The sequence below is a fragment of the Anolis sagrei genome, chromosome 3 (assembly GCF_037176765.1).
Source record: "Anolis sagrei isolate rAnoSag1 chromosome 3, rAnoSag1.mat, whole genome shotgun sequence".
NCBI lineage: Eukaryota > Metazoa > Chordata > Lepidosauria > Squamata > Dactyloidae > Anolis > Anolis sagrei.
Genome location: NC_090023.1, coordinates 217,713,828 through 217,828,993, shown reverse-complemented (window position 1 = coordinate 217,828,993; position 115,166 = coordinate 217,713,828). Strand labels below are relative to the sequence as shown.

The window sequence follows — 115,166 nt, the reverse complement described above, 5'->3', positions numbered from 1 at the left end:
CACTCATAAAAACACTGAAAAACACAGCAGAAGAGACTTAAAAACCAAAAACCATTTTTTTTACAACAGATGTGCAAAACCACATACAAACACACATATACACAAATATAGACACAATAAACACATATATACAGACTGGACCACAGCAATGCATGGCAGGGGATGGCTAGTAGTCAATAAAACAGAAATAGATGTTTTTTCTGAAAACCTTCCCAGCTGGTAAACTGGGAAGGATTGCTGGGAGTTGTAGGCTGAAACACCTGGGGACCCACAGGTTGAGAAATACTGTGTTAAGTCTATTAAAAAGGTAAAGGTAGTCCCCTGACATTAAGTCTAGTCATGTCTGACTCTGGGGTGTGGCGCTCATCTCCATTTCTAAGCCGAAGAGCCAGCGTTGTCCGTAGACACCTCGAAGGTCATGTGGCCGGCATGACTGCGTGGCTCCTGGTTAAGTCTATTAGACCTGGGCAAACTTCGGCCCTCCAGGAGTTTTGGACTTCAACTCCCACAATTCCTAGGGAGTTAAAGTCCTAATCCCCTGAAGGGTCAAAGTTTGCCCAGGTCTATTGTAAAGTGTGCGCTTTTAGTCAATGGGACCAGGCAGCACCGCTTCCCTCGCCCTGCTTGGAGCTTGGCCTTGGGAGGCTGTCCCACGTGACAGGCAGGGAGAGAGACGCGCATGCGCCGTCGCGGCCTCTCCTCGCCCTACTGACTCTCGGCCTGATCATGGCGGCCGGCGGGGCGGGCGGGGACCTGGGGGCGGCTGCCTCCCCGTTGCAGGGCTGGGAGCGGGAAAATGCGGCCCGCGAGGCGGCGGAAGGTAGGGCTGGAGTAGAAAAGAGCGGAGGGATGCCTTAGAGCGGGAGGAAGGAGATGCTTGAAAGGGGGAGAGCATCTACTCCAGGCATGGGCCAATTTGGGCCCTCTAGGTGTTTTGGACTACAACTCCCACCATTCCTAACAGCCTCAGGCCCCTTTCACCTGGAGGGCCCAAGTTGGCCCAGGCCTGTTCTGCAATGTAGAATGAATACAGTTTGGCACCACTTCAACTGCTATGGCTCAATTTTATTGACTTTATGGGAATTGTAGTTTTACAAGGTCTTGCAACTTCACTGCTGGAGGCTGTGAGTGCCCCCCACCAAACTACAACTCCCATGATTCCATAGCATTGAGCCATGGTAGCTCAAAGTGGTGCCAAACTGCTTTAACTCTACAGTGTAGATGTTTGACACTGAGCTGTTAGAATATCATATGTCAAGGCCATTTCAGTGGAGTGACTTATATGAAATCCTGATCAAAATGAGTCAAGATCATGTGTAGTCAAATAAGGCATCAGTTTCTCTATTTCTGTGCATCTACATACTTCAGAATAAGGAAAATAGAGTGGGGGCAATTGGCTATTATCTCCAAGCAGTAAGAAGGCCAGCTTGTAGATGTGTGTTAATCATAGTTTCCGATGTGCTCCTGAGAATAGTTTCATTTTATTTGTTCTTGTGGGTAAGGTTGTGTTTAGCATTGTTACAGCTACATTTTTGTTGCTAACCATGCCGACTGCTACATGTATAAATTTGCACCAAAATTGTTTCCTTCCTTTATTGTTGCATTGTTTCCTTCCTTTATTGCATTCTACTTTTTCTTCAAATGAAATCCAAAATTATTTTGTTGTTAAATATGCAGCATAGAATCATTCAAAACATGAATGGAAAATTTGAAAAGATGGGAAGGGAAAAGAAAAACATTGAAGCTTTCTTCTTTGTCCACCTCAGCTAGCACTTCACTTGGATGTAAATAAGAAGCTCTGGCATGTTATCAGTCTTCTGCATCCCTGTGTTTTGTTTTGTTTTGTTTTTGAGAAGGAGCTGACCCTGAGTATCCAAGAGCAGATGCTGCTCATCTGCTTTTTGGGTGTGCATACTGCTCATCCAGGGACAGCCAGAAGGCTGAAGCAGATGCATGTAGTAATGTTTCTGACATGGAAAGCCTGAGTACTGCAACCTTTTATTATTTAAAGAAGGAGCCCCCAGTGGCTCAATGGATTAAACCCTTGTGCCTACAGGACTGCTGACTTAAAGGTCATTAGTTTGAATCAGGGGAGCAGGGTAAGTTCCTGTCTGTCAGCTCCAGCTCCTTGTGCAGGGACATGAGAGAAGCCTCCCACAGGAGGTAAAACATCTGGGTGTCCCCTGGGCAACATCCTTGCAGACGGCCAATTCGCGACTTTTTTTTTTAAAGAGACAAAACTTGTAGTGTTAAGGATCCCTGTGATGGAGATTCAACTGTGTAAGAAAGCATCCTGCTTGATGGTCCTATAGATCTGTGATTAAAATTTCTGTGATTAAATTCCCTGTTTATATCCAAGCCAAATTTTGTTCAACTTGGATCTTACCTGATAGCTCTACATAAGGTCAAAGTGCAGTGCCTGGGGTAATTTTCTCACACTTGACCACATTATATTTACAGTTGTACTAGAAGATAAAAAGAGGAGTGAAGATAAAAAATGGCGGGCCTCCCATTTTACAATGGGAGTGTACCTTGTACAACACATAAACCTTAGAGTGTACAGTCCTAAAAGTATTCATAAATAAGTCCCATAGTGCTCAGTAGAACTTATTTCTAGTAAATGTTCTTTGGATTGCAGCTAATGACAGTTGCTCAACATGTGTCTTTCTGGGAGTTCAGAAGCGAACTAAGTCTCTTGATTATCTCTCTAAAATGTCTAATTTAATGACTGATTAAAATATTGTCTTGCTTTTGGCAGGCATTTTCTTTCTGGGGTAAAAGGAAAGTGTATTTTGCTGTTTTCTGGGGCTGGGAATAGGGTTAGGCAATGCTTGTAGGGTTAACTTCTGAATGCCAGCCTTGCAGATTAAAATAATATTTCTGCTAACTAACTCTTACAGACTTGTGTATAAGAAGAAAAAGGAAAAAAATAAACCCAGATAAAAAGCCAGCAGTTTCATGTGCTTTGCTCACTGGGAGTCATTGCTGCAGCCTTTGTTAACTGTCTTTGTAGATTCTGTAACACTTAATTAGCATGAAAGAAGCAGTTTGACCATCATAAATTTTGATTGGTCCAGGACACACATAAACAAAATGTTTTCTCTATGATGTCTTCGAGATTAGGCAGAACTACCTTGGATGCTGAAGTGCTTATATAATTCATTCTTGCAATAGACCTGCTGGGACTGTGCTCACTTCCTTGTATCCTACCATCACAGCATTGTCAAATTGAGACCCCAACTACACTGATAATTTAAAGCTGTTTCAAACTGGTATTGAAGAAAGCGTTTTCACTGTGCAGATGATTTTATAGGACATTCTGGAACCAGCACAAAGCCCAAATGATGATCATACAAACAAAAGAGCTCATTAAGGGATTTATTTTGGGTGCTTTTGTGGGAGTTTGGTTTGGTATGATATTAAATGGTCAGTGTTGATGTGGCTTCAGGCAGACCATTCTTAAGGGCCTGGAAACAGCATGATTAGCAGCAGTTGTTTTTCATAGAACTGCAAGAATATAACAGATATTCAGAAGATTTGACAAAGCAGACATGATGATACTGTAATACTTGCTTTTTCTGGGGGAGTAGCATGGGGTGAGGAGGGCAAATGAAGGTAGGTTCTACTCACTTGAATGCAGAACAAATCAGCCTTGTGTTTATTTTTTTAATTTCAAAAAACCCTGGTAGCTTAAGGCAAGTGAGTGAACTGGCCGTGCAGAAATGTTCTTCCGCTATACCCAGCACAGAAAATGAGCAAGCTGCTAGACCATGGGAAGATACCATCTCCACATCAGCAGAGAAATGCAGCCTCTAATGCCAACCGTGCAAATGTTTTCTTTTCCACAGTGGCAACTTTTGGAGGCATATTTAGAAATATAAGAAGCTGTGTTATGTTAAATAAGTAAGGCTATTGTCCCATTGAAATTTCTATTTAAATGAAGTTGTCAAAGAGTGGTATTTTGTTTAGGAGACATGTGCTCCACTAACGAGCTAAATGCATGTATTTCTTTGGTTCTAAGGCCCCTTCCACACAGCTGATAAAATCCCATATTATCTGCTTTGAAATGAAAAATATGGCAGTGTAGACTCAGATAAACCAGTTCAAAGCAGATATTGTAGGATTTTCTGTTTTGATAGTCTGGGTTATATGTGTGGAAGGGCCCTAAGGCACACTTTCCCCCTATATAAACATCTTTAAAAGTGGGGTGCATCTTAGAATTGCTGGGGTGCAGATAGGTAGGTAGGTAGGAAGGAGGGACTTCCATTAGTGGTACTGAAATTAGGGCCCTTTCACACAGCCATGTAACCCAGAATATTAAGGCAGAAAATCCCACAATATCTGCTTTGAACTGGGTTATCTGAATCCACACTGCCATATATTCCAGTTCAAAGGGATTTTATTCAGCGGTATGGAAGAGGCCTCTCACATTAGTAGTGCAACGAAACTTCAGCAGTGAGCCCTTCCACACATATATTCAAAGCAGAAAGTGTGGGGTTTTTTTTAATTCAGCTGTGCCTTAGCATGTGTCTTACAATTGATGGCATCTTAGAATCATAAAAATATGGTATATTTCCATGTCTACATTTATTTTAAGAACTGGTGCCTGTTTGTTTTTATAAACCATAGAACAGCTTTCAATTAGAATTTCTTTACTTAGGAGTGAAAGCTGGAACCTGTACCGTCTTAGATGTTGTGGAAAATCTTGGGTAAGTGGAACATCGGCTTTAACAGGAATATTTAGTTTCTATGAAAAAGGTTTACGCTGATACAAACATAATAAACGTCTACTCTTTGGGTGCATCACACCTGCCTCTTATTTGCTGTTTACAATGCATGTTTTTGATCTAGAAGATTACATTAAGGGCCCTTCCACACAGCCTTATAACCCAGAATATCAAGGCAGAAGATCCCACAATATCTGCTTTGAACTGGTTTATATGAGTCCACACCGCCATATATTCCTGTTCAAATCAGGTATTATGGGATTTTCTGCCTTGATATTCTGGGTTATAGGGCTTTGTGGAAGGGCTCTGAGTATCTTTTGATTTTAGAATAGTTCTCTAGGGTGGGTGGTGATGGTGTTTACTTTGTTGTTATCCTGGTAATTAAGAATGTATTCAACTACATTATGTAATTGAAGACTTCCTTCTACATATTTTCTTGGTCTTCCCATCAATTATGTAGTATTTCGGGAGTGAAGAGCTGTCTTTAATGAAGGGCTGTGCTCTTGCTAGTTCCCTTTTAGACACTTAGGTAAACTTCAGAATGCTCTTGTGAGTTAATTCATGAGCTAGGATCTTAGTTTTGTGAGATGACAAGGATGAACATTCCTCAATATAGCACAGTGGGTGATTGTGAGTCATAAACCAGGAAATTTCTAAAGGAAGCCACAGACTTGTGTGGAGGCAAGCAACTATTCACGCAGCCTCATTCTTTTGACCTCCTTATCTTTGATGTATCTGGATATTGCTTAGACAGGAATTGGCCTGGAACCATAAAATAAAACAGTATTTCACCTTCTGGAATTCACCCTGCAAAAATCTAAACAAGGGCTCTTCCACACTGCCCCTTTACCCCAGGATCTGATCCCAGATTATCTGTTTATCCAAGGTTATCTGGTACTGGGGACTCAGGCCCCTACTTTGAACTGGAAGAAAGTGCAAGTCGCTTCTGGTGTGACAGAAGTTTGTTGCTCAGGGGATACCCAGATGTTTTACCATCCTTGTGGGAGACTTCTCTCATGTCCTCGCATGGGGAGCTAGAGCTGACAGAGAGAGCTCATCTGAACTCTCCCCAGATTCGAACCTCTGATCTGTCGGTCTCGATCCTGCCAGCACAAGGGTTTAATCCACTGTGCCACTGGGGGCTTCTAATAAATACATTTAAAATAGCCTTTAAAACTCACAGATCTTGTTCTCGGCCCCCCTTGAATCTCACCCACACTTTCCCAGCAGCGCACCCCTTATTCTTCCCCAAATGCCTGCTGGCATTTCTGTCTTGCTCTCTCTTTCTCAATGTGGAACATTTATTTGTTGCACTTTATTTTTCATTCATGGTTAACACTTTCCCAAGATCCTTATATGATCCTGCCCTCATTTACTGTCAGTGGGTTCATGGGTAGGAAACACCTGGAAGCTCCAGACACTGGGGCTTGTTGTTCTTTTCTATCCTGTTCTCAGTTAGGTGGTAAGTATCACTTTTGAATCTGTAGGGTTTCCTTTGTCAACAGCAATATCCCTTCCCTAGTATAGAAGGGGACTGGAGCAAGAAAAGCATTGTTCACGTGGTTTTCTTGAAGATAGAATTGACATAGGTACAATAAAGGTACTGCATGTATTTTCTCATTGGAGTGTTTGTATTGGCCCATTTATAATTGAATAATGCAGTGGTTCTCACCCTATGCATCCCTAGGTGTTTTGGCTTGCGGTCTCCCAGAAATCAAAGCCAGTTTACCAGCTGTTAGGTTTTCTGGGAGTTGGAGGCCAAAACATCTGGGGACCAACAGGTTGAGAACCATTGGAATAATGAGAGCTGCTAGTTCCTATATTGAAGCTGTTTTCCATCTGTTTCCTTCCTTTTTAAATCTTCCATGTCCAGTAATGCTTGTCAGAAGTTGATGCCAAGTATATTGTTAAAAAACCAATTTGCAGTTGCAGTTGTAGTTATTGTTTGCCTTCATGTCGTTTCTGCTCTAGGACAACGCTAAAACAAAACTACTGCCGGGTTTTTTGGCAAGATTTATTCAGACAGGGCTTTCTTTTGCCTTCTTCTTAGGTTGGGGGAGCGACTTGCCCAAGGTCACCGAGTGGATTTACATAGCTGAACAGGGATTTGAACCCTATTCTCTAGAACTGGAGTGCTCAAGCCACTATAGTATTGGCTACTAAAATAGTGAGCAGCTATCAAAAGAGACATCATCTTGGGGGGAAAGGGAAAATAATTGACCAATTAAATAAGGAATTTATTTGGATAGGACCACAGGGAAACTTTGAGCATAATAACAATAATATTAATTATTATTATTATTTTATTCTTATTTCCTGCCTCCGTCTCCCTGAAGAGACTTGGGGCAGCTTACGTGGGGACCAAGTCCAATATAAACAAAGGACACCTAGTAACACAATTAAAACATATAATAACCAACTATATTAAAAAGAGCATAACCAATAAAATATAAATCATCATAAACATGAACCACACAACAACCAATAGCTGAAAAGTGGGCATGTGCAGATTTGAGACTAGTTGGGCAGGACAAGGACTAATGCAAACACAAAACTGTAGGGCCAGGCTGGGAATAAAGTGCCGGAGATCCAAACAAAAGATTAGGGCTGGCGGACTTGATCAGTAGCTAACTATTATTCAAAGGCACGTTGGAACATCCAAGTCTTCAGGCCTTTCTGGAAGGTGAACAGGGTGGGGGCTAATCTAATCTCTCTGTGGAGAGAGTTCCAGATCTAAGGCCACCACCGAGAGGGCCCTCTCTCTCATCCCCCACCAACCGCGCTTGTGACAGAGGTGGGAGTGTGAGAAGGGCCTCCCTGGCATATCTTAGGACTCGCGCCGGTTCATAAAGGAAGATACGGTCTCGAAAATAAGTAGGACCCGAACATGAAAGGATGTTGAAAAGTTGCTCCTATAATCTCAGAGTCCTGTCTCCACCAATGAGAACTTAGTTGAGAACAGAAGAGATCTTATATTTATGTTCAATTACAATGTGAACCTGGCTGACAAAGCCAGCGAAAAGCAGTTTAGTTCAAAGCAAGATATCTCTCCTTTACAATTGAGCCCGGCCAGTAAACACACGTATGTCTATATGTAACATGGCTAATAATATATTTTTCCTTCTCTCTTTTCTCCATATCCTATTGCTTTTAAAGTCTCCCATCTTTTTTTTTTTTTTGTCTAATACAGATCTCTTGAAAATGCAGACCCACGTATACGTACACAGGGCATCCAAATTCTCTCTGAAGTCCTCATGCAGTGTTACTCCCTACTCCGAGAGCAGGAAGGTAGGATGTTTATTATCTGTCTACTGGGCAGGATTCTCATTTGTTCTACAGAACTGGCCTCGATATTCAAAGGATTATGTTTAACTGTGATTAGTAGAGAGGAATGAGGGAAGGAAGATGAGCATGGTTCCACGACTCTGTAGTCTGTGGCATGCAGTAGGCAATCTTGTGGAGTAACTGGAATGTAATCTGGTTAATTGAAAGTCTGGATTTGCCCTTAGGGCAGGCATCTAGTGCCCTCATGTAGTTTTGGATTATGGGTCCCATTCTCCCTCACCATTGACATGCGGGCTGGATTTTATGACACTTGGAGTCCAAAATATCTGAAGGTTGCCTTTCCTTATCCTAAAAAGTGATTCAACTGATGAATTTAACAGAGGCCTTTCTTGATGTTCTAGCAATTTTGATCTTCCTGAACCCAAGTAAACAAAATGAGCTACTGTTAGTTGAGTCATGCTTGACAAATAGTAATTTTCTTCATTTGGAAGCCAGCAAAGGAACATCACCAAGATAATGGTACAAGAAAAAAAAATCCTTATAATTTCTTACCTAAGATAAAAGCTAAGGAGAAAAATGATGGATGGGATGCTGTTTGACTTGAAAGGACAATCGGTTTTAGTGAAACAAAAAAGTGATGGTTGAACAGTAGACAGTTGAACATTATGTCTGCCATAGATTGCAGACTTCTGTTTAAGTTTTCCACAAATATGCATAAGCTGCTTCAACTCTAGGTTCTTACATCTATGCTGTTCCTGAAAATGATGATCACTGAGTTCTCCGCTAGAGCAGTGTTTCTGAACCTTCCTAATGCTGCAACTCCTTAACATAGTTCCTCATGTTGTGGTGACCCCCAACCATAAAATTATTTTCATTGCTACTCCATAACTGTAATTTTGCTATGAATCATAATGTAAATATCTGATATGCAGGATGTATTTTCATTCACTGGACCAAATTTGGCACAATTACCCGATACGCTCAAATTTGAATACTGGTGGGATGGGGGGATTGATTTTGTCATTTGGGAATTGTAGTTGCTGGGATTTATAGTTAACCTAATATCAAAGATCATTCTGAACTCCACCAATGATGGAATTGAATCAAATTTGGCACACAGAACTCCCATGACCAACAGAAAATACTGAAAGGGTGTGGTGGGCATTGCCCTTGAGTTGTCAAGTTGTAGCTCATCTACACCCAGAGAGCACTGTGGACTCAAACACTGATGGATCTGGACCAAATTTGGCACAAATACTCCAAATACCCAAATGTGAACACTGATGGGGTTTGGTGAAAATAGACCTTGACATTTGGGAGTTGCAGTTGCTGGGATTTATAGTACTTCTACAATCAAAGAACTCCTTGAACTGATAATAATGCTAGCAAGTGCATATGATGATGCTTTCAGAGATATTTATTTGCGGTAGAAATGCTCATTTAACTACTGGAGCCTGATTATACTTGTCTATTCCAGTAACCCACCTTGTCTTGTTTTACGAGAACCGGCTGAAAGATCATCACCTCGTCATACCATCTGTACTGCAGGGACTCAAAGCTCTGGTGAGCGTTCCTTCTGAATAAATAATAAATAATAAACTTTTTAAATGTCCCGTCCCATCTCCCTGAGAGGACTCAGGGCGGCTTACAGAAAGCAATAGTGCAAACAAACACATAAGGTATACCACATGAATGCCACTGTTAGTACAGGTTGAGCATCCCTTTTCCAGAATGCCAAAATTTGAAATACTCCAAAATTCAAAATTGTCCACCTTTGCATTTGGTGCACACAAACTTTGTTTCAGGGTCAAATGTATTAAAATTATGGTATAACATTATCTGCAGGCCAGGTGTATAAGATGTATGTGAAACATATATGAATGTTGTATTTAGACTTGGACTGCATCTCCAAGATATCTCATTATGGACATATATGTAAATACAGGTATTACAAAATCTGGGACAAAAATCCCAAGCACCTCTTGTTCCAGGCATCCAGGGATACTCAATCTGTAATAAGTAATCCATTTATAACACTATTAACAATTCCAGTATTTTTTTACTTAATAGTAGGAAAGTATAGTGTTACTAGAACAGAAGGGTAGCACCTATGACTCATTTAACTGAGACCAGTAAAAGAAACTGTTTAAAATAATGCATACTGGAGAAAATGAAATATTTTCTGAGTCTTCTCAGGAATGTATACCTATCCAATTAATTGTACACCTTTGTTGCTTTGTTTTCTTAAGACTGACTCACTGTCACACTGCTATATTAGACTGCTCATTGGTGTTGGGTGGGGAGTTCAGACCTAATGGTTTACAAAATTGTGTTTTCTGAAAAATTGTTACTCTTTCATTTTGCATACAGTATGCCCTGTGTCCATAACCTTATTGTTGCAGACTGTCATTGCTTAATGAAAGTAGCGAGCAGTAGTCACTATAATTTGTTTTGTCTCCAGAGTATGTGTGAGGCATTGGCTCCGGGCCTGGCAGTGTCTGTTCTCAAAGCCATCTTCCAGGAGGTGCATGTCCAGGTGAGCAGGGGAAGCAGCCCATAGCTTCTCTCATGTAGATTTATGTAAGGCTTCCTTCAGCCTTTCTATTAACATCATTAGTAGCATGCTGGTTAATCTGGTCTCATGTGCCTGCCTTGGTCTGCAACAGGCATGGGCAAACTTCGGCCCTCCAGGTGTTTTGGACTTTAAGTCCCACAATTCCTAACAGCCAGCAGTAATTTACTTAGCTTGCCCTTTCTTGTCAGAGTCTTTTGATTTCAAGAGAATCAGAGTGTAGAATTAAAAACTGGTCCTTTAGCTGTTCCAAATGTGATCACCTAGCCTTTGTGATTTAACTTTTAGGAATCTGTCAGCTATTAAAATAAAAGATGAAGGTTTCCACTGACATTAAGTCTAGTCATGTCCAATTCTGGGAGGTGGTGTTCATCTCCCTTTCTAAGTCGAAGAGCCGGCGTTGTCCGCAGACACCTTCAAGGTCATGTGACCAGCATGACTGCATGTAGCGCCATTGCCTTCCCATAGAAGCAGTACCTATTGATCTACTCAAATTGCATGTTTTTGAACTGATAGGTTGGCAGAGGCTGGGGCTAAAAGCAGGAGCTCACCCCGCTCCCCGGATTTGAACCACCAGCCTTTTGGTCAGCAAGTTCAGCAGCTCAGTGGTTTATCCCATTGCACCACTGGGGGCTTCCTTATTTATAGATTTAACTCCTTGCAAGCTACACTTTTATTTTCCTCTCTTAAAATATTTTGTAGAGAACTTTATTCTTGCATGATCAGTTCACTAACTCTGATGTTAATAATGCAACATGGTCTGATATATCATGCTTCATAACTGGTTATACTGGATGCTTCTTGAACTGATTCAAATCTGTCTGCACCATACCCTTTGGCAAGCCATTGCCTTAACTTTCAACAAGAATAATGACCCTACGTGACAGAGCAGGGGCCTTGGATTAAATCTCAAATTACTGGGGCTATAAAACATACCTCTTGTGCATTCCATGATGTCTACAGGTTCTGGTGTATACAGTTATATCATGCCAAGAGGTATCTTGTATTTCACATGGGACAAAAATGATTTATAGCTTCTCTCAATTGAAAGATAAAGGGGAAGTGTTATGAGTTGTTGACTATTCTGGCCTTCTGCCGAGTGTGAGTATGAGGAAGAGCCTTGCGTTTAGTTTATTGTGGTGGCCTTTCTGTCAAATGGGGTGCCTGGCAGAAGAATACAAAATTATGATAGAAAAAAAGTCACACAAAACAAATTGAGACAAATATGAATATCTAAAACAGTGTTTCCCAACCTATGGCTCCCCTGGTGTTTTGGCCTACAACTCCCAGAAATCCCAGCCAGTTTACTAGCTGTTAGGATTTCTGGGAGTTGAAGTTCAAAACATCTGGGGACCCACAGATTGAGGACCATTGCTCTAAAGAATAAATGATATTTGCAATATTAATGTATTTCTCTCTGTGTTTCCCTCATCTTCTAGTCTTTGCTACAACTGGATCGCCATACAGTCTACAGTATCATCATGAACTTCATGAGTATTCGAGAGGCAGGTAAGAAGGACAGATATGGAAAGGGTTGTGTCAGAAATCCTATTTGAAAGCTCTGGAAAGTTGTTTTATCAATTGCTTTCTCCCACAGAACTGAAAAGCTTGGGTGCTGATTTCACCTTTGGCTTCATACAGGTAATGGATGGAGAGAAAGATCCACGCAACCTGTTAATAGCCTTCCAGATTGTTCGAGATATAATTGTAAAGGGCTATGCACTAGGTAAGTCAAAGTTCTTACCATCCAGATCATAAAATGGGAGAGCTTAGGGTGGTGGGTTAGTAGGCTTTCTTACAATACCTGTTGTATCAGAGAGTGCCGGCTGGTGGGACAGACACTGAGCATTGGAAGACAAGGCAAGCTTAATTTAGGAAACATAAAACCAGAACTGAAAGGTGTCTGCTGTCAACTCTTAGAATTAATTTTCCTTTTGCTTTGTGGCCTCTAGGATTGATTGTGTTCGTCAGGTTACAAATGGTTCAGAGTGTTGTCAAATGCTTCCATGGCCAGAATCACTGGGTTGCTGTGAGTTTTCTGGGCTGTATGGCCATGTTCCAGAAGCATTCTCTCCTGATGTTTCACCCACATCTATGGCAGGCATCCTCAGAGGTTATTAGGTCTGTTGGAAACTAGGCAAGTGGGGTTTATATATCTGTGGAATGTCTAAGGTGGGAGAAAGAACTCCTGAGGCAAGTGTGAATGTCGCAAATAGCCACCTTGATTAGCATTGAATGGCCTTGCAGCTTCAAGGCTTAGCTGCTTGCTGCCTTGGGGAATCCTTGGTTGAGAGGTGTTAACTGGGCCCGATTTATTCTTGTCTGGAATTCTCCTGTTTTTGAGTGTTGCTCTTTATTTACTGTCCTGATTTTAGAGGGGGGTTTTTTAAATACTGGTAGTCAGATTTTGTTCATTTTCATTGTTTCCTTCTTTCTGTTGAAATTGTCCACATGCTTGTGGAACTCAATGGTTTCTCTGTGTAGTCTGACATGGTGGTTGTTAGAGTGGTCCAGCATTTCTGTGTTCTCAGATAATATGATGTGTTCATGTTGGTTCATCAAGTGCTCTGCTATGGCTGACTTCTCTGGTTGAAGTAGTCTGCTGTGCTTTTCATATTCCTTGATTTGTGTTTGGGCGCTGCATTTAGTGGTCCTTATGTAGACTTGTCCACTTGTCTACAGCTACATGGTATACAGTAGACTCCTGCAGAGGTGAGAGGATCCTTCTTGTCCTTTGCTGAATGTAGCATTTGTTGGATTTTATTAGTGGGTTTATAGATAGTTTGTAGGTTGTGTTTTTTCATCAGCTTCCCCATGCAGTCAGTGGTGTCCTTAATGTATGAACACTTTTCCTCTGGGTGGATCTTTGTCTTTACTCTCATGGCTTGTTCTTGGTCTTGCAGCTCTTCTGGTTCAGTCAGAGCTTCTGAGCCTCTGCCCTCTTGTTTTGAATTAGCCTACCCTTGTTTCTGGCAAGGTTGGTAACTCAAAGACACAAAGTGACTACAAACAGTAGTACAACAATCACAATAGTAATAGTTTTTTACAACTTATATGCTATAATAATGGACATATAGACAAAGTACATAAAGCTGTTGTAAACACAGAGTCTTGTCACAATGATTCCCTTCTGGAGAACAGTGTAAAGATCTTTTTTAAAAAGTCAAAACTTTATAACCATAAAAACTTTAGAGAAGACTTCTCCTTGAGGGCGTGGATTTCTTACTCTCTTGTAAGTAGAAGTTTATAAATCCAAAAATTTATGAAAAGATAATTCTCTAATGAAACTGCAATATGGAGCTTCTGCTTCCTTGTAGAGGATTTCCACATAGAGAATTTCCAAATCCCAGACTGGTTTCGAGTACGTTAAGTCTTCTTCAGGTGGAAAAATATGAAAATCACAGAATGCAATGGGCGTCAATTTCTCCAAAATTAAATATTCCTCAGGTGAAAAAGTATGAAATTACAACGCTGAAGTGGACCTACAGGGAATATACACAGGTGGATAGAAAAAATGCCAAAAGATAAATACTTCCATGTATAATGAACATAAGAGGCATAAGATGTAAAAAAATGTAATGTTTTAAATTGGGTTTTACGGTTTTAATTGACATTTTATTGTATATGTTGATAGCATCATTGATGCTTATGTGAGGCCACCCTGAGTCCCCTTTGTGGGGAGAAGGGCGGGGTAGAAATAAATAAATAACATAAATACGCACATCAAGTTCTCCTTAAAAGGTGCTCTGCATTTGTTTGATTCCCCAGCAAGCACATGGTTAGCAGGTAGAAGCTATTATATAAAGTAGAGCATTTAAAGGGGCCAGATGAAGATGTAGCTCTACAAGAGCTGCCTGAAGCAGGTATATCAGCAGGACTTACAAGGTCACTCAACAGATGTATAATGCTGTTTTCAATTTTCTAGGGCCCTTTGCAGAAGAACTTTTTGAAGTGACTTCCTGCTACTTCCCCATCGACTTCAATCCTGTGAGTGAGCTAATTCTTTTTTTCTTCTAATCAGTTTCCCTGCGCAAAATATGTTTGCAGGGCATGATGGTTCATCTGACATGTGAAATCAAGGGTTTGATATGGCCAGCTTTACTGACAGAGGCTTTTATGAGTATAGTTTTCCATTTCTGGTTCTCTTGCAGCCCCCCAATGACCCTCATGGAATCCAGAGAGGAGATCTGATTGTCAGCCTGCGGGCAGTGCTGACCGCGACTCCCGTTTTTGCAGAGGTAGGGCAACTAGGATGTCGGATTCAAGCAGGACCTATGTCTCTGTGGACTTTCTCTTCTTGACTTGAAAATACTGAGCTGATCAATCTGACTGGAGGGACAAATGTTGAATAGTTAGTGTATATGTTGAATAGTTAGTGTAGATTTGCAGATATTGTGGCTGAAAAATGTATTTAATCCATGTGTTGTAGAAGTGGTTATTGCTAATTTTAAGACTAGGCCCTGTTGGTGGTGTCAGGTTTGCTATTTGAGCAGGCACGGGGGAACAGGCTTTCTTCACTTATCTCATTTCTGGTCCTTCTAAATTTCCTCCAGACTGGTCTTTCAGACTTCTATTTTCAGACAATGGATTCAAGTGTTGCCTTGGTGATTACATTTTGCTTCCAGTGCTGATCTCGCACTGGGAGAAAGGCAAGATTGAAAAGTAATTAATCAATTTAAATTCTTGAATTAGAGAACAAAGTCAGAAAGTTGTAGAGCTGTGCAGTTCTATAGGCTTTATATCATTTATAGAACATGGTTTGGTCTTCAGTCACAAGCAGATATTCAGTTCCCAGAGTATGCTGAGGCTTTTACTACCTTTTTCCTTCCCATAGTTCTTGCTGCCTTTGCTCATTGAGAAAATGGACTCCGATGTACAAAGTGCCAAATTGGACTCCCTACAAACCTTGGTAAGAGTTGTGAACAAAGATGAACAAGTGGGTTGAGATTGTCATACAGTCCTCTGTGTGCTTATAGCTTACCCCAATGCAAGCATCAGGCTTTGTCCTCCATTCCTCCACTGAGGTTTGTTTATCGTTCATGTTTCCTCAAGGGAAGGAAGGTGGTAGTTATTTTTGCCAGATGCTGCACCTTTTTTACTGGCACTAATGCCATTCTGTGGGGCTGCAGTGGGACAGAGGGTTAAATCGCTAAGCTGTCGAACTTACTGACCAGAACGTCAGCAGTTCGAATCCACGGATGGGGTGAGCTCCTGTTATTAGACCTAGCTTCTTCCAACCTAGGAAGTTGAAAACATGCAAATGTGAGTAGATCAATAGGTACTGCTCCATTGGGAAGGTAACGGCGCTCCATGCAGTCATGCTGGCCACATGACCTTGGAGGTGCCTACGGACAATGCCGGCTCTTCAGCTTAGAAATGGAGATGAGCACCACCCCACAGAGTCTGATTTTACATTTAATGTCAAGGGGAAACTTTTATCTTTTTAATTCCATTCCCCTGATAACATATGTGTTGTTGTTTTTAACAGAGCGCTGCCTGTACAATCTATGGACAGAAAGAGTTGAAAGAATTCCTACCCAGTCTCTGGTCATCTTTGCGAAGGGAGGTGAGACTAAATGTTCCAGAAGAAGTGCATCCAGACCTTGTTCCTATTCTGTCATTTACTGGCATGTGTTTGTTGTTCTACAAACCACCTCAACTATTACATAGTTCCTGCAATGAAGTGATGAAGTGGCTTAATGTTTGATGACACACTTAAGAGAAAAATAGAAAATTGGTTTATGGCATATGGACTTTTTTAAAACACTGAGTTCTGGAATGGGACTGTTTGATGAAACCAAGTTTCTGTTGATTTCCTCTTTCCTTCTGCAGGTCTTCCAAACAGCAAGTGAGAAAATTGAAGTAGAAGGCCTGGCCGCATTGCGTGCTCTGACTGCTTGTCTGTCTCGCTTGGTGCTCAGTCCTGATGACGATGATCTTCTTGAATCCTTTCTTAAAAGCGTTCTGCAAGGTAACTCCTGGAGTGGCCTACTTTGCAAGTCACTTTCCAGTCCAGTAGAAAGCATTCCATTCCTTCTTCATAACATGCTATTTGCAGGAAGTAAACCACCTCCCAGAGGAAAGATCCTGTTGTGTTGTTGCAGCCATAGGTTGACTTACAGCCCTGGAGAAAGAGATGGAAGTTGCTTAAAGCAGATGTGAGGAAGAACACGGTCTCCACTAGATTCTGATAATCTGTTGGAATTGGTTGGAATAAAGTCCTGATGTTTCTTGGTAGAATATTAGCAGAACCCTGCTGTTTCTTCCAAGTAGTTTTGTTTATTTCAGATTGCAGACACCATCTGTGTGAGCCTGACATGAAACTGGTGTGGCCAAGTGCCAAGCTTTTGCAGGCAGCTGCAGGGGGCTCTTTGCGGGCTTATTACCAGATTACAAGTAGCGTACTTCCTTTGCTGGTGGAAGAGTACACCAAACACGAGCAGGTGAGGACGAATGGGAATAGAACCCATATGCATTGAAGAGTAGCAACAATAGTGGTGGGCAGTCCCAGTTTTATATTAGAAGAAATTCAGTGGGCAATTTTTCTACCACTACTCCAGATATATGATTAGCCTAGAACATCATATATGGCAATAGCCTGCAGATTGAGTTTGTTCCTCTGTGTTTTTGAAGCATGCTCTTCATCCCTTGAGCCCATCCTGTCTCCTCTTGATCTCTTGTAGAGTAGCCAGCACAGGACAATCTTGGAGGTGCTGCTTGGTTTTTTGGAGCTGCGGCAAACATGGGGCCCTGAGGAGGAAGGTGAGATGATCCCTTATTATTTATTACGACAGGAGGAGCTTCTAGATATCTTATAAGCAAGATTACTTCTCAGTAGGTTCTTGTGGCTACAGTAGTCTTACCTTGTCCAGAGTTGTGCGCCTGTGGTAAACAGCCATCTTTATCCATTTAATCTGCATAGTGGCATGTCTTGGGGGAAGGTAGGCATGAGTAGAGTTTGGAGGTTTTGACCTTGGAAGGTGGTATATCTCTGCTTTGTGCCCCCCAAATGTTTTTCCATTTTGCATTTTGGCCCTCTCATGCCCCCTAGTGGACTTGCCACATATTTACATTTCCTGCCATAAAATTTTAGTTCAGGAAAGGTCTTTTTTATCCAAAAGTGAACTTCTGGTTGATTTGAATGGACCTAAAATGATTTGATTGGAGCCCCCGGTAGGGCAGCAGGTGGTGCAGTTAAACCACTGAGCTGCTGAACTTGCTGACCGAAAGGTCAGCGGGTTGAATCCAGAGAGAGGGGTGACCTCCCGCTGTTAGCCCCAGCTTCTGCCAGCCTAGCAGTTCAAAAAACATGCAAATGTGAGTAGATCAGGCAAGAAGGTAATGGTGCTCCATGCAGTCATGCTAGCCACATGGCCTTGGAGATGTCTACGGATAATGGCAGCTCTTCGGCTTAGAAATGGAGATGAGCACCAACCCCCAGAGTCGGACACGACTGGACTTAATGTCAGGGGAAACCTTTAACTTTACTTTAAAATTGTGTGAGAGACAAAAAAAATAGTGAAAATACTTTTTTTGCAAAAATTATTTTATTTTTTTATATTGAAAGAGACATTATGTGCAAGAGAGTTGAATGTTGACAATTTAGCGTTTGGGCCACATGCAGCCATGGGTAGTGTTTTCTCACCTCTGAGTGAGGGTTGGGGCCAATCAATATGTATTTAAACCGAAGTGAGATAAAATGAAAAGAAAAATACTTTTGACAGGACCCCTTTTTTGGAGACATTTCTGGCCCCAGCAGTTTCTGAAACAGTTCTTAGAAAGTGTCCAAAAGTTCAGAAACCAGATGAACAAGTAGAACAGAGTGAGGAACCTTTTTCATCCGTCCTTCATAAAGAACATCTCAAAGGCAGAAGTGGCCTCCCCTCTATGCAAGCATATATTCTTTATTCACATGTATCTATTTAAAGCAATGGTTCCCAATCTGTGGACCAATGGTCCACAAAAGCAAAAATATGGTCTGAGACCTCAACATTACTACACTATTGCCTCGAAACCACGCATCAACGAGAGTGACTGGTCTCTTGGCCTTTGGTTCTGACAATTATGGCTGTTTCTTTTTAGCTTTTTAAAAAACATTACTATAGTTTTAAAATGATTTTTGGGAGGAGTTTTAATTCATGCATGTAATGTTTTCACCCACTATGCATTTTGGGGCCCTGGCATGTCCAGAGACTATAAACAAATACCATGAATAACATGACAGTTCTCATTGACCTTTAGAAAGGAGTAGACACTCACTGTTATTTGAGCATTGCTACAGGTGCCTTGTGATCACTGGCCATAATGTTTGGACTGCTTACAATGCGCATGTACTTCTTCTTTGCAGACAAGAGTCCGCAGCTTTTCCCTAAAGCATCTCTATGTTCCATGGTGTTCTCTGCAGTTTCTGAGCCCAATGTTCAACTTCAGTTGGTTGGGATTCAAGCTCTTACCTTTTTGGGGTCACTGCAAGGTATGTGGCACTCTATGGCACCCCCAGTAAGCCCAAGGAAGGTCAGATATTTGTCCGAATGTTTTTCCTAGCAGGGCTGAGGATGGATTTCTGGGGTATTTCTGTGTGCATCTACTGCTGACATGTTATTGTGTGTATATCTCACACTGTATGGGCTTTATATATTCTCAAGGAAGTGGAATACAGTATGGAAAAGGTATCTTAAGTTCTGTTGCATGAGAAAAAGAATTTTGTGGCTCAGTCAGTCCTTTCTGTTTCAGGGCTTCTAGCACCACCAGATGTGGAAATGCTTGTGGACCACCTTGTAAAATTCATCCTGTATGAGGAAGACCCCCAAACCAGGTGGGCTATGAGGTCTTCTGGCAGGAAAGGAGAAGTAGCAGGCACTTGAACTGCCCAAAAATGTATTGTGGTTTGATCCTTATAATCAAATCTGAGAAAACTGTGGCTAGTGGCAATGATGTGGTCTGTTGGAGGACCCATTTGGCTCATGGCATCTTTGATCCTTATCTATACACTAGTCATTTCCCTTACGTCCTCCCATCCAGCAGTGACACTTTACAAAAACGTCCTTGTAAGGATCACCGTATCAGCCTGGGGCTGGCTGCCTTGGTTCTCTGCCATAAAGAAGGAAGGTGGGGGGAGGAAGGCTCAGTACAGTTGGGGAAGGTAGTGTACCTAAGACATTTACTTTGTGAGGGAAATTGAAACTGCAGTTAACAGACTGTGGACACCGTGTTTGGCCACTAGGGGGCAAATGGGAGTTGGGGCTGAGATATACAGGAAGTTTGAGCAGAAAAACTTTGGAACTGTCTTTTTAGGAATGTGGAAAGCGGGAATAAACCACTTGTCACCAGCGTTTTATTGTTGTGAGCTTGATTTTAACTCCAGGATCTTTCAGAGCTTGACACTCTTTGTGTAAACATAAGTCCAGAGGAAAAGTGTGTAGGTAGAACATAACTAGGAAAGGTAGAGTTAGCCATCCTTTATTTGACCCAGTGGCATCTTCCCAGTACCCCCTGCACAATAGAAAGCTTGTAAAAAATCTTAATTCATTTTAATGGAAACATTTTTTAAAAAATAGCTTAATTGCAAAGAAGGGTTACTGTGTGGGCACACATGAGTATAAATAATATCTTTTGGGTAGGGTCTGGGCAGTCATATGAGCTGTGGGATGGTCTCTGCTTCCTGCTTATATGTGAATCTTGATTTGCTTTTCTAATAACAAGTTAGACTTTGGGTCAAAATAATCCCTACTGCATTTTATAGATGGCAAACAAAGAGAATTATATTATTGTTGTTGAACAGAAGAGAGCCATTTTGGTACAAAATTTGTGATCAACTTGTCATTTACAACTTCAGTTTTTGCACCCTTACAAAAACATGCTTTGGTTTAGCCTTCTTGGTTCTAACTTACGTGTTGAGCTCATTATGTCCTTTTATTTTAGCAGATACTCATTTAAGTCACCTGCCAATAGCATAGATAAACATTTGGCTGTAAAAGCATCAGCTCTGTGCAGGAATCCTTTAAAGTTTAATTTTATACTTTAGATATTTGTTTTGCTGGGGGGGACGGGGGACGACCATACAATTTGTTAATTCTCATTGATTTTGTTCAGTGTTCAGTTCTCATCCTGTCCAACACTCCCCATTCAGCATGCTTTGAATTCAGACCTGTGTCCTAGGATGGCTCCCATTAAGACTCTTATTATACCTCTGCAGAATTGTAAACAACTCCATCATTTTCTAACAGTTGTCAGGCAAATCCAGTAGGAATGAGTTAACAAAGGCCTGCATCATTGCATGTCTTACGCCTTTATCCAAGAGAATAAGTGGAATACATTTTACATTTTTATAAAGTCAAAAATATACACAACACAGTATTTAAAAAATCAGATCACAGTTTGAAAGAACTGTGTGTTCAGAGTATGGCAGTAAACGACTGGCAAGTTCATTTTGGTCCTTTCCTTTACTCCTATAGTTCGGCAGCTATGGAGGCTGCTGGTACGTTGGCTCCTGCCTACCCAGAAGTCTTCAGCCAGTGTTTGGTTCAGAAGCTTTCAGAAAAACTTCAGACAGGTACAGCATGTAGGCGGGATGGGTTGTGTGAGGGTAGACTTCTTCTTTCAGTGTGATGTTTCTATATTTATATAGAAGAGTATTTCCATGGGTTAGTGCTGCTAATATCTGCAACCAAGTTGTTACAAGTGCAGCCGTTCTTCCACTTTTGCAGGGAGTTTGGGGCAGCATCGGTTCTGCAAAAGTGAAAATTATGCAGATATTTGATGCTTGGAGGGAATGATCTGCTGCTGGGTGGGGGGAGCTCACTGGTGTGATCCCAGGGGGAAGAGGAGAAGCTGTCCCTGTGTGTCATTTCATTTACCCTCTGGATCCTAATTCCTCCTCTTCCTACATATCATGAATGTCACCACGGGAAGTGAAGGGAGATACTAGTCAGTGGTGCTCAACCTGTGGGTTCCCAGATGTTTTGGCCTTCAACTCCCAGAAATCCTAACAGTTGGTAAACTGGGTTGTAAGTTTTTCAGGGTGTATGGCCATGTTCCAGAAGCACAACCTCTGAGGATGCCTGCCATAGATGCAGGCGAAACATCAGGAGAGAATGCTTCTGGAATACAGCCCAAAAACCTTACAGCAACCTAGTGATTCCAGCCATGAAAGCCTTTGACAACACAGCTGGTAAATTGGCTAGGATTTCTGGGAGTTGAAGGTCAAAACACCTGGGAACCCACAGGTTGAGAACCACTGTACTAGGTGGAAGAAAACACACAACATGTCTGCTCCTGAACAGTCCCCTCACTCATTTTCTGGGAACATAGCTGTAGTGTGAATGTTCACATGGCTGCCCCAACATCACAAGGCAGGATTGACCTTTCAGACTTACGAATAATCAAATATATGTGAAATCTGCAAAACTGAGGGGATGTCTGTAGCTTTAATCTGCCTATGTGCCAACTCCAGCTGCAATTCCAAGAGGAATGTTAATTTCAAAATGTGTTTAATTTTTAGGGCTAACTTTTCTTACCTTAATGACCTGTTGCTTTAGTCAATCTCCCCATTTAATCCCTGTGCTCTCAGTTTCAGAAGTGCTGGAGGATAGCAATCCATCCCACCAGGAACGGTACTTGAAAGCCCTGGCAGCAGTGTCCACCCATCCAAGTATAGTGAGAGAAACAGTTCCAGTTCTCCTGGAGCAACTCCAGCAGGTTCAGAAAGGTAAGTATGTGATTAAAATTTGGAATTTTTGTGTGCAGTGGAGAAGGAAGCTGGTTGTCTAATGTTTGCAATTATTCTGTATTTGTCTTTGAGCAAAGGTGGGCAATTGTGGAAGGCTAGAGAGCTATGTTGACACTTTCAAAAGATCTTGAAGGATCATAGCCCCGCACTGAAACAAATGATAATTACTCCCAAATGCCCTTAAAAGCATGCTATTTTATTCCATCCGTTTAGACATTCTTGATCCATTTCAGGTTCAGAAAACGCCTTTTTTAACAGTAAGGAGTGAATGGATGTCCTGTTTTTAAAAGGTTATCTTCTGAACCAAATTTTACTTGCGCCCTTCATTATATGGCAGAAATGTTCTCTGCATTCCTGGAGGCATTTGGATGCAAACCCCCACCATTTTTACCCCTGGATTGGTGGGACAAACATGGTAGAAATGCTCTGTATATGTTCCAAAGGTTGCTTTGTGATTTATTTATTTTTTATCTGAGGAGGGGTTTTCCCCAGTGCCATTTAAAAGAAATCTCTGTGTTGCATCCAGCCAGCAGGCCATGCTTTGCCCACCACCCTTTTAATGGCAGTGTGCGGACTCTTTCTTAGGGCAGGAATTTGGACTGGATTATCTTTCAGTCCCATAATGCTTTATATATTAAAAACAGGAAAAGTATAATTTGTCATTAAAAATTAAGGGTTAGTACAAGATTTAGATAATTCATTCTACTGCAGCCACAGTGTAAGTGGCCTTTGAGATTACAGCTGCAACCTACAGTTTAATAGCCTTACTTGTTTCTTGGAAAGTAGTTATAGCTTCCCAGAAACACTAAACAGTGGTTAATTAAAGCCTTTTTGGTCTGATGTGTTTTTTACTTGGGTAGAGGAGGAATTTGGAGCCCCCGGTGGTGCTGTACTTGCTGACCGAAAGGTCGGCGGTTTGAATTTAGGAGAGCGGGGTGAGTTCTTGCTGTTAGCCCCAGCTTCTGTCAACCAAGCAGTTCAAAAACATGCAAATGTGAGTAGATCAATAGGTACTGCTCCAGTGGGAAGGTCATGCTGGCCACATGACCTAGGAGGTGTCTGTGGACAATGCCAGCTCTTTGGCTTAGAAATGGAGAGAAGTACCACCCCCCAGAGTTGGACACAACTAGACTTATAGCCAAGGGGAAACCTTTACTTTTTAGAGGAGGAACAAAGTGGGCATTTTTAGACAAAAAGGCTCATTAGTCCCGTAGCTTATTAAGCAGAGTTTAATATAAACAACCAAATGCAAAAAATGTGTTAATTATTTTTCTAGTATTTGGGAACCACAAATCTATCAAAAGGCTTTTTAACACTGCATGTTACTATTTTTTTAAAATGTTTTGATAGGCAAGACGCCGTCAGGTACGCAGTTTGTGGTGTCTATATGCCAGAGCCTGCAACAAGTGGCATTGAAATGTCAGCAAGATCCTCAGAGTTACTGGTTCTTTCACCAGGCTGTGGTGCCCTGCCTCTTGGGCTTAGCCGTGCAGGCTGCCATGCAAGGTAAGACATGGAGATCGGCACAGAATTCATCCTCTCTGCATTCTGCCAGTGCCTGCAGCTAAAGCAGAACTGTCCTTACTGCATATGTTAACGGGTATAGCTTTTGGTTTTGTACTTTACGTCCCTGAATCTCAAGGGGAATGTGGCCTTCCTTTGGAGATGCCTGTATATGTTCCAGATCCATTATTTTCAATCATCTTATCTCAGTTTGCACCAACTTCAATTACATGGGCCAGGTAGTACCAGCTCCCCTTTATCAGACATCTATTCTGCAAGTGATAAATCAAAAAGCTTTATGCTTTATGTGTGCAGCTGTGGCCATCTAGATGCTTCTGGACTGCAGGCTTCATTCAACATTGACTGTGCTAGCACTAGCTAGGGAGTTGTTAGCCCAAAACATCTGGAAGGCAATATCTGCTTTGGAAGAAAATGTAAGAGTAAAGGGAAATTTCCATTCTCTCTCATTCTTGTTTTTGCTTTGCTCTGTTATTTTTGCTTTCAGAAAATTCCCACACAATTCTAAGCAAGGTGCTGCTGACGGAGGAAGCTTTATCAGCTATGGTACCAGTTATTAGTGCTGCCTGCATACACTTAAGCCCAGAGTGAGTAACTTCCGGTCTTTCCTGGTCCTTGTCCCTACAGTGTATTTTACTTCTTAAGTCCCAGCCTAACTTTTTATCTCTTTGATGGGAAAGTGGTCTAGTAGTAACCCTTCTCACCCATTTCGTGATGTTTCATATTGTACAATAAGACAACGTTCCTTCCGCTACTTGTGTCTTTATGGCAGGTTGGCTTCACAGAGTGTTTCCAAAGTGGTGCCCCTCTTCCTAGACGGAGAGCTGTCCTTTCTGCCCGGAAACAGCTTTCCAAGCACTTTCCAGCCTTTCCAGGTCTGTTGGGTGAATGGGATGCTGCTTTTGCTATGTTTGGGGAGGTTTTGGTAAGAAGCTTCAAAATGGCCTCTACTGAAAGTGATCGTGTTTCCTCTACAGGATGGGCAGTCTGCAATGGCAGCCCAGAGAAGGCTTGTTGCTCTCCTCATGGCCTTTGTCTGTTCATTGCCAAGGAATGTGAGTTATGGGAGAGATTGTGGGGGAACATGGTTGAAATAACGGATCTGCTTTATGCAAGTAGTGCTGGTAATCAGAAGATAGTATGAAGATTTGCCTCCATAGCTTTCCTTTCTTCTTGTTTTTTGGCAGGTTCCAATTCCTCAGCAGGACCGGTTGTTACGTGAACTGCTAGCCCTGAGCTGCTCCTGCGATTGCCCATTTACTGCTACAGTTGCGGCCAAATGCTTTGCAGGTCTTGTTAACAAACACCCAGCAGGTAATAACTGGATTATATATAAATTTATTCACCAGAGAGCTCTGATACTTATGACACATTTAATGCTGGTTGAATGAAACCTTGTTGATCGATACAAGGGGATTATTTATTATTTTCAAATAATTTTTATTTATTTTCTTGATTACATTATCTTAAAAGGAAAAAAGGAAAAAGATAGATAGAACTTAGGAATAGAATGGGAGTCTAACAAGGAAGGGTTAAAGAGAGAAGAATAATAATTTAAAAAAACCTAGGGATCTAGGGGAGGGATTTAGAAAATGACAAAAAGAATAGATAAAAAGTAGAAAAAATAGAAACCTTCATCTTCTCCACCGTGGTTTGTATTTTCTTTTCTGTTCTTAATTATTGCTGTCCCCTTTCTTTTCTTTTCTGGGGACAAATTCTCTTATTTTCTTCAATTTAATTCTATTATCAATTTTATCTTTTTTATCATATAGTCTTAATTTGTCCATAGACATTATATCAATTATTTTAGACATCCATTGTTATTTTGAAGGGATTTCTTTTATTCTCCAATAGAGGCATAGTTTATTTCTTATTTCTTATTTACTATATTATTTACTATATTTATATCTTGCCTTTCTCAACCCCGAAATGGACTCAAAGCAACTTACAGATGTGCAACAATTCAATGCCTTAGTAATGAAATACAATTAAAAGAAACATTTAAATTAAATTAAGATCAAAATTGAAATACATTAAAACATTTTAAAAACATTACAATCATGATAAAACCACGCTATCCACAATCATAATCCAGGTTATTCATATCCTGGTTTTTCTCTTTAAAAAAGAGACTCAAAGAAGTTCACAGTAAAACCAATATAATAAATTTAAAGCCTAAAAATATACAAACATAAAAATTGAATTAAATATTAACAGTATTATAAAGTAAACAGTTAAAATGGTTAAAATCTGGTTTAAAACATTCAAAACTAAAACCATAGCACCCTCTGACTTGATCTTAAAAATTTTCTTATTTAAAAGCCTGCCTGGATGAAAAGGTTTTAGCCTGCTGCTGGAAGGACAGCAGAGAGAGGGCCATTCTGGCTTCCCTGAGCAGGGAGTTCCAGAGGCTTTTTTAAACTTTAGTGTTTTTTTTATTTTCAAAGTTACTGTGAATAGTGCTACGCAAAATTATACAAACATTCAAAACATTTTCCATTGGTAACACATGTTCACATCATTTCCCTTCTTTCTTTCTCCCCTCCCTCCCCTCCTTGGAAACAGTTTACAAATTTTTTATGTACTTATTATGACTGTTCGATCATGAGGATAATCTTGTTTGATTCCTTATATTTATCTTTCCCCTTTATTCTATAAATTCAGCCTTTCCATTTTGCTTCCCATGACGTTCTGATTTGACCTATCCTGTAGTAATTTTTCCTTTCGCTAATGTAGTCTTGGAGGAGGTTGTCCGCTAAATATTTATACCATGTTTGTGTGCCCCATTTCTTTTGGTTCTGAGTTCCAGAGTTGAGGGGCAGCCACCGACAAGGCCCGCTCTCTCATTCCCACCAACCGAGCTTGAGATGGAGGTGGGACCGAGAGATTAGCTGAATAGTCTGGACATGAGCTGTATAGGGTCATAACGAGCACTTTGAATTGTGCCAGAAACAGACTGGCAACCAGTGGTGTCTGTTCCCTGTAGCCAACCTCAGTGAGCAACCTGGCTGCAGCTTTTTGGACCAGCTGGGGTTTCCAAACACTCTTCAAAGGCAGTCCCACATAGAGCATATTCCTGTTATCCAGACAGGATTTAACTAAAGCATGTATCATCATGGCCAGATCCGACATCTCAAGGAATGGACACAGTTGGCCCACAAGTTTTAAATGTGCAAAGGCCCTCCTGGCCACCACAGATACCTGGGCCTCCAGGTTCAGTGCTGAATCCAGGAGGACCACCAAACTACGAACCTGTGTCACCCCATCCAGCACAGGCTGGATCCATATTCTCTGATCTGCCTTCCAAATTATCAGGAGTACCTCTGTTTTGTCTGAATTAAGTTTCAATTTGTTTACCCTCATCCAGTCCAGTATTGAAGACAGACATTAGTGTAGGGTCAGAACAGCGTCCCTGGCTTATTGTTTGGATACACAAGAGCAACCAGCAGTCACTGTCCCTCTCCTCTTAACAGGGACTCAGCTAGATCATCTCTTGGAAATGACCATGAACAAACTGGAGCAAGGCTTGAATGAGGGTCCCCATCGAGGCCAGACCCTCACTTTGTTGTTATGGGTAAGTTTGGGTCATTTTGCCCACTCTCCCTGCTAATAATGCAGAGTCTAGTTCATCTTTTTTTCCCTGCAGGTTTGCAAGGCTCTGTTGCTACGCTATCACCCACTGAGCACTCAACTAACTGAGAAGGTGAGTTTCAGAGAGGAGCTGTGATCTGCAAGAAGTCCAATGCAGTGCTAACTTTTTTTGCGTTTTAATGGCTCTTATACTTCTGCCCTACAGCTGCTTGTGCTTTTGGGGGATTCGGTCCTTGGTCCAAAAGTGGGCGATGGCTTTGTGTTGCTCATGGCTGACTCTCCAGATGTTTTGGGCAAGAGCTGCCACGCAGAGGTGCGCCTCATGTTCCAACAGCGCTTTTTCACAGAGTGCGTGCCGCAGTTGGTGCAAAGGTTCCACGCAGCTGCACCTGGTGAGAAGTTCTTTATTCTCATTCTTTGATAAAAGCATCTCAGAGAATTTACATTACACGTAATTCAGAGGTGGGCAGAGTATAGCCCAACAGGGCCATTTTTGTATCCTTCTAGGGCCCTGAGGAGGGGTGTGTGTGTTAAAGTCCTATTGGGGGCATTTCTACCACATAAGGAACACTCTTGGGCCCCTCAGGTTAAAACAAGATAAATGTAATTTTTTCCCGATCTTTTTTGCCCCAAAAAGCCCTCTAGAAGACATTTCTACCGCATTTGGGCTTCACACTGGAATAATTTTGCCCAAATAATTTTTTTTATAGAGCAGAAGGTGACCTCCCGTCAACTTATAGGCATAAAAATGCCTGCAAAGGCCCAAAAATGTGGTAAAAGCGCTGTCTGCATAATTTATGTTGATTTTCTTTTCCTGTGAATGGGAGTGGAACAGTGTTCCTCCAGGGTCTCCTGGGGAACTAATGCAGCCCCTATGCTTTGACAGTTGTCCACCTCTGGTTTAAGTTGATCTAACTCCTCAATTTTACTCAAAATTCTCATATTTCTTGTCTGCCAATTTCTTGGACTTTTAATGTTCTTGTGTTGTTACATAACTAAATACAATTTATTTGATAGGTATTGTTTAGTCTGAACTTACAGTAAGGTTTAGTTCATTGATACTCTGGACTTGATTTTTTAGCTCTTAAGGTGCATCTGGGCTCCCTGGTGGCAAAGCGGGTTAATCTGCTGAGCTGCTGAACTTGCTGACCGAAATGTTGGGGGTTTGAATCCAGGGAGCGGGGTGAGCTCCCGCTTTTAGCCTTACCTCCTGCCAACATAGCAGTTCAAAAACATGCAAATGTGAGTAGATCAATAGGTACAGCTTCTGCAGGAAGGCAGCGGCGTTTCATGCAGTCCTGCTGGTCAAATGACCTTGGAGGTGTCTTCAGATAATGCCAGCTTTTCAGCTTAGAAATGGAGATGAACACCCCCCCCCCCCCCCAGGGTCAGACACGGCTAGGCTTAATGTCAGGGGAAACCTTTATCAAGATGAATCTATATGGTAGAATTAATGCAGTTTGACACCATTTTAACTGTCCTGGTTCAGTGCTATAGAATCCTGAGAGTTGTAGCATGCTAAGGCTCCAGCACTCTTTGGCAGAGCAAGCTAAAGATTTTGTAAAGCTACAACTCCCATGGTTGCATATTATTGAGCCATGGCAGTTAAAGTCGTGTCAAACTGCATTAATTCTACAATGTAGATATACTTCTCGATACAGAATCAAGAGATACAGAGTCAAGATAATGTTTTGGTTCTTTTATTTTTAGAAGAGGAGAAACAGCTGAAGCAATTTTCTGCTTCTTCCTGTCAAATGTTTTGTATTACCAAGAGAGTGTTACATTTAACTGAAGACAAGAAAGCTCACAATTCTATGTTGGTTGGCTTTACAGTAATTTTTTCTTCCAAAATGGTACAGCTGGGTTTGTTTTCTTTAATGACAACAAGAGGTTTTCATTATATAAGCTGCAAGTATGCAAAAACATTTTTTGAAGACTATCCTCTTTGAAGTTGAGAACCGAGTACCTATGCTCCTCTTTCCCCCAGATATGAAATCAAATTATCTGAAAGCCTTGTCTCACATACTGAACCACTTGCCCAAACCTGTGCTGGTGACAGAGTTGCCTTCGGTGAGTAGCCACGGGATTGGATACTAAGCCATGTCTTGCCTAGATGGGTATATAGTAGAATTACATTCTTCTCTTTGTTTTTCCCACAGTTGTTATCTCTGTTGTTAGAAGCTTTGTCATGCCCTGATCGTGTGGTTCAGATGTCAACATTGCACTGTCTGCAGCCGTTGTTACTCGATGCACCTCATATCATGAGCCTGCATATTGACACACTGGTGGGCAAGTTTCTCAGCTTGACAGACAGCCCCACTATGGTGAGTAATATGTAACCTTTCGGTATGCAGCTGGCTCAATCCTGTCCAGTGTAGTATTTCCTTCTTGTCATGAAAGACTAAATGCCTGCCATCTTTTGTTTTGCAGGCAATCCGCATTGCTGCTCTTCAGTGCCTTTATGCACTTGCCTCTTTGCCCACCCCAGTGGTAAGTGATGGCTCTGCCTTTGCAAATTCTTTTCTTTGGGCATTACAGTCTGCCCTTGACATTTGTGGATTTCAAATTTGTGGTTTTGATTATTCATGAGCGTGTACCACCACCTCTTGAAGTTGAACATGGTAACTCCATCCTCAGGAGGGGAGTGTCATGTTTTGTCAAGTCCTGGTTCTTCAAACAAAAGTTTCACAAGCAGCAGAAGAACAAAACAAATTCTAGAGTCCTTGTAAACTAGCCATATGGGGATATTTATTTGAGCCATTGAGAGTGAGATAAAGCCAAAGTTCTGAATCTAGATTGCCATGATCATGAGTTTCAGAATTGAGTCAGGAATAAAATAAGCCATAATTCAGGGCCACGGTCAAGAAAACCAGTAGTACATAAACAGCAAAGTCCACAATTCAAAGTAAGAATCAAAATACGGTAGTCAGAGTCACTGTCCAGGATCAACAAAACAGATAATCCAAAGAGTCAAGATTCACACCACAGAGCAACAATGTTGTCTCCAACCACAAGGCTTCACCTTGAGAGCCTGTTATTTATTTTTTATTATTTCACATATTTGTATCCCACCCTTCTCACCCTAAAAGGGGACTCAGGGCATCCTTACAGCAGGCAGCAATTCAATGCCAATACATATAAATATAAAAATAAACAAATACAATTAAACATTAATTATTAAAACATCAATTAAAATAACGTAATCCAGATCGTAGTCCGAGGCCTGTCCATTTGTCAATTCTATTAGTCTGTTACCCTTATTGCACTATTTACTGGTTGAATGCTTGATCCCACCGCCACATCTTAAGTTTCTTCCTGAAAGACAGATAGGAGGGAGCTGACCTGATTTCATTGGGGAGGGACTTCCATAGCCGAGGGGCCACCACTGGAAAAGGCCCTGTCTTGTCCCCAGCAATCACACTTGCGAAAGTGGTGGGATCAAGAGCAGGGCCTTCCTGCATGTTATCCTATACTGTCAGGTGTTGCCTGTGTAAAAGTTATTTTTCTTCTAATTGGGCAGACCTTTAGGCTTTAGCACCTTTTTCTGTATTCTAAAAGGGACAGTTCATGTAAGCCTTCATCAGTCTGGCCTAATGTACTGGCTTCTGCTTTGGCCACCTTCTGGGAAGTGGTGGCTGCTGCTGAAAGCTCCTATTCTGCAATAGCTAAGCTAGGCTGGGGGGCTGCTGGGAGCTTGTGGTCTCCAACTTTGGCCCTTCCAGCAACCCCTCATCCTCACTCTGAATTGACCAGGACAGTGAGTAGGAGGGTATTCAGGAGCTGAGCATGCAATGTGTTTCTGTTTCTCCCAATACCTCATTCCTTTGCCCAGGTGAAATAGATTCATCGTTGAGCCTAGAATTCCAGGTTTCAGCAGTGGCCAGAGGAGCTTTCACACAAAACTTGTGTACCAGTTGCACCCATACCTTGGGAAGTCAGACTTGGCCACAGTGATCCATGCTCTTGTTACATCAAAACTAGGTTACTGCAACACGTTCTACGTGGGGTTGCCTTTGAAGACTGTTCGGAAACTTCAAATGGTCCAACAAGTAGCAGTCAGATTTCTTTTTTTTCTCTCTCAAAATTATTGTGAATAGTGCAACACAAAATTATATAAACATTCAAAACATTTTCCATTGGTAACACGTGTTTACATCATTCCCCCTATTTCTCCCTCCCACCTCTCCCTGGGAACAGTTTACAGATTTTTCTGTATTTATTATGATTGTTCAATCATGAGGATAATCTTATTTAAGTCTTTATATTTATCTTTTTTCTTTATTCTGTAAATTAAGCCTTTCCATTTTGCCTTCTATGACTTTCTGAATTGGCCCGTCCTGTAGTAACTTTTCCTTTCACTAATGTAGTCTTGGAGGAGGTAATCCACTAAATATTATACCGTGTTTTTGTGTCTCATTTCTTTTGGTCCTTCCAGTCTAAAGCAGCAGAAACTTTAATAGCATCTAACATGTAATTTATTAATCCTCACCGGAGCAGGGTACAGGGAGCACACAACTCCCCTGTTACACAAGCTCCACTGGCTGCCAGTTTGCTACCAAGCGCAATTCAAAGTGCTGGCTTTAGCTTATAAAACCCTAAACCAGGGGTCCTCAAACTTTTTAAACAGAGGGCCAGGTCACAGTCCCTCAAATTATTGGAGGGCCAGATTATAATTTGAAAAAAAATATGAATGAATTCCTATGCACACTGCACATAACTTATTTGTAGTGCAAAAAACACTGAAAAATAATACAATAATTAAAATGAAGAACAATTTTAACAAATATAAACTTATTAGTATTTCAATGGGAAGTGTGGGCCTGCTTTTGAAATAGGATTGTTGTGGTTGGGTGCTTTCAAGTTGTTTCAGACTTAAGTTGACTCTGAGTGAGGGCCGAGTAAATGACCTTGGAGGGCCGTATCCAGCCCCCAGACCTTAGTTTGAGGACCCCTGCCCTAAACAGTTCCAGCCCAGCTTACCTTTCTGAACGTATCTCCCTCACAGATGTTAAGATCTTCCGGGGAGGCCTTGCTCTCGATCCTTCCTGTGTTGCAAGTGCAGTTGGTAGGGATGAAGGACAGGGCCTTCTCAGTGGTGGCTCCCTGGCTCTGGAACTCCCTCCCCAGTGAGATTAAATCAGCACCCTCCCTCCTGGCCTTTGGAAAGAAAATAGAGACGTGGTTGTGGGACCAAGCTTTTGGCCAGTAAAATAATGCAGTGCCAAAAATTAGGAAATACGTGCAATAACAATTGGAATGGCTATGGTGTACAATTTTTGGATCATGTGATTTTAATATTTATACTAGGATGTTTTAATGCTTTGTTTTAATGTTTAAGTGTTGTTTACGTCTTATGTTTAATTATTTTAATTTATAGTTATATGTTAGTGTTCAGTTGTTAGGGTTTTCTCTTTCTATATGTATATGTCATTAAAGTTTTGCCATTAATGTGCTGCAAACCACCTTGAGTCCCCCCCCCCTGGTGTGAGAAAGGCAGTATATAAATATAGTAAATAACTAGTAAATAAATAGACGCTCAGGGCATAGAGGAAGAAGAGCAGGAATAGGCCCTGAGCACTGTTTCACTTATCCTGTGGGCACTGGCTCCTCTTCCTCTTCCTTTCTTCAGTGAGTTTGGTTTCATCCAGGAAAAGGAAGGGAGGTACCAGGCAAAACAGAAATATGTAGTGTATAGAAAGAGGAAAAGCAGACATGATGTTGCAGGTGGTTGCTCCCCCTGCTCTTTCCTCTTGGACTGCACTTTGTAGTTCCTCCTCCAAGAGACTGTAGCCATGGCAACACCCTCCTTCCAAAATATTAGTGATTTTCCACTTTTACTGAGGGGAGGGCTTGTCCTAGTGAAAGTGGATAGACTATAATTTCTTATTACACCAGTAGAAGTTGTAGAGCCCCTACTAATTCCGTTTTCTGCACACTGTCAGGTAATTCCCTACAAAGCGCGGGTGATCAAGGCACTAGCCAAACCCTTGGATGACAAAAAACGTCTGGTGCGAAAAGAAGCTGTGGCAGCACGAGGAGAGTGGTAAGTAGATAATAACTGTCTAACAGATTATCATAGGCAGTCTCTCGTGGCCAAGTGTGATTGTCTTCCAAGTGTATAGAACAGAACTGAGCTACTGTTGAAGGGCTGCTGCATTGGCTCACTAGACATACCTCTCTGCTGCTCCATTCCTAAATCTTAGTCCCCAGGTGGGCTGCAAAGTTTGGGGACGTTGTTTTAGGCCAACAGCAGAATTTTCCTCCAGAAGGAAGTGACTGGGAGGTCTTCCAGGCAGGAAAAATATGTGGCCCAGAAGCCATACTTTTTCCATTTCTGCTGTGGAAAAATGTTCACTATTCTTACATAGTAGTCTTAATCATTATGCTCCCTTGGTGCTCACTGCTGTGAGCCAGGTGGCTAATATTCAGTTTGGATATTTGAATTTGGTTCAGGGTTTTATTCATTGCTGTCATCAAAACTGATGTTTTCTTCTTGCTCTTCAGGTTTCTTCTTGGGACCCCTGGCAGGTGAAGATGCACAGTGAGGCTCAAGATGGAGAATCTCACCTGCCAAGTTACCTGCCTTGACATCATGTGTTCTGTATTGCCTTGAAAGCAGCAGGACTCTGGGCACAAGTGGAGGACCTTTTTTATGGGCTGCCATTTCTGTGTGCCGGCACAGTCCTAACCACATCTGGGTCCAGTAGGATGCAATGGCCAGCTGAATCTTGCAGCAGCAATGCAGTTCGTGGAGATGACAGGATGACTGCACACTGTGTGTGTGGAGCCAGAAGAATAAACAATTTGTTTCCTAACAGCCTCTGGAAAAGGTGAATCTTGTGGGAAGGGAAACAGTAGAGGAAGGGAGCTCGGTGCTGCTGTTGGCCTTTGTCCCAACTTCCATTTTAAGTTTAAGTTTTAAATTCTAGATTTCTAGCAATTGCCACAAGTGTATCAACAGAAATAGAAAGCTCGGCCTCTTGTGAGAAACTGCTCTGTGTCTATTCATTCAAAATCCATTTTTGCATAATAGATCTTCTCTAGCAATAGCGAATTGTTGGGGTGAGGGAGTTTAAAAGTTCAAAAAGGAACATTCAATGGCTTCCGGGTATTTTATGTTACGTCATGGAATTTCTCAGATAAAATGTAGCAAAACAGGGACCATTTCACTATATAAGTTTAATTCTCAGGCAGGACAGTTTGCAACCACTGTTAAACCTGCAATATGCAGTCCTTTCCTGGCACTATCCTATATAATTGCTGCTCACTGTCAAGCAGTTGCTATCCTGGGTTTAGGATACATAGAAATCCAGCAAGGCTTCTGGGAGAGACACTACATGGAGGTTGGTTTTTGTTGTTATTGTTTATTCTTTCATTCAGACCAGACCATTCTGGCAGCCACCCCCAGGTCCTCCAAGGCCAAGCCAGTCACTACAAGGATACCATCCACCCATCTTGCCCTTGGTTGGCCCCTCTTCCTTTTTCCTTTTATTTTCCTTCCATTTCCCCCAGCATCATTGTCTTCTCCAAGCTTTCCTGTCTTCTCATTACGTGGCCAAAGTATTTCATCTTTGCCTCTAATATCCTTCCCTCCAGTAAGCAGTCAGGCATTATTTCCTGGAGAATGGATTGGTTTGATCATCTTGCAGTCTAAGGCACTCTCCAGCACCACAGTTCAAAAGTGTCTATCTTCCTTCCCTCAGCCTTCCTTGTGGTCCAGCTCTCACATCCATAGGTTACTACAGGGAATACTACTGCTTTAACTATGCGGATCTTTGTTGCTTGTGTAATGTCTCTACTCTTCACTATTTTATCGAGATTGGTCATTGCTCTCCTCCCAAGAAGTAAACGTATTCTGATTTCCTGGCTGCAGTCTGCGCCTACAATAATCTTTGCACCTAGATCTACGAAGTCTGTCACTGCCTCCATGTTTTCTCCCTCTATTTGCCAGTTATTAATCAGTCTTGTTGCCACAATCTTGGTTTTTTTTAACTGCAACCCAGCTTTTGCACTTTCTTCTTTCATCTTGGTTAGAAGGCTCCTCAACTCCTCCTCGCTTTCAGCCATCAAAGTGGTATGATCTGCATATCTAAGGTTGTTAATGTTTCTTCCAGCAATTTTAACTCCCACTTTGGATTCAATTAGTATTTTTTAGAAATACTCATATGATTAGAATATTGTTGAACGATCACAAGTGTCTGTTTCCATTTTGGATGTTGCATATAATAGCCTTGTAGACCAGGGGTCCTCAAACTAAGGCTCGGGGGCTGGATGCAGCCCTCCAAGGTCATTTACCTGTCCCTTACTCAGGGTGAAATGACTTGAAAGCACACAACAACAACAACAATCCTTTCTCATCAGCCAAAAGCAGGCCCACACTTCTCATTGAAATACTAATAAGTTTATATTTGTTAAAATTGTCCTTCATTTTAATTATTGTATTGTTTTAAGTGCTTTTTGCACTACAAATAAGATATGTGCAGTGTGCATAGGAATTCATTCATGTTTTTTCAAATTATAATCCAGCCCTCCAACAGTTTAAGGGACTGTGACTTGCCCTCTGTTTAAAAAGTTTGAGGACCCCTGTTGTAGACACATCAGTTAACATATCTGCTAGTTTATGCACTCACCTTCATCAGTAGCTAGATATAAATGATAAACGAGCTGGAAATGCCTAGAGAGAGATGTCTGCGTATTCTCAAGGGAAAGCCATAAAATAGTGCGGTACCTGTAAATAGCAGTCTCTTCCAGCAGTTGAGTTTATGATCTGCACCAAGAAAGCTCTGTGGTCACCACTGCTTCACCTACGATTTTCAGAAACCAGGGTTGGGATAGATTGCTGATGCTGCTGGCATAATGAGCACATCTCTTCCTGCTCTTAAATGCTTAATCATAACATTGTTTTAAACTCATCAGACACTGAATTAACCTGCAATAAATGCTAAGGCGCCAAAGGAGCCTTAATCACTCCTTAAGACTTGTGTGGGTTGCAAAGGAAGTGAGAAGTACTTACTGGAAATGTAAATGCTCCCTAATCAAACACTGAACTCAGCTTCAAACCAGCCGCGTGTTTCTTCAAATTTCTTTAAAAAAAATTGTAGGTAAATTTCACATGGTAGTAATGAAAGATTGCTAATTTATAGGGTTCTGTACACTCACCCCCCCCCCCCACAACTCTACTGAACCACTAATAGTTGCATATGAATTACATAGATAGTGTGTCCACTTCCAGGTCTTTCTTTCATTTGACAGTGCGAACATGAGCCTCTCTACGACAGGAGCTTGCAGGGAGTGTAATTCGAGGCTAGCCTAGATAAAGTAAAATGGAAATTGGCAGAAGGTGAAACGTCCTGGGTAATTTATCTGCAAGGGAGGAAATCCAATTTATACAGTGCCTGAACCTATTTTTTCTGAGTCGTTCTCTAAGTTCTATGAAGTCCTGTTACTGAAGGATTCCACAGTTTGTATTGCTTAGATATTATCATCATAACCCCATCCCTTTTCTCCCTGTAGAGGAATTGGCAGCACATGTTAAAAACATCTTTTATTTCTACATCTTTTTTTTAAAAAAAATCCTGCCTTAGAGGGGTGGCAGCAGGACCCTGGCATGTCAGCCAACCTCCATGAGTTTGGGGATGAGGATCGGGGGGCAGATGCTATCATCCCATTGGGAACAACACCACTTTGTCCTAGAGGTTCAGGCAGGGATCGTGTGCAGAAACACAAAACAGATGTGAGCAAGACATCCTGGTTTCACCTCAGCCGCCTGCAGCTGGGGGTTCCTCAGCTTTCCTCCTAAGGCTGTTGCAGTAAGCAGTTCACTTCGGATGATCCAGCAAGAGTGAATTAGGTCACTTCAGGCACTGAACTTTCTGTTATGCTTCTCAGTGAGAGCAACCTGTGGCCTTTAGTCTTGCATCAGTAGGTGTAATCCATTCCTTATTAAACTCAGATCGCCAACAGAGGAGCCTTCTGTTCAGCTACGCAGGGTGGAGTGTCCCAATGCAGGCCAGTACCATAGGGTGGGTGGGTAGATGGCAGCAGAAATCGAGTAAACCAGTGCCTAGAAGGGAGCAGATCCTTCAGAATGACTGTTGGAGAGCAGGATCTCATACAACAATGGTTCTCAACCTGTGGGTCCCCAGATGTTTTGGCCTTCAACTCCCAGAAATCCTAACAGCTGGTAAACTGGCTGGGATCTCTGGGAGTTGTAGGCCAAAACACCTGGGGACCCACAAGTTGAGAACCACTGCCATGCAGAAAGGTGTTTATAACCTAAGGCCTAAAGTGTTGTAAAGAACCTTGAAGGCTCCACCATTACTTGGAATCCAAAACTACATACAGAAGAGTCTCGCTTATCTGACATTCCGTCTTATCTGACGTCCCCCTTTTCTTCCAAAATTTCCCCTTCAATTAAAGGAGTGCTCCCCAACTCTCTCTCAATTCCCAATAAGTTTAAAAGGCAAGACGAGGAGGAGGAAGGAGGAAAGGGGAAAAAGAGGCAGGACCGGAAGCAGAAGTGTCCTCCTTCCCTCTGATTTCTACACTTCTCTTTTGCATCCGGGCACTTTCTGCATCCGGGCACTTCCTGCTGGGCTTCTCTAGCCCCAAAGTGTTGCCTTTCCTTAACCCTTTGAACCCCTGTTGTTAGTATTCTGGGTGTCTAGCGCCGCATCAGACGGATAACAGTAGGAGACTCCATATTATCCAACATTTTCGTTTAGCCGATGTTCTGCTGGCCCATTTATGTCAGATAAGCAAGGCTCTACTATACTTGTAACTGCTTAACCAATTACAACCACTTTGTCTATTCACCACACCAAAGTATGCACCAGCCAGTTTCTTCTCGTTCCTCCTGTTTCTTACCTTTGCGTCTCCAAACCCAGGAAAACTTTCCAATTCCCTAGAGGGCCATAGTTGTATGGATTTCGAAACACCTATAAAGGAAAGGAAAAATAGAATCCTATTCCAGCAGTATTTTTCTGTACTGTGTAGCATCCCTTACTGAAAGAGCCCAAAATGCAATTCAACGAATGGAATAATTCAGCTGATCCAATAAATGCAAACTCTTAAAATCTCTTTTGAGGTTTTACAGCCGAGTTATTCTTTGCAATTACAGCTCCGATTTTCACACCCAGTATAATTTCTGGCCATGCTGGCTGGGGGATTCTGAGAGCAGTAGTCCCAAGTAATTTGCATGTGTTTGATAGTATCAGCTTCTTGAGATTTAACTCTTCTGAGTTCCAAAGTATTTTTCCCAAGATCTACCGGCGGAGTGGGAGCTTCATCTGTTCCAAATCTCATGTATTACACACAATGAAATAAATAAACTTTCATGGGACCCTTCCCTAAACAAATAAGCTCAGTCACTTTGCCTTGCCTCATCCCAGTCAATTCATTCTCTGATTTCTCACCTTGCCCTTCAATCTGAGTCTTCTTTTTTCTTTCCGGTTGATGTGTCTTTCAATGCTGGTCTCGCCACGCGTGATGAGGACAGAATGCCAGATCATGAGGGCACCTAAAGCCAAGGCTACTGAACTGGAAATTGAAGGAGGACAGTTGTAAAATGCCAAAGAGCGGAGAAAATTATCAAATGCTCAGAAAGTGTCAGTTGGGGAAAGCTCTGGGCTGTTGACTTTTGCAAAGCATAGAGGAGAAGACAGATGGACAGAGTTGAGTAAGAAGGTTGAACTGTCCGCCTTCAGAAAGCAGTCTGGACAGTCGTCCTCCTTTCTCCCCATAAGCAGTATCAACCAAACAGATTAGTTACCTGCAAAGGACCCAGGCATACACTATACTCTTGTGGAAAGCTCGCTGGCGGAAGGAGAAGGTAGGTGGTGGTGTCTGAGAGTAAGTCTGCAAGGAAAAGCAAATGTTGCAGTGATCAGAGGTCAAAAGGACAGCCATGGCAGTTATGAGGATGACGCAGAAGGCTTTGAAGGGCAGATGAATGGATGGACAGCACAGCAGACAAGACTACACCTGCCAAGTAACAAGGACCTCAATGATCATGAATCAGTGACGGACAGAGCATGGGTACTGGGGCCCAGTACTTGTGTCCCCTATCTGTTCCTGGCATTCCAAAATTCAGCAAATAACTGGATGCCAGCTGAAATGGGGCTCCAGTATTCCCTTGTGGAGAAGAGGGAAGGAGTATTTCTGCCCAGGAAAGGGAATCTGAGCCATTGCAACTACTGCTGTAGATTCTTTCCTGGGACAAAGCACCAAAGCTCCCATACCATGCTCTGTCCTCTCCCTGGCTTGAGCAGCAGAGGAGCAGGTACCCCACCTGATTGGCAGCCACGTGCAGTCTCTCCTTGTCAAGTAGTTTCATTTTCTATCGGATGGAAAAGAGGCCGCCAGTTATACACACTCAATTCTTCTTGGCCTACATACCTCTCTCTGACACAGGTCAGCACCTTGTGTGGTGTCAAGACCAGAAAGGGAGAGCCATGTTCCTCACACAGAGAGAGACAGATAGACCAGCCCCATGCGCCTCAATAGCCATAGCTCGGCAGGGAACCTCACCTCAATGGCCGCGTAGGCCTCCCAGAACAGGTCCCAACCGCTGACACTGCTGTAGATGCAGCCCATGGTCATGAACAGCATGAAGGAGAAGAAGTAGCGATGGTTGAAGTGCCCCACGCAGTTGTTCAGCCATGCTGTCTCATGGAGTTAAAGGTCAGTAATTCTGGGCAAAAAGCTAACCTTCCTCGCTTTGCAACAGTTCTGGAGTTCCCACATTAAATTCCACCGATGGAAGCAACTGGCTCAGTCTAACTTCCATCTATGTCATCCTGAAAGGCTACCAACACGCAATACCCCTCATCTTGAGGATCTGCTTCCCTCAAATTAGATCTACTACTTGATTGGGCACACTTTAAAGTCCAAAGCCATCAAATTGGAAAGATATACTGCACAGGTGGAAGGAAAAGGAATGCTGGTCATAGAACTATTTCCCTTTCAGGCTGAAGCAGAAATGCTTTTGTTTATCCTCATAATATTGACAGAAATGTTCTTTGAAGAAGATAAACAGAAAACTCTTTCTGACATAGCAGGCTACTTATTTTAGTCTGTTAGTGTCTAGTGATCCCATACTTTCCATAAAGACACCTAGGACTCCTGAAATAAGCTGCCCTGCAATAGAGACACTAAACAAATCCTAATGGCCTGTGGAAGGATACGGCAGTGATGGTCCATCTTCAGTATACACCTGTAGGAGGGAAGTAGCATCAACTTTGAGCCTTATTGCATGCAGAAAGACAAGGTGGTGTAAGTAGAGCAGCAAAAGAATGGGGCAGCCACGGGGCATAAGGCAAGCAGCACAATGTAAAAGAAATAGCCCTCCACACATTAGTGTACAAGTAAGCAAGAGACCTGCTGGAAGCTCTTTGGGGGACAGCTAGGTATTAGTTACTCACTGATAGGAATACAAGCTCATATTGCCCCTTTCAATAACTTACATATGGATTATTGTTTTTCTGTGCCCTCAAGCCATTTTGACTCATGGCAATGAGGTGGCAAACTTGTCACAAGAATTGGTCAGAGGTCGGGTTGCCTTTGCCTTCTTCTAAGAGTGTGGCTTTGCCAAGGTTACCCAGTGGGTTTCGTGTACTAGTGCAGTGTTTCTCAACCTCTCTAAAGCTGCAACCCCTTAATACAGTTCCTCATGTCATGGTGACCCCCCAACCATAAACTATTTTTGTTACTACTTCACAACTGTAATTTTGCTACTGTTATGAATCTTCATGTAAAATATCTGATATTCAGGATGGATTTTCATTTGCTGGACCAAATTTGTCACAAATACCCAATATGCCCAAATTTGAACCCTGGTGGGTGGGGACTGATGTTGTCATTTGCGAGTTGTAGTTTCTGGAATTTAAAGTTAGCCTACAATCAAAGAGCACTCTGAACTCCCCCAATGATGGAAAAGAACCAAGCTTGGCACATAGAACTCCCATGACCAACAAAAAAATACTGGAAAGGTTTGATGGGCATTCACCTTGAGTTTTGGAGTTGTAGTTCACCTACATCCAGAGAGCACTGTGGGTTCACAGTGTAAGGTAAGGCCAGCATGTAATTTGTAAATATACCGTATGCTTTTGTGGTATACCAATATTTATGTTGGTTTTTTAATTTTAAAAAACACAGTGGAAAAATAGCAGGCAAGATAAAAAGAAGGGTATGGAAAAAGCAAAGATTTTTGAAGTGAGCAGAGCACACAAAAGCAGTCTTCCTAAGCTTTCATGATCTCTGCAATCCTTTGTTTTAATTCTAAGAGCAGCAGAAATGATGAAAAATATGCCCATGCAAACTAAACATACTTCCTCATTTATTTAGGGCACAAAATCAGGATATTTTTCCTCCCATGCAACTCTGCTTATGCTCATTTTCCATTTCATTGCAGAACTTGTTCTGGGAAAAAGCTATGCTGATATCTTTTTATCTGAAAAGAGCAAAATGGGGATTACACTCTAGGACCCAAGCATAATGGGCATACAATAGCATGCACACAATTTAATCATGTGCATGATATTGTGTGTCTGTTGTGCTTGAGAGATGTTGACAAGCTGGAATGTGTCCACAGGAGGATGACAAATGATCAAGGGTCTGAAGAACAAGCCCTGTGAGGAGTGGCTTAAAGAGTTGGACATGTTTAACCTGCAGAAGAGAAGGATGAGAGGAGACATTATAAATATGTGAGGGAATGCCACAGGAAGGAGGGAGCAGGCTTGTTTTCTGTTGCTCTGGAGGCTAGGACGCAGAACAATGGCTTCAAAGAAAGGAGATTCCATCTGAACATTAGGAAGAACTTCCTGACTGAGAGAGGTGTTCAGCAGTTGAACTCTCTGCCCTGGAGAGTGGTGGAGGCTCCTCCTTTGGAAGCTTTTAAACAGAGGCTGGATGGCCATCTGTCAGGGCTGCTTTGAATGCTATTTTCCTGCTTCTTGGCAGGGGGTTGGACTGGATGGCCCACGAGGTCTTTTCCAATTCTATGATTCTATGATAATTTAATGTGGCTAAAGAGACCCCATTGAGCCTATGTTTAAAACAATAACATCTAAATTTTACATCACAAGGAAACTCTCAAGCCATACTCCAAAAAGTACGCATTACATGAAGTAACTAAAATATTCAGATATGAGCAACTTATTTTATATAAGGAAAAAGTATACAGAAAGGGATTGTGAAAATCAGAAGACACACTAATATTGGCTGCATTCACTGCTTCAGTTCTTGCCACCCTCTCAGCCTCTTCGAAAGGGATTCAATTCTCTGGTTTTTAAAAAAAGTTTCCCATCCTGATTAGCAAATTATTGGGAATCATAGCTAGACACGGGATTCTGCATCTAGAACTACATGGCAGTCTACACGTGGAACTGTGGGAGATAAACATAATTACCATCTGTCACTAGATACTCCCAGAATTTGATGGAGAAACAAGAACTGAGATCTGTCCATTGCGCTCTGTGGGGGAGGAAGGAGGACAACTCAGCTCATGCGTTGCGTGCAGAACGGCCCAGAGGCAAACTAAGCTCTCCGGTTAAAAGGATCAAGAGCAGAGCTAGAAAAATCTTGGCCCGAAATTGGAAAGTGCTGTTGCCTAACGGGATAGGAAGTAATGAGTCAAATGAATTAAATGACTTCTTTTCCATAAATCACCCAGGCAACGTGACTGAAAGGTAGCATTAGACAACTATGAATGTTCATATCCATAGTTGAAGTCTGCTTCGTGCAATAGGAATTTAAGCATTAGTTATGCTTTAGAAGGGCCCCCTAGTGGTGCAACGGGTTAAACCACTGAGCTGAACTTGCTGACCAAAAGTTGGCGGTTCGAATCCGGGGAGTGAGGTGAGTTCCTGCTGTTGGCCCCAGCTTCTGCCAACCTAGCAGCTTGAAAACATGCAAACGTGAGTAGATCAACAGGTACCACTTCTGCGGGAAAGTAACAGCACTCCAAGCAGTCATGCTGGCCGCATGACCTTGGAGGCTTCTATGGACAATGCCGATTCTTCAGCTCAAAAATGGAGATGATGAGCACCACCCCCCAGAGACAGACTCGACTAGACTTAGTGTCAGGGGAAACCTTTACCTTTTTTCTTCTGCTTTAGAAGGAGTTCAAATTTTCACATACTCCTTTCAATATAATTTTTTAAAAATAAATTACAAGGAATCACAAAAAGGTCCTTAAATCTCAAATTGTCACAAGAGAAATACCCACTTGTTGCAGATGCTGCAGTGGTGGGTCCGGGCAGGCTTTGGCGAAATGCATTTCCTGCAGATGGAAACAGCAACAACATCGCTCTTCGACTGCTGTGAGAAGGGAATAGCAGTAGCTGTTTAGCATTCTGTTCTAAAGATGTCCTCTTCTCACATACACAGGCTTCATTGACAATGCATCACTTCTGACCCATGAAAATTTGCATAGGTATTTTCAGTGAGATAATAGAATGGACAAAGTCATGTCATGCAGCCCTGCTTTGAATTCAGGTACAGTGTTCCCTCACTGCTTTGCGGTTCGCTTTTTGCACACTCTCTGTTTTGCGGGTTTTTGCCTCCCATTTTATTAATGGTTGCCCTTACCCAGAGCAGTGTTTGAATCCCACCTCCTGGCAATATATATATATACACACACACACACAGTGTTCCCTCACTTATTGTGGGTGTTACGTTTTTCAGGACCAGCCGCGAAAAGTGAAAATCCGTGAATAGGGACACGACACGACACGACACGACACGACACGACACTACACTACACTACACTACACTACACACACACACACACACACACACACACAGTGTTCCCTCATCGCGGGTGTTACGTTTCAGGACCACCCGCGAAAAGTGAAAATCCGTGAATAGGGACACTATATATGTCCCTATTCACGGATTTTCACTTTTCGCGGGTGGTCCTGAAACATAACACCTGTGATAAGTGAGGGAACACTGTATTTGTTTGAAGCAAAGTAGAAATACAAAAATTTCTGCCCTACCTGTGGGGGACAACCAGGCTGTGTAGTAATGGCCATGTAGTAGTGGAAGACAATCATGACCAGGTTCCAGTGGCCATAGATGAAATGCCAAAAGACCCAGGGAAGGGGATACGTTTGCAGGACGAGTGGCAGGAGGCAGACGTAGACTATGACCACCACAGAGCTGGTCAGTGTGATCACGAGAGCCACAAACACCTGTCAGAAGGATGAGAAGAAGCTTTCAGTCACAACAAGCACTTAAAAAACAACAACAAACCTCAGACTGGGTTGCTATGAGTTTTCTGGGCTGTGCGGCCATGTTCCAGAAGCATTCTCTCCTGATGTTTCACCCACATCTATGGCAGGCAACCTCAGAAGTTGTGAGAGGGAATCATAGAATCATAGAGTTGGAAGAGACCTCATGGGCCATCCAGTCCAATCCCCTGCCAAGAGGCAGGAAAATTGCATTCAAAGCACCCCCGACAGATGGCCATCCAGCCTCTGTTTAAAAGCCTCCAAAGAAGGAGCCTCCACCACACTCCGGGGCGGAGAGTTACATTGCTGAACAGTTCTCTCAGTCAGGAAATTCTTCCTAATGTTCAGATGGAATCTCCTTTCCTGTAGTTTGAAGCCATTGTTCTGCATCCTAGACTCTAGGACAGCAGAAAACAAGCTTGCTCTAAGGATGCCTGCCATAGATGTGGGCAAAAGTCAGGAGAGAATGCTTCTGGAACATGTCCATACAGCCCAGAAAACTCTCAGCGATTGAATGATTCTGGCCATGAAAGCCTTCGACAACATATCAAACCTCAGATGTTTGATATGGATTCCCTCCCCAATGCTGCTTGCTTCTCTTGGAATCTGAAATGTTATGGGTTCCTATCTGGCTTGAAGCCAGGGCCACTTCTAACATTGGGCTGGCTCTATCAGTAAGGCAAAGAGAAGCAGTCATTTCATGAAGCTATGTGCTAAATGGCAGGGAATGGTGGTAAGGCGCTTGGTATGTGCTTCCTAAGCCAATATTGTTCAAAATGGTAGTTCATGTACTGCCAGTATATGAGCCACTGGCTGCTGGTCCCTGGTGAGTTTCCAGGAAAAAAAATATGCCCAATTATCACAAAATGTACCGTGTAGAAATGGCCAATCCCCCACATCAGAAAGCTTGAGATGAACTGTCCTTAGGAGTGGTAGAATGTGCTGTCCTTTCCACAATGGTGAAGTAAGAATCAACTCATCTTCTGTTCAAGGAATTGCCCTTGGGCTGGCTCTAAGTTCCATTATGTTTCCTAGATACTCACCACACCAAACCACCGGGTGACATGATCCACCAGCCAATAGATGGGTTCAAAGAGGGCATCAAGAGCGGTGTCACCATCAGCAAAGGAATTGTAGACCAAGGAGCGCATGCAGAGACGGCCATACAGCCACAGCTGTTGGACGTGCCGGGTCAGCCAAAACCGGCGCCGCTGACCTATCCGCAGGCATTTCAGGAAAAAGCGCATGACAGCAGAGTACATGCGCTGGCGGCTCCTCATCCCTGCCACTCAAAGCCTGGGAAGAGAGGAAGTTACATTAGCATGCATTGCACAGGGAGGATAGGCAAATCAATGAGGAACCCATTTTTCCATCTCCATGTGATTTAGGGATGTAGTAATCCTGTGACTTTACTCATAATCCTTTTTTGTCACTCCAGAAGGAAAAGGAAGACTTCATGTAAAATGAGATTAAAGGGCACAACACTTGCCAGACCACCAGTAAAAAGGTAAAGGTAGTCCCCCGACATTAAGTCCAGTCATGTCTGACTCTGGGGTGTGGTGCTCATCTCTATTTCTAAGCCGAAGAGCCAGCGTTGTCCGTAGACACCTCCAAGGTCATGTGGCCGGCATGACTGTATGGAGCGCTGTTACCTTCCCGCCGGAGCGGTACCTATTGATCTACTCACATTTGCATGTTTTCGAACTGCTAGGTTGGCAGAAACTAGGGCTGACAGTGGAAGCTCACGGCGCTCCCCGGAATCGAACCTGTGACCTTTCGATCAACAAGCTCATCAGCTCAGTGCTTTAACCCACTGCACCACCACCCTCAAATACCAAAGGGGTACACTTTCAAGGGCTGCATTTAGCTTTCCTTTCCTGAATGTCACATGACTTATAGAAACCCAGCAAGATTGTGAGTAGTAGAGAATAAGTAATTCTAAAATGCACATGACTATCATATAGGGAGGGGGCACCATGGCGCAGTGGTTTACACCGCTGAGCTGTAGCACTTGCTGACCAAAAGGTCAGTGGTTCGGATCCACGGAGTGAGGTGAACTCCCATTGTTAGCCCCAGCTTCTGCCAACCTAGCAGTTCGGAAACATGCAAATGTGAGTAGATCAATAGGTACCACTCAGGCAGGAAGATAACAGCACTCTGTGCAGTCATGTCGGCACATGACCTAGCAGGTGTTTATGGACAATGCTGGCTCTTCAGTTTAGAAATGGAGATGAGAACCACCCCCCAGAGTCGGACACTACTAGACTTAATATCAAGGGGAAACCTTTACGTTTACTATCATATAGGGGCAGGGCTGAAATTTTGCTTGCATCCTTCCTTTCATCTCCGAATATTTTTAGGTTGGGAATTATTTAGATGAGGAAAACAAACCTTAAATCCACTCAGAATTAAAGCCTAATTCTTACGAAAGAAGAGAGACAGGCTGCACAATGGCACTTACCTGCTTGCAGGAGTTCAGGATCAGCTGCAACTAATCTAAAAGCCAGGAGGAACCTGAGCTTGATCAGCGCCAGAGAAAGCTGATCTTGGTCAATTAATATTAACCAAGAGTGTGACCCTGGGAGCCCCTCGAGGTTGGTAAACCAAAGAAAGGAAAACCCCAGAACAGGGGTGATGAAGCAGGGACAGGACAAAGAGTCCTGAGAGGGAACATCACTCTACGTTCCCAGGGATCAAAATATATTTAAAAACTATGCATCTTTAACTTAACAGATTTCTCTGCAGCAACAATGACTTCCACTCTCCAGTTAATCTTACTGTACCAGCGAACCTTATCCAAACAACACTCACAGCCACCCTGCATCCTATCAAGTTCTGCTCTGTTCAAAAAGGTGTTTAATGTCTTTCAAACATGTACAATGTTCCCTCACTTATCACGGGGGTTCCGTTCCAGGACCACCCGCAATAAGTGAAAATCCACGAAGTAGGGACGCCATATTAATTTTTATATTTTTATATTATTTTATATATTTTACTAGCCACTCCCTGCCACGCGTTGCTGTGGCCTACTCTGGTGGTCATGGGGGTTCTGTGTGGGAGGTTTGGCCCAATTCTATCGTTGGTGGGGTTCAGAATGTTCTGTGATTGTAGGTAAACTATAAATCCCAGCAAATACAACTCCCAAATGTCAAGATTCTATTTTCCCCAAACTCCACCAGTGTTCACATTTGGGCATATTGAGTATTTGTGTAGAGTTTTGTCCAGATCCATCATTGTTTGAGTCCACAGTGCTTTCTGGATGTAGGTGAACTACAACTCCAAAACCAAAGGACACTGCCCACCAAACCCTTCCAGTATTTTCTGTTGGTCATAGAACTGTGTGCCAAGTTTGGTTCAATTCCATCGTTGGTGGGATTCAGAATGCTCTTTGATTGTAGGTGAACTATAAATTCCAGGAACTACAACTCCCAAATGACAAAATCATTTTTTTTTAGTGAAGGACATACATTGGGTTGTTAGGTGTCTTGTGTCCAAATTTGGTGTCAATTCATCCAGTGGTTTTTGAGTTATGTTAATCCCACAAACGAACATTACATTTTTATTTATATAGATTTTTTATTAATATTTTCAAAAACCCGCGAAACAGCGAGTCCACTAAAAGTGAACTGCGAAGTAGCGAGGGAACACTGTATATACATTCAAGGGTCAGCCTAGGTCTGGGTCTTCTTAGACCCCTTCTACACTGCTATATAATCCAGATTATCAAAGTAGATAATCCATATTATCTTCTTTGAACTGAATTATATGGCAGTGTAGACTCATATAATCCAGTTCAAAGCAGACAATCTGAATCATCTGTTTTGATGATCTGGATTATATGGCAATGTAGAAGGGGCCTTAGTTGCCTAACTGCACAAACTCAAATTTCTGGGCATGCCAGTTGGGCACCGATTCCCTGCTTTGGTCAAGCAGCCCGATGCGTAAACCTAGAAAATGTCTAAGAGGACAGGCAAAGTCTCGGATAATGATCTCTAATATATTTAACTATCTGGGCCATGTAATTAGTTTTCTTTTGATGGAAAACGTAGAGACAAAATTAAGGATCTCAGGTTAATTACTAGGGACTGAAATAAGACAAGCCTAATTATCTAAAGGTCCCAGATTGTGTCTGATCTTGGAAACTAAGCAGAGTCAGCCCTGGTTAGTACTTTGATGGCAGCCCACCAATTAATACCAGGTGCTGCAGATCGTATGTCGGGTGAACAAAGGAACGGGCAAAACCACTTCTGAGCAGTCCTTGTCTAGGAAAACCCTATGAAATTCACGGGGTCACCATAAGCTGACAAGTAATTTGAAAGCACACACTCACATAGATCAAACAACTTGGGTCTAGGTTATTTGAAAGACAGTATCACTCTTTATGAATCTATCAAAATCACAATCACATGGAGGTGGCCTTCTCTTTGTCCCACCACTTTTCCTAGCTTGTTTGGTGGGAAGAAAGGAGAGGGCCTTTTCAGTGGCTGCTCCCAGACTCTGGAATTCCCTCCTTAGGGCCCATTCCTGCTTGGCTTGTGCAGGCAGGTTAAAAAGTACCTGCCTTTGGGCATATATGGACTGATGAATGATGGGCTCTTGGAGATGATGAGATTTGGATTTTAGAGTTGTGTGCAGAGTTTTAATGCATTTTAATGTTTAATGGTTTTAATGACACAAGATTAATTATGTATGTATATATCTGAGTACATAAAAGATAAAGGCTTCCCCTTGACATTAAGTGGTGCTCATCTTCATTTCTATGGAGCCCCTGGTGGCACAGTGGGTTAAACCCCTGTGCCGACAGGACTGAAGACTGGTTTGAATCCGGGGAGGGGCGGATGAGCTCCCTCTATCAGCTCCAGCTCGTCATGCGGGGACATAAGTGAAGCCTCCCACAAGGATGATAAAAACATTAATTCATCCGGGCGTCCCCTGGGCAACGTCCTTACAGACGGCCAATTCTCTCACACCAGAAGCAACTTGCAGTTTCTCAAGTCGCTCCTGACATGACAAAAAAAACAAAAACACTCAAATTCTAAACTGAAGAGCCGGAGTTGTCCATAGATGCGTCCAAGGTCATGTGGCTGGCTTGAATACATGGAGCCCCGTTATCTTCCCACCGGAGCAGTACCTATTGATCTACTCACATTTGCATGGTTTCAAACTGCTATGTTGGCAGAAGCTGAAACTAACAGAAGGAACTCACCCTGCTCCCCAAATAAATTTTAGTTTTATCCCGACTTTCTCCCAACATAGGGACTCAAAGCAATTAACAGCAAACATGACACAGTACAATTAGAACAGGACAAATGCATTAATTAAAATAGGAATATAAAAACTATAAATGCAATCAAATCCTTATATCACGGAACATAACAAATATTAAAATACATTTAAAACTACACAGCTCCCCAAAAATCTCATTCAGCAGCCTGCAGGTCCTTCCACACAACCATATAACCCAGAATATCAAGCCAAAAAGTCCACAATATCTGCTTTGAACTGGATTATCTGAGTCTACATTGTCATATAATCCAGCTCAGTGTGAATTTTATACAGCTGTGTGGAAGGGGGCCTGCCTCTCGTCGATTCCACAAATGTACAATGGAAGAGGAAAGGTTTTACCTGCTTATGAAAGGCAAGCAATGATGGTGTCACTGGGGGCCCTTCCACACAGCTGAGTAAAATCCCACATTTTCTGCTTTGAACTGGAATATATGGCAATGGGAACTCAGGGCCCTTCCACACAGCCCTATATCCCAGAATATCAAGGCAGGAAATCCCACATCATCTGAGTGTGGACTCAGAGAACCCAGTTCAAAGCAGATATTGTGGAACTTTTTGCCTGCATCTTCTGGGATATAGAGCTGTGTGGAAAGGCCCTTAGATAACCCAGTAGATATTGTGGGATTTTCTGCCTTGATATTTTGGGATATAGGCTGTACAGAAGGGCCCTAGGTGTCTCTAGGGAGGGAGTTCAAGAGTCTGGGAGCAGTGCCTTTACATTGTTTCAATTGGCATTGTTTTGTATTTGTTGTTAGCTGGCTTGAGTTCTTCTATTGCAGGCATGGGCAAACTTCGGTCCTCCAGGAGCTTTGGACTTCAACTCCCACAATTCCTAACAGCCTACTAGCTGTTAGGAATTATGGAAGTTGGACTTCAAAATGTGTTGGGGGGGCATCGTTTGCCCATGCCCGCTATATTGGGAAAAAGGTGGGATAATAAAATAAACAAATAAAAATAAAGTAAATAAACAAAGACTGGGTGATAAAAGACCTGGCTTCAACTTGCAGGAAAAGTTATTCCACCTGAACATGAGGAAGAACTTTCTGACTGTGAGAACTGTCCAGCAGTGGAACTCTCTGCCCCGGAATGTGGTGGAGGCTCCTTCTTTGGAGGCTTTTAAACAGAGGCTGGATGGGCATCTGTCGGGGGTGATTTAAATGCGATTTTCCTACTTCTTGGCAGGGGGTTGGACTGGATGGCCCACGAGCTCTCTTCCAATTCTATGATTCTAAGCAGAGGGTGGCTGGCCATGTGTTGGGAGTGCTTTGATTGTGTGCTCCTTCATGGCAAAATGGGGTTAGAGACTCAATGGCCTTTTGTGGTCTCTTGCAATCCTATAGATTCTTTTCTATGGCTGTAAGACCTTCCCCCGTACAGTGAGCCTGTCTCTGGTGGAATCATAGCATACTGTCTATATGTGGCACATTAATATCCACTCTCACAGACAGATAGAGAGGCATTGTCTTCCCAGTTGCTCCCAGAGGTCATCCCCTCCCTTTCGGCCAGCTGGGCAGAGCTGGCAAGGTTCCTGGGCACAGATTACCAGTGACTTTTGAAGCCCCTTTGCCAGATGGCAGCATCAGCGTCACAGGGGGAGATTATCACCACTGAGATGCTCCCAGGGAGCAGGGGATGCGTGGGAGGCTTAATGGGTTCCTTGCAAGCAGAGGAGGAATGCCCTCCATGCCATCAGAGCCTCATCCCTTCTGAAGGGGAAACAGGACAACTCCAGTCATCACCCCCTTGAAACAGTCTACACTGTAGAGTTAACGCAGTTTGACACCACTTTAACTGCGTGGCTCAATGCTATTGGAATCCTGGGATTTGCAGGCAGGTAAAGCAGCAGCACTCTTTGTCACAGAGCTAGCATTGAGCCAGGGCAGTTAAAGTATCAAACCTCAATATCTATAGAAATAAAAATGTAATGTTCGTTTGTGGGATTAACATAACCCAAAAACCACTGGACGAATTGACACCAAATTTGGACACAAGACACCTAACAACCCAATGTATGTCCTTCACTCAAAAAATGGATTTTGTCATTTGGGAGTTGTAGTTGCTGGGATTTATAGTTCACCTACAATCACAGAGCATTCTGAACCCCACCAATGATAGAATTGAACCAAACTTGGCACACAGAACTCCCATGACCAACAGAAAATACTGAAAGGGTTTGGTGGGCAGTGTCCTTTGGTTTTGGAGTTGTAGTTCACCTACATCCAGAGATCACTGTGGACTCAAACAATGATGGATCTGGACCAAACTCTACACGAACACTCCATATGCCCAAATGTGAACACTGGTGGAGTTTGGGGAAAATAGAATCTTGACATTTGGGAGTTGTAGTTCCTGGGATTTATAGTTCACCTACAATCTCAGAGCATTTTGAACCCCACCAACGATAGATTTGGGCCAGACCTCCCACACAGAACCCTCATGTGGGCCACAGCAACGCGTGGCAGGGGATGGGTAGTCTATATAAATAAAAATGTAATGTTCGTTTGTGGGATTAACAGAACTCAAAAACCACTGGATGAATTGACACCAAATTTGGACACAATATACCAGGCATGGGCAAACTTGGGCCCTCCAGGTGTTTTGGACTTCAACTCCCACAATTCCTAACAGCCTACCGGCTGTTAGGAATTGTGGGAGTTGAAGTCCAAAACACCTGGAAGGCCCAAGTTTGCCCATGCCTGCAATATACGTATCAGGCCAATGAGTGACCATCACTCATAAAAACACTAAAAAACACAACAGAAGAGACTAAAAAAGCAAAAAATAGAAAATAAAAATACGTTACTTCCATGCGCAAAACCATATATATGTGTGTGTTTGTGTATATATGTCTGTCTGCTTATATATATATATATATATATATATATATGCAGACAGACATATATAAACACATACACAAATATATACACACACATAAAACTCATATACACAGACTGGGCCACATCAACGCGTGGCAAGGGATGTTTAGTTATATATAAATAAATACCCCCTTGGAGCAATCTACACTGTAGAATTAACACAGTTTGACACCACTTTAACTGCCCTGGCTCAATGCTATTGGAATCCAGGGGTTTGTAGTTAGATGAAGTACCAGCACTCTTTGGCAGAGAGCTAGCACTGAGCCAGGGCAGTTAAAGCGGTATCAAACCGCATTTATTCTACAGTGTAGCTGCACAAACCGGAGGAAGAAAATACTGCACATCCATTCATAAAACCTCTTAGAAGCTGGAGGTTAATATGGGGAAAGCCAGGTCATTATGAAGGGAAGGAAGGAAGAGAAATCATCACAGCCTCCTCTTTGTGATTGAAAGGGTGGAGGGATGCCAAAGGCTTAGCTATGGAAGACGAGCTCCAAAATAACAATGGAGAGGAACAAAGGAGACTCTCTCCTTTAGGGTTCAAAGCATGCAACACAACGAGGCCAAGGCACGGAGCTTACCTGTTCCTGCCATCCTCAGCCCCAGACGCTTCCCGGTTCCTGCCTCACCTGAGCATCTTCTCTCCCACCCTCCCTTTAACAGCCCCGTCCGCGCATGCACGCTGCATGTCCCGAATGGAACTACGATTCCCGTCATGCCCCGCGCGGCGCCTAATACTCTTCCTCCGACATTTTTTCTCTCTCTCTCTCCCGGACGTCTCCCAAACCGGGGCGAAGCAGTCACGTGACCACGAGAGTAGCCAATGGGAGGCTCGGAGGCCTGGCTGTGGAGAGAGCCTTTCTGTCATGGCGCCCGCGCGGTTTTGCGTCCCTGGTGGGTGACCCAGAATGGGGAATGGATTGGATTGGCGGAGTCTTCGAAACGTGGGAGGGGGCCTCAGTTTATGGAGACATCGTGGGAGAGAAGAGAGCCTTCTGGAAATTGTAACTTCTATGTTTTGGCTGTTGAAAAGGCCAGTGCCATTCTAGGCCGCATCAATAGGAGTATAATGTCTGTATCAGGATCCAAAATGGCTTTTGAACAGGTTAGAGTCGGCATAGGCAAACTTAGGCCCTCCAGGTGTTTGGGACTTCAACTCCCACCATTCCTAACAGCCTCAGGCCCCTTCCTTTTCCCCCTCAGCCGCTTAAGCAGCTGAGGGGGAAAAGGAAGGGGTCTGAGGCTGTTAGGAATGGTGGGAGTTGAAGTCCCAAACACCTGGAGGGCCCAAGTTTGCCCATGCCTGGATTAGAGAGATGGGCCAAAACTAGAAAGAATTCCATCAGGGAGAAATGTAAGGTTTTTACACCTGGGCAATAAACATGAAATGCTTTAGGATGGGTGACAACTGGTTTGAAAACATGTGAAAGGCATCTAAAAGTCTTAGTCGACCACACGCTGAATGTGAGTCAATAGTGAGATGCAGCAACTAAAACAGTCAATGCGATTCTAGGCTGCATCAATAAGAGGATTTATTTATTTATTTATTTGGGGTGCTTCTACCCCGCCCTTCTCAACCCCCTAGGGGGGACTCAGGGTGGCTTACAAAAGGCACAATTCGATGCCTAACAATTACAACATACAATACCATATACAATACACAAATTTACCACATAATATCACAGTTATAACTAATTAAAACCATCAGACAGTATACTAGCAACAATAAAAACATCTTGTGGTCAGTGTTCACCAAATCCAAGTCCGTAAACAATTTAGCATTGTCATTGTCCTTTCCTACTCTGGTCATTCTTGGTTGTCTTTTTCCATCTGCCAGCTTACCCGAAGGCCAGGTCCCACATCCAGGTTTTTAGCTTCTTCCTGAGGGAGAGGAGGGATGTTGATGTCCTAATTTCCCCGGGGAGTGCATTCCACAGGTGAGGGGCCACCACCGAGAAGGCCCTGTCTCTCATCCCCACCAGTCTCGCTTGTGATAACGGTGGGGCCAAGAGCAGGGCCCCCTCAGCAGATCTTAAACTCCAGGGTGGGACGTAGAAGGAGATACATTCGGACAGGTACGCTGGGCCGGAGCCGTAAAGGGTATCAGAATCCAAAATGGTGTAGAGATCAAGGGAAGTCCTAGCCCCCCCCCCCCTCTATTCTGCTTTAGTCAGACCTCACTTGGAATAATAATCCAAGTAATAATAATTGAAAAGAGATATTGACAAGCTGGAAGGTTCTGGCCCAGCCTACCTGTCTGAACATATCTCCCTCTATGAACCACCTCGGAGGTTAAGATCTTCTAGGGCTGAGACTTCCACCTTGGTCCATATATCAAACGGAGAATGTATTGGGAATCTCACATCAGAACAACATACTTTATGTGTGACCAAGACCCAAAAATTACATATAAAACAGCTCTGTACTTAAGCAAAACAATACGTCTGAGAACCACATATGTAGGGCTGATTGGGGGTAAATTGTAGGGGTGATAATGAAATATGATGTATATACTCATCTTGATAAGTTTATCAGTTTTATCACGTCTTATATTTATTTACAGTGTTGTTATAAGTGTCGTATTTTAACTTACTAAGTGGAGTGTGATAAGGTCTTTTCAGTCCTTGTTGTTTTCTTTCTTATTGTGATATGGCCTAAGGGCTAATCAATAACATTACTTACTTACTTCTAGGGCAGTGGTTCTCAACCTGTGGGTCCCCAGGTGCTTTGGCCTACAACTCCCAGAAATCCCAACCAGTTTACCACTGTTCTAGGGAGACCCTGCTCTCGGTCCCACCTTCGTCACAGGTGCGGCTGGTGGGAACGAGAGACAGGGCCTTCTCAGTGATGGCTCGGCTGTGGAACTCACTTCCCAGGGCCCTTCCAGATAGGCCCTTTATCCCAGGATCAGATCCCAAGTTTTCTGCTTTAAACTGGATTATGAGTCCACACTGCCAGATAACCTAGGATAAACAGATAATCTGGGATCATATCCTGGGATGAAGGGGCAGTGGGGAAGGGGCCCCAGTGAAATCAGATCAGCTCCCTCCCTCCGGACCTTTAGAAAGAAACTAAAAACCTGGCTATGGGACCAAGCTTTCGGAGAAGTCAGTGCAATAGGCAGCTGTGAAGTAATTGCAACACAATTGGAATGCCTTCTGGATTATGACTTCGGATCTTATGTGGTTTTTAATAGATATTCTATTATTTTTAAAATTTGTATTGATTTTAGTGTAGGTGTATATTGTATTTGTATATATTTGTAATTACTGCCAGTTTGGAAGCTGCTCTGAGTCCCCTTTCAGGGTGAGAAAGAGCAGGGTAAAAATACAGTAAATAAATAAATAAGGCGTCCACAGAGAAGGGCTACCAAAGTGAGCAAAGGTTTGGAAACCGAGTCCTATGAGGAGCCACTAAGGAATGTGAGTGTGTTTAGCTTGGGGAAAAGAAGGCTGAGAGGACATGAGAACCATGTGTAAATATTTGAAAAGATGTCACATTGAGGAGGAGAAAAGTTTTTTCTGCTGCTCTAAAGATTAGGACATGGAGCAGTAGATTCAAACTGCAGGAGAAAAAGAGTCCACCTAAACATTCAGAAGAATTTCCTGATGGTCAGAGCTGTACGGTTGTGGAATATATTCTGATAGTCTCCTTCTCTGGAGGTTTTAAAGCAGAGGCTGGATGGCCATCCCTTGGGGGTGCTTTCATTGTGTTTTCTTGCATGTCAGGGGGATGGATTGGATGGCCCTTTAGGTCTCTTCCATCTCTGTGATTCTACAATTCATGGGTCCAGTCCCAGAGATTTTGTTGGGACTAGACCAGTCGTTCCCATTCTTTGGTCTTCCAAATATTGTGGACGTCAACTCCCAGAATTGGTGGCAGTTGGTCTGGTTGGCTGGGGTTTCTGGAAGATGAAGTCCTAAATAACCATTGAACTCAGTGTTTTGGCTGATCTGTGGCCCAGCATTTAGGTGGGTGGGTGGCCTCATGTGGCCTGTGGAAAAGAGAGCTGTGTCCAGATGTAGGGGCATAGAGTGCTTACCTTTGTAGTTGTGTTACATCACAGCAGCGGCAGTTGGGATAGAGAGAGGGCCTTTCACCAGCTGGTTGGCCTAGGCATGATTGGGCTGGGCCTGTCTCTTCCATGGTGGAATCTCCATCTCTTGAAGTTTTTAAGCAGTGGCTAGATGGCCATCTGTTGGGAGTGCTTTGATTGTGTGTTCCTGCATAGCATGGGTTGGACTAGATCAGTGTTTCTCAAACTGTGCTCATCGAGGTGTTTTGTATTTCAGCTCCCAGAAATCCCAGACAGCTTACCAGCTGTTAGGAATTCTGGGAGCTGAAATCCCACAATGCCTGGAGGAGCACAGTTTGAGAAACATTGGACTAGATGGCGCTTGTGGTTTCTTCTAACTCTATGGTTCTGTTCTTTCTCTCCTAGGTCACAGCAATGGCAGCTGGAATTATCTTTAATCAGCTGCTTGGGCCACGTTGTTCTAAGTCATTGTATAATAAGAGGAGAAATGTATTATGTTGCAGTGCTGTTCAGTCAGTGAGAACAGCACTACAGATTGCACGTAGCACACTTTTTCCTGTGACTATCCTGTTAACAGCACAGATGTCAATAATAGATGTTGGGAAGTACCTCAGATGGGCCACCTTTCTCCTGCTGCCTACCAGAAATCTCAGAACTAAGGCAGCTTATATGCTACGCAAGGAGCAGTGTGCAGACAATGTTTCACAGTGCAGATTTCTTATAGAATCATAGAATCATAGAATCATAGAATCAAAGAGTTGGAAGAGACCTCATGGGCCATCCAGTCCAACCCCCTGCCAAGAAGCAGGAATATTGCATTCAAATCACCCCTGACAGATGGCCATCCAGCCTCTGTTTAAAAGCTTCCAAGGAAGGAGCCTCCACCACACTCCGGGGCAGAGAGTTCCACTGCTGAACGGCTCTCACAGTCAGGAAGTTCTTCCTAATGTTCAGATGGAATCTCCTTTCTTGTAGTTTGAAGCCATTGTTCCGTGTCCTAGTCTCCAAGGAAGCAGAAAACAAGCTTGCTCCCTCCTCCCTGTGGCTTCCTCTCACATATTTATACATGGCTATCATATCTCCTCTCAGCCTTCTCTTCTTCAGGCTAAACATGCCCAGTTCCCTAAGCCGCTCCTCATAGGGCTTGTTCTCCAGACCCTTGATCATTTTAGTCGCCCTCCTCTGGACACTTTCCAGCTTGTCAATATCTCTCTTGAATTGTGGTGCCCAGAATTGGACACAATATTCCAGATGTGGTCTAACCAAAGCAGAATAGAGGGGTAGCATGACTTCCTTAGATCTAGACACTATGCTCCTATTCTTCCTGTTCTTCCAGCTTGTGTTTCAATTTGCCACATAACTGTCTGAGGAATGAGTAGACAATTGTATGTCTCAGGCAGGGAATGACTAAAGTTTCTAACCTGGGCATCTTTTGACTTTTCTTTTATTTCACAGGAGAACGACTGTGTAGCTTAGAAGAAGGAATTCCTGGGAGTGGCACCTACACACGTCATGGTTTTATCTTTGCCTCTTTGGCTGGTTGTCTTGTGAGGAAAAGTGAAAATGGCACGGTGAGGATCAAACACTCACTTAGTAGCAGTCTGGTGGTTGGAGCTGAGGGTTGCAGTTCCTGAATAGTTTTATGTGAGTTGGATCAATTCATCAGTGGGGAGACAGAAAGGAGAGGGACCAATTCACAAGGTGGGGGAAAGTGCCAAACTGATTGAGAAGAATATGTAAGTGATCAACTAGAAATCTAGAAGGAACTTTGACATGCTGAAGCAATGCACTGAGCGAGTAATTAAAAAACTATAATATTTGCTCCCCTTCAGCTCCCTGTTATCTCTGTGATGAGGGATGTGGAGTCTCAACTTTTGCCTGATGTGGGAGCCACAGTGACATGCAAGGTAATATCAGCTGTTCTAGTTACGTGTTGTAGTCTGGCAAGCATCAGAGGATTTTTCTGAATTTTCAGAGGATGAGGGGGAGGATGGGGTTCAAAGTGAGGAGTCTGTGAGTGATCGGAAAGAATTGCAGGCAGTAGAGGCTCACGTTTGGGATTCTTCAGCTCATTCCCAGGCAACAGGAAATGAAAATACCAGTTCCCTAGAGAAATGGCTTTGGGCCGATGGGTAGGTTTCACGGGAACTTTGATTAGATCTGAGAATGTAGGGACTTAAAAACAGGCAAACTAGATATTCACAGAGAATTCGAGATAAGACGCTGAAGTCCAGGTGTGTCATACATGATGTCATGGTTGTCTTAGAGAGCTTAAATTAAGTGGTTTGGTTTAGACCTCTCAGAGGAGATCGTTCTCCTGTGTCTGCTCTAAAATTATTGGTTCAAGTATTCTCATGTTTTCTGTTCCTGTGCTTCTTGAAGAGTTTACCTTGGAAAAGCTCCAGTTTTCATGTTCACGGATTTATGTCTGTAGCACTGCTGTGGATTTTGGTTTCCTGGGCTTTATGTTCCTTGTCATTTTTTGATTACTGCACTTTTGTATTCTCTATTCTCCTGAAGTTCCTTTTCATTTTTAGAATACTGGTCTTTAGTATTTTCTGTTCTACGGATCCTTTTGGAATTGCCCTTTTCCCTTTTTATCTACTTGCTTTAATAAACATTTTAGATTGAATTACTGGACTGGTATGGTTCTGAGTGAGAGGGTGTTCCAGTGCTAGAGTGCAACACTAGGCAAGAAAGAATTATCCTTCATTCAACTACTGGTGTGTTTTTAAAGACCAAAGTTACAACAGGACATATGAATTCCAGCTATTGCATAAGGGTAGAATTGTCTCTCTTTGTATTTATAACCAAGGCTCACCCTGTTAAGCTCACAATTTTCTATAAGCTCTAGAAGGCCTCACAGAATCCTGGAGGATATTTCCCCTTTATATCTGCTAGAAGTGAAAGGAAAAAGGCCTTAATAAGGCACCAGATCTTGTGTGATCATGGAAGCTAAACAGGATCAGGCCTTGTTAGTACTTGGATGGATGTAAAAGGCGCTATAAGTTGTTATACAGCTTGAGTATGCATACAGAAGTTCCACCATTATCCACAAGGAATACATTTTAAGCCCCGTGAATGCCTGAAACCATAGCCATTACTGAACCCTATACCAGTAATATTTTCAGGCTAGTAAAGTAATGGAGATATTAGTGTTGCTGGATCCTCATATTCACTCTGTTTCAAATTAAGCATATTAAATTCGCAGCCATAACCTTATACCCTTTTCTTGCCCAACTCTGTCCAGGTTTGCAGTATTAACTCTCGTTTTGCAAAGGTGCACATCTTGTACGTTGGCTCTTCACCACTGAAATCCCCATTCCGTGGAACAATCAGGTAAGTCGTGGTTGGTGGCATTTTCTGAGCATTGCAATAGCTGTGGTGTTAGCAATGGTAGATTAAACCAGAAACTATTGTTATTAGCATGTGAAGGCTTCTGAGAATTAAATAGTTAGTGATAAATTGCTCAAAAAATTGTTCTATTGGTGTCAAATTTCTTGTTTGGTGCTGTCAAATCATTGATGACTTGGGAAAATCATAATAGACTTTTCTTGGTAGGATTTGTTCGGGGTGGGGGGGTTGCCTTTGCCTTCCTTTGAGGCTCAGAGAATGCTACATGTTCAGTGGGTTTCCATTTCTATTCTGGTCTCCTGAACCATAGTTCAATATTCAAACTATTCCACCACATTGGCTCTCTAGCTAGCTAATTTTTCCTGCACCAGATCAATTGTGGCACATAAAGTAATTTGTCTTATGGAGAAGAGAGATGGCAGGTTAGGTCTCACCTTCTCTTCTCCCATTACAGGAGGGAGGATATTCGAGCTACAGAGAAAGACAAGGTCAGTGGAATAAACACTTGATCTCTCATGTGATGAGAGAAAAGAAAGCTGATGCACAGATCAGAGCATTTCATCCTGATGCTAATAAATCTCTTTCCTTAATTACTATTTCAGAAGGTTAAAATGTTGTTGAGACAAGGATCTTTTTAGCAATCCTGCTATTATTGGTTTGCAGGGAAAGAACGACAGTAATTGTCCTTTTTGGACAAAGTTTGCCCTAGCACAGGAGTGGAAACATGAACTTCCAGTTGCAGTGCAACAGCCTTTCCTCACTGTTGATTTTGCTGATCAGGGCTGCTGTGAACTGCCGTTCAACATTTTATATTCGAATAGGCCTTGTTTCACCTCACTCATCTCCTATATTATCCGTGTCTTGAAATTGTCCCAGAACTGACCATTCTTTTTTTTCTCCCCCACTCTTGCTACTACTGACTTGATGGCAGGTAGAGGTTTACAAAAGTTTTCGCCCTGGAGATATCGTTTTGGCTAAAGTTGTATCCTTTCTCTGTTGTTACCTTCATGTCCTAGCTTGAAATTGTGAATAGGAATGGAGATATTCATGCTGTTTCCCTTAATTCATCCTACTGGGTTAGATCTCTTTAGGTGATGCACAATCCAACTACTTATTGACCACAGCAGAGAATGAATTGGGGGTTGTGGTGGCTCATAGTGAAGCAGGTAAGAGCACTCTTGTTCCAAAAAGGTTGAAGGCAATGCTGAAAGGTGTTATATGTGATGGCATTTCCAAGGGCTCAAGCTTCTAATGTGGCCAACGAGCAAGTGCTGTGCAACATCTAACGTTGTTTTTGATTAAAGGTAGATATTTAGAATATATAGTAAATTCTCTGTAAGTTGAAATGGGGAGTTGGTGATGTGTGCTCAGTTTTCTGGAAGCAGAGTTGCTGAATGACAGGACAGGCACTGGTAAAGAAATTCGCAAATTATTTTCACTGAGTGGAGAGGAATGTTTTCCAGGGAAAGTATAGTGTAAATACTGATTTCTGTTTTCTGTCTCAGGTGTACAGATGGTTCCAATCAGCTGGTGTGAAATGCAGTGTCCCAGTACACATGGCAAGGAGCTGCGCAAGGTAGCCCGGGTACAGCCCCAGTTTCTGCAAACATAGTGGTTACTGCATCTATTAAGTTGCACAGCTAATAGACAAAGATGTAACTCCATGCCAGGAGCAAGAAAAACTCAACTCCTCAGCTGTTGCTGGAAATAAGGATGCAAAGCCAGAGCTAGGACTCTAGCAACATCTCTTTGCTCTTGCCTCTGGACTGAATGAGGCTTTGACTACAGGCTATTTCTTCCAGTTTTGTACCGTTTTGTAAAGCAATAAACTTTTCTCATAATCCCTCTGGATACTACCTTGAGTCATAACTTGGTCTAGAAACGACAGAGAGGCAATCTAAAGGGTTTTATTTTTTACTTTCTGAGCTGTATAATGTTTCATTTTTCCCAGGACCAAAGATTTCATGGTGATAAGAGGCATTTTAAGGCACCAATGTATTGAAGTTAAACTGCTGCTGAAGAGAATAGCGTTGGTCTAATATATCCTTACACTGTACCGACCAGCCAGTCTTTACATATTTCTACATGTTTATCATTGCTCAACAGTGAGTTTCCTTACAGGCCATTTATATGGTCACAACCAGCATGCACACTCAACAAATAGCTAATTGATCTGCAATTTAGAAAATTGATATTGAAATTATTGTATTATTATATTTTTGTCCAAGTTATTCATAGGTAATATGTATAGTTCCATCTCTAATTTCAAATGGTTACATCTTCTGTCTATGCTAGTGATTTACACATGGTCATAATGCCCCACAAAGGATGTCCCTTCTGTAGGATGTATCGCTGTATGAAGGGAGTGAGGAAAGAATGGCCTTCTAGAGGTTTTTAGTTGTTTCCTGAATACTTGTGAACAGAAAATATTTCATTTTTTTTCCAAGGGATGTCACAGCAGTGTAAGGTCTTCAAAAGTTTCCTTAAAAGGCCAGTGTAGATCATTTACCCCCAACAGTTGCCCACTTCTGTTCTGTAGGGACTCTGAAGATACCCTTAATGGGACAGTTATCTACAATGCATAGACAGTGGCATTGAGATGATCTATAGGTGAATATTTGGATTTAACAGCCAGTACTTTTTTTTCATGTCAGGAGTGACTTGAGAAACTGCAAGTTGTTTCTGGTGTGAGGGAATTGACTGTCTGCAAGGAAGTTGCTCAGGGAACGCCTGGATGTTTTACCATCCTGTGGGAGATTTCTCTCATGTCCCCACATGGGAAGCTGGAGCTGACAAACGGGAGCTCACCCCACTCCCCAGATTCGAACCGCTGACCTTTCAGTCAGCAGTCCTACCACCACAAGGGTTTAACCCATTCCGCAACCGGGGGCTCCACAGCTAGTACTGTCAAGATGGACAAAAGGCAAGAGGACCACTTGCAATTGAGTGTTACTAACTGGGAAAAGTAGCAAAGTCACAGGCCAGATGTCACTTCCATTGTAGGTTACTTTCTGTAGGCTACATATAATGCAATTATACTGAAAGGACTTTTAGTATAGTGATTTCAGAATTGGACTAGAGCACTGCCAGGTCAGGGTTCAGGGACTCTCTGGGTGACCTTGGGCAAACAATACAATACTCAGAGGTGAATCCTTTCTGAGCAAATTTTGCCAAGAAATCCTACAATGGGCTTGTCTTAGGGTCACTGTAAAACAGAAATCTAAGGGTACATAGGATTAGAGCAGAGAAATGGAAAAGCCCCAACTAATACGAAAATAAGTGAAAGCTTTTGTAGTAGTCAGTTGTCACCACTATAGCCCACCAAGAGTTTTGGATACAGTCTCTTTTGAGAGAGGAAAATGGGATATAAGTAGATAGAATAATAATTAGATTGCACTGATATTATTTCAGCATTCAGAAATCTTGGCTGGAAATTGGCTCATCACAGTTGCCCATTTTGAGCATTGATATGGTTCTCATCAGAACTGGCCAAAATGAGTTATTCCTGGTTCAGTGAACACTGGAGAAGATAATTACTAGGAAGTCTTGCAGCGTAATATGATTTGAAATAAGGTAAGGCTTAACTGATGAGGATAGCTGGGTAACTGATGAACATTGCAGTCCAATAGCAGCTGGTAATAGGTAATTGCAAATGTTATTACAAGGGACCTCCTTCTGGTTTTGGAAACAACTGAAAATGCAAAGGGCAGGAATGTTCAGCCACTGCAATCACAATACCCACAACACTCTCTGCCCTACTTCACTGAATCCTAAGATTTCAGTGGATATCACAAAAACTTGAAAAGAGCGGTGGCATCTTGCTACAAATTTTGGCAGGTAACAGCTCATTGACATAGTGGTATTCTGAGATCCCCAAATGAAGAAAAAGACACCAAATGTATTGCACATAATTCCTTTATTTTACCGAGACTAGGGCAAATGCAGCCATTGTACAGTGAAGTGAGCTCCAGTGTAAACCTGCCTTGTGTCAGACAGGGATACCACACAGATTGCTGAGCATAAAAGCAACACATGATATACAGTATCTGGGCTGACTGGCACTACAGCAATGTTATGGGGTCACAGTTGGAAATCACAGGGTAGGTGCTGTTCCCTTCTCTTCCCTAGCCTCAACCCTTCTTCCTGGCGTTTTGAAGGCAATCGCATAAAAGTTGGCTATTGTCACCTAACGCAAAATCAGATAGAGCTGCAAGGACAGCTAAAAAAATGGCCTTTTAGTTAAGTGGCAAGCTGTTTTCTAAAACAACAGGCCTTGTGTCACAGCTGTGTTATTTCAAACATCCCTAGTCTTAAATCACAAAAGTGACGACAAAGCCACATCAAGTAACACTTGACTGATGCATCTACAGCTGCCACGTGAAATGGAATGAAAGCGAGAGGGACACAGTTTTTGGGAATGCTGGGGAGTAGCTGGGTCCCTTTTCACTTAAGCAGCATCACATTCAATTGCAGTGGGCTTATTACTCTCCCAGAGCCTCTGCTGGACCATGGTCCTCATCTTTAGGTATCTAGCCAGGTCTGGGTGGGAAAGGGGAGTGAATGTGGAAGGAAATGGATCTTGGCCCCAAAAAACTTCACCTCCTTTGGCTCACCACCTAGTCCCTTAGGCTGTGGCAGGCATGTGCTGGGGAGGAAAGGGACAAGGGAGGGGACCTCCTACAGATGTCTTTCCCCGGACCTCACTTTTTGACCTTGCCCTGAGCTGCCACAGCTTCCATGGCCTTGCGGACTGTCTCCTCATCTCCCAGGAACTGCATGGGCTTGATAGGCTTCAGGTTTTTGTCCAGCTCATAGACAATAGGGATCCCAGTGGGCAGATTGAGTTCCATGATAGCTTCTTCAGACATTCCTGCAAAGTATAAAACGATAAATCATATGGAAACTTTGCTATATTGCCCTACTCAAGAACAATTCAAAAAGAACCACTTTGAAGTTTCCCTTCAAACCTGACCAGACTTGTGCTGATTTGAGACAGATGTGTCTCACATCCTGAGTAGACTCACCTTCTAGGTGTTTAACAATGCCACGGAGACTGTTGCCATGGGCAGCAATGAGCACCCGCTTGCCTTCCTTGATCTGTGGAACAATTTCCTCATTCCAGAAGGGCAAGGCCCGAGCAATGGTATCTTTCAAGCTCTCACATGTAGGCAACTGATCTTCAGTTAGGTCAGCATAACGACGGTCCTGGGGAGGAAAATGCAATGCCACTTAAGACACAGCAGCAGTTGGTTTTACTTTCGGGGGACTACCAAAACAACCTGTTCAGTGAAACAAAGGAACCCCTTGACCACAGGGAAAATATTATTTTTGACCTCTGCTACAGGCTCAGCAGAAAACACCAGGCCCCAATGATATAAAACCCATGGGAAGGTTTCCCTGTTTGTATTGTGATCTCTACCCAGCATACCTTCTTGCATCAATAACACTATTAATATTTACTGTCAACAACCTGCTAGGTTTTAAATGTCTGCCTGGCAAAATAGGCCTCCATTAGAGGTCATAAATTTGTCTTTTCACTACACTTTCATTATGATTCCACACCCAAGTTTGTTTAATATGGATTTGTTTGTCTCTCTAACAGTTCTAATTATAACTGATGCACACTCTTGTATTGAAGCTGTCTAGTAAAAGGGTGGCACTTATAATCTGTATTCTAAATCATACAGTTCTGTTCTTAGTACTGTGCTAGTGATGCCAAAACTAGTCTTCTAGGTGTTTTTGATTTCAATGCCCAGGAACCTAAGCTGCCTTGGTCACCAATGATTAAAGATTCTGGGAGCTGATGTCCAAAATACTGGGAAGACCAGAGTTTGGGAAACACTGCTCTAGAATGACATCTTGCTTGTAACGTACGAACTGTGTCCATTTTCACAGTTAAGTAACTGACAAACATATTGTACAAGTGAAAATCTCTGTCACATCCACCCACCACAAATAGCCTTGACATCTGTTGTTACATAGTACATTCACCAAGGAATTATTAATTACATGGAATAAATTGTTCTTTTCTTTACCGAGTCCTAATGTAGTCATCAAAATGCACAGTGCAAAATTCAGTTCCAACACAAAACCAGCAATTAGTAAAGCAAACTGTAAGGTTCCCAAAATCACTAAGCTATGGTAAGACCACCTGATGAAGATGGGGGCACATTAAGCCCAATTAATCCATCATAGGAAAGGAGTAAGAACATGAGACTATGGAATACAATGTTACATTTATCTACAGAGTTTTCCCAAAATGACAATTCCATCACCTTCACAAAACTTATGAGATCTCCCAGCTCACCTTGCTGATGGCACTGTAGAAAGGGTGATCCGGCTCCATGGGAGGAGGTGGGATGTCATAGGAACGCCTCCAGATCTTCACTTGGGCCTCTCCATGTTTTGCAGCAGTCTCAGCCTTGTTAAGGCCTGTCAGACCACCGTAATGCCTCTCATTGAGACGCCAGGTTCTCACTACGGGTAGCCACATTTGATCAATGGCATCCAGCACAGTCCAGAGAGTGCGGATTGCCCTCTTCTGCACGGATGTGAAGCAGATGTCAAACTCATAGTTAGCATCTAGAAGGGGGCACAGAAAGCAATGTGCATTCATTCAATTTGCAGTCCATTTTATTCCAAACTGAGAGTCTTTAGAGATGGAATACAAAGCTTAACTCTCTCCAGCTAACTGAACACATTAAAGCCATGGAAAGTATCCTAGTACAGTTGCTTCACATTTTACTCCAAATTTCAGTATCACGCATAGGATAAAAAAATCACTAAATCTTGGATTGCGGGGGGGGGGGGGGGTGTAGAGCAGGCATAGGGCAAACTTTGGCCCTCCAGTTGTTTTGGACTTCAGCTCCCAGAATTGTGGGAATTGAAGTCCAAAACAACTGGAGGGCTGAGGTTTGCCCCAAAACATTGGGAGGGCTGAAGTTTGCCCATGCCTACTGTAGAGGAAAGAAATAACTTTGGTAAAGCAAGTACTGTACCATCGTGGATTTTATTTTATTATAACCACCAAGTTTCAGAGTGGAAAAGTAGCAACTAATCTGCAAGACACCAAATGTTACATTCTTCCTGCACATAGGTTGTACTATCTACAATGTAGCTAGTTTGTGACTGGCTACACAGGAATTGGAAATTGTAATGCTTATGTAATCCTTGGGCAGTGGCTGAGGGAGGAAGATCAGAGCAGCAGCTGCTCCATCAGCAGGAGAGGAAGCAGCTAGCCATTTCCCTTTAAGAACAGCTACTTTGTGGCACACTGACAAGAAGTCCTTATGGTCTCTTGCCTGTTCCTCTTGGTAGAAAGACACAACAGTTGTGAACCAGTATCACAGGCAGGAAAGCAGCAGTTGTGGCCATACATACAATGGGGTGAAATGCAATTGTGCAAGCAATGGACACTTCTGACGTGACCGGATTCTTTATGCAATACACTTTAAAAGAGTACTTGATGTGACTGGTGCATGTGTCTTCATGTCGGCCGTTGACTTATGGCAAGCTGATGAATTTTACAGACACATTAATGCAGGGTTGTTTTAATTATGAGTTACGACCAAATTCAAATCAGTTAGGTCAGGTACTACAAAACATACTTAGTGGAAGAAGAATGGCCCTGTTGCCTGAAGACAGGTAGAAAAATAAATTAATTAAGAAAGTTCAGCTTCTTGAGCCTGCAGGGCTCAATTGCAGAGCTGTTTCTTGAAAGCTCTCCTCCATTTCCTGTAGCCAGAATTGGGCAGAAGCTCTTCCTCTCTTGCAGCACCACTCAATGACTCAGCGCCAGTTGCATCTCCCTAACAAAGGCCCAGAGCTCTGTAGGATGGAGAAGAAAAGGATGGGAGGGGGTTATCCCCTCTAACCACTTCCTAAAGCAGAGCATATTAAGCTACTGCCAGGTTCCCTCCTTGGAAGCTCTTTGGCACAGCCAAAAAACAGTGCTTTGTTTTAGAAACTGCTACATGACCTACCCAAGGTCACTTGCCGCCTATTGCACAACTGGAGGACATACCTAGAGAGACAACTGTACTTTTTATTGGGAGACAGCAATGTAAACAGGTCAAACATCTCTTTCTCATGCAAGGCAGGAAATGTGACCAACTGCACGTTTGTCAGAATCATGCAATTGATTCTACTGTTGAATTGCTGTGAGTGTCCTGGGCTGTATGGCTGTGTTCCAGAAGCATTCCCTCCAGATGTTTCACCCACAGCCAGTGGAACAATGGGTTAAACCCTTGTGCTGGCAGGACTGATGACCGACAGGTTGCAGGTTCGAATCTGAGGAGAGTGCGGATGAGCTCTCTGTCAGCTCCAGCTCCCCATGCAGGGACATGAGAGAAGCTTCCCACAAGGATGGTAAAACATCAAAACATCTGAGCACCCCCTGGACAACATCCTTGCAGAAAGCTAATTCTCTCATACCAGAAGTGATTTGCATTTTCTCAAGTTACTCCTGACATGAAAAAAACCAACCACATCTATGGCAGGCATTCTCAGAGGTTGTGAGGTCTAAACAAATGAAAAACATTTGTTTTGTGTTATTGGGAGTTGCCTTGATGGAAACCATGACATTTTTGTTTCCAAACAGGAAACAATCAGGGCCAGCTAACACCTTCCAACAAAAGATGCCTCTGGGGAGGAAGCAGCCAGGCTTCAAAGCTGCAAGGCCATTCAATGCTAATCAAGGTGGCCAGTGGCAACATTCACACTTGCCGCAAACAGACAAGAGTTCTTTCTCCCACCCTGGACCTTCCACTGATATATAAAGCTCCCTTGCTTAGTTTCCAATATACCTCACAACCTCTGAAGATGCCTGCCATGGATGTGGGCAAAATGTCAGGAGAGAATGCTTTTGGAACATGGCAATATAGCTTGGAAAACTCACAGCAACCCAGTCAAGCACTCTTTTCTCATGCCAGGTAGGAAATGTGACCAAGCAGCACATTTGTCAGAATCAGGCAATTGATCCTACTGCCATTTGGTTCCAAATGACAGTAAAAACATGAAGCAATCACTATGGTGGTGGTAGTGATGGTGGTGTTACATCACCAGAGCCAGGAATTGGAAGCCAACAAGATTACATTCTAAAAGGAAGCCCCCCCCCCCCCCCCCCCCCCCAGGCTCTGGATGGATTACGATGCCTCTGCTTAACCCCTGGAGGAGAAGAGATGCTTCTCCCTGGAGGAGAGAACCGGGTGGAGCAAAGGAAGAAAAACCTCCTCTTTGTCCTACTTTACAGCCCTGGCTTTCTCTCTCACTGGTTGGTAGAAGCTCAATCACTAAGCTGAGGCTCAGAGAATATGTGTGGGCCCCTCACAACTCAACACTGCCCCCTCCAGTCACCATCTCCTATCCATTGTGAGTAAGTCACAGGAAAAGGCACATCCTTCCGCTGAGAAATGTGTTGCTGAAAACTCATACTGCAATTCCACTCATCCCCTTTCCTCAGCCGCCATGCTGTTTTGAGTACCTTCTAATCAACTTCCATTAATGAGACCTCCAAGTTTCCCTATCCTTAAGGTCTTGCAAATGCAGGGCAATTGTCTTCATTGGTGTAATCCATTCATCCATCTGTACTGTCCTCTTTTCTTTTGCCTTCACCTTACTAAGTACAATAATCTTATCTAGTGTTTTCTCATGCTATGCCCAATGTAGGACAACCTCAGTATACTCTTCCTGACTTCAGGCCTGATTTGATAAATGTTGTTATTGATTATGCTTATTTTATATAGTTCATGCAATGTATTTATTTATTTGTTTACTTGTTTGGGTTGGGGGGATGATGTTGTGTTCTTGCATTATGTAATTTCTGTTTTTTAACCATTTGTTCACCGCTTTTGAGTCCCATCCATGGGAGAAGAGCGGGATAAAAATAAATATTTTTTTTCTAGCAGACCTCCTCTCCAGCTCCACATCTTAAATTGTTTGATTTTTAATAACAATCATAATAATAATTTGCTCTAGAACCCATTTATTTTTTTTCTAGCAGACCTCCTCTCCAGCTCCACATCTTAAATGGTTTGATTTTAATAATAATTTGCTCTAGAACCCATTTATGTTTCTTTCTAGCAGACCTCCTCTCCAGCTCCACATCTTAAATGGTTTGATTTTTAATAATAATAATAATAATAATAATAATTTGCTCTAGAACTTATTTGTTTTTCTTTCTAGCAGACCTCTTCTCCAGCTCCACATCTTAAATGGTTTGATTTTTAATAATTATTATTTTTATTATTATTATTTTCCCTAGAACCCATTTATTTTTCTTTCTAGCAGTTCATAATATCTGCAGACCTCTTCTCCAGCTCCACATCTTAAATGGATTGATTCCCCCTGCCCCTCCCAATCAATTCCAATAATAGGCTTTTCAGTGACTACAAGGCCTGGGTGTGAGAAAAATCATCATCCAGAACATCCAGGATAACTTAAAATCATAGAATTATAGAGTTGGAAGAGACCTCATGGGCCATCCAGTCCAACTTGATGAAGAGCGGAATCTAGCATGATTTGCTTAAAGGCAAATTTCCTTTATTTTTCTGTGGCCATCCACACACAAAGGGGCCATGCTGGACCTTGCACTTTTTGAAGGTGAGCTCAGATGTGGAGGATGATGAGATTTGCAGCACTTTGCAAATAAAATCTAATATAGATGACCAACATGTGACTATAGACCAGGCATGGGCCAACTTGGGCCCTCCAGGTGTTTTGGACTCCAACTCCCACCATTCCTAACAGCCTCAGGCCCTTTCCTTTTCCCCCTCGGCCGCTTAAGAAAAGGAAGGGGCCTGAGGCTGTTAGGAATGGTGGGAGTTGGAGTCCAAAACACCTGGAGGGCCCAAGTTGGCCCATGCATGAGCTATCTCACCCTACTCATTTGCATATGGTTTCTGATTGGCCAGCCTCAACATTCTATCACCTTCTCAAGGCTCTACCCTATTTCCCCATCTTCCTCCTCCTCCTCCTCCCCGGCTTCACCTCTCAGCGCCTCTCCGCCTCGCCTCGCCTCTTCCTGGCCTGTGGCGCTCAGGTCCGCGTCGTACCACCCGCTGAAGCGGTTCTCCAGGTTCCAGGCGCTCTCTCCGTGCCGGACTAAGACCAGCCTATACGCCGCTGCTGCCGCCATGCCGCCGGGAATCGAAGCCTGGAAGCGCTGCCTGGGATGATGCTCTGCCCTCACCGACAAGGAGACTCTTCGGAGGCCAGAGCGCATGCGCAGTATAACACCCCGCCCACTGCCCCCATTGCCCCGCCCACGAGCCCTAAGATCTAATACTGTAGAGACACACATTTCGACACATCATTAGAGAAGACATACTCTCCTTTAATGGCTTTTTATTCTTTGCAGTGGCAAGCAGATCTTGGGTGGGTTTACACTCTAGAAAGATTAATGCAATCCTATGGAATCCTGGGAGTTATAGTTTTACAAGATCTCTCTCTCCATGTATTGCTGGAGTCTTCCTTGCAGGATCTTGAGCATTACCTTACTAGCACGAGAAATAAGTGCCACTGTATGAAAGTTTAAGCAGTCTAAAGCATTTCCCTTTTTTTATATGGGGATATAAGTTGATTTTTTCCCAGTCTGATGGCCATTCTTGTGTTGTCCATATTTGTTGGCATATGGCATGCATCATCTTGACAGCATCCTCTTTCAAGGGTTGTTGTAGGTTTTTTCGGGCTATATGGCCATGGTCTAGAGGCATTCTCTCCTGATGTTTCACCTGCATATATGGCTAGCATCATCATCTATGGCAAGCATCCTCTTTCAAGATTTTAAACAGTTCAGCTGGGATCCCGTCGTCTCCTGCTGCCTTGTTGTGCCTTGCAATAATAATAATAATAATAATCTTTATTTATACCCCGCCACCATCTCCCCGATGGGGACTCGGAGCGGCTTACATGAGGCCAAGTCCAAATAACAATTACAGTAAAGAGAAACCGAATGCAAACCGAAAATGCAAACAATAAACAACATCGTAATTACATAAAACATGTGAATACACAACAATATAAGATTACAGTATACACAATCCCAATGACAATGGACAGACTACATGTAATGATTAAAAGTAGAACTAATTAAAACTGGTTAAAAACTCAGGTGAGAAAAGAGTAACAAACTATTTGCAGAGGAGGGCTCATTACAGTGGGGTTGTGGAATCAAGCTTTCCCATGGGGGGGACGGGGACGTATACTCCAATGACAGAACATTGCAAATGAACTATAATGTGGGATTGAATACCACTTAAAGCCCATTCAACCTCACTCCTCAGGATGTCTGGTTCTAATTCACTCATCACACCATCAAAACTATCCTCGATATTATTATCCTTCCTATACAGTAGAGTAGAGACATCACACTGGCAATGAAGATCCGCATAGTCAAAGCAATGGTATTCCCCATAGTCACCTACGGATGTGAGACCTGGACCTTAGGGAAGGCTGAGCGAAGGAAGATAGATGCTTTTGAACTGTGGTGCTGGAGGAAAGTTCTGAGAATGCCTTGGACCTCCAGAAGATCCAACCAGTCCATACTTCAGGAAATAAAGCCCAATTGCTCATTGGAGGGGAGAATAGTAGAGGCCAAGATGAAGTACTTTGGCCACATCATAAGAAGAAAGGAAAGCTTAGAGAAGACAATGATGCTGGGGGAAAAGGAAGGAAAAAGGAAGAGGGGCCGACCATGGGCAAGATGGATGGATGGCATCCTTGAAGTGACTAGATTGACCTTGAAGGAGCTGGGGGAGGTGACAGCCGACAGGGAGCTCTGGCATGGGCTGGTCCATGAGGTTGACTGAACGAATGAACAACAAATACAGATCTTCTGTACAGATCTTTCCTTTTCTGCCAAAGTGCGCTGGTGCATCAACAAACTGCAGGATTCCATACATAGCCTTGAGCCACAGCAGTAAAAAAAATTCCACAGTTTAGACATGGATCTCTTGCCTGATCTTACAAGCTATGTAGGGTCAGCCCTGGTTTGAACTTGGATAGGAAACCAACCGCAAATACCAGGTTCAGAAAAAATTACTCCACTAAATTCATTACCTTCTTATAAGACTAAGAAGTATAATCTATAAGAATGATTAATAAATAAGAAGAAGAAGAAGAAGAAGAAGAAGGAGGAGGAGGAGGAGGAGGAGGAGGAAGTAAGATGTTTAATCTGAAATGCTTGAGTGTGTGAGTTTATACATTTTCTATCTCTATGGCTATATCAGGCTGCGAACTAGCAAGTGCGCATGCGCACGCCATGCCTTGGGGCGCACCGCGCTGGTCTTAGGCTGGACTTGATACGTGCACTCTGTAGCAGGACCTATGAAGGCTGTGCGCATGCGTACAGGCAGAGGCACCCGCTCGCGCGCTCCCCCGGGCACGGAGCTCACGGAGCGCACGCGAAGGGCAACGTGACCTCCATCCCTTGGGATGCCCCCCTGACCACGTGGCTTGGGCATCCTGGCTGCTCCACTTCTGCTTCACTTGGAGTGGCTTAGCCTCATTAAGGCGGACATGGTCTAAGGAAAGCGAAGAGGTCTTTTAGGGTGCCTCGACACCGGGCACTGTACAATTAATGCAGCTTGGTGCCATGTTAAGTGCCATGGCTCAATGCTGTGGAATCATGGGAATTGTTTTGGAAAGAATCCAGACTGCTGCAGAATAACCCCTGAACTATTAATAAACATATAAGACTCATAATGCTTCATGTGGTACTTTTCTATGGGCAAGGAGTTAACCTGAACCTGAGGACGAGCTCGAAGGCCCCCGCCTTCAAGATGATCTGACACGCAGCAGGGAGTTCCGCAGTTCCTAGAAGCATGGATCTTCAAGAACTCATAGGGACTCTGGCTCCAGCAGCAGCTCCAATAGGGAGACTTTCTTCATTCCTTGCAAAACCTCCCCACTTCAATGTAACAGTGAAGAGAGGGGCCATGAAGGCAGTTCCATCTTGCCTCCAGTGTCACCAGTTGGGAGCCCCCTCCAGCACCAACCGCTGCTCTGAGATCAGAGTGAAGAGAGGGGCCAGGAAGGCAGTTCCATCTTGTCTCCTGCACTGTGCTTATAATATAATACAATATAATATATTGTATATACATATAATATTGATAATATTATAATGTAATACAATATAATACTACTAATAATATGATATTATAATTATATGTTTTATATTACATGTAATATTACTAATAATATTACAATATAATATTATAGTACAATATAGTAATATATAATATTAATATTGTGCTATGGTAATAATATATATTGTATTTACTTTTTACTTGTAAGCTGCTCTGAGTCCCCTTTGGGGAGAGAAGGGCGGCATATAAATGTCGTAAATAAATAAATAACAAATCTCTAATTAAAAAGTATCAATTTCTCCAACTTTTCTCTCTCCATAGTGTTACATTATGTCCTTTCACTGACTCTGACACTAACTAGCATGAACCCTCCCTTCTCCAAGCCCCAGATCCCTGCTGGCTCACCCGGGACGCACATACAGTGTCCCGGGGAGGCCGAAATTGTGTTCCTTTGAACCGTGGATACGGGAACCCACCATGTCACTGTATCCACGGGTCAACCGATCAACTCCAAATCGGTGCCAATCTTTTCCTGGGACTAATTTGAGACTAACTACTATCTTGCTTTCTGCTGAGTGGACCCCTGCACCCCGGGACACCACCTCATCGGGTGAAAACTCATGTGGGAACTAGAATGTCTTTTTCCATGGCTCCCACGTAGCAGCTACGGTTGTGCCTTCACATTGTAAACATTACCCCCCGGCCTTGAAGCCTGCTGGATCAGAGGGGCCCCATGTGGGGACCCCCAACCTCTGGCAGGCCACTCCAGCCTGTCATGGACTAAAAATTATGAAATAAACATCTCAACTTGGTGAGACTTATTGGGAAAAATATTTTGGGTGCTTGCTGTCTGGCCTCTTTTTGGGTCTGGCCGGTCTCTGCTTTGCCAGGGCCTCCCAAATTCGTGTTCGGCATCAAACCCTTGTCCCCAAGAAGAGTAGTTCAGACAGGAGGCTTGCTACCTGAATTCTCTATACACAGCTGGCTCTTATCACTTCTCTGTAAGGTTCAGAGCATGTAAAAATGTCAGAATGAGTGGAAACTGGGAGATCAATAGAAACCCAGCAGGTTGCCAATGGAATGCTGCTTTAGGCAATCAGTTCCAGAAGAATGGGGTGAACATGTCTTCCAGCACTTGTTACAGGATGCTGCATGACTTTTTCCGTCTGGCCCCAGCTGTGTGTGCACATGTTATTTTACAAAATACGCCTGTGAGATATAGACACCAAATTAACATTTCCAGCAAGCATCTTTTGGAGAGACTAGGAAGGAAATGAGGTGGTACCAGGTGGAATCCCCATTGCCGAGTGAAGAACACAGTTTTCCCTCAAATCTGGAGGAAAGCAAGAGTTATTTAGATATTTTGAAACCAGGCAAAGGCCACAACGATCCAAAAATCTATAGACCAATCTTCTTGTGGTGCCATATCTACAGAGTTCTGGAGAGACGTATTTTGCATTGAATTATGGGGGAAATAGACCCATGTATGATTCCATAGCAAACTGGTTTCAGGAAAGGCAAAAGCTGCACATCACAACTGCTGAATATGACTCAACACATAGAAGATGGTTTTGAAGGGCAGCAGATTACAGGCTCTGTCTTCATAGACCCGTCAGCAGCATATGATACTGTAAATCATCGCCTTCTCTTGAGAAAGATTTATAATATCACAAAGGACTACCACCTCACCCACTTCATAGGAAATCCACTAAAAAACTGGAGCTCTTTTGTTGAGTTCCAGGGCCAGGGAAGCAGATGGCAAAAACAGAAGAATGGCCTGCCTCAGGGGAACGTGCTTGCTCCATCAATGTTTAACATTTACACAAATGACCAGCCACTGCCAGAAGGGACAGTTTCATCTACGCTGATGATCACGCCATCATTGCTCAAGCAGGGAGCTTTTAAATGGTTGAACAGAAGCTCTCCAAAGCTTTAAGTGCTCTTACTGCCTATTACATCTGATTCCTAATCAATTCCTAATCCATCTAAAACACAGATGTGTGCTTTCCATTTTAATAACAGACAACCACCTTGAGCTCTGAGGATTACCTGGGAAGGAATCCCACTGGAGCATTGCAGTACACCAAAATACCTGGGAGTCACTTTGGACCGTGCTCTGACTTATAAGAAGCACTGCTTGAATATCAAGCAAAAGGTGGGTGCTAGAAATAATATCATACAAAAACTGACTTGCACAACCTGGCACAGACACAGTGAAGACATATGCCCTTGCGCTTTGCTACTCTGCTGCTAAGTAAGCATGCCCAATGTGGAACACATCTCACTATTTTAAAACAATGGATGTGGTTCTTAATGAGACATATCACATTATCACAGGGTATCTATACCCTACAGCACTGGAGAAATTATACTGTCTAGCCGGTATTGCACCACCTGATATCCACCAGGAAGTAGCAGCCATTAATGAAAGGACCAAGGCATTGACATCTCTGGCCCATCCTTTGTTCAGATATCAGCCAGCATGCCAACAACTTAAATCAAGAAACAGCTTCCTAAGATCTACAGATACTTGCAAGAACACCTCAGCAAGCGAGAGTCCAAAAGTGGCATGCTAAAACCATTAACCTCAATCAGTGGCTGAGACTGGATGAAAAACTCCCTCCTGAGCGCACAGAAGACTGGACGACTTGGAAGGCGCTGAACAGACTGTGCTCTGGCACCATGAGATGCAAAGCCAACTTTAAGAAATGGGGCTACAAAGTGGAGTCCAAAACATATGAGTGTGGAGAAGAGCAAACCACAGAACACTTACTACAACCCAGTCTGAGCCCTGCCACATACACAATGGAGGACCTTCTTACAGCAATACCAGAGGCACTCCAAGTGGCCAGCTTCTGATCAAAAGAAATTTAGTAAAATGCCAAGTTTTTAACTTTGTTTGTGGTTTTTCTATACATTATAACTGTATTTTAAATTCGTTTCTGACATGATAAATAAATAAATAACATTTCCAAGCTGCACATTTCTTTTCCCAACGATTATTTTCCCAAAAGCAAATCAATTGTTCTTGCATCTGATAGAATACACCTAAGTCTAAGCAAGGTTATGTAATTATTTTTCTCAGTTTCAAAGATACTCAAAGATCCAAAAAAAGTCCTCACAGTTAGTTGTCACCCTGTTATAATAGGTTTTAAAGGTCAACAAAACAACAACAAAGAAGGAACCATCTCCACCAGGGAATTCCAGTCTGAAGCTGTCACCTCAACCTTTCAAAGGTGAAGCATTTGAACCCAAACAGATAACAGTCGGTCTTATTGATCTCAAGATAAAATGTTTATTTTGGAAAAATAAGTAAAATGTGAAGACAAATGAGAATAGGAAAGAAAGATACTGGCCAGTGGGTGCCAGGAGAGCTGGAACATTTAATGATGTAGTTACATTTACTTTTAAAAGAGAAATAATGTAAAGATGCCTCCAAGGACATCTCTAAGTTAATGTCTAGTTATGGTTGAAGGCTTCACAGCCAGAATTACTTGGATGTGTGTTTCCTCTGAAGATGCCAACCACAGATGCAGGCGAAACATCAGGAGAAAATGCTGCTAGAATATGGCCATACAGCCCGGAAACCACACAACATTCCCGTCACTACTTTGATTGCTCAAAAGTATAAAAGGTGAAAACACCCCTTGCATATAATGAATAACTTTATGCGCCTTTTGTTCTTTTAATCAATAGACACTGTTCTCCATTGGCTCATCCCTTAGCTTGTTACTTTCAAGGTTAAAGGTGACACATTTTGGCAGAGAGGGGACAATGTATTGTCAAAGGCTTTCATGGCTGGAATCACTAAGTTCTTGTGGTTTTTTCAGGCTATATGGCCATGTTCTAGAGGCATTTCTCCTGACGTTTCGCCTGCATCTATGGCAAGCATCCTCAGAGGTCCCTCTACTGCAATGTGACTGAAAACAAGGTGATGGTGGGACTTGGAAGAAGGCCTTTCCTTACGAGAAAGTTAAAAATTGAGTAGGTAATACCTATGGTCAATATATCATGATGGTCTAGAAGTATAATGGCAGGATTAATTTTGTTCTAGGAGTGACTGAAAAAACATAATTTCTAGCCAAAAAGCCAAAGTACCTGATTCTGTAGGATTGGCCCCACAACAGCATCAGGTGAGTAATTTCTGGAGTCCCAAATTGGTACAGTTTGGTTGTTTTAGTAGGTTTTTGATTGTTTATACTAACAGGGACAGTGGAAGATGCTTGTGTGGTTTTCTGCCTCATTGGTCTTGGATACAATGTATCTTTCTTAAAAAGAGTGCATTGTTCTTTACTCTGCCTCAGGCAGCAAAATATTGTGGGCTAGTACCAAATAGGGCACAGAGGTCAAGATAGTCTCTTCGGTTTTTAATGGTGCTGCAAAGATGAGCTGTAGTTTTTGAAGGTCTTTAGCTTTCTTGGCCAAGGAGTGCTGGAGACTCACCAAGCTACAAGTCCCAGGATTCCATAGCATTGAGCCACAGCAACCAAAGTGGTGTCAAACATGCACCTACAGTACAGGTGCATGCATAGTGATGCTACAGCATAGGAAATGTTACCTGTTGGTCTTTCAGCAGTCATGCAGCCCTTCAATAATGAAATAATAGCTTCTCCAGTTGAGTCCTTACAACATATGCCAATAAACTTTACACATCCTTTTCATTTTCTCAAATGCCCACCTCTTGTTCTTATCGCCTAGACACACAGCACCATACAAGAGAGCCCAAGGCCCACCAGAAACAGAGGCTGGGGCATAAAAGGAGGACCCCGGCTGGGGCCCAGTCACACAGCACCATCCAAGAGAGCCAAGGAACATCAGTAGCAGGGAGCTTGGAGGAAAAGGCAGAGCTTGTCTGCTGCAGCCTGCCTTTGACCTCAGCTCCTGGTGACTAGCTCCTTACAGAAATTACATCTCCCAGCATCCCCTAGACCAGGCCTTTTAGGGGAGGAGGATGATCCAAATGCACTGCTTCCAAGATGCAGTAGTTCTCCAGGAATGCTCTCAAGCATCCCAATCCATACATATTTCCTATTTGCTATTCCTGGACTGCAACTTCCAGCAATCCTCCAGATTTATGAGATATATAGATCAGATAGGGATAGATTGTAGATAGACAGATCAATCAGGAGGACTACTGAGATTTACAGTCCAAGAATAGGTAGAGAAGGAAGAAAGGAGAGAAAGAAAAAGGGAGGGGAAGGAAGGAAAGAGGTAGAGAAGGAAGGAAAGAAAGAGAGAAGGAAAAAAAAGAGAGGGAAGGAAGGAAGGAAGGAAAGAGGGAGGGAGGGAAGGAAGGAGAGAAAGAAAGAAGGAGAGAAAGAAGGAGGGAAGGTTAGCCACAGCAATACTTGGCGGGTACAGCTAGTATAATATAATACAATTAACAGAACTCAAAAACCACTGGGCGAATTGACACCGAATTTGGACACAAGACACCTCTCAAGCCAACAAGTGACCATCACTCATAAAAATACTGAAAAACACAGCAGAAGAGACTTAAAAAGCCAAAAATTATTTAAAAATACATTATAAGATGCACAAAACCACATATATACACATATACACAAATATATACACACATACACGCATATATACATTCAAAACAGATACACAGACTGAGCCACAGCAACGCGTGGCAGGGGACGGCTAGTATTATTTATTTATTTGAAGCACTTATATTCTGCCCTTTTAACCCTAAAGTGACTCAGAGCGGAGCACAACATATGCTGGAATAAAACAAATTATGTTGTTGTTCATTCGTTCAGTCGTCTCCGACTCTTCGTGACCTCATGGACCAGCCCACGCCAGAGCTCCCTGTCGGCCGTCACTACCCCCAGCTCCTTCAAGGTCAGTCCAGTCACTTCAAGGATGCCATCCATCCATCTTGCCCTTGGTCGGCCCCTCTTCCTTTTGCCTTCCACTTTCCCCAGCATCATTGTCTTCTCTAGGCTTTCCTGTCTCCTCATGATGTGGCCAAAGTACTACTTCAACTTTGTCTCTAGTATCCTTCCCTCCAATGAGCAGTCGGGCTTTATTTCCTGGAGGATGGACTGGTTGGATCTTCTCGCAGTCCAAGGCACTCTCAGAACTTTCCTCCAACACCACAGCTCAAAAACAAATTATAAATATACACAAACATTAAAATCAGTTGTATCCACTTAAAAATCAAATTGCTGAAATAATATAATAAATAATATAATGTAATAATAATAATAATATATCGAAATTTGCAGAGATATTATGACATAAACAGTACTGGAAGCGGATTCCAGATAGGAACCTTTTTTGAAACTCTTTGGATTGGAGGGAAGGCTGGAAGCTGATGCAGCTTCCGGCCAAGCGCCGCCGGAAGTGGGGGCTGTCTCCCGCACGTGGTTTCCTCAGCATGGGCCGCTCGGGGAAGCTGAAGTCTGGCAGCGCAGGGAAGCTGAAGCGATGGCGGAAGGGGCACAGCAGCGACAGCAACCCGGAGATACGGCGCCACCGCCAGGCCGCCCGGGGCCGCCTCCTCGCCCCCCGCTCCGGTACGTGCGGCGGAGGGAAGGCGCCTCTCTGGGGACGCCTCTGCACACCGAGGAATGAATGCAGTTTGACACCGCTTGAACTGCCATGACACAGTGCTATGGCTTTGCAGGGTCTCCAGCCTTTTCTGCAATAGGGAACCAAACTACAGTTCCCAGGATCCCATATCATGGAGCCATGGCAGTTCAAGTGGTGTCAAACTATATTGATTCTATAGTGTAGATGCACTCTGAGTGGGGGTGAAGGGAAAAGATGAGGGGGAAGAGATCTGGTGCAATTAACCCCAAGTGTAGTTCTCCAGGAATGTGGGCAGTGCATTCTTGAAGGTGTTATTGTTGTGGTGTGTCTTCAAGTCGTTCCCAATTTATGGCCACCCTGTTGTGGGGTTTTCAGTGGCTGAGAGTATGTGACTTGCCTAAAGTCAACCAATGAGTTTCCATCACACAGTGGGGAATCTGTTCCCATCTGTTGGTCCTTCCAGATGTTTTGGACTTCAGCTCCCAGAATTCTTGGTGGTTGGCCAAGCTGGGAGCTGAAATCGCAAACACCTGCAAGGACCAAAAGTTGGGAACCTCTGTTCTAGAGCAGTCATTGGCAAACTTCGGCCCTCCGGGTGTTTTGGACTTTAACACCCACAATTTCTAACAGCCAGTAAAGCCATAAGTCTGGATGTGGCTTTTTAGCTATGGATATTGCTTTTAACCCTGTATTATTGCTATTGCGTTATGTGTTATATTGCCTTTTGTTATGTTTTATTTTTTATGATTGATTTCTAACAGCCAGTAAAGCCATAAGTCTGGATGTAGCTTTTTAGCTATGGATATTGCCTTTAACCCCATATTATTGCTATTGTGTAATGTGTTATGTTGCCTTTCATTATGTTTTATTTTTTAAGATTGAATGTTAGTATTGTTTATCTGTTTTGCTTAATTGTTTATTATTTCATGTTGTAAACAACCCTGAGTTCCCATGGGCACATGGGGTAGGATATAAATAAAGTTTGATTGATTGAAGTTCAAAACACCTGGAGGTCCAAAGTTTGCCCATGCCTTCTCTAAAGAGTACTCATATACTTTAGAATGAATGCAGCTTTTAACACCTCTTTACTTGCCATGGTTTAATCCTATGGAATCTAGAGAGTTGTAGTTTTACATGGGTTTTCACATCTTCTGTCAAATAGTTTTGGCTCCACACTAAATGACAACTCCCAGGATTCCAATACTTTGAGCCAGGGCAGGCAAAGTAGTGTCAATCTGCACTGATCCCACAGTACAAATACAGCCTGAACCATAGTTCAATGCCCAGCTCTATGCTGGATCTTACTTATTTATTACTTGTGACTTATCATTAATCCTAAAATCTGAATCTGTGGCCAATCCAAATGAAGCTCTGTGCTTGCACATCACAGTGCAGCTCCATTCATGTCTTCTTTGGTCCACAGCACATAGTCTCTTTTCATTTCAAACAAAACTGAATTTTATTTGTAGGTGCAGGCCATGTTGTTGTGGGTGAGATAGTGCTGTCTGTTGGACACGTTTTTGTATAAATGTCTTACAGATAAAGATAAATAATGGACATCTCTGTGTTTGTGGAAACAACAGAGTGTTGCCTTCAGCTTTTGGCTTTTTGAGGACAGGTCAATGAGAGACTTTTGAAATCCATGTCTCTGCCCCTGGTAGGCATACCTAGCCCTGGGATAGATATGCCTCCCAATTCCTTGGGTCATTCTTATAACTCTTATAGGAATATGGCCTTGATAGTGATATACAGTAAGCTTTTTGACTTCTCCAGAAGTGACTGGCTGCTTGTCTTTTTCCTACAGAAAACAGCAACCTGACTGTTGATGCTCTGAAACTGCACAATGAGCTACAGTCATTAAGGCCTCTGACTACTTCACGGGATGGCAAGGCAGCTCAGTCGCTTATGGAGGAGGATGAAAATGCCGAAACAGCTCAGACCCACAAATCTTCAGCCACTTTCCTGAGTGGTCTGACTGACTGCACTAACCTCACTTTCAGCAAAGTGCAGCGCCTATGGGAATCCAACTCCGCCGCTCACAAGGAGGTATGTGAATAGTGAGACCATAGTGTGTGGCTTAGAATATTGGGGGAGAAGGAGGCAGCTGGAGGAGAAGGAATAAAAGAAACAGAAGCAAAGAAGAAAGGGGCTAGAAAAGATATTAGGAAAAAATGAGAGAGTAAACATCACCTGAAAGTGTAACAGAAGCTTATTTAAATAGCAACCCTCAAACAAAAGTGTATCTTGTAACCATCATTAGATCAGCCGTGGGTAATCTGTGTTATTGAATGGTTCAATTAGCTGTAAATAATAATAATAATAATAATAATAATAATAATAATAATAAAATTAATTTGTTTATATTCTGCTCTATCTCCCCTGAGGGGGACTCAGGTGGATTCCAACAAACAAAAAGGCATACATTTAGTGACTCAGTGATAATAAGTACAAATATGACAATAAGTACAAATAACCCAGAATAACATCTTAAATGTAAAAACTATAACTTAAATAAAACATAGTCTGTCAAAAATTATAACTAACATAAACATGAACATAAAACATCTGAATAATACATTTAGTTCATATTTATTAGATTTAATAGTGTACACTCTGGTTCTTCTCATTCATGGCTGAAATCTGTGTCATTTGGTGTCACAATCATGATATTAGGGGCAAATGTGATGCATTTTGGAATGTGGTGCAGCCTATGCCAGGTGCTTCGCGATCGCATCTCCATCTATGAATTGGCACAAACTCTAAGATCCTCTGGGGAGGCCCTCCTCTCGCTCCCACCTCTGTCACAAGCACGGTTGGTGGGGATGAGAGAGAGGGGCTTCTCAGTGGTGGCCCCCTGTCTCTGGAACGCCCTTCCAAGGGAAATAAGACAGGCCCCATCCCTTCCCTCTTTTTGTAAGAGTTTGAAGACTTGGTGGTTTCAACAAATCTTCAAGAGTGACCAGTGCTAGCTCAGCCTAGACACTGCGTGGACACGACCTAGCCTCCTATATATTATCCTGGTCGTTCTCCTAACAGGCCCCTAGAAATAGACCGTCCCCGCTTTTGTCGTTTACCTATAACAGTACTGTACCCAAATGCAGGTCTCATCTTATTTAAATTTGTATCAGTCTTGACCCAGCCTTTTCATTGTTCTGATCCATTCCTTTTCTATGCCCTAACAAATAGACATGAAGAGCAGGCAGGATTTTTCCTTTTAATGTTTATGTGTTGTTGGGTAATTCCACGCTTACGTTGCTGTAACTGTTATTTTTTGTCCATGTTGTGACTCTATGTTTTGATGTTGTTGCTTGGAAACCGCCCTGAGTCCTGTCCCCCCCCCCCCCCCCGGGAGATAGAGCTGTATATAAATAAAGTTTTATTATTTTATTATGCTGAGGGTTATGAATTCACCTCTAGTGCCATCAGAAGTCGTCTCCCTCCCAAATATAAATAGGTAATCATGTCACATACCAGGTGGGAGGGGGATTGACCCTCCTGTTTCATACCAAATTTGTGTAATTGCATTTGTTGTATTTATTAAAATATTTAAAATATTTCTATCCTTTGTTTTAAAATTAGCCATGTTTCTTGAAGAATGGAGCCTGTAAGGTCAAGTACTGAGAAAGTGGGGAGAACAATGTAGTTGTTAAATTTATGAGTCTGTACAATAGAAGCCAGTGAAGGAAGAGCATAGAATATTGAGGGGAAGTAAGAGGATGAAACTTGGTTGCATTCAATTGGAGGGAGACTTGGGAAGAAGCAATATGGCTGTGAGACAGGGATTGGTGAGAGAGGAAAATAGAGAGTTGAGCTGATGAACAAAATTTCAGAAAGGAGAGAAAACGTGGAGCCCATCAGTGAACTGAAAGGGCTGTGATGGAAGCTGATGAACTGGCAACATTTAAATGACATGGCTGCCATATTCGGACAGCCTTCCACATTTGCTGGGGTTAAGGGCACAGGACCTTTGTGACTGTAAAAAGTAAATCAAGTAATTGCAATTTATTTACCCATAAATAATATCTCTCTAGGAATTTCTACATCTTCCAGTATGAGTCCTATAGTCAACGACTATAACTATAAATGGACAGATTATTGATGCGTCTTTGCTGGTTATAATGACATCTTATCTGACATGTTGGGCAATATTGTTCATATGTGTTAGCTTCCAGAATCACCGTGAACCTGCCATTCTTCATTTTCAATAGAAAGCTGTGTGAAATACAATGCTATGTTGGAAAGAAAAGAAAATAAGCAAGGGGAAATCAGGGGATTGGGTTTTTTAAAAGGTCTTTGCTAACTCCCTCCAAGTGCCTCTTTCCCAGGAGATGAAATGGTGAAAACATTTTTTGGGAGAGGCAAGAAATAATGGTGTATGTAATGATGGAATGAGCTTCTAACACTAACTGTTGGATTCTTTACAGATCTGTGCAGTTTTGGCTGCTGTCACCGAGGTCATCAGGGCACAGGGTGGTGCAGAGAGTGAGACGGAATATTTTGGTGCACTGGTAACTATCAAGGGAAAGAGGGTGGGAAGGTGTACAGAGTAAATGCATGTAATATATGCTTGGGTATGTTTAAATATTGTTATAATATATACCAGCAACCTCCCAAATATGGATTGGTGGTATAAGTTCAACTCAGGGAGTGTGAAGGCTTTTCACAGGAAAATGGAGCAGCTGGTCTTTGTTCCTAAGGGAAGGGAAAGAATGGGAATGTGCCCTCTTTTATGTCCTCCTACTCTGAATTGCTTTCTGCCCATAATTGGCCCCTTATGGGGCTTGACAGTTAACAGAATGGCAAAGAGGCTTCAGAACGGTATGGGCAGATAATTACACTACAGTGCCTTGTACCTTGACCATAATCTTCAGATTTCGTCATCATGCACAATGCTACAAAAGGCACGTTTGGAGAAATAGCAAAAAGAAAAGGGGGAAAACCAGGCCTGGTATTCATGTCATGGTGTTTGCATGTAACCCACCCAGCAATACTATCAGTTTATATCAACTGTTAACAATCTTCATCTCCTCCCTAAAGTAACATTGTCATTTACTTCATATATTTGAAACAGAAGCATGATCTTGCAGCTACAAATAGGATGCACTTGATTGCTCTCATTACAGCTATGCTGACAGATCAAATGTCTCATGCAACTCTTAGTAATAACTGTCTATAATGTGTTTCCTGATAGAAGGTCTTATCTTTTTTTGAGTTTACATATGCCATAAACCCTGACCGATATGGAGTTAGTCTTTTTTAGCAAACTGTGTTTTCCCCAGACGTCCCCTTTTTGTGTTGTTAGTATATGTGGCCTGGGGCCAGCAAAAAAGACCCAAGAATCCTGAGCTCCTTAGCTTAGCTTTGTACATTGGTGAAGGCGTACTGCGAACAGGTGCTGAGTTGCACCATATTCTGTGGATGTCTTATACACTGCCGTGAATGGGGGAGTTATCTTATGAATAGTTTGTTTTTTATTAGACCCCATGGAAGGGAACTGTGCTGTGCTATCTCAGAGGTGTAACACTGGACTTTTAAGAGTATAGGTGTCGTCTGAGTATAAGATATTATGTAAACCTGTTCCTCCACCTATCGACACATATACTGCCATTTATGCTTTTTGTCTGTCTTTGGGTGCATCCTCATTGGCAAAACATCTCTGTGAGTATATATATAGTGGAAGGGTTTCCGGCACATTCCGTCATGGCGGTTTTAACTAACTCTCACATAAAAGGTTAAAAAACCCCACAATTAGTGTAGGCAGTAATGGGGTATATGCTGAAAATTCTACAATATACTGAGAAGCTTTTATACAAGACTCATATGCACCCCATTTAAGAACACTAAGTGGCACTCAGGAAAAAAAAACCTTTCCGAGGATGGTATGTTGTATGTGGAATGCTCTCTCCTGAGGAATTCTGCAATAAACAAAGCAACATTTTAATGAACTAACCCATGACATCACAGACTTCAGTCATTGGGCAGGCTGCTGTGGAGGTAGATTATCCTTCAGGCCAGAATGAATTTCCAGGCAACCAAACTGATTTGTCCATCACTCTGTCTTCTCAGATGACTACTCTGGAAGCTGTGGAATCACCAGAGTCTCTGGCTGCTGTTGCTTATCTTCTGAATTTGGTACTGAAACGGTAAGCTCTCAGTAAGGAGAATGTGGTTGGTCAAGTTGGCTTCAAAGAGCACTTAAAACAGTGGTGCAAACTTTTACAGTTTTACTTGTGCTGTTTTCAGGACCTGATCCCTTCTTGGAAGGAGGATTTATCTAGCCTTCTTGGTTTTCCTTAACCTTTTAAGTAATCATTTAGTTTGTTTCTTTAACTGCCTTTTCCCAAAAATAAAAACCCAGTAATGTGTATTTTAGGATTATTCAGAGAGAGAATTTGCAAAGGAGGTGAAGAAATATGGCAATAAAGTTCTGTTGCTGCGAGATTAATAATAGCGAAATCATGGAAAGGGGAATAAGAATTACTTTTAAAGGACTGGAGAGAAAACTATTAGAATATATTCAAATGTCCAAACTAACAAATTGTATTTGGGGAAAAATAATGAAGAATTATCCAACAATCAGAGGCTGGCATTTGGATATTTGGAAAGGAAGACAAATGTAGACTTTAAAGTAGTTGCAAGGGGAATTTATTAAAACAGATATAAGTGTAGGTTTAAATAGATATAAGATTCACATTGTGTAATGTTGGAAGTCATAGGTGGTAGGTTCACGGGTGTGGGGAAGGAGGGTATGGGTTTGATGAGATGCTGTGATTGTACAGTTTCTGTTAGTTACTCTATTTGTACTTGATTTTTGTTTGTTATTCATACACAATTTTTAAAAAAAATTACAGGAAAAATGCTGGCTCCTATTATGATTCTAGTTACGTTCTTGACTTTATCAGTAACTCGTTGTTGGTGGGCAGAGGGGATGTTTCAAATACCATGTCTTGGTGTACTAGTGAAATACATTTCCATAGTATTCTCTGTGGCATTCATTTTTGTCCCTTGAAACAGAGTACATAATCTAAGGATAGAGAGAATGAAAGTTCAAAAATTCTTGGAAGTTATTTATTTATTTATCGTGTCAGAAGCAAGTTGAGAGTACAGTTAAAATGCATTTAAAAACACAACGTTAAAAAAACTTGGAATTATGCTAAATGTTCTTTGACCAGAAGCTGGACACTTGGAGTTAGTGTTGCTGTTAGAAGGTCCTCCATTGTGCATGTGGCAAGGCTCAGTTGCATTATAGTAGGTGGTCTGTGGCTTGCTCTTCTCCACACTCACATTCCGTGGACTCCACTTTGTAGCCCCATTTCTTAAGATTAGCTTTGCAATTTGTGGTGCTAGAGTGCAGCCTGTTCAGCACCTTCCAAGTCGTCCACTCTTCTGTGTGCCCACGAGGGAGTTTCTCATTCAGTCTCAGCCACTGATTGAGGTGCTGGGTTTTAGCCTGCCACTTTTGGACTCTGGCTTGCTGAGGTGTTCCTGTGAGTATCTCTGTAGATCTTAGGAAGTTGTTTCTGGATTTTAGGCATTGGCATGCTGGCTGATATCCGAACAGAGGATGGGCCAAAGATTTCACTGCCTTTTTCATTGGAAGTGATAAGGCTAGTGGAATTCTTGTAATCACTTCTGCTTCATACTACCATTTTTATATCCCTCAATAGGGTGCCAGGCCCTGTATTGATCAAGAAGTTCTCCGACACCTCCAAAGCTTTTATGGGGATTCTGGGTTCACAAACACATGGAGATTCCACTTCGGCCCTGCGCTGGGTAAGTGTTCCAAGGAGGAGACTGATGGGAACAACAGATGCATTTAGATCATGACTGGAGAAAGTGTGGACATCCATATTTGATTGGCATTCAGTCCCCATCAGCCTTAGCCAGCATAGACTACCATTGTTCCCCATCTCTTACATAGATACTCAGTTGGGGAAACTATTGTGATCAATGCAATCTTTTTGTAGTGTGATGTGCATGCCAAGGAGAAGGGCCTGTTAATTAGAGATCCATTACTACAACTATTTGAGCTGTCTCATCCATGAGCAGCATTGATGGAGGACAGCTTGAACAAAGTAGTCCTCTACTTGGACTTAAATGTGATAATGTTGATATTCAGTCCTGCCAGGTGCGTTTGATGTTTGAGCTTAAAGGTTCTCCGGTCTAACTAGCAAGAATGTGGATATGTTGGAAGACCACTAGTTTTGAGAACACCACAACTATCTTTATTTCGTTTCGTTCCCTTTAGGTGATCTCCTGTCTAGCTACATTGCTGCGGAGGCAGAATCTAGTAGCTTGGAACTACCCTGTGACTATGCAGGTTTTCCATGGTCTTCTCAGCTTTACTGTTCATGTCAAACCCAAGGTGAGTCTCTAGCTGTACTGATTGTACCCAACCATCTTCTCCACCTATATGATTCAGTTAAATTATCCATGTATAATAGTTTGCATTGGGACTTATTCATCCTTAGAGTAGACTCATTAAAATCAGCATGACTTTTATGACTTGACATTTTATATGGTTTTAATCTGTTTGCGTGATTGATATGTACTTTAATTGCTATATGTTTAAATTGTTTTATATTTTGATGAGATGTATTTTATTGTTTACCTATGGGGCACTGAATTTTTGCTGGATTTGTAAGCTGCCTTGAACCCCCTCCAGGGTCGAGAAATGCAGGGTATAAATGAAGTAAATAAATAAATAAACATTAATGAGGGAAGCCTCATTGATTTCTGTGGGTTTGCTCCAAACAGGACTGAGGGTGTATCTATACTGTAGAATTAATGCATTTTGACACCACTTTAACTAAGATGGCTCATATAATGGAATTGTGTAAGTTGTAGTTTCGTGAGGCACCAGCACTTCTGGACAGGGAAGGCTAAAGATTAAAAAAAAAAACCCAAACCAAAAACTCCCATGATTCCTTACCATTGGGTTTGGCAGTTAAAGTGGTGTCAAACTTCATTAATTTTGAAGTGTGGATGCACCCTGAGTCTGTATCAAGCCCACAATAATGCACCCCAATATTAATGCAAGAACATATTTAAGTCTGTATTCTGCCTCTTCTATGTAGAATGTGGCTAGTCATAAAATATGTTCTCCACAGTATGGAACCATCTAGAATTGGACATGTAGTCCTAATTCCATATTCCTCCTCCATGTTCCAGGTTCGCAAAGCTGCTCAGCATGGTGTTTGCTCCATTGTTCGAGGCAGTGAATTCCTGTTTGGAGATGGGGCTCCCTTGCATCACCCAGCTGCATGTTCTACAGCCAAATTCTGTGTGCAAGAGATCGAGAAAGCTGGAGGTACTAGGGATGTTAATTTAATGCATTGAGACATTGCTGGATTATGGAGATTACTGTAGATGTCCAAATCAATTTGCCATTTCAGAAATTTAAGCACTTGAATAAAAGGCTTATTACTAGTTTTGTAGAAAGGTCACACAATTTATAGGGTTGGAAAAGGTCCCTGAGACAATTGAATCTATGCCTTTAATATTATTAGTCTTATTTCTTAGCTGAGTATTTTACTGAATTGTTCCACTGAGGAATTTGATAAATGACCTGGATTGCAAATAATTTTAGTGAATAAGGTATACTACATTGTGTTGTGTTTAGTCAGAAGTTCTCAACTTTTGGTGTAGTATGAGCTCATCTGGACATTTGAGAAACTGCCATAGACACTGTCATTAATTGTCTTCTGTGATGGCAGGACTGGTCACAAAAGGTGAACCTCAGAGGTCACTAATTTGCATAAGGATTTGCGTACAAAACAGATTTGATCAGAGCACCCAAATACAACATCATTTCTTTGAATCCAGTTATCAGTTGAAATGAGCACTTGTTTCTCAGAAAGCAACCCAGTTGATTTACTCCTCTAAAATAGTATTTCCCCAAATTAATACAATAATCCATTATGAATTTCCAATCCCTCCTTGAAGAAGTCACACTTCAGCTCAGAGGAAGTCAACAATTCTTTGAACAACAACAATATTTATTTATAACCTGCCCTATCTCCCCAGGGCAAATTCCAGCAATGTAACAAATTGGCAAACATTCAATGCCAAAACAAGCAAGTATTAAATAAATCAAATACAATAAGACAACCTAAAACTATATAAGACTGCCCAAAGAGTAACAAATCAAAACATAGATAAACATAATATAACATCAAACACATTTCTGGCCAAAGAAAAAAACCCCATGATAGGTTTGCCTTAGCATTGCCGTAAGTTGGAAATAACTTGAAGGCACTTGACGGCAAAATGTATATTTATGATATTGGACAAAATTTACCCATTTACTCATTTTTTGAATAACATTTTTCTAACGTTATTCCCTTTCCAAACATTTTATGATGTTATCATCTTTTATGAATGTTTATATGTGAATCTCATTGTATTTCTTATCATTGTACAGTTGACTTTCCACATTTGTAGGCGTGATTTTTGCAGAGTTGGTTAAAATGTTCTCTCTAGATCCTCCAATGCTACTCTGGTCGACTTCCAGCAAACATTGACCGTAGAGACATGCTGGAGGCCTTAGAGAAAAACATAATAGCCTGCGCTGGAAAGTTAGAAGCACTGAATTTGTCTGGTTCCTCAGGTGCCAAAGAGGCGACAACCACTTTACATGTGCTAACTTTGCTGCGTGATTTGCTGCCTTGCTTGCCTGCCCAGTCTGTCAAATCTTGCTGTGAGACTCTGCTACGAGTTATGACTCTCAGCCATGTGGTGAGTTTCCCTGTCCCTGTTAATGGTGCTCTGTGACACTTGGTTTTGTTTTGAGAGCACCTTGGATTTGGAGGACTTAGAACTCTTCCACACAGCTATATAAAATCCACATTGAACTGGATTATATGTCAGTGTGGACTCAGTGTGGACTCAAGGAGGTGGTTGGTCTTAGATTAGTTACATACCCAAATTCTACCTTTTTGTGGGGTTACAACATTTGAGATAGAGCATCGTGTCACAATATTTGACCACTTGGATTGGGGTGGAAGAAATACACATGGGTAAAAATATCTAACATTTACATATCTTTCTCCCCTCCAGCTAGTGACAGCATGTGCAATGAAAGCCTTTCACAGCCTCTTTGTAACCCAGCCTCCTTCATTCTGCCTGCCAGCTGAGCTTAATGCCCAGATCATCACGGTGAGTGCCTTATGAGCCAAATGGGGTGAGTGTGTGACAGAGTCATCTGTTGATGCTCCAGTAATACCCGCTTTTCTCCTCTGTCAGGCCCTATATGACTATGTTCCCAATGAGAGTGACCTCCAACCTCTGTTGGCCTGGCTGGCTGTCATGGAGCGTGCTCACGTCAATCTGGCAAAGTAAGGATGGGAGTGGGATGGGGGCAGGAGGTCTGCTCTGCAAATACAGGCCATCCCCAAGTTATGAACAATACAGGTTCTGTAGGTTTGTTCTTAAGTTGAATTTGTATGTAAGTCAGAACAGGTACTTTTCAAAAGTGTAAGTCCATTTAAAAAAGGCATTCATAACCTTTTTGAAAAGGAATAATGATGTCAAATCTGTTTGGGGACCACCTTTTGAAAATCACTATTCAAGGAAAGGTATGTCCTTGTTAGAAGTCAACCCTTTGAACAAGTGATGTTCACAAGCATTCATGTAATGGCACACGGGTAACTCAGTTGTTAAACTGAAGAACCATGTTTTTGAATTGCCAGGGAAAAAGACATGCCACTACACAAAAATATACATGGCTAGCAGAATTCTAAAATTGTTTTTTTTAAAGTACAAGTTGCAATTGCAGTTGCCCAAAACATATACTCTCCCTTTAAACGTTTTAGTTTAAAATATGCACTCAGAGACAAAAGAAATCTTCTTTAGAAAATAACATACTTTCTTTACTCACGAACAGATTGTATTAATTCACCATTCAGTCACATTTCTTATTGAAGTTCAGTTATAAATAGGATGTAGTTTCTCTGTGTTGAGAACACAGGGCATCATTCTTAATCAGTAGTCCATAGTCCAAAGTGTATAATTGTACTCACTGCTTCTCAAAGCAAACATATAGTAAGCTGTTCCTGCATAAGTCCAAATGACACCTGCTTCCATTGAAGTCCAAAAGCATACTGATAACAAAATGGGGTCTTGAGTCTGAACATGCTCAGTACAATCACATGTCTGTAGCCCCTCCCACACAAAATAGGTCAGTCAAACTGGCAAAACAACATAGAATACAGGTTAGCAAATGTATTCATAAACAAACAAATAGTGAAGGCTTGGAAAGTTGCTATTTCCAGCACACCTATCTATCTATCTGGATAGCAAATGAAAGTGTTAACACTCCTGAGACATTTGTTTTGCTCTCTGTGCCCCTGTTCAGAAAATTTCATCTCACTCCCTGTCCCTGTGATAATTGAATTTTGAAAAATTTGGCTTGTGGAAACAGGGATTGGTGATAGAGCTTCAGTGGAGACACCTTTAACCCATGATAACTCTTTCAGGAGTGAATTTACCTTCCTAGGGGTATATTTCTCTTCCTGTTACCTCACCCTCATTCTTAACTATGAGTAATTTGTTAGTCGGATGTTTGTAATTCGGGGACTGCCTGTACTCCATAGTAATATCTCTCTCCGTTGTAGGCAGCAATGGGAGCTGTGCTGGGCTCACCTTCCCCGCCTATTCAGTACATCCATGAACTGCTTCCTTTCCCCTCACACCCAGGTGGTGTCTGCTGCAGCACAGACTCTCAAGGTATGGTGCTATTTTAATTCCTGGCTAGCAAGAGCTGTTTTTTTCTGATATTTGACAGCTTTTGATGAACTGAAGAATGACGAGGCATTTCAGTATGGGATGTGTGTGTGCTCTGATGTTCATCCTGTATGGTTGTAACAGGCCTATATGCTCTTGTCTTATAGAATGATGCTAATTCTAACACCATACATTTACGTGCTTGCATTCTGCAGGTCTTGCTCACTGAGTGTCTGGCTCCACACATAACTGAACTAGGAAAAGTTTTGTCTGCCACTCCATCTGGATCTGCTGCCCATGTATGCAAAATGTTCAGGTAAAAGAAGCAACCAGTTGCTTTGAGGAAGATGAAAAGCTTGTCTTATCTTGCAGCTTTCAGGTTTTATTAGAAGTCATTAGTAACTTGCTTTTCTTCTTCTAGAGCAGTGGAAGAGGGCCTAACATATCGGTTCCATGCATCCTGGGCCTCTGTATTGCAGGTTCTGAGGACTTTCTTTGAGACTTGTGGGCAACAGTGTCATCCCATGATGTGTAAGGTAAAAAAAAAGGAGCTGCTGTCATGATCCAAGCCTGTTTCACAGATATTCTTATCCTTCATCCCAGGAAAGGGACTACTTGGACTTCGGGGTCTTGTATTGCATGTTGCTGACATTATTGATTGCCTTGGTTAGACCACACCTTAAATACTGTGTCCAATTCTGGGCACCAGAATTGAAGAGAAATATTGACAAGCTGGAATGTGTCCAGAAGAGGGCAACTAAAATGATCAAGGGTCAGGAGAACTAGCCCTATGAGGAGTGGCTTAAAGAGCTGGGTATGTTTAGCCTGCAGAAGAGAAGATTGAGAGGAGACATGATAGCCATGTATAAATATGTGAGAGAAAGTCATAGGGAAGAGGGAGCAAGCTTGTTTTCTGCTGTTGGAGACTAAGACGCGGAGAAATAGCTTCAAACTACAGGAAAGGAGATTCCACCTGAACATGAGGAAGAACTTCCTGACTATGAGAGTTGTTCAGCAGTGGAACTCTCTGCTCTAGAGTGTGGTGGAAGCTCCTTTGGAAGCTTTTAAACAGAGGCTGGATGGCCATCTGTTGTGGGTGATTTGAACGCGATTGTCCTGCTTCTTGGCAGGGGGTTAGACTGGATGGCCCACGAGGTCTCTTCCAACTCTTATGATATCTGGGTCATGTAGTAGGGTCAAGGAGGCTTAATTGTGGGTCTTAATGCTGGAAATGAGTGCATGGGAAAGATTACATTGGAGCATAGACATCATTGGTAATACTTCTCACTATGTGATGTGTTTTCCTTCCTTTGCTGCAGTGCCTACAGTCGCTTGCTGATCTCCGTAGCTCCCCACACTTTCCTCACACTGTGCTGCTTGACCAGGCTATGGGGGCTGCAGTGGCCACTATGGGTCCTCAAGTAGTTCTACAGGTTGTGCCCCTGGATATTGATGGCACAGAGTGAGTATCATCTTTGCCTTTCTGAGTTTGGAAGCAGCAGCATGTGAAGTATACGATGTTCTTACCCTTGTATTTTTTCCATCTGATTCTTGCTGGTTTAGATCAGTTAATTTAAGCACTCAAAGAGAATTTCAATACATGGAAACTCAGGCCCCTTCCACACAGCGCTATATCCCAGAATATCAAGTCAGAAAATCCCACAATATCTGCTTTGAACTGGGTTATCTAAGTCCACACTCATATAATGTGGGATTTTCTGCCTCGATATTCTAAGATATAGGCCCTTTCTACACTGCCATATAAAATCCAGATTATTTTTATTTGAACTGGATTATAGGGTAGTGTAGACTCGTATAATCCAATAAAAAGCAGGTAATGTTGATTCTTTGGTTTGATAACCTGAGTTATATGGCAGTGTAGAAGGTGTCTTAGAGGTCTAGAGCAGAATGGGGCCCTTCTATTGTAATAAATTCACAAAGACATGAAAGTTTGTCAGGCTCAGTTTAAGACAATTAATCATGACTGAAATGTATAATATAGAATTTACCTAGTAGCTACTCAGAAGATCTGGGTCACTTGGAGTGCCTCAGATGGTTGGTATGATATGGTAGGGAAGACCCTGCTGCTTCTCTGAAGGAAGGATTATATGGTTTGATGAGCAGCATTCAGCCAAAAGGAATACATCTTTGTGTGAAATGAGGCCCCTTCTACACTGCCATATAAAACACAGATTATCTGATTTGAACTGGATTATATGACAGTGTAGACTCATAATCCAGTTCAATACAGATAATGTGGATTATCTGATTTGATAATTTGGATTAATTGGCAATGTAGAAGGGGCCTGAGATAAACTTAAATCAGGGTGAGATGTGATTAGCCAGCTGTTCCAAGTTTTCATATGGAACTTTGCACTTTCTTAATATGCTCTATATTCAGCATGTCATTCCATGTTTGTGAGTCTCTGTTTAGAGAACTGAACTTGGTGAAAATACCGATTGTTTGGAGGATTCACATTCACATTCTTAAAGCACTATTGTGTCCGAAAGCTCTGGAAAATCTAATTGGCCCCAGAATCCAACATATCCCTGCAATATTTTCAGACTCCTCTTAACTGTGTATTCTTTTCTGTTTTTTTTTCCCCCTCCCATCCCACTAGAGAGACTCTGGATTTCCCTTGTAGTTGGCTCCTTCCTGTGCTCAGAGATCACATTCGAGATGCACCCCTTGCTTTCTTCTCTAGTTACTTCTTACCATTGACTGCTACCCTGAAAACTAGAGGTAATGAAGAGTGTGGTAGGGCACACCCACAAAATATAGGAGCAAACTCAGGTTTTGGACCTGAAAAGAGCAATTTTCTTGTGGTATAAATGTGGTTGATTCCACCCCATGAATATTTTAGGGGGGGAAATGCAACACTGTGTTCTAGGAATAAAATCTACCCCTTCAAGTTAATTACTTATTCCACTAGATACCATATTGGGATTATATGAGTATTATATGAGTATTCGTGAAGCCCCCGGTAGCACAGTTGGTTAAACCGCTGATCTGCTAAACTTGTTGACCGAAAGGTCGCAGGTTCGAATCCAGGGAGTAGTGTGAGCTTTCGCTGTCAGCCTCATTCTGCCAACCTAGCAGTTCAAAAACATGCAAATGTGGGTAGATCAATAGCGGGGAGGTAACGGCGCTCCATGCAGTCATGCTGGCCACATGACCTTGGAGGTGTCTATGGACAACGCCAGCTCTTCGGATTAGAATGGATTAGAATGGAGATGAGCACCACCACCCAGAGTCGGACACGACTGTACTTAATGTCAGGGGAAAACCTTTACCTTTACCTATGACTATTTCCTCTTGGAAATTAATATACAGTTGGCTCTTCACTTTCGCTGCTTAGGAGGCATGCGCGGCATGGGCTGTGGTGACTCCTCCCTGATCTCCTCCTAAGGATGGGAAAACCATGTCAATATTGATAGGGCAGCCCTGTCTTCGAGAGCTGAGCATGCCACATGTGTTTGCTTTGGATGATACCACCCAAGCTACTTTAAATGTCTCTTTCACATTAACATGCCCTAACTTTCTGTCAGCTTGGGAGATGGTGGATTGCCTTCCTGTTTGATCAAGGAACCCCACAGCGTCAATGTCCATGCTGTTGCTTTGAGGAAATAGTAACCATTTATTGGGTCTACCTCCTCCCAGGCACTAACTTGATTTCCCCACACAAAGCCCATATTTAAAATTTGAAAGGTAGCTGATTTTTCCTGAAGTTCCCAGACATGGATGTTTCTGAGGATAATAGATTATAGTTTTCCTTGCTCTCTGTCTCTGGTATAAGGGCCTCTGAGGTGCCCAATGCCCAAGGCATTAATTAGTTACTGGTTAACTACTTATCGGTTGATTAAATCAACTTCAAATGGCTTGTCCAATCCTGGATCTCACTGGGACCAACTGCACACATGTCTTGCGTCTCTGGTGGTCTCTGATCTAAAATGGCTCACCTAAGGATGGGGCAGCCATGTAAATGTTAACACAGCAGTGCTATTTTCGGGAGACATATGTGGCACAGGGAGTGATGACTCCCCTTCCCCATTGCTCATTTTCTAAGGGCAGGACTACTATGTGAATGTTATTTATTATTTATTTACAGTATTTCTATGCCACTTTTCTCACCCCTAGGGGGACTCACAGGGGCAGGGCAGCTCCTACTTTGGAAGGCAGGGGTGATAATGCAAACTCCTGAATAATGAAAATCACAAGTAGGAAACCCACAAATGTGAAGGCCCACTAGTTGTATTATGCTAAACATATTTATTTATTTACTTACTATATTTGTATACCACCCTTCTCAACCCTCAGGCGACTCAGGGCGGTTTACAGAGGTAACAAGTCGCCAGTAGGCTGAGAATTGCGGTATATAAGAGTAGTAAATAAAAATAAATAAATAAACAATTCAATGCCCAAGAACATCATAAATGTTTTATACTATGTATTAAAAAATTAATACATAGTATAAAACCAAACAAAAGTAATAAAACATAAGACATTTGTGTCTCCTAATTAAAAACATTATCCATCTTGTCCAGTCGTTCCAAGTTCCTATGTTTTTTACATTGCATTTTCAAACGCTTGCTTGAACAGCCTTGTCTTGACTTTTTTCCGGAATATTAAGAGGGAGGGGGCTGATCTAATGTCCCTAGGAAGGGCGTTCCATAGCTGAGGGGCCACCATTAAGAAGGCCCTGTCTCTCGTCCCTGCCAAATGTATTTGTGACGCAGGCGGGATGAAGAGCAGGACCTCCCCGGACGATCTTAAAGTCCTAGCAGGTTCATAAGGGGAGACGTGCACTAAGCACCTGGGTCATCAGTTAGTGTAACATAATAGTGGTTTAAAGGAAAAATTCTGGTGAAGTTTCTCACCACATGTGGAATCCAAATGTCCATGTCTTAACAATGTTTCTTGACTCGCTTTTAAAAGTTGTATTTTAATGCATAAATGTATGTTTTATTACTATTTTCCTGTTTGTTTTAATGCTGGTCATTGACCGAAATAAAATACTTTATTTATTTATTTACCCTATTTATATCCCGCCTTTTCTCTACCCTGAAGGGCACTCAAGGCGGATTACATATGCAATTATTCAGTGCCTTAAAACACATACGCAACATTACATATATTCATTCATTAATACCAATTTGCTTTCCTAGTTAACAGTTAATGTGCAAAATGACAATCACAGATCTCTCTTGATTTTCTGCAGCCACAGAGCTTGCCCAGGAAAAACGAGAACTAGAAGCCAAGATCTATGATACACTTCAATGGCAGGTGAGGCTCTCCCTCTAATCTTCTTCCTCCAGTATCTACCGTTCCTGAACATGCTGTGCTTAGTGAGTTCAGAGCTTATCATTTGATATGAGACAGTGCTCACCATTCCCTCTTTCAGATGTGGACACTTTTACCTGGATTCTGCAGCAGCCCCACAGATGTGGTACCTTCATTCAAAGGATTGGCCCGCACCCTGGGCATGGCTATCAGTGATCGATCCGATCTGCGGCCAATAATATGCCAAGCCCTGCGCAGGCTGATTAACAAGGGTTGTCAAACAGGTAAGATCAGTCTGTCAAAGAGGTGCTTGCCCTTTTTACTCTAGGAAAGTCATTGTTACTGGAGCTACTTCTAGACCATTCCGCTTTTTGCTGAAAATGCAGGAGTAGAGAAGGGCAAGTTGGGGTAGTTGTTCCATGCGCATTCATAAAGTTTGTCCACTGGTTCTTCTGATGTGTTTTGTGCTGTGTGAAGTGCCCTACCAAAATCATATAAATGATAACATCTAATCATATGGGTTGCTGTGAGTTCTCTGGGCTGTATGGCCATGTTCCAGAAGCATTCTCTCCTGACGTTTTGCCCACATCTGTGGCAGGTATCCTCAGAGGTTGTGAGGTCTGTTAGAAACTATGCAAGTAAGGTTTATATATCTGTGGAATGTCCAGGATGGGAGAAAGAACTTTCCTTTGCTGGAGGCAAGTGTGAATGGCCACCTTGATTAGCATTTAAAGGGCTTGCATCTTCAGAGCCTGGCTGGTTACTGCCTGGGGATCCTTTGTTGAGAGATGTTTGCTGGCCCTGATTGATTCATGTCTGCAATCCCCCTGTTTTCTGAGTGTTGCTCTTTATTTACTATTGCTCTTTGTTTATTTTAGAGTTTTTTAAAAAAATACTGGTAGCCAAATTTTGTTCATTTTCATGTTTTCCTCCTTTCTGTTGAAACTGCCCACATGCTTGTGGATTTCAGTGGCTTCTCTGTGTAGTCTGACATGGTTGTTGCAGTGGTCCAGCATTTTTGTGTTCTCAAATAATATGTTTTGGCCAGGTTGGTACATCAAGTGCTTTGCTATGGCTGACTTCCCTGGTTGAGTTAGTCTGCATTGCCTTTCATGTTCCTTGATTCGTGTTTGTGGAATGCTGTGTTTGAAGTAGACTTGTCCACAGCTGCATGGTATACGGTAGACTTCTGTGGAGGTGAGGGGATACCTCTTGTCTTTGCTGAATGTAGCATTTGTTGGATTTTTTTAGTGGGTCTGTAGATAATTTGTAGGTTGTGTTTCTTTATCAGCTTCCCTTTGTGGTCAGTGGTTATATAAACCTCATTTGCCTAGTTTCTCACAGACTTCACAACCTCTGAAGATGCCTGCCATAGATGTGGCAAAACATCAGGAGAGAATGCTTCTAGAACATGGCCGTATAGCCTGGAAAACGCACAGCAACCCAGTGATTCTGGCCATTAAAGCCTTTGACAACACATCAGCTATTTGTCATACATTATCCCAGACAGCAGATGGCTTATATTGTAATCTTACCAAGGGTATTTTAAAGTGGAAGTAGCCCAAACCAGCAGTAATTTTCCTTCCATGTCCTGTATATCTGTACCTTCATTTGCAGAGGCAGAGCGCGCTGAAGTTGGGCGTTTTGCAAAGAACTTCCTTCCCATCCTGTTCAATGTGTATAGCCAAGAGGACAATGCCAAAGAGAGCCCTGTGAACCGGCGTGCTGTCCTGGACACTATCCGGGCCTACTTGACAGTCACTGAGTCTCAGGTGAGCAAAGGCCTGAGAACAACATGAGGCTGTGAGGTTTTGACTGCTTGTGGATCACTCTCTTTTTACCTCTATTACAGATGGTTCATACATTCCTGGAGAAAGCAAGTGAGAAACTGGCTAGTCCTGATTCGTCAGAGTTTACTAGGTAAATTTCTCAGCTGGTGCTCAGCATTCTTCCTAGGGTGGAAGAGGTGATCCTGGGAAGGGTCTTTCTTCCAGTACAAATCAGAGTTTTCTATGAAAGCATGCATTTTTACTCCTGATCCTGCTTGATACAGGACACATGTCCAATTCTGCCTCTCAGAGGCTATATTTTCTTTCTTCCTCTATCTCCATTAGATAATGTTGGAAGTGGGAGAGCTGCCTGAAACACTTACAATCTTGTGCCTAACTCAGTAGTGTTAAATTTGATAGATTTTGATGTTAAAATAGTAGGATTAGCTTTGTCATATGCTGAAGCATATGAAATACCAGCTTTCTGTTCATTCTTGCTAACTGCTTCTATCATGCTGTAGGCTCTCTGTGTTGGACCTGGTTGTAACTATGGCTCCGTATGCTGATGAGTCCACTTTGCATACTCTCTATGGCACCATCCAATCTTCCTTGCTGGTGAGCTCCTTTTTCGGTTTATGGGTGGAGTGTGTGTATGTCCTGTCTAGCACATCACAGTCTCTAGATCTGCTCCCAGGGAGCCTCTATTGGAGATGCCACATAAATACCCCTGAATTGGTTTGTGGAGGGGAGGGGAAAGGACATTAACCATGATGTTTAAGATCATCGTACATCCTTAATTACTTAGGATGATAAAAACATCAAATCATCCAGGTGTCCCCTGGGCAATGTCCTTGCAAGCGGCCAATTCTCTTACAACAGAAGCAACTTGCTCCTGACACGACAAAAAAAAATCCTTAATTACTGCAATTAAAATTTTATTGGGCAAGAGCATTGAGAATAATATGGATTCTTTATCAGACAAGCCCCCGGTGGTGCAATGGGTTAAACCCCTGTGCCGGTAGGACTGAAGACCGACAGGTTGCAGGTTCAAATCCGGGGAGAGCACGGGTGAGCTCCCTCTGTCAGCTCCAGCTCCTCATGCGGGGATATGAGAGAAGCCTCCCACAAGGATGATAAAAACATCAAAACAAGGACGTCCCCTGGGCAACGTCCTTGCAGATGGCAAATTCTCTCACACCAGAAGCAACTTGCAGTTTCTCAAGTTGCTTCTGACACGACAAAAAAAAAAATCAGACAAGCTTTCTCAACTGCTTGGTGCAGGATCTTTTGCTGCCAGGTAAAACATGACTACACTATAGGTCACCTTATCCCCCTGACACCTTTGTGTTATGTTTTATTCGTACCCTCTTTCGTAGTGGTGACTCTAGACCTTTTCCCATTTGTGTGGAAATACTTTTATTAATGAGCACTTCATGTACAACTAAAATAGCATTGAAAACAGAGTAGATGCCTTGAGGAAAACCTCATATGATTGGCCACTATTCAGCTTGTTTCATTCAAAACATTATCTCAACCATATTAATTATTTTTGTATATGCTCCTCCTTATAGTTTGGGAAGTGTTTGACCGATCCTTACTGACATGGCCCTTATGTGGTTGCATGACAGATTGTATTGTTCAAGGTTATGGAGGTCTCTCAAGTTGTGTGTATCTTTATATTGTATATCTTATCTGTCTGCTTCAATCATCCTAGAACAAGGACCACAGGATACAGAAGAAAGCCTATCGAGTGCTGGAGGAAGTGTGTGCCTCTGACAGGCCAGCATGTCAGAATTTTGTACAGACTCACCTAAAGGACCTGCAAAGTGCCCTCCTGGGTTCTCTTCCCACTGCCACGTCTCCTGCCAAGAGGGTAAGAAGCAGCTTTGGGGAGAAAAAAAAACTTGCTTTACCATCTGAGGTGGATGGGATACTGATTTAAGAAGAATCATAGTGAAAAAGTGAAAAAGATAGTTTTGGAATGGTGTTTTGCTCTTTCATTTCTTACCCCTCTTTTTTCCCCCCCAGCCTCGACTGAAGTGTCTCTTCTACATTGTCAAGCAGCTTGCAGTGGAACATGAAGATTTTGTCACAGCTCTGGTGCCAGAGGTAAGAAAGGGCAAGAGAAGATTAGTGGCTGCCAAGGTGCTGAAAGGATGAGCACAGTTGTTGTTTTTGTGTCATAGAAAGACAAGGAGAAAAACTATTTTGAGAGCAACATGTTTGTTTGCACAAATAAAATGTAATCTCCTAAAAGGGCCAATTTCAGGTCCAGGGGCCTTTCTGTTTTGCTATTTCTGAACCTTATGCTTCCATGTCTCTTTTTCTCCTCCCCTTCTGCAAAACTGAAACAGGCCTGTGGTTAGTACAGTGACACATATCTCCCACTCCATATTGGAAAAAAATAATAAACATTAGATAGTTTAATTGTGTGTATTTCAAGTCACCTGTGACCCCATAAATTTAATAGGGTTTTCCTGGGCAAGGAGAACTCATAGTTAGTTTTAGCCATTCCTTCCTCTGAAATACAACCTATAGCATCTGGTATTCATTGGTGGGCTCCCATCCAAGTATTAACCAATACTGCTCTTATGTTGGTTATAACTGTGTTGTATTGGTTTATCTGATGTTTTTAATTGGTAAGTGTTTTACTGTTGTGTTTTAATTGTAATTTTTTGGGCTTGTCTCTTGTAAGCTGCCCTGAGTCCCCAGGGGAGTCGCCAGCCATCTCCCCCAGGGGAGATGGCTGGCGGGGTATAAAAATAAAGTTGTTGTTATTATTATTATTATTATTATTATTATTATTATTATTATTCGAAACACAACAAGATGGGTCCACAGCAGACAAGATCACTCTGCTGGCTGTTGTATTGGATCACATGTTGGGCATTTCCCAAGTGTCTAGGACTGTGTGATGTATCGGCGAATGATGCGTGCAGATCCCAGTAAGGTGGCCTTTGCCTTTTGCAGCTGGCAGATGGTAATTTTGTCAGTGCCGATTGTGTTTAAGTGCAGGCCAAGGTCTTTAGACACTGCACCCAGTGTGCCGATCACCATTGGGACCACCTTTACTGGCTTGTGCCAGAGTCATTATTATTATTATTATTATTATTATTATTATTATTATTATTAATGTTATCTCCCTAAGATAAGGCAATTAGCTTCACACAGGACAACTTTGCACAATTTCCCTATCCATTTACAAATTACTTACCCACCTATTTCACAGTATAGAACTTCTACTGAAGGATTTTGGACATTTTGTTGCTGTTTTCACATTTACTGAACATTTGGGCAACAAACTAGACATGTGCTCTTTCTATCTAAATCTAGATACATAGTCAGGACAAGAAGAGTGCTTCCGATCAGAAATTATTCAAGTGTTAAATCTCTTATTTTGAAAACATTTTTCTGTGTCTTTTTTTTAAAAAAAAATATCCAAAGTAGTTGGTTACCCTCATTGTGTTTGGAAAATTCTGACATTTACAGAAACTCTTTTTATCCTGACTATTGAATCTATTGGATTTATCTAAGTGTTGCAGTCGATTGGCTGGATCTACCCAAATTGGGACTAATCAAAAGGATGCCATGCTCTGTTTTTTTTCTTTTTGCAATAAGCGTTTTAGAATAATCGCTGATATTCCAGTTCTCTTTAAAAGCTTATATCTTAATTGAGACTGAAGCCAGCGAATAAATACCATAGGGTTGCTGACAAATGTTTCTGCTATCTCAGGTAATACTTTGCACCAAGGAGGTGTCTGTAGGAGCCCGCAAGAATGCTTTCAATCTGCTTGTAGAAATGGGTCATGCTTTTATCCGCTTTGGTCCCACTTCAAACGGTGAGTCCTAGGCTATTCCTTGAAAACACAATGCCCCTTCCCCTCTCTGTGCTCCTCATCCTTCTTCCTGGTACTAAACCATGTAACACTAACCCTATTCTTGAAAAAGTATACCAATTTTGCATTGAATCCCTGATTTTTGAGATCTGGATAGATGTTGTTTTAACTAATAACATCTGTATATTATTGTTTTGCATAATTATATTCATACATAGGAAGGAGGATTTTACATATTATAATTTACTGTCATCACTTGTCCCTTTTAGAAATCTCAATTTGACTTCTTTTTATAGCTTCAGAGATCTTAGTGAACATAGTTAATATATTTTGTTGATTGCGCATATAACCGTAAAGGTGGGAATGTTTGGTACTTACTGCACTCAGTTGTCCATCTGATATTAAATTCCACACCAATATCAAAATGCAAAATTCTCTTAGAATTGCTTGAAATCAAGGCTTGGTGTACCCCATTATCTTCCTTTTATTTTTTAAAAAATCTTGGTAGTTTATATTTTAGAAGTTAGAGCTTCCTGTAGCCAGATTATGAGAGATTTGCTGTCGTCCCCAGTTTATTATCTTATTACTTGTTTCCTGTCCCCTTCGCCATGTTTCCTGCCAAACATAATCATTTATGTCTGTCTCGTTGGACAGTGGATTTTACTGAACCAGAATTTGAGTATTTGGTTTTCTACCTTTTGTTAGGAAAAACTACCCTAAAATATACAGCAGAGCATCCAAAAACAAAGAGGATACAAAAGTTGAGCATCAGCTCACTAGCGAGAAGGGTGTGAAGTGCCGTGTGATGTGGCTGTAAAGAATTAAGATCTTAGGAGGCAAACATGCAGAGTCCAGTCTTAAAAATCACAAAAAGTTTATTTACAATAATAAGAAATAACTGTATTTCTTAATAATCAAGAACTGGGCCTGATCTACTCTAACATCTATCTCTTCTAAGGTTTCAAGAGAGGGAAGAACTCAATCACTACATCTCTCCTGGCACACAAGCAGAGAGAGATCTCAAAGCACACAGCACATACTCTCCATAGTAAAGTGTAAGAAGGTAGAAGTCAGATTCAAAAAGCTTGCGGTAGAAAAGTATCCATTTTAAACAACCAATGAGAATGAGAGCAGAAAGAGAGAGAAGAAATTACAGTAGATACATTCTAACTGCCAATACATGAGACACAGGGGAAGGGAATACCCTCAGCCTATACTAAACTAACTGCTCCTCGTTGAGGACTTGAGACTTGGGCAGTGTGGGGCTTAATTCCAACACCTTCCATAGTGGCTCTTTAGGGTTTCAGAAAAGAACCTTTCTTAGCTGTAAGTATAGAGAAGCTAGGAATTGCCCCTGGGCCCTTTTTCAGATTGCATAGAGGCCTAGCTCTTAGTATTTTCTCTAGGTTGCTTGGACCTAGGCAACGAATTGTTTTCATTTCTTTTACTGAACACATCCTTCTCTGAACATTTCAGTCCCATTTTGGCCCACCTGGGAGAGACTCCGCCATCTTAGTTGTTTGTGTGATTGTTGGTACCCTCTTTGCAATAATCAAGATAGATGTAACCACCTCTCTTTATCATTTTTCAGATGGAATACAGCGTTATCTCCTCCTGATCTATGCGGGCTTGACCAGCTCTGTCACCATGATCAGCTGTACAGTGCTTGCTCTTGCCCGTCTGCTCTTTGAATTTAAAGGTAATATAATGGGATTTTAATTGGGTAATGTTGTATATCCCCATCAATTAAAAAAAATCTCTGAAAGGCTAAGCGGTATACAGGAGCTGTCTGTAAACTGAACTGCTGTATATACAGAGAAAATACATTATTTTACATTCTTAAGGTTGTGACTTCTCTTCCAGATGGGATTTTTGTCTCTTCGGGTTCCTTGTAAGCACTGCTAGGCCTTGTTAGAAATTTGTAGTGGGTTTCTGAATGGAATAATTCTTTATGCTTGATAAGGACCTAGAAGGGAGCCAACATGGTGTAGTGGTTTTGAGTGTTGGATTACAACTCTGGGAGACAGGAGTCCAGACTTCCACTCTGCTATGGAATCCCACTGGGTGACCTTGGGCATATCACATTATTTAGGCTCAGATGACGGCAAAACTCCCTTTGAGAAAATACTGCTAAGAAAACCTCCAATAGGGTTTTCATAAACTGGAAATGTCTTAAAGGTAGACAACAGCAACTACAAGAACCCAGAATCATCTGTGTTGTGTTTGAAAGAGGAAAATAATTTAACATATGCCTTTAACATAGCCTGTACTCCTTCAGATCAAGTTGCGCCAGATGCCCTGGAGCAACTAATGAAGCATGTGTGTCTCCTGTTGGGTTCCCGGACACGAGATGTGGTCAAGTCAGCTTTTGGCTTCCTCAAAGTGGCAGTCTTGCTCCTGGACACAGCTTTAATGGGTCGGCACATGGAGACCATGGTGAGATTGGGGAAGTGCATTGAGAGAGTGTGTGGGAAATAAGACCTGGTAATGAACGTGGCCTTAATTTGCATAACTAAAAGGAAAAGAAGCAGCATTTAAATGCGCGGAACATAGCCCTGTCTCAAGTCTCCTTGGTAGTTCCCAAATAGTTCATAGGTCCATGTTGGAATTACTGGTGCATCCTTTGCTTAGCCTTGTTCAGCATTTCACTTCTACTTTTAGCAAGCAGTAGTATCTCATTGTAATGGGTGTTCGTATATGAGATAAAGCAGGGTCCTCAAACTAAGGCCTGGGGGCCGGATGCGGCCTTCCAAGGTCATTTATCTGGCCCTCGCTCAGGGTCAACCTAAGTCTGAAACTATTTGAAAGCACACCACAACAACAATCCCATCTCATCAGCCAAAAGCAAGTCCACACTTCCCATTGAAATACTAATAAGTTTATATTTGTTGAAATTGTTCTTCATTTTAATTACTGTATTGCATTTAAGTGCTTTTTACACTACAAATAAGATATGTTCATAGGAATTCATTCATGGTTTTTTTCCAAATTATAATCCGGCACTCCAACAGTTTGAGGGACTGTGACCTGGCCCTCTGTTTAAAATGTTTGTGGACCCTGAGATAAAGCATTGATGGTGCTGACTTCATGAAAGGAATTATCTGATCACTGGTGAGAATTCTGAGGTTTGTGCTCTTCTTTTGCAGTTAGAAGCCATAGGAGGATTGACGGATGACATGAGGCGCCATTTCCGCATGAAGATCCGAAACCTCCTTTCCAAACTGATGCGTAAATTTGGGTTAGTGTTGGGTCTAAGGAAGATGATGAATGGTATGCATAATTTGATGAAATGGAGGAGGATACTCCAAGGCCTGAATCCTATTGGGAAATATACCTATTGATTCAATGGGATAGATAAATGAACTTGTACATGTTGATTCATCATTCAGGAACTGATTCAAATAATCTCCTCAAGTAGGAATACCAGTTGAATTTGGACTTAAGTTGCATCAGACATTTCTTCCTCTGGAGCGTTTGCTCCCTAGAACATTGTGTCTTAAATTGTGCAGTCTTGTTTATATATATTCATGGAAGTACATGTTTAGGCTGGACATAAGGCACTGTGGGATGAAAGTGGCAGTTAACAATTACAGTGAAAACTGCAAAGTTGTAATCAGACATTATTTCTAGCATTGGCTTCAATCTTAAGACATCGAGTAAGGTGGGATAAGGAAGATTAGCCTGGTACTGGGTGAAATAGGTTCCAAATGGCATAACTGGTTTTATTTATGAAGCATCCCAGCATGATCCAAATGTTGATTCCTCCTCACCCTTTCATTTTTTAGAGAACCAGCATAGGGACTGGGGAACTAAACTCTTACCTGTAATGGAAAACACACCTGTATAAGCTTACCTATGTAGTCTGAACCAGTATTTTGCGTTATCTGGTAAACGCATTTTCTTTAGCCAAGTGAATGAAAGGATTCTGGATCAGACATAACTGAAAACTTGGAAGATGGCATGTGAGGATATTAATCTTGTATAAGAAGAATTGCTTCTCTGTCCTGCTTCTAATGTATCTAATGCATTTACTGACTTACCGTATATACTCGCATACAATCCGACCTGAATATAAGCCGAGGCATCTGATTTTAACACAAAAAACTGGGAAACTTTATTGACTCGAGTATAAGCCAAGGGTGGGAAATGCAGCAGCTACTGGTAAATTTTAAAAAAATAGATACCAGTAAAATTACATTAATTGAGGCATCAGTAGGTTAAATGTTTTTGAATATTTACCATACTTCAAAGAAAAACAGTATACTAGCTCTCTAAGTTGAAAAGGAGGTTCAAAAAAATAAAATGGTATCAACAATTTTACAACAAAAACAACAACAACAATTTATTTGTACCCTGTGTGGACTCAGGGCAGCTTCCAACATAGTAACAGGCAAACATTCAATGCCTATATTAAAAAATAAACAAAATACAATATTAAACATTATACAATAAGCTAAAATAAACAGTTGCATTAAATAATTACCATTAAAAGCAGGTTGGGGACTCTGCTGCCTCACCGGGGTGGAAGACCTGCACTCGAATATAAGCTGAAGGAGCTTTTTCAGCCCCCCAAAAGGGCTGAACAACTCAACTTATATTCGAGTATATACAGTATCTACGGATAATGTTGGGAGCATGGATCAAGAGAGGAGCTGGTTTCTATGACACTGATCTCTGATTTCCTCCTCACAGCTTTGAGCCTTTGCAGGCTTTGCTCCCTGAGGCATATCATAAGGTGCTGCTGAACATTCGGAAAACTGAGGCAAGGAACCGAAAACGGCAGGCTTTGAAGCGGGTAGGAGCCACCTCTTCAGAAGAAGAAGGGGCGGGAATGAGGCCCAGGGGAGACAGGTATGGATGGAGTTCCAGGTTGGAGCCTTGATGTTCTAAAGCAGAAGCTAAAAGACATTTTAATTTAAAGATTAAAAGAGATTATGCTGGTGCCGCAGCAGCTGAAATGGCCCCTGCTTTTTTGCTTTCAGCATGGAGGAAGTACTGGCTGATTCTGACTCTGACCTGGAAGAAGAGGATGTCAAGCCGCGCAAAAAAGAGAGTAGACAAAAGCTACAGAAACAAAGCCAGGCCTGGCTCAAAGAGGGAGAAAGTGACGAGCCTCTCAATTTCTTGGACCCTAATGTGGCACAGAGAGTTCTGGGTAAGGAGCAGGAGGAAGTTGGCACACACTGTCAGTTTAGTGTCTTTGCTTTTTTTTTTCATCAGAGGAACCGCTTTGCCTCCTTGTAAACTTTGTCTGCTCTTTCTTTCAGCAACTAAGCCAGGCCGTAGCCAGACTGGGAAAACCAGTAGTGATTTTAAGGTGTCAGCTGATGGCCGTCTCATCATATGCGAAGAAGAAGAGGAAGAGCAGGAAGAAGGAACTAAAGGTACTGGTGAATGAGGCCCACTGAGTGACCTAATGTCATCGTCGAAAGATTTGACTTTTGATAATCTATCAACTATTACATTGTTGATAGATTTGTGAGCCAAACATTTAAGTTTGTTCGTAAGCTGTGAAACCAAATCCTGTCATTACAATGCAATAATATTATGGCAATTTTATCAACTCAGATTCCTTGTCACTGATGAATGATAAAAGGGAAGACTATGAGTGCATCTGCACTGTGGAATTAATACAATTTGACACTTTTACTGCCATAGCTAAAAGCTATAAAACCATGTGATTTTGATTTTGGCGAAGCACAAGTACTCTTTGGAAGAGAAGTCTAAAGAAAACTACAACTCTCACGATACTGTAACATTGATCAATAGCACATAAAATAATGCCAGAATGCATTTAATTTTATGGTGCAGGTGCATCCTATAAGGTAGATTTCCTCGTATCACTTTGTGAGCTTTTGTGATTGGCACGTCAGTTGTGATTTATTTATTTATTTATTTATTTATTATTTGCATTTATTGACCGCCACTCTCAGCCCGAAGGCGACTCGTGGCGGTGTACAGAACACAGAACATAAAGACAACAGTTACAATAAATCAGAGTCATAACACACAACTTACTAACAACAAATAATTAAGCTAAAAATCCGCTTCGTCTTGTTTGGGTCATAATCCATCTCGTCGTCCTTAGTCCATTCCGGTGGTCATTCCAAAACATAGCACTTAACTGAAGGCCTTTCCAAAGAGCCAGGTTTTCAGGCCCTTACGGAAGGCCATGAGGGAGGGCGCCTGTCTAATTTCCGCAGGGAGGGAGTTCCACAGCCGGGGGGCCACCACCGAGAAGGCCCGTTCTCTAGTCCCCGCCAAGCGTGCCTGTGAGGCAGGCGGGACCGAAAGAAAGGCCTCCCCGGATGATCTCAAGGTCCTCGTGGGCTGATAGGCCGAGATGCGGTACTCAAGGTACTTTGGGCCGGAACCGTTTAGGGCTTTGTAGGTTAGCACCAGCACCTTGAATTGTGTGAGCTGCCACTTTACACTTGTAGGTAAATGGAAAGATGTTGGGTCATCACTAAACTACACTTGCTCAATAATCTTTTGTGTATATTCCAGTGCTCATCATCTTTAGTCTATACAAAGAATAATAAAATATATTTAGGCAGTATAAGCTACATGGGGAAGTATTCTAGATTTCCATTTTTAATTTAATGCAAGCTAGTGCTTACCTCCTGCCCAATGTGTTGGTGAATTTTACCTCTCAAACCCAAGGTTTTATTAATTGTGCTATATCCTTGTTTACTATGGCTTGTGTTGTTTCCTGCAGGCGTAGATGAAGAGATGGCAGATTTAATGCAGGAAGTTGGAATCCGGAGTGTAAGTAGCATGATGGGCAAAAGAGTGAAGTGAAGACAATTGTGATTTCAAGCATTCTCTTTAGATGTGGGCAATATTTATGTTGTTGCCTGGATGAACTACTCTCTTGCATTTAGAGAAAGTTCGACCTGTCTGTCAAGCATGGGAGGCATTGCCACACAGATTATACTATAAATTTGGGAGTTCTTTAACATGCTAAGAAGCCTACTTTATCCTGCAAGGACCTATGCTAATGTCTAAAACTTGTGTTGCAGAAGAAGGCTCAGAAGCGCCGATTCAGGGAAGAGGCAGATGACGAGGAGCTTGGTACTGATGTACAATCCAAATACAAAGGTAAATGCATGCTCTTGTGTTATTATTACAGACCCTGCCATGGAGTCGGGAGCCTGTAACAGGACAGGTAAAAGAGTAAGAAATGATAATTGGAGGGTTTAGTTTAGTTGAAGATCAGTCTACAACTTTGTCCATCATACAGTAGCAGATGAAAATACCTTAGTGTGATGTGTTGCTTATTTATTTATTGTGTCAGGAGCAGACCAAACAGTTGTACTATGTTTTTTTTTTTTAACAAACAAGCAAAACACAAAGTTTGCAAGCTGGTAGTTGATTAAATGTCGTTTGACCAGTAGCTGGCCACTTGGAGTGCCTCTGGTGTTACTGTAAGAAGGTCCTCCATTGTGCATGTAGCAGGGCTCAGGTTGCATTGCAGCAGGTGGTCTTTAGTTTGCTCTTCTCCACACTCACATGTTGTGGATTTCACTTTGTAGCCCCATTTTTAAAGGTTGGCTCTGCATCTTGTGGTGCCAGAGCGCAGTCTATTCATCGCCTTCCAAATAGCCCAATTTTCTGTGTGCCCAGGGGGGAGTCTCTCATTTGGTATCAGCCATTGATTGAGGTTCTGGGTTTGTGCCTTCCACTTTTGGACTCTCGCTTGCTGAGGTGTTCCAGCGAGTGTCTCTGTAGATCTTAGAAAACTATTCCTTGATTTAAGTTGTTGACGTGATGGCTGATACACAAACAGGGGATGGGCTGGAGATGTCACTGCCTTGGTCCTTTCACTATTGGCTGCTACTTCCCGGTGGATGTCAGGTGGTGCAATACCGGCTAAACAGTGTAATTTCTCCAGTGGTGTAGGGCGCAGACACCCCGTGATAATGCGACATGTCTCATTAAGAGCCACATCTACTGTTTTAGTGTGGTGAGATGTGTTCCAAACTGGGTGTGTTGCTCATTTCACACTTCATCCTTAAGACACTAGCTAGGCCATCAAATGCTGTAACAATACTTCTGTGTGATAAAGAAGTTACAATAATGTGGTTGGCCATCAGGGGGCAGAGTTAAGTACATATTTACATGGACAATTACAGAACAACAGTTTCTTCTATCTGTTAACTTATATCCTTTTTTTCTTTGCCATTTTCAGCTGGAGGCACTGGAATCCATCGGCCTCTGGGCAAGAATGCATCAACAGGGGTGGAATACAAGGCAAAGGTATGACCACAATGCAAAGAATTGGGGCTCACAGCAGTTGAATCTGGGATCATTTGCTTCCACGTGATTCAAAATAATGTTTGTTGGGCTTGACGACTAAATATGGATTTATAATATCCTCAGAGAATATGTTAAATAATTCCTTTCCTCTCGACAGACTTTCATGAGACATAACTTAAAGCAATGGGTCTTCACATATCTACCAAGATCAAAAAGCTCTCTGTACAGAGGCTAGTCCAGTGTTTCTGTGATGGATCCTATCATAGTGCTACAATGACCTTGCCCTACTTCCTTGTGTGGACTGTTAGTCGGTACTCTTTTAATCTGAATATAATTCTAAGTCTGTTCTATCTTCACAGCAAGTTCTAAGCTTCTACATCAGTGGTTCCCAACATTTTTTGACCAGGGATTACTCTCCAACGTTAATACCAAAAGGGTTATGAATCGGTTTTTGGTCAACTTTAGATTCAGTTTGGTTATTTGGGGTGCTGATTCAGAAAATTACATTGGCTGGACTACATTTGCTCTAGTTTCTAATACAGAACATATGCCATCCAGTCATCGCATGTGCTCGCCCTCAGAAAACCATATGTAATAAGCTTTGGAACTACAAGAGGGTTTTGTGAAACCAGTCGCTCTCATTGCAACGGTATAGTAACAGTAAGGCCACGGACCATATTTTAGTTCTTGCAGATCACTGGTCGTCTACAGACCACAGGTTGGGAACCACTGTTCTACAGTATAGATAAAACTCATGGTGTTTGGGAAGCCACAGGGCTCAGTGAGGTGTGTGCCATAGAGCTTGGTCTTGACAACCTGCTCCTAAGTATTGATTTCCGTCTATTCCTACAGAAAGGTAAAGGTGACATCAAGAAGAAAGGACGTCTGGATCCTTATGCTTATATCCCACTGAACATAGCAAAGCTGAACAGGAGGTATGATACAGGGATAATGCGGGAGAATATCAGAAATGTCTACCTGAGAAAGGTTCTGAGGGTCCTTAGTTAGAGGTCTTTCCTATCACCTCTTGCCTTATAGTGGAGATAACAACTATTGAATCTGGGACTTCTACTATTTCATATGAACTATCCTTATAGGTTAGCGATGGAGAAACCTCTTACTGAGCAGTCTCTACCAAAATCACTTATATTTGTAACATTAGGCAGCTTCTGCTGAATCCAGTATTTCAGCTGAGAACGTCCTGTTCTGTTCATTGAGAACTATAGCTTACAAATGCCCCTCTTAGGATGTTGCATCTCTTCTGCTATATCAATAGTACTTATTCTATTATGTGTTCTCTCTTAATATTCTTTGCAGGAAAAAGGCAAAACTTCAGGGACAATACAAGGGCCTGATGAAGGGAGCTCAGCGTGGTGCTCAGGCAGGCAAGAAACATCGCAAGAAGCAGCCCCATGTCTGAACAAGAAAGGATCCTTTCGCTAATCAATGATGCAGTTCCTTTCAAGGCAACTAACTGCATTGGGACTCCATATTGCTGCCTTGCAACATATGCTGTTGTCTGCAAATGGCACATGAACGCTAAATTTGTATGATTGGCTATGTGTACCAGAATTCTCAGCTAGAGGAAGAATAATGAAAGATGCATATTCTATTCTGTTCCCATTCTGATATTTATAAATCCTTGCAGTAGAATTTTCTCCTGCTATTCTAGTTTCCTGGACAATTAGGTGTGCTTCAAAAGCATCGCTTTTTTTGGCTTGAGTTTGAACAAAGCAAAAAAGTCTCCTAATGAACATTACATAATAAACATTAGTAAGAAAAGAACATCAGCTTCCACAGGCTATGTTAAAGCAAATATCTTCCAAAAGCTGCCTTTCTAACATCTCTAAGAGTATAAAAAGAAGCTGCCTGTTCTGTCATTTTGGTAGGTAGTTTAAACAATACCAGAAGGAACCACATTGTTTCTAGGAACTGGAAGATCTCTAAGAGTTTCCAAAATCTTATTCTGAGGGAGAAGATGAGTGTTGCATATTTATGAAGATAAAGGAGAACTGTCATGAAAATTGCTGCCATGAAGAAATAAGACCTTTTGAGGAACAGCAGGCTGTTTGCCCTATTTCAGATAATTTCTTACTGGCTTTGAATTATAGAATACAAACTCCAAAATGTATTTGTTGCTATTCAGCAAAGTTAGATTCCTTTTTCAAATTTTACCTGTTAATAATCTTCTTTGCACATGTTTTCATATTTGTTTATATACTAAAGCAAATATTAAGGACAGTTACCTTTAAAAGAAGGTACCGCGAGAAGATCAAACCAGTCCATACTCCAGGTAATAATGTCTGGCTGCTCACTGGAGGGAAGGATATTAGAGGCATAGATTAAGTACTTTGGCCACATCATGAGAAGACAGGAAAGCTTGGAAAAGATAATGATGCTGGGGAGAATGGAAGGAAAGGGGAAGAGAGGCTGACCAAACACAAGATAGATGGATGGTATCCATGAA

At 42.2% G+C, this 115,166-nt stretch overlaps 5 protein-coding genes across 8 annotated transcripts; 3 read left to right on the top strand and 2 right to left on the bottom strand.

The window, feature by feature from the left end:
• Positions 1–688: 688 nt before the first annotated feature.
• Positions 689–34,414, top strand: MMS19 (MMS19 homolog, cytosolic iron-sulfur assembly component). Of its 3 annotated transcripts, XM_060768227.2 has the most exons (31): positions 689–820; positions 4,661–4,709; positions 7,918–8,015; positions 9,490–9,575; positions 10,474–10,548; positions 12,024–12,093; positions 12,182–12,310; positions 14,510–14,571; positions 14,736–14,822; positions 15,419–15,493; positions 16,073–16,150; positions 16,417–16,555; positions 16,873–17,027; positions 17,268–17,346; positions 18,932–19,057; positions 19,318–19,399; positions 21,039–21,136; positions 22,160–22,291; positions 23,663–23,818; positions 24,321–24,420; positions 24,606–24,708; positions 24,811–24,888; positions 25,021–25,147; positions 27,307–27,407; positions 27,480–27,536; positions 27,630–27,816; positions 29,412–29,494; positions 29,584–29,748; positions 29,855–29,914; positions 33,367–33,467; positions 33,929–34,414. In XM_060768227.2, exons 1-31 carry the CDS (start codon positions 727–729, stop codon positions 33,954–33,956), a joined length of 3,060 nt encoding a protein of 1,019 aa, XP_060624210.2. In that variant the 5' UTR covers positions 689–726; the 3' UTR covers positions 33,957–34,414. The 3 variants fall into 3 exon arrangements, with proteins under 3 accessions (XP_060624210.2, XP_067321972.1, XP_067321971.1); XM_067465871.1 differs by lacking the exons at positions 689–820; positions 4,661–4,709 and having other exon boundaries at positions 7,926–8,015; XM_067465870.1 differs by lacking the exons at positions 689–820; positions 4,661–4,709 and having other exon boundaries at positions 7,926–8,015; positions 22,154–22,291.
• A 2,539-nt stretch (positions 34,415–36,953) lies between these two features.
• On the bottom strand, positions 36,954–53,571 carry ZDHHC16 (zinc finger DHHC-type palmitoyltransferase 16). 2 transcript variants are annotated; one of them, XM_060768228.2, is made up of 11 exons: positions 53,399–53,571; positions 45,699–45,951; positions 44,422–44,616; positions 43,650–43,741; positions 40,609–40,637; positions 39,953–40,086; positions 39,714–39,761; positions 39,195–39,280; positions 38,839–38,962; positions 38,291–38,361; positions 36,954–37,487 (listed from the first exon to the last, which is right to left on the bottom strand). In XM_060768228.2, the coding sequence occupies exons 2-11, from the start codon at positions 45,933–45,935 to the stop codon at positions 37,373–37,375; spliced, it is 1,131 nt and encodes a 376-aa protein (XP_060624211.1). In that variant the 5' UTR covers positions 45,936–45,951; positions 53,399–53,571; the 3' UTR covers positions 36,954–37,372. The 2 variants fall into 2 exon arrangements, with proteins under 2 accessions (XP_060624211.1, XP_060624212.1); XM_060768229.2 differs by lacking the exon at positions 39,714–39,761 and having other exon boundaries at positions 53,399–53,569.
• Positions 53,572–53,609: 38 nt separating this feature from the next.
• EXOSC1 (exosome component 1) lies at positions 53,610–62,058 on the top strand. The gene is made up of 8 exons (XM_060768230.2): positions 53,610–53,711; positions 58,309–58,424; positions 58,686–58,760; positions 60,104–60,192; positions 60,662–60,695; positions 61,139–61,189; positions 61,289–61,373; positions 61,713–62,058. The coding sequence occupies exons 1-8, from the start codon at positions 53,684–53,686 to the stop codon at positions 61,817–61,819; spliced, it is 585 nt and encodes a 194-aa protein (XP_060624213.1). The 5' UTR covers positions 53,610–53,683; the 3' UTR covers positions 61,820–62,058.
• A 2,048-nt stretch (positions 62,059–64,106) lies between these two features.
• Positions 64,107–71,443, bottom strand: PGAM1 (phosphoglycerate mutase 1). Its single transcript, XM_060768231.2, has 4 exons — positions 71,194–71,443; positions 66,515–66,789; positions 65,232–65,412; positions 64,107–65,077 (listed from the first exon to the last, which is right to left on the bottom strand). The coding sequence occupies exons 1-4, from the start codon at positions 71,426–71,428 to the stop codon at positions 64,908–64,910; spliced, it is 861 nt and encodes a 286-aa protein (XP_060624214.2). The 5' UTR covers positions 71,429–71,443; the 3' UTR covers positions 64,107–64,907.
• A 9,107-nt stretch (positions 71,444–80,550) lies between these two features.
• On the top strand, positions 80,551–114,484 carry RRP12 (ribosomal RNA processing 12 homolog). The gene is made up of 34 exons (XM_060768232.2): positions 80,551–80,815; positions 82,636–82,877; positions 85,256–85,339; positions 86,898–86,974; positions 88,499–88,604; positions 89,080–89,196; positions 90,003–90,141; positions 91,441–91,568; positions 91,890–91,988; positions 92,076–92,167; positions 93,446–93,557; positions 93,770–93,870; positions 93,976–94,090; positions 94,874–95,016; positions 96,176–96,297; positions 98,774–98,838; positions 98,957–99,119; positions 100,453–100,607; positions 100,688–100,755; positions 101,126–101,219; positions 102,319–102,477; positions 102,633–102,713; positions 104,338–104,443; positions 106,032–106,139; positions 106,719–106,876; positions 107,587–107,678; positions 109,133–109,291; positions 109,423–109,595; positions 109,708–109,824; positions 111,159–111,208; positions 111,463–111,541; positions 112,632–112,699; positions 113,552–113,634; positions 114,017–114,484. The coding sequence occupies exons 1-34, from the start codon at positions 80,614–80,616 to the stop codon at positions 114,117–114,119; spliced, it is 3,960 nt and encodes a 1,319-aa protein (XP_060624215.2). The 5' UTR covers positions 80,551–80,613; the 3' UTR covers positions 114,120–114,484.
• Positions 114,485–115,166: the final 682 nt, after the last annotated feature.

Bases quoted from the DNA above. Each gene is read 5' to 3' on its own strand.
- MMS19 (XM_060768227.2), top strand. From the start codon at position 727: ATGGCGGCCGGCGGGGCGGGCGGGGACCTGGGGGCGGCTGCCTCCCCG. The intron at 12,311-14,509 runs GTAAGTCAAAGT...TCAATTTTCTAG, and splicing joins TGTAAAGGGCTATGCACTAG to GGCCCTTTGCAGAAGAACTT. The intron at 29,495-29,583 runs GTGAGTAGCCAC...TTTTTCCCACAG, and splicing joins TGGTGACAGAGTTGCCTTCG to TTGTTATCTCTGTTGTTAGA.
- EXOSC1 (XM_060768230.2), top strand. From the start codon at position 53,684: ATGGCGCCCGCGCGGTTTTGCGTCCCTG. The intron at 53,712-58,308 runs GTGGGTGACCCA...TTTATTTCACAG, and splicing joins CGCGCGGTTTTGCGTCCCTG to GAGAACGACTGTGTAGCTTA. The intron at 58,761-60,103 runs GTAATATCAGCT...AACTCTGTCCAG, and splicing joins GAGCCACAGTGACATGCAAG to GTTTGCAGTATTAACTCTCG.
- RRP12 (XM_060768232.2), top strand. From the start codon at position 80,614: ATGCAGCTTCCGGCCAAGCGCCGCCGGAAGTGGGGGCTGTCTCCCGCA. The intron at 86,975-88,498 runs GTAAGCTCTCAG...ATCCCTCAATAG, and splicing joins CTGAATTTGGTACTGAAACG to GGTGCCAGGCCCTGTATTGA. The intron at 112,700-113,551 runs GTATGACCACAA...CTATTCCTACAG, and splicing joins GGGTGGAATACAAGGCAAAG to AAAGGTAAAGGTGACATCAA.
- ZDHHC16 (XM_060768228.2), bottom strand. From the start codon at position 45,935: ATGAGGAGCCGCCAGCGCATGTACTCTGCTGTCATGCGCTTTTTCCTG. The intron at 39,762-39,952 runs GTGAGGTTCCCT...TCCATCCGATAG, and splicing joins AGGCCTACGCGGCCATTGAG to AAAATGAAACTACTTGACAA. The intron at 38,963-39,194 runs GTAACTAATCTG...TTCAATTTCCAG, and splicing joins TATGCCTGGGTCCTTTGCAG to TTCAGTAGCCTTGGCTTTAG.
- PGAM1 (XM_060768231.2), bottom strand. From the start codon at position 71,428: ATGCGCTCTGGCCTCCGAAGAGTCTCCTTGTCGGTGAGGGCAGAGCAT. The intron at 66,790-71,193 runs GTGAAGCCGGGG...GCCCCCTTCTAG, and splicing joins AGGCGGAGAGGCGCTGAGAG to ATGCTAACTATGAGTTTGAC. The intron at 65,078-65,231 runs GTGAGTCTACTC...TATACTTTGCAG, and splicing joins CATTGTTAAACACCTAGAAG to GAATGTCTGAAGAAGCTATC.